This window comes from Strongylocentrotus purpuratus, unplaced genomic scaffold (genome assembly GCF_000002235.5).
Source record: "Strongylocentrotus purpuratus isolate Spur 01 unplaced genomic scaffold, Spur_5.0 spur5_scaffold_14, whole genome shotgun sequence".
Taxonomy (NCBI): Eukaryota; Metazoa; Echinodermata; class Echinoidea; order Camarodonta; family Strongylocentrotidae; genus Strongylocentrotus; species Strongylocentrotus purpuratus.
The window spans coordinates 6,441,458-6,585,636 of NW_022145599.1; the positions used below are offsets into that span (position 1 = coordinate 6,441,458).

At 37.3% G+C, this 144,179-nt stretch overlaps 12 protein-coding genes across 13 annotated transcripts in view; 5 read left to right on the forward strand and 7 right to left on the reverse strand.

Moving 5' to 3' along the window:
• Nucleotides 1–2,870: 2,870 nt before the first annotated feature.
• Nucleotides 2,871–17,130, reverse strand: LOC583066 (ras-related C3 botulinum toxin substrate 1). Its single transcript, XM_782993.5, has 5 exons — nt 15,869–17,130; nt 13,114–13,185; nt 9,968–10,085; nt 5,903–6,100; nt 2,871–5,596 (listed from the first exon to the last, which is right to left on the reverse strand). Exons 1-5 carry the CDS (start codon nt 15,910–15,912, stop codon nt 5,441–5,443), a joined length of 588 nt encoding a protein of 195 aa, XP_788086.3. The 5' UTR covers nt 15,913–17,130; the 3' UTR covers nt 2,871–5,440.
• Nucleotides 17,131–24,448: 7,318 nt separating this feature from the next.
• Nucleotides 24,449–39,015, forward strand: LOC581057 (probable ATP-dependent RNA helicase DDX47). The gene is made up of 13 exons (XM_030984070.1): nt 24,449–24,526; nt 26,862–26,955; nt 27,879–28,067; nt 28,542–28,613; nt 29,182–29,252; nt 29,712–29,831; nt 32,145–32,261; nt 33,125–33,271; nt 33,946–34,022; nt 34,423–34,483; nt 35,126–35,196; nt 35,892–36,021; nt 37,209–39,015. The coding sequence occupies exons 1-13, from the start codon at nt 24,449–24,451 to the stop codon at nt 37,332–37,334; spliced, it is 1,353 nt and encodes a 450-aa protein (XP_030839930.1). The 3' UTR covers nt 37,335–39,015.
• Nucleotides 39,016–43,436: 4,421 nt separating this feature from the next.
• On the forward strand, nt 43,437–45,429 carry LOC105446273 (RNA polymerase-associated protein LEO1-like). Its single transcript, XM_030985020.1, has 2 exons — nt 43,437–44,530; nt 45,157–45,429. Exons 1-2 carry the CDS (start codon nt 43,466–43,468, stop codon nt 45,181–45,183), a joined length of 1,092 nt encoding a protein of 363 aa, XP_030840880.1. The 5' UTR covers nt 43,437–43,465; the 3' UTR covers nt 45,184–45,429.
• A 3,655-nt stretch (nt 45,430–49,084) lies between these two features.
• LOC105446274 lies at nt 49,085–58,076 on the forward strand. Its single transcript, XM_011682873.2, has 2 exons — nt 49,085–49,476; nt 56,220–58,076. Exon 2 carries the CDS (start codon nt 56,320–56,322, stop codon nt 57,742–57,744), a length of 1,425 nt encoding a protein of 474 aa, XP_011681175.2. The 5' UTR covers nt 49,085–49,476; nt 56,220–56,319; the 3' UTR covers nt 57,745–58,076.
• Nucleotides 58,077–63,435: 5,359 nt separating this feature from the next.
• Nucleotides 63,436–70,165, reverse strand: LOC100893448. Its single transcript, XM_003727573.3, has 2 exons — nt 68,989–70,165; nt 63,436–64,511 (listed from the first exon to the last, which is right to left on the reverse strand). Exons 1-2 carry the CDS (start codon nt 69,423–69,425, stop codon nt 64,067–64,069), a joined length of 882 nt encoding a protein of 293 aa, XP_003727621.2. The 5' UTR covers nt 69,426–70,165; the 3' UTR covers nt 63,436–64,066.
• Nucleotides 70,166–78,641: 8,476 nt separating this feature from the next.
• LOC100893376 (CASP-like protein 4U1) lies at nt 78,642–86,084 on the forward strand. The gene is made up of 2 exons (XM_003727572.3): nt 78,642–79,949; nt 84,887–86,084. Exons 1-2 carry the CDS (start codon nt 79,573–79,575, stop codon nt 85,476–85,478), a joined length of 969 nt encoding a protein of 322 aa, XP_003727620.2. The 5' UTR covers nt 78,642–79,572; the 3' UTR covers nt 85,479–86,084.
• Nucleotides 86,085–87,941: 1,857 nt separating this feature from the next.
• On the reverse strand, nt 87,942–91,008 carry LOC100893295. Its single transcript, XM_003727571.3, has 2 exons — nt 90,536–91,008; nt 87,942–88,360 (listed from the first exon to the last, which is right to left on the reverse strand). Exons 1-2 carry the CDS (start codon nt 90,853–90,855, stop codon nt 88,102–88,104), a joined length of 579 nt encoding a protein of 192 aa, XP_003727619.2. The 5' UTR covers nt 90,856–91,008; the 3' UTR covers nt 87,942–88,101.
• Nucleotides 91,009–94,851: 3,843 nt separating this feature from the next.
• Nucleotides 94,852–99,066, reverse strand: LOC100893221 (flocculation protein FLO11). The gene is made up of 2 exons (XM_003727570.3): nt 97,162–99,066; nt 94,852–95,254 (listed from the first exon to the last, which is right to left on the reverse strand). Exons 1-2 carry the CDS (start codon nt 98,481–98,483, stop codon nt 94,930–94,932), a joined length of 1,647 nt encoding a protein of 548 aa, XP_003727618.2. The 5' UTR covers nt 98,484–99,066; the 3' UTR covers nt 94,852–94,929.
• Nucleotides 99,067–102,155: 3,089 nt separating this feature from the next.
• LOC100893864 lies at nt 102,156–108,747 on the reverse strand. Its single transcript, XM_011682874.2, has 7 exons — nt 108,505–108,747; nt 107,211–107,462; nt 106,633–106,896; nt 106,254–106,472; nt 104,833–105,120; nt 104,113–104,176; nt 102,156–103,608 (listed from the first exon to the last, which is right to left on the reverse strand). Exons 1-7 carry the CDS (start codon nt 108,593–108,595, stop codon nt 103,512–103,514), a joined length of 1,275 nt encoding a protein of 424 aa, XP_011681176.2. The 5' UTR covers nt 108,596–108,747; the 3' UTR covers nt 102,156–103,511.
• A 2,786-nt stretch (nt 108,748–111,533) lies between these two features.
• LOC105446278 lies at nt 111,534–117,328 on the forward strand. Of its 2 annotated transcripts, none has more exons than XM_030984072.1 (7): nt 111,534–111,875; nt 112,399–112,511; nt 114,092–114,239; nt 114,715–114,771; nt 115,410–115,508; nt 115,747–115,869; nt 116,786–117,328. In XM_030984072.1, the coding sequence occupies exons 2-7, from the start codon at nt 112,402–112,404 to the stop codon at nt 116,870–116,872; spliced, it is 624 nt and encodes a 207-aa protein (XP_030839932.1). In that variant the 5' UTR covers nt 111,534–111,875; nt 112,399–112,401; the 3' UTR covers nt 116,873–117,328. The 2 variants fall into 2 exon arrangements, with proteins under 2 accessions (XP_030839932.1, XP_030839931.1); XM_030984071.1 differs by having other exon boundaries at nt 111,535–111,840; nt 116,786–117,327.
• Nucleotides 117,329–128,371: 11,043 nt separating this feature from the next.
• Nucleotides 128,372–131,188, reverse strand: LOC105446276. The gene is made up of 2 exons (XM_030985021.1): nt 130,628–131,188; nt 128,372–128,811 (listed from the first exon to the last, which is right to left on the reverse strand). The coding sequence occupies exons 1-2, from the start codon at nt 131,163–131,165 to the stop codon at nt 128,759–128,761; spliced, it is 591 nt and encodes a 196-aa protein (XP_030840881.1). The 5' UTR covers nt 131,166–131,188; the 3' UTR covers nt 128,372–128,758.
• A 7,059-nt stretch (nt 131,189–138,247) lies between these two features.
• LOC752290 (ubiquitin carboxyl-terminal hydrolase 36-like) overlaps nt 138,248–144,179 on the reverse strand; it is a 15,623-nt gene continuing 9,691 nt past the window's right edge. Inside the window, exon 2 of the mRNA XM_001178085.3 lies at nt 138,248–140,905. Within this exon, the coding sequence (XP_001178085.3) occupies nt 140,092–140,905 (814 nt within the window). The 3' untranslated portion in view covers nt 138,248–140,091. The remainder of the gene's footprint in view (nt 140,906–144,179) is intronic.

Here is a 144,179-nt window from a genome sequence, read left to right on the forward strand (position 1 = left end):
TGAATAAATTAGCTGAAATTACCGTGTTTCGCGTAGAGTGATTGTGAGGGTATAAAGTCCGCATCATAACAGAAAGACATCAAAGTTTTGACCCAACGGGTACATCCCCCATTAGCAGACCAAGAAAACATAAAGAATCGATAGAGTTTTAAACTTATACACATTAATTTTATGAATCAGGCAGCAGGATAAGCATGATAAGGGCTTCCGTAACTCTCAGATTAATGTTTTTTTAGGGGGGCAATGCATGGAACGATTATCTCTAGGCATATAGTATAACGACTTTCCATTGGCTTGTCGGAGAGATTTGGAGTGGAGGGATACAATTACAAAAAAGCTGTTACCTTTTTGGTCGAGGTCGGAAGGGGAGGGGCACTTAAGTTAGCTCAAATCATCGCGTGCTACTCATGTGGTTCGTCGAAAATGCAAAAGCAAATAATATTAATTAGAATGTGTCTTCTATCCTCCTCAAGACGCTCAAAAGTGTATCTAAATAAAACCAGATGATTAAGAAAATCACACCCTTCTTCATACATGCCATCAACAGACAGGATTACCTTGAATAGGCCCTTCGTGGACTTGATAGTTAATGACGATTATTGATGGCTACCCTTTATGGCGACTTGTCGTTCTACCTTATAGGTTCATGAATAATAAATTATCTTGGATAGATGACATGAGGCCGTATATTATAATGTCATATTGCATTTTCAGCTTAATGTTTTGATGAAAATGCAAGGCATTAGGAATACAGACCCTTCTATCCGACTCGTGTATTAAAAGCATCGTTTAATGTTAAATCTGAGAGCATGGCTCTATGTGTTATCAATGTCTGTGATATGGTGTAATATTGAAGCCCTAAAACAAGTTGCGCGTCATGAAGAGCCTCAAAAAGTACAAATCTTTGAGTGACCGGTTTTACCATACTAATTTTCCCTAATAGACTATAGTGTTATAAAAACCGTTGGGAAAATATCTTGATAATCAGACAGGCGATCGGCTTGTAAAAGTCATAAGATTTCTGACTGGCCTATAAAGGTTTATAATCATGATTGCAGCATGAGCTAAATCCAGGATTTTGTTTCAGAATCTGAGGCGATGATACCGAGTCACTTTTATATTAGACTATCAAATCACATTCCATGCCCCTGAGAATACATTCTTTCCCCCCCCCCCCTCTCTCTCTCTCTCTCTCTCTCCCTCTCTCGATCCCTTCCTCCCTGCCCTACCTACCTCCCCATCTTTCTCTCTCTCCCACCCCTCTCACTCTCTCTCCCTCTCTCTCACACTCTGTCATCTCTCTCCCTCCCCTCTCTCTCTCTCTCTCTTCTCTCCTCTCTCTCTCTCTCTCTCTCTCTCTCTCTCCTCTCCTCTCTCTCTCTCTCTTTCTCGCTCTCTCTCTCTCTCTATCTCTATCTCAATTATCTCCATCTCCCTATCTCTCTCTCTCTCTCTCTCTCTCTCCTCTCTCTCTCTCTCTCTTTCTCGCTCGCTCTCTCTCTCTATCTCTATCTCAATTATCTCCATCTCCCTATCTCTCTCTCTCTCTCTCTCTCTATCTATCTATCTCTTTCTTAATATCTTGTATACGTTTTTTTCTTCCCCACAAAATAACCCACTTCTCCCCACCCCCTTTCTCTCTCTCCCTTTCTCTCTCTGGAATACCCCCTCGATTTTATACGTTTGTCATCATATTCTCCCTCTGTATTCCCTAGCGTATTACCTGTCCACTCAATCAATCTTCCATACCTTTCATCCCTTTTAGATTTGTCCTTCTCTGATCACGATTACGTCTAAGATCATCACGTTATACTCTAATGAACTGCATGCATGCAGTCAACCAAGAATGCATGCATCTCAACATTAAAGGCCAATCATGTTAATCACATAAGCATATTACAAGCAATATATTACGTTTTTGTTCAATTTTTTAGTTTTTAAAACGCCGCGCCGCTTCCTCTAAATGCACCTCGTCAATACTTTGGGGAAAATACTAAGCAGACATGACAGATGAAAGCAAGCTTCGCTCCAAAAAGATGGACGGTCATCTTATATCGGTTAATACCTCTCCCTCATTATATTATAACCTGACTTGAAATGAAAGGGACCGTGGATCTCTATGCCAAATTTCAGGCCGAAATTCATTCTTTAACTATAACAGAACAGTGTGCCTTGCGAGTACCCTCCACGTAGGGCTTTAAAGATACTATGTCCCTTTTGCAGCCAACATCAAATTCTGTAGAACTTTGCAGGAATTATGAAGATGTCATGTATGTCCTATCTGTGAAATTTAAACGTTAGCAGTGTCCTAATATTCAAATTATGCAAGGAAATCCGTTTACTGCTAGACTTCACTGTCAGACACTGTTGAGTGACTGACTGGATTTTTTCCTTCTTTGGTAATAACATACATAACATGAACTGTAAAGGGCACATGAGCATTTGTCTACATCAATAACCCACTTCTTGTAATGGCCAAAATTAAACTGATTGAATCTTTGGGCAGCATAAAACGTACGACCATTCGGTACAAAGCCTGAAAAATCAGACTTACTGGCTCTACAGCTCTTAAGTCGATTCGACAACTAATAGTCGTTATTTTCCCACTTAAAGACATTTTCAAGCCCCCCTTTTTTAAGGGAAGTTCTAAATTAGTATTATCTTTCAAATGCCATTGGAATTTAACCTTTTCATGTTTCTGGCCTGCAAATGGTACCTTTAAAACATCCCGTGATTAACTACACGGGGGGCTGGGGCGTAAACGGGCTGGATAGACTGAATTAATCATGCATTTGCTTCATTACCTATGTATCATGATCTAAATTAACAACGTGTAAAATGCACATAAATCCCAAGCGGAGGCGAGGACATGGTAGAAAGTGCATAAAGCAAGCTCTGTAATTTATTTATTCATATCAACCGGAGGCCTTGCTTGCCTTTGAATAAATGACAACGTGCAGTCATTTCAGATTTCTCTTGTTTTATTCGCATCACGTGATGCATCAAGTTGGATATTGATCATGTACGTAAAGACGTTATTAAGATAAACTTGAGTTCTGGTGAAAAAGAAAGAAAATGAATTCTCACATAATCTAACGAAACTTACACTGAATGTTCACGATTACAAATAATGTCATGTGCCAAACAATTTTGGAAGAAAATGTATACTGGCTGAGTAATGAGCATAGAAAGATAAGGAAATCATGGTAGTACTAGCCCAGCCATAATTTTTGTTGTCCCATATCTTTTTGTGTACAGTGATTGTTACTTTACAAGACTGGGTCAAATTTATGATGATTTTGATGACTCCTGAACCTTGCAATACACACCAATACTTTAATGCTATATGATCAACTTTTTCTGATCCATTCTATACACCTTTTCTTTTACAATGCAATCGCATTACCAGAACTCACCTTTATCTTTAATATCGTAGGATTCAAAGATAATGTCATGATCATTATTTTATAAGAATCTTAGAATAAACATCGAGTACAAACGAACAAAATACTTGAAATAAGTCATTAAAAACAAACACGTACAGCAATAGGTAGTCGATTAAACACTCATCTACACTTGCAGGATGAACATTACTAACTTATAACAAAGACGTATCCTAGAAATCACAGAGAATTCCTCACAATATGGAGAATGAAAGACGATGAAAATTCGAACAATAAGATATTGTAAAATGCTGTGAGAAACAAATTGTAAATTGATAAAATAACAGGATACCTAAATCACCGATTGCCATGGTGATGCTGAGGAACGGGTATTTTGTTTCAAATATAAGGAACATTCATTTTATAAGAATGACATCCAGCTCTTGTACATCGTGAAAATCCATTACTTTGCGACTAAAAGAAAACAAGGAAGCAATCAAATCATACAATATTTCTGCCAGGCACCAAAATAAAGAATCGGGATTCGAACCCACAACCTTCTTAATCATTGAATGGCACGAGTCATGACAATAAGAAGGTGCGTCAATTTTCACTGTTTTTGTGCTTGAAAACATGTAATATCTAATTTCTACATCATTAACTCTTTATATCAATATTTCTCAAATCAGCTCCATAAGAAGTCAGTAATGAGCTTATTTAGCAGAAAGAAATGCCGAATATCGAATTTGTTTTCACGACAAGGGTTTTCCGAGTATTATTATAACCATGATACTTATTTTCTACGAACCAAAATCATCAATATCACATATCGCATACAAGAGATAAAAAACAACCAATGGTTATAGACCTTCAAAGTAAATCAAGTCTCGTCTCCGTTTATAAATCTGCTCTATTAATCTGTCTCCAGTCACAACACGGAGCGTGGTACTCCAAAACATAGAGTGCTTGTCATTACACAAACAAAATACTTGCAAGTTTTGACAGGTTAAAATTAGATCTCGTTATGTTAAACATTGCCGACAGAGGTTGTCTAAAGTTGGCAAATTAATTGAATCACAAAGGTCTATTCTCATAAAAAAATCGTACCTGCATGCAATGTTTACTGGCAAAATATACGAAATACCCCTATAACCAGCTATAGTAACCAGGGAGTGGGATTCCAACTCCCTGCTATAACGCAGTGATTTTCAGAATATTAAAGAATGCAAAAATAATAATAACGCACCATTATATACGCCTGCGCTTCACTTTCACTGATGAGAAAGAACGAGGGGGGTCGAGAGAGAGAGAGAGAGAGAGAGATGGGGGGGGGGGGCGATCGAGGGGACAGGGAAGAGGGGTGAAAGATAAAGAAGATGAGGAAGATAGATAGATAATTATAATTATGATGTATGACTTGGACAAACAGATAATTGGACAAACAGACACCTCTTATAATTGAAAAGTGCATAATACAGCATTCAACACATTATGTTGAACCTTGCATTAACAATCAACTTCTTATAGTTTACCCATTGAGCATCCCTCAAAATATTTTACATTCAATATAAGAGTCCAGTTTGCATTTCATAGTACGTTTTACCGATATGTATCCTGTGTAATCATTTCCTTGCTTTAAATGTCTTATATCTGAGAAAAAAATTCAGATGAAATAGAAAATTAACATTTAATTCGCTGCTCCACTATATAGAATATCATCATTATGTACTTTCAGTGTGAGTTACTATTTGTTTCTTTTCAATTTAATAAAAACAACGTACATTTAGAGAAGGAGCTATTCAAGTAAGAAAGGTTGAGGAAGAAGAGACATAGATGGAGAAATAGAGAGGGAGAAATAGAGAGGGAGAGAGAGAGAGAGAGGTGGAAATTGGTGGAAAATAAATCTCCCTTCACGCTAATTAACAGTACAGAATAGTAATCAAAAGCTGACATTAGACTTACATTAATGAATAAATATATTTCATATCATCGTTGCATTTCAAGTCAAATATAATTATGTACAAAATTGATTTCATTTAACTAAAGTATTCTACCAATTAGAGTAAAGTGCATCTTTTTTTCTTTTTCTTGAATATGTTTGGATTGAGTGATGCTCTGACTGCTTGGTTGAATACCTCGATGACACCATCTTGGCTTTTTGCTGAGCACTCCGTGTATGCTAAAGCCATCACACTCTTGGATATCAGTACGCCCTGTAACCATAGTAAACGTGAAAGAAAACACTATTTTAAATCAAGATCATAAGTTTGTACGCCTACATGATATCAACATCCCAATCATAGTCCAAATTTAACCCTTTATTTACAGCCTTTTTAGAATCACGCAAATTGGGTCTTTAATTCTTGAATATTGTCGGTCCGCATGGTCAGAGCGCTATTTTGTGCTGGCGAAAACTTGGCTATCAGCATTTTGCAAGTTACAACATTTCAGGATAATTCGAAGACGGTAAGATTCATACAGTTGTACTATTATGGATACATGAATTTTAGGGGGCATACCTCTTCAGTGGTGACAGGTCTATGTTTTTGTTTCTGAAGAGCATCTATTGTTTCCTTGTCGTCTCTAAGATCAGTCTTCGTACCGACTATGATAATGGGTGTGTTTGGTTGGTGTACACGGACCTCAGGGACCCATTTCAGTGAGACATTATCACGTGAATCCATGTTAACCGTTGAAAAACAGACCAGAAATACGTCCTGCAAACAAAAGAAAGAATAATTCGTGATAAGAAGGAGTTATCATACTTTCCAAATTTACAAGATACCTACAAAATTGGTCAGGTAGGCTAAGACAGTATACAAGATCATTATTAATAAACATAAATAAGGGACAGTGGGTGGGGGGGGGGGGGGGGCTAAAGCCCCCGAAAAGGGGCAACCCAGATGACATAGAACCAGTTTAATGTTTAAGTTCTATTGATTTCTATTTCCAGAAGAAGTGTGCGACCTCGATTACATACTGTATATACCACTGAAGAGAACACAGTTCGACCCCCTTCCAATCATCCGCCTCGTATCTCAAATAAAGTGTACATCATTATTTTGTGATGTAAGTTTGAAGAAAGGTTCACACCTTGCTCCCCTCCTCCCCCCCCCCCCGAAAAAAAAGAAGAAAATAAAGAAGAAGTTGAATAGAGGAATAGGCTACGAGTTTGAAATATGACTCAATTTATAAAAAACAATGCTTTGTGTACAGTAAAGAAATATTCATATAAAGTTAAAATGCAGTTCTTTTAATCACATTGAATTGAACAAGCGGGGCTTCAATAATAATTCCCAAAACGAAAACGTTGTTAGGACCAGGAATCTGAGACTCTTCTTGGGTATAACATTGTATTAAGAAGCCAATCAATTTTCCCATGGCACATCTCGTAGGCCATGCAATTATTTTCACCCCAGCATTGCCAGATACATGTACTATGACACATGGATGAAGCATGGGGGGGGGGGTGATCAATGTGGCTACTACCGAGTTGGAATTGGAACCCTCAACCCTGGGATTGAGAGCCAAGTGGAATGAACCACCGTACCACGAACCACTATACCACGACAAGTGCGAAGGACATAAACGCTATACTTTGAAGACACTCACTTTTCCTTCATCACTTCAATAAGAATTCAAAGAAATTTGGAAAGAGAAAGATAAACGAGCCGAGGTGTATCCAGAAACCTTGATCGGGGCCATAATGGCGGTTACGGCCCATTATGTTTCTCATCTGATTGCCCACTGGTCAAGAATATAAACACTAATGACTGATAATCGCTCCGAGGTTGAGTATTTGTAATAAACTCGTTTATGACCGTAGAAGGTTGCATATCCATCATTTCTAGGTATAATGGGGGTCACAATACGGATCCGTACAGTATTATATAAATTATGACGGATTTGTCAGTTCGTAATAACGCCGACGAATTATTATGAGCAGGGGCGTACGCAGGATTTTTTCAAGGGGGGGGGGGGGGGGTTTTAAAATATTTTGCTCCCGAAAATTTGAAAATCGCGCCGGCCGAAAAGTCGCTCAGTTGGGGGGGGGGGGGGGGGGGGGGGGGGGGGGGGGGGGGGGGGGGGGGGGGGGGGTTTAGCGGACACATTTTTTTTTTTTTTTTTGGAGGTCAAAAAAAATTGCAACGACTCAAGCCAGCCTAAAAGTCGCTCAGTGGGTGGTTGGGGGGGGGGGGGGGGGGGGGGGGGGGGGGGGGGGGGGGGGGGTAAGCGGACAACTTTTTTTTTTTTTTTGGAGGTTAAAAAAAAATCGCAACGACTCAGCCGGGCGAAAAGTCGCTAAGTGGGGGGGGGGGGGGGGGGGGGGGGGGGGGGGGGGGGGGGGGGGGGGGTAAGCGGACATTTTTTTTTTTTTTGGTCTCAAAATTTCAAAATTTGACATTTTTCTTCGTTGGGGGGGGGGGGGTAAGGTCATCTTATTTAGGTTAGCCGTGGGGATAATTTTTTTTTTTTTTATTTTATTTTTTTTAATAATAAAAAAAAACAAAAAAAACAAAAACAAACAAACAAAGGGGGGGGGGGGGTTTTAGGTTTTTTTAGGGGGGGGTTTACATACATTAAAATACCAAAGGGGGGGGGGTTTGAACCCCCCAAACCCCCCCCCCCCCCCCCTGCGTACGCCCCTGATTATGAGGGGTAAATGTAAAATATTCTACTATGAAAAATGTGCATATACCATGTATTCAATTTATGCCGAAAACGTGACGGAGGGCTAGGCGACTATATTACCTACTTCAACAATTTTGAAGAGAAATGAACAGTATCTTGTATCAAGGACCTACAGATGCTATTTAAACAAATACTGGTCCGTTCTTACATTTATATTCTAGCCCAAAGATGCTCTCAAAATAGTGATGATAACGATGAAGTTGTAATGGTGATGACATCAATGTTTTCGATTAAAATGATTTGTAAGCAAAATAATAGAGTTGATTTAAACTATGGGGTCTTCTGTCCTACCAGGAAAAAAATATTGTTTTCACGTGATTGCAATTGGACACCAGTCTACAGGATATTAAAATACGATATTGGACACCAGTCTTTATATAGGATATTGGACAATACTTTACAGGCCGTTATCTGTTTGTGTGTGATTGATTATGGAGCAAGCTTAGATATTTAATTTTCAAGCTCATATTGATTCAAAGACATGTAGTAAAGGGGTAACATTCACTCTTTTCCGTGGTGTGTTTCCGGAAGTGGTACAATAACAGTTCACATAGCAGAAGTCTGTTTATGTATAGGTTTAGTTCAAATTAGTGTATCCGGGTTACATCCGATAAACATGTTAAAATAATAAATGAGAAAGAACGAGGAAATGGGTAAGCCGCATTCACATACCAACTGAAATGATGATAATGATACCACCACCACTACCACTACCACTACCACCACTACTACCACCACCACTACTACTACTACTATACTACCACTACCACTACCACTACCACTACTACTACTGATATTTCTACTATACTTCTCCTACTACTACTACTACTACTACTATACTACCACTACCACTACCACTACCACTACTACTACTGATATTTCTACTATTACTTCTCCTACTACTACTACAATAATAACAATAATTATCATCATCATAATTATAGACATTTTACAATGCGCAACAAAATTATCCACCGAGATGGTACTCAAGGCGCTTACAATAAACAGATTGAATGTCATAACAAAAATACTCTGATGATGCTTACAACAATAAAATAACACATATTTAAGGGGACACACTTGTCATTATAATTATGTGTTTTTAGAATCTTATAAAGTCATCTCATAAAATAAAAATTGACTATAATTTCATTATGGCATTAAATTTTAATGAACACGAATATGATCATTCATTGCTCTTAATATCCAAGTAGGTCAGGTTAATGAACGGTCGATTCCCATTTTATTATCTGATTATAGGGTTAAAATGAGATACACGCAATCTAATGAAAGTAAACTGAATCATCATGAAAAGGGACGTAATTCCGTCTATGGTATAGCGGTGACTGGTATATTATGTAAATTGACAGTGATTTAGATGAGGCTAAGCATAGTGTATTTCATTAATGGACTCTAAAGCAGCGCACTCTGGCAGGATCAAAGGAGATACGAAGTACGTATAACCAACCTAAATCCATGCAGCACTTTACTGCTTAAAACAATGATATTTTTAGAATCCTATCATTTCAATCTAGGTTTCTATGACAACACAGGCGTAACAAGTAGTATGTCCATTATCCATGAAATATGCTTTATCAATCTCTGATGCACGTTTTGTTGGGATGATAAACCGTTGATTGCATGTGCATAAAGGGATGAGAGAGAGAGAGAGAGAGAGAGAGAGAGAGAGAAAGACACAGAGACAACAAGAGAAAGAGACAGACAGACAGAGATAGAAAAAAAAAGAGAAAGAGAGAGAGAGAGGGGGGGGGGGGGAGAGAGAGATTGAGGAGGAGTAAGCAACATACAAGTGTAGAATCATGTATGGTAGTATATTCTGGGGTGTTCTGTAATTATGATGTAAGAAAAGGTTAAAATAATTTTACACTTACAGCATTTGCATATGACAGAGGCCTGACCTGTGCGTATGTATCCTGGCCAGCAGTATCCCATAGACTCAATGATACACGAGTCTCATCTACGACAGTCTTCATGGCATAATGATCGAATCTAGAAAAAGAAACATTCAATTCAAGAGTTAAGTTTCGTGTTTTAGTTGTTTCTTTTTGTTTGGTGAACAACGTCATGTATGGACATATTAACGTTCTGTGATTTAACAATATTATGGTCACACAAGTCATGTCTCGTTCACTATTCTCCAACGCACCTTTGCATCTCATCCCTGTTATTGATAATCATTATTTTAAAAATCTATAAATGTTCATGCCTACAATATTCCTACTTATTTATTTATTTTGTTTCAACCGCTGTATTCATATATAATGTAAAGTTAACAACTAAATTATTTATACCCTTACCAAGTTTTTCAACGTTTAAAGTCTATGAGAAAAAAAATTGCCTCTCTTCCCAGCACAAGAGAGGCAATGTCGCTTTGAGCAAGAAAATGAACCATGCTGCAGTCTTGTACATATAGTTAGCTACAGGAGAATAAGTGATAACAATGTATCCATCCATTCATTCTCTGTTCTGGTCCACAATGCATCGCATGACACAACCAATATTATTACATTAATATTATATGATATACATGTAACTATGCATGGATGGTTAAAAGCAGCTCAAAAGAATCCGTCTCGATGTACAGAGATGAAGAATAATTAATTGATGATCTAAGTAACGATGGAGAGCATACAAATATATTATTTCATGTCAGATATAAATATTATATTAGGTCTATTACAATCATGTACCAAAAAGAAAGACGAAATTTAAAAACATTTTTGTACTTCAAATTGACTTTGTAATCAGGATTTTTTTTTCTCTCTCCAAATACACACAATTGTCGCATAATGTTTAGCACAATAATTAAAGAGCAAAAAATCTAATGGGGATTTAATGCAATTCTACGAGGTACCGGTGGATACATGATATACAATGTATGGGGATATTGATTGTATGACGAGCGCTATATATTATAGCCTGTAAAGTGAAAAGAAAATCTCTTTTCCCTTCCTTTCAATTCTTATAACTAATGAAATGACAGAAGTCATCAGAAAGATTCAAATTCAAATTCAAAGTTTATTCAACAAGAAGATGGGGGATATATATATATATAGAGAGAGAGAGAGAGAGAGAGAGAGAGAGAGGATGGAGAGAGAAAAAAGAGACGGGGATGGAATTGAATGGAGAAAATGGAGAAAAATAAAGGGGAATAGAGAGAGAAAAAACAAGAGAGAGAACAAGGGACAGATAGATAGATATATATAGATTAAATAAATAGATAGGCAGATAGATAAATAGATAGCTATAAATAGGGGATTGGGGAAATGGAAATGATGTAGGTGAAGAGAAAGGCTGTCTTAATGTTATGAACTAGAAAGAAAAAAAAAGATATTCTGAGCAAGAAGATGGGAAAGTGGAATTGAAATGGAGTTGACATGTCGCCCCTTTAAGAGTTGACAATAATTAGAGGCAGCATCTTCCGTTCAATTTCCTGCATGAATTCGTTACGATATTGTTCTTAGCAGCATCCAGCCATGCAGGTGGTAAGATGGAGCAGGTCGGTCATCAAGTCACACCCTCACTCAAGCATCTGTCGCACAAAAAATCTACACATTATAAGCATAGAACAGCTCTGGTTGTGGCATCTATACCGGATAGGCATAGAGTCAAGAGTCAAAGTTAACATACAACTCGTAGCGTATTAAAACATTAATGTCCAATGTATGCCTCTATCATCTTTGTTATTTCCTTCGCAGCTATCGAGGTCACCCACAGTCAGCATTCAGTCATTACTATACACCTGGATTGAGGAAGGCAAACGGGGAATAATCACCGGGGCAGGACTTTACTTCCATATTGCAATCCCTCTGTCTTTTTTTTTTCGCGTGTGTCTTCTATCTTTCACTCCTATCTCCATTTCTTTTTCTTCTCTGATGTACGCAACATCAAGGACGCAGATCGCACCCCCAAAAGCATTTTTTGATAATCGTTTAATGCACCTCTTACCACTGATTTCATTGAAGACTTATCTTGTTATCCCCACATTACTATAATAGTGCACACATATTTTGAAGAGCGTTTTCAAGCAATCTATCTCCTTATATTATCTCACGTTCTTTTTTTGCTATTCCCTTCATCTCTCCTCTCGCTCTCGCCTCTTTTTTTGACCATTCGAAGCCCCCCCCCCCCCCTGTATCAACGCCACTGAACAAGCATAATTAATGGAAGACTGAAATTACAGAAGATTATGATATATACAGATCATGTGGTATCAGCTCACAAACCAAACATACCTTTCCGCAATTATGATACTGGGATTGTTACATTATGACATTGTGTACAGTGATGAGTGCAATTAGGATAATAGCAAATGGGTTGTAGATCTCATGCATCAAAATGCTCATTTTCATATGATCTAATGATAAACCCACACCCCGAGGGTAATTATATGTGATTGCTCTGTTTATTGGAACGAATCCACTTTATCTCATCACGGTAAACGTCTTTTGAGAGCCAGAGGGGCGTTAACTTCATTTTACATCACACCATTTAACATCCTTTCGACTCTCAGCAATAATTATGTTTGAGAAAGAACAAGCAAATACATGCAAAGAATTAAATGAATACATAGCAATTATGTTAAAAGACAAATGTAAACTCATTGAAAATAAGAGAAGTCAGTTGGGAATCAGAGAGTCGTTGACGAAGGTTTCGAGGCGTGATTATTATTTTTTTGTTTAAATATATATTTTACTACAAATAATGATTTATCTATTGACATTGTTTCTTTGCGACTGAGCCGGTTACTTTTCGAACGTTTTCAAATCATACCAGACATAATACAATATTGTAACCGAATTACCGGAGTATATATTTGTTGTAGCCGACGATGCAATACACAAATAGACCCAAATCAGACTATCACTCTGCACGATTTAAATTGCCCATATTCAAAGAAGCGTGCCATTTATTTGACAGTAATTATAATAATGTACGTAATGCTTATTAGAAAAGTCTCGCCGGCTATATCATGGTGCCCTTGAGACTAAACAAGATGGAATCAGTTTATACTCACACTGTGGGAGCATATTCCCCGGGAAAGTTACTGGTAGTGAATGAAATCAGCAGACAGGTTTTACCCACGAATCTGGAGTGAAATATAAACAAGAAGAAGAGAAATCAAGAATAATGTGGTTAAATCAGGGAGCTGTGACTTAAGCTCCCTGGTTAAAATCAACAACAATTATGAATGAACAAGAAAACAGTTTCATGACATTACTGCTGTGCTGGTTGTAATAAGAATTTCATGACGGAATAATGATGCAGACAAAAAAATTATTATTGTTTCTGTGTTTGTTTGTTTGTTTGATTGTTTATCTGTTTGTTATTTTTTACGGTTCGTCTTTATACTGAATTAAATAAAACATTTAGAGCCGGGACATGGAGGGCAAATAAAGGTACTTAAGGCCATAAATGGATTTCATTTTATGATAATGTTAACATATATGCTAGGTTGTATCATGACTTTAATAGGGACTTTTAGATTCGCACGAAGACAATATGTATATGCTACAATCGACGTTCTTGTAATGCACTGTCTTGAATGGACGTCACACGTATCAGTCCACGCAAATCTAAAAGTCCCTAATGTCGTACAGACCATGTCCCTTGGAAGATCTTTAATCGTTATTGAAGGGTTATCCTGCATTGTATATAGAAGACTGAATTGAATAAATAAATAGATAAATCTCTCATTGAGAGACAAAGAAGGTTAGTAATCTGTCTAGACCCATGCGACCTTCTCTGCCATGCAGTTAGACAGGTATTCGTTCTGTCTCATCAATCTAGTATAAGGGACTTTTAGATTGGCACGACGAGAACGTGGACTGCTCGTGTGACACCCTTTTAAGGCAATGTGACGTCACTGCCAGTGCCTTAAAAGGACGTCACATTGCCTTAAAAGGATGTCACACGTCGCAGTCCACGTTCTCTTCGTGCAAATCTAAAAGTCCCTATTCTAAAACATGTGCGACTGATGAATCTTGTCGATCGAATTTTGTCGATTAAAATGAAATAGAAAGGTTAATTGATGATGGAAGACCCATATGATAGCGAATATCTTTCTTTGACCTTTCAAATAATGTTTGGAGCGTGTGACTATCTACCACTGGAAGTGTTCCGAAGCACACTCTAGCTTATTCTCTCGCTTGTATGATGGTACTACAAGGTTATTGGAGAATCTTTAATGTGGTTGACTATTACCATGACCATACCAGATGTATATCAAATGGATCTAGTTAATAGTGTGAGAGTAGTGGGAGAAGGGTGCATGGAGGACCGCCCCCCCCCCCCCCCAAAAAAAAAAAAAAAAAAAAAAAAAATCCTACATGATGAAAGGACACTCGTTAAGAGAAAAAAAATTCGGTTTGCCCCACCATCTCTACATCCCAAATGTTTAATCCGCATCCTTCTCCCAATCAACATCTAGTGAATTTCATTCGGATTAAAGAAACCGTGAAATACAGATGGAAGCTAAACCTCCTCGTCTATATTTGCATTTTGTTCACTTTGGAGTCGTAAACGTTATTGAATAAGACAAACTTAGAGAAAAAGAGGATTGAAATAAAATGCCCGAATACTTAAACTTATTCTTGATTGCACTTTTAGTGCAACATGAAATAACGTATCGAGTAGATATAGATATGCTTCCGATCTATAAAGCTAGTTTCATCAGCCCCAAGAGTAAAAGGATTTAAATGGCTCACATTATATACATTCAAATCACATTAAAGTCTTAGCAATCTTATTTGGTTTATTGCCACACTCTATGTACTGTGACCCTTGGGTATATCGTAACTCCCATGAAATCTTGGGTGAACTTCAATAATGGGTCAGCATTATAGATCCATGGCTTACTGCCAACTATACCCTAAGTTTATCTAAACATAACTCTGAATACATTTTATACACAGGATGCTAAATTTGAAGCAGTATTTCTTATAATCATGATGATGATTAATGCACTTAAATTCTCTCTATTTTTTAAGTATTTAGCAAGCTTTGTGATTTTAGATACGTGTGGTGATTGCAATAACATAGCCCTTTAATCATGTTAATTTGCTTATTTTAGTAAACCATTGTCAAATGATATATTTTCCATCAATATAAGTGACCTAGATGTAATTTTAAAAAATACATAATACTGACTCCACATTATTTAAGGTCTTGGAATCTAATCAAAATGAAATGCAATCATTCCAGCTAATTAACATGATTCGAATGAAATGACTCTTTGCCTTTCATTCGCGGCCCAGTAGTTAATCGATGATCTATGATACTTCAATCAATAACGGGGTCGTCTGCAAATCATGACTGTATTCTACTAAAGACATTATAGATGAGGTGTAGGCGAGGTACATAATTATAAGCGGGCGTAATAATATTAAAGGGGAGTTTTGGGCCCATTGGATGTTATTTAATGTTTCCGGACCAACATAAGGAAATATACACGAGGTACATTATATTTATGGGCAAGGTTCCAATTTAGGCTTACGAAGCAAGAAGTTTTATATTAGAACAATATGGCAGTCTGGCTGAGATGTACATGTATTTGCCCTCGAAGCCAAGATATATTACATCTAGTAATGGTGATTTACAGTGTTTTAGTAGAATAATGATCAAAATCGTTCCCATCATAATTATTGAATAAGTGAACTATTATAGTACCATGGAGCAGGGTTTTGCCCCTCCCATCTTTTTTTTCTTTCTTTCATTTTCACTCGAAGATGAAAGGCAATCTTTGTAAAAAAAAAAAAAAAAAAAATGCTTACCCGTCTCCAACAATCACACATTTGATATCCTTGCCAGCATCCATGATGGTGATGGTTTACAAATCAACACTCGTCGATAAGATCAATGAATTATTAATCAGAAGACTCTTTTCGCTCTCACCAGCTGCAGTCTCCTATATACCACATGTATGGGTATTCAGGAATGAAGGTGCTCGACTGATTGTAACCTGTCAATGCTGATCAGTCAGTGGCTAAATCACAGTCCAGACTCTCATCTTCGAAAGAGTACTAAGGTGTAACAAAAGTATTCCATTTAGATACGATGATGACTGCAGAGATTATCTTCATACGAGAGGTTCACGATAACTGTCACTCCGCTAAAGAGTTAGACCCTCTTCTTGATGAAGTATAAGCAAGTGCTACACCCAATTAGGAGGATTCCGAAACTTAATTATCTAGACGAAATGTATCCTACAGAAGAACGACGTTCTGAAGATTATCATAAATTCAACTGAGCAGAATGAACAAAATTGTATCGACGTCAGTGATAAAGGTTTATAATCTCCCGATCAAAACGGCTTCGATATAATAACGATGATTCTCAATGTAAAATTAAACAAATTTCACTGGTATGCAGTTAACAGAATTATCACAGTGTTCCTCAACATAGGGATCGAGGGTAGGCCTAAAATGCGATCAGATAAAAATCTTCAATGAAGAACAGTCATTCCTATTGAAATTGTGTACTTTATTCGAGCCGAATAATTATCGTGATCGTATAGAAAACGGCTCCAAGTTGTTCCTGTTCCTGTTACCAGTTTGAGAATCCCTTCTCTCTATTTTGGTATCAGCTTGTCACCTTGTTACTGACTCATGTTTACAGACTGTGTCAATAACCCTGCACATAGGGCACAACATAATACGAATTAAAACACTAAGCACATTCGAATCCGTGTATTTACATCACGTATATACACAATCACCAGAAGTTAATGTTTGAGCAGCTCGTTCTAGTGTGCTAGAAATACCAACGCTCTTCTATTAATGCAGTCGACCATATAAGCATGAATTCCAATTCCTGTACACATGGAGCTACACGGAACAGGGTATTTCCAACCAATAACACATTATAGTTGTTGGCACGAGTTTGTTAGCTGAGTTTTATAAATGTCAGGTCTAATGATTTTTTTACCAGGAGCTTCCTCTCTTCACTGCCAGGGTACATTAATGCGGGTATACATCATCAACGGCCAATTTGTTATCAACAATTGGGACGGCATTGAAGTGTCAGAATCACTTTAAACCAAGTATATGCACGGCTGCATAGTCATTTCAAACTTATTGGTAAAATATTACACAAGTTTATTCTTCTTCTTCTTCCAATGAGTACAGTCCTCTTCGTAGAGTAAAGTCGTACTCTTCGGTGATATCACGTTCCTTCTCTCCGAGACTCCGGACAGTTTACTGAGCTATAATGACCAGCGGTTTAGCTGATAGTATTCACTTCTGCATGAGTGGTATACTCAAGGAGACAAAACTCATCGGTCTACTACTGCTCCCTTGCCGTCCGTTCCATCTAGGAAACCCATAAAGTGACACCGCGGTTGAGTTGACACAATTAGAGAATGATTGTCTTTTACGTATCTCGCGACCAAGGGCGCCAATTCTAGTGTATCCCCTGCGTGATTGGACAAAGGTGATTCGGTCAGGCGAACTCATGACATCAAGGAGTCGACGCTCAGTAACACTTAGTCTTTACTCAAGCGCGTATAAAGTTATCAGTCTTTTTTTAATTTCAGACGTGACATAGACCATAAGTCTAAAATCCCTGGAATCCTACCTTGAGCATATAAATAGCTTTAAAACAAATTATAGTTGATGGTTTAAAATCTAGGATTGATTATTACAGATGTCGTAAAATGAACTTTTTTAATTATAAAAGCCAAGCGCCTGAGAAGAAAGTAGACCACTGGCTGAGTTCAAGGCAATGATAAACTGTCTGACTGTGAGGATAAACGAAACACGTTGAGTCATATCTCATCCTGTTTGCCAGACCACAAGTGACAAGAATAGACCCTTTAAGTCCCAGTATGGGGTGAACGAACATCATGATTCAGATGATATTATCAAGGTTAAGACATTTTGTTCCACTTATCAAAATAAAGACATAAGAAATAAACATTTCTGAATATCTTGAAACAAATGACTTAGCTAGCCTATCGTAAGTTAGCTCGCGTTGATTAAACAATGATATACACACAAAAAAAGAAAATTGAAAAGAAAATGAAATGAATAATGGGCCCATGGTAATTTAGATAGATATACCTATATGGATATAGATGGATAAGGATAGAGCTAAAAAGATAGATAGATAGATTCTAGATAGAGGGTAAATTAAAAAAGGTCGAGCGGCATATTAAACATGTTTCTTCTGTATGTTACAACGGATCATTATTACAAGGAAGATTTCTTGAAACAAAATCTTTCAGTTGAATGATTCGTTTAAATGAAATCCTCAAAATGAGGTTTGTAGACAACATGAAGATTGTAATGTCCTGACGCACTCTCTATTCAATTTCATATTAAATCCAAACGTATTCAAAAGTTTCCATTGCCATAATAGATACCCTATAATTTTACTCACGCATCATTGGGTTGAATTCCATTCAGATGATTTATTATGACTACAAAGATGTATCAGACCACTTTAAAGGAAATCGAGCCTTGTGGCCCCTTGTGGTCATAACATAAGTATGTGGTATATAGGCTACAGCAATATAATGATGTAAAATTTGTTTTACAGAATTAGCGTTACCGATCCAACTCATGTTCATGCTATCAACATGTTGACATAATAACAATCTTCTTTATTTCTATTTTAACTTTGGAAAATAATACGGCTTCAATGGAAATTGGTGACTTACAGCACCCGAGGCGATGATCATGCTGGCATTATGTTACACCGGTGCAGCTAGTGCGAGTCCTCCTTAATTAGTGAAAAGTTTGACATCTAACAAATCTACTCACTGCATCGCTGCTTGTTCCATCCATCCGTCATTTTCAGGACAATTTTTAATTTCAAATAAATATTTTCATTGAACTAACAGTCCTCAGTTATAATGAGGTCTAGAATATCAAACGATCTATTTAACCACGTCACAACCAATAAGATATGGTCGGCTTGTGTCATGACTATTATTACCATTATTACTGCGGACAACGAATTCCTTCGTAATAGATCAAATTGCATCACATTAAACCCCATTAAACATTCTGAAGTGACCTTCTATTCATATATACACTGCTTTAAAGAAATTGTTGAGTACAAGTAATGTGGAAAATTTTTGATTTCTAGTCCTACTTGAGTTAATTATGAGCACATAGAACGACCCATTTCACACATAGACCACCAGCCTGCTATCACATAATTATAATAGGCATACAAAGAATATGACAGCACGCAATATTTAGTTTTTTCACCCCTGCCAGGACTATCTTTAACATATTATTTCTAAGAAAGGTGAAAATTGCACGACTTATGAGAATAGGTAGAAATTACGATATGATTATATTTTTGACGTGTGAATAGATGATTGTTCCTATTGACGATAATTATATAGTCCAAAGTTTAACAATCCAAAATGGTTTGTTCCGGATCTTGAAAATGAAATTACATGAAATATCTTTCTCTTTAAATCACTTCATGGAATTGAATTGCATTTGTAACATGAAAAGCATCATGTGAGTACTATCATCACTCCAAATTCCGATTGAGAATGGCATAAAAAATAGTTATTTTCCAAGGTCAGTGGGAGTAGTGTGAATCAGGCAGTCATATACCGGTTTCAGCCCTGAGATGAATATCAAACATTAAAGGCCCACTGCACTACTGGTAGCTACTTGCACCCTCTATATAACAAACAATGCCTAATCGGTGACCATTGGTCCCCCATGATCCTCTTTTTCTTATGTTAACTGAGAGCTGAGTTGATGAGATAACCACCTGTCCAGTGACCTTGTAGAGCGGTTTAATCCCTCCTGTAAACTACGGCAGATAAGTTTTAAGACCAAATTTTTTTTTGGCTTGTGACAATATTTTTTAGACTAAAAAGCTTCATGGAAATTTCTTTTATTTGATGACAAAATTGACTAATGTTATGAACCATTCATTTTGTCAGGATTTATTAACATTTTTTACGATTGTTTAGTTTCTAAACCACCCAAGTCCGCTTTCAAGAGTCTTATAAACCTACCGGCACTAAAGGAATGTAATAATTTGAAATACCTTGTCAAAGTGAACCACAATCAATTGTAATGGTTACATTATTTTTCTTGATTGATGTTTGCAGTTAAACAGATTATACTTTCTTTCCTTCATCAATCGAGCCGGGTTATCCAATCGCCTGATTTAGTCGCCTGCTACCTCTTTAAAGATAAGTTCAGGCAATAAAATAACGCAAGTGTGCTTGAGTTTTCAAAAGAGACCAGCAGCAAGTTGTGAAGATGGGATTCGAAAGTCTATTGTTAAAGTTATGGAATAATAGTACAAAACATGCAGGAATTATTGTTTGTCTTGCGTTTTAATTTTGAACAGACTTTGAGGGAGAAAAAGAGAGAGATAGAAGAAGAGACAGATGGTAAAAGAGACTAAGGGGAAAGAGAGAGAGAGGGGGGAGAGAGAGAGAGAGCGAGAGAGAGGGGGAAGGGAGAGAGAGAGAGAGAGAGAGAGAGAGAGAGAGAGAGAGAGAGAGAGAGAGAGAGAGGGAGGGGAGAAGGGTGGTGCGCATCGAATATTACGGATATCACTACGGGTGAAGAAGAAAAAATATAAAAAGTACACTGTGATCTAACTTCAGAAAAATAAGAGTTCACCATGTTTTAGATATAATGTAACGAATCAAGACTAATGAAATTGAACCCCAAAACGTTTTGATTTATGTTCACTTAATCACGCCATAATTAAACTATCTGTATATTTTTGTTTACCTATCTATAGCTAAAATATTGTTAACAGGAAGCCATGTCAGATCTCTATGGTCAGATTTTATAAACAGATTGGGTACATGTACATTGTTTCCGAACCTAAAAAAAGATCGTCGGATTTCCGCAATCATTGGTCGGTTTTATCATTGCACTGTTTCGAAGTAAATCCAACTTTGATAGTTCCACCTGCGACTAATGGATAATCTTTTCCTTATTACAATAGTCCTTCTAAGTATCGAGTTGTTTATGTTTGGTATTATGATTACGCATGCACGGTCAGTCGGTCACTAACCAGTCTTGTCTATCTTCCACTTTGTAAAGATTGAGCTGGTCGAGGGCATCGAGTTGGTAACTCCACGGTTGAGGGTTAATAAACTCAACGGATGGAAGGATTGAGTGGGTGAGTGAGAGAGAGAGAGAGAAGGGCATGGAGTTGGTAACTCTATGCTGAGGGTTAATAAACTCAACTGATGGAAGGATTGAGTGGGTGAGTGAGAGAGAGAGAGAGAGAGAGAGAGAGAGAGAGAGAGAGAGTGTGTGTGTGTGTGTGTGTGTGAGAGAGAGTGCGTGTATGTGTGTGTGTGCAATTTTGAACAAGAAACCTATATAGGCCTGACCAAATTGTCAGTGTAAACTATAAACATTAAAAAAAAATGAGATGTTGCATTATACTAGAGGAAGAAGCAAATTGGATGTTATAATATTATTATATACTCAAATAATATTAACTTATTAGTTTATAAACACAGTGACTGTGTATATAAACTAATAAGTTATTTTTATTTGAGTCTGTGGTAACTGTTCCATATCATGCAGTTGATAACGAGGTAGAACTGAATATTTTAGCCTTGTGTTATTTTTTTTCTTTATCCAAAGGTTAGCTATTTTGTTAAACTACCTAAACAGAAACGGTCAAAATGACACTGTGAATTCCTAGATCAGCGCAAGATGACGCAAACCTTAATCAAACTTGACCTTGATTTGTTTTTTCCTTTTTTTTTTTGTTGTTTTTTTTTGTTTTGTTTTTGTTTTGTTTTTGTTTTGTTTTGTTTTGTTTGTTTTTTTTTTTTTTTTTTGGGGGGGGGGGGGGGGGGTGGTATATTCAGTTTTGGATACTTATCTTTAGTAGTGTTTGTATTCATTACACCCTTAAACAGTCACTGCTTTCCCCCTTCTCCATGGGTGTCGATCCCGGGGGGGGGGGGGATTAGGGGGATGGCCTGTAAAATCATCCCCCCAATAATTCACCATAAAAAAAATCTAAAAAATGAAGAGAAAAAGTAATGATGAGAGCCCGATGAGAGTAGTTAATGGTTATTACTCGCAAAATGACCATCAATATACACATTTTGCTATCTCATTTTCATAATGCATACATTATACGAAGTAAATGAGACAACCGTATATGAGACAAGAATAAATTGAATTCTCGCTCATACGGCTCAGGAATTGATGAATTTATTCAATTATTTGTCCAACTAACAGCATCATATAAATGCAGTGCGCCAAATGCAAAGACGTAGCGTCAAAAAGCAACGAGCTAAATGTTAAGCGTGAAGCGCAAAAGTAGCAATCTACAATGCACATCAGACAATCCTGGACAGTGTTAACATAGATGAACTCTGTGTCGGATTCGTGATGAGATCGGAGACAAGGAGAAAGATAGTTCACTAGTTGTTGTGTTGTTTCCGTTCACCCTTTTTAAAATTCACGTCATTGTATCTTTCTTTTCATTTTTTTTCTCACTCATTTCATTTCCTGATATTCCCTAAAACATTTTTTTCTTTTGTGGTGAAAGATTAATATGTCACAACTGAATTCAGACAAGGATTAATATAAAGAACAGTACAACGAATCGTCTTCTTTTTCTAATAATTAAAGGTAAAGACCAGTATTGGAAACGCCCCAATTTCAAAAAATGAAATGGAAGCTCTCATTACCAATCATGTGAAAGAATATGTTTTGACTAATACATGATGATACAAAATTTGCCGGGAAACTAATTCATATATTTGGTAAATTTGTTTCTCTCATGGTCTGTGAGAGATATAGGGTAGTCCCATATACATCTTTCTGTGTATAGTGCTTGTAACTTTACGAAGAATGGGCCAAATTTCTTATCATTTTGATGATTCCAGAACCTTGCAGATGCTAGATGCTAGATGATCAACCTTTTCTGATCGATTCCACAACGTTTCTTTCACAATGCAATTGCATGACCATAACTGGTCTTTACCTTTAAGTGAAATGGAAAGGCTTCCACGCTTTGCGCGGGAGGGGGGCAACTAAATTCAGACTAGGATTAACAGTTATTTAAATGAAACGTCAAAGTACACGATACAACGAATCGTCTTCTTTTTCTAATAATTTAATGAAACGTGAAAGCTTCCGCGCTACGCGCGGGATGGGCGAAATTGATTTCAGACGTGGATTAAGAGTAATAATCAAATGAAACGTCAAAGCTTCCGCGCTTCGCGCAGGAGGGGGGAAACTGAATTCAGACAAGGAATCGATATAACGAATCATATACCTTCTCTAATAATTTAATGAAATGTGAAAGCTTCCGCGCTACGCGCGGAGGAAAGGGAACTTAATTCAAACAAGGATTAAGAGTCGAGAATGGTTCATCGAATCGTCTTCTTTCTTTAATAATCTAATGAAACGTCATAGCTTCCGCGCTACGCGTGGAGAAAGGGGAACTTGATTCAAACAGGGATTAAGAGTCGAGAATGGTACATCGAATCGTTTTCTTTCTTTAATAATCTAATGAAACGTCATAGCTTCCGCGCTACGCGCGGAGGAAGGGGAACTTGATTCAAACAAAACTTAAGAGTCGCCACGGTCCAACGAATCGTCGTCTTTCTCTAATAATTTAATGAAACCTCAAAGCTTCCGCGCTTCGTGGGGGAGGGGGGAAACTCCTCACTCCTGCACACAACCCTCTAGGGAGCGCGCTTGGCGAGCACTGTAAGTGATTCGCACGCTTTGCGTGCTCACTACCGCCCCCCCCCCCCCCCATAATTAAATCCTGGCCACGCACTAGGAGAGGTGGTGCAACCTGTCACACGTTTCTACCCCTTGGTTGCTTTGATCATTTGCCGAAAATATTTTGGCACCTATCATCCCCCCCCCCCCCCAACCACGGATACAAATCGACACCCTTGCCCTTCTCCCTTTCCATTTCTCTACGCTTCTCCTTTTTTCTTTTTTTTCTTCGTCATTCAATATTGTTTTACTCTTATAACTTATGTGCTAGCTGTCGACGCTATTAAAATTGACATAACGGTACCTGCAATATAGTGATTAGCGACTGAATGATTTGTATTTAACATGGAAGACATCCTGTAATTACGGTTATATAATCCCTCTTGAGAATGGTATAAAAAGAAGTAATTATTTCATCCAAATTAAGTTCAGTACGTGGGAGTAGGAGTTGAGTAATGTGAATCAGATAGCCGGTTATTTCAGTTTTAGCCCTGATATCAATATCAAAGAGTATTGACTGGCCAGACAAAATGTTTCGGTATGTTGCAGTTACTGCAGTCAAGCAAGTGTGATTTGCAAATTTTCTTTTTTCCTTTTTGATTGGACGTTTTTTGAGACATTACAATAACCTCACAATAACCTCTACCGAAAATGTCGGCTCCCACGAGTAAATCGTCTGACGAAGAAAAAATAGAAACGTTGAAGGAAAATGTTACATTCAAGTCACTTGTAAGTAGAAAGCATTTCATTTGTAATTGATAAAAACAATGACATGTTACTCATATTATTTAGTGACAAGAATGCAAGTGTGCTTTGTGAGCTTTCTGTTTGTTCCATGGTGCGAGTGTATTATTACATACAGTCCCACTCGTTGAAGAAACCTGTATTGTGTCTCTCATGAGTTTCGTGTTTCGTGTACACGTGTGTGCCACGGTTATACACAGTGACATAACAGCATTCGCTATCCTGGAGCTGGCTGTGTATTTGGCAAACCCGGACTTTAGTGCCCCAGCTGAAAATCTCAGTTTATTATGGATTTAATATCAATAATATTAATTATGCTAATATATGCAAATATAAACATACCAAAACTTGATGATTTTTAATCATTTGACGTCATAAAAAGCAATTTTAAGCCAAAAATAGCAGCGAAGTAGGGGATCTCCTCTTTGCTTGATGCGAGATACTAGCGAACTGAAATAACCGAATAAAAACTATGGTGAACTAAAAAAAGAAAAGAAAAAATCAAACCACCTCTGAAATTACCTTTGAAATGTTTATTAATTTTTTCTTCCGATATGCGCACATGATAGGGGCAGGTTGGGATGGGATGGGGGGGGGGGGTGCTCAATAGTCGCCAAATTTGGGGTAAAAGGGCAACTGGCCTTGGGGGGGGGGCTAAATTTATTATTTACTTATTTTTCTTTGTAATCATTTTTCTAATTTTTTTCCGGGGTGGCTTTTTTCTTTATTCTGCCCCCCCCCCCAAGGCCAGTTGCCCTTTTACCCCAAATTTGGCGACTATTGAGCACCCCCCCCCCCCCATCCCATCCCAACCTGCCCCTATCATGTGCGCATATCGGAAGAAAAAATTAATAAACATTTCAAAGGTAATTTCAGAGGTGGTTTGATTTTTTCTTTTCTTTTTTTAGTTCACCATAGTTTTTATTCGGTTATTTCAGTTCGCTAGTATCTCGCATCAAGCAAAGAGGAGATCCCCTACTTCGCTGCTATTTTTGGCTTAAAATTGCTTTTTATGACGTCAAATGATTAAAAATCATCAAGTTTTGGTATGTTTATATTTGCATATATTAGCATAATTAATATTATTGATATTAAATCCATAATAAACTGAGATTTTCAGCTGGGGCACTAAAGTCCGGGTTTGCCGTGTATTTTAATAATACGGGCAACACTGTACTGCAGAACATACACACAGTGTCTTGTAAAATCTGCTGTATGCACTGGCTGTAGGTTTACTCTCAAACGGTTCAACAAACAAATCGGTAGGGGCGCTGGCCAGAGAATGCGGATCGTCCTCATAAACGCGGATAAAATGCGTCCTCAAAAATAATTATCGTCTGTATTTTCGCGCACATGTTTTTCTGCTGGTTTTGGGTTACCAAACTGCTCGCTAGCAATGCAAAAAATGGATTCCATGTAAGAAAATAATCTGTGAGTTCACCGTCTACATAAATATGGGTTGTGGGTTTATCGCTTATATTAATGTGAAAGTCTCTGTACAAAATCTATGTAAAATGCATCAAGAACATCATGGCAGAATCCATTTTTGACATCGCCAAACGGCGCCTTTCTAAAATATGAAACGTTTGCGAAAATGCAGACGATCCTTACTTTTTAGGACACATCGGTCCGCGTTTATGAAGATGATCCTCGTTTATGCAGACGATCCTTATTCTCGGACCAGCGCCCCTACTGTTAATGAATCAATGTTGATGACAAGTAACAAAAAAATTAAACTAACTAGTTTTGTTGATGAAAATTTCCTTTGTTTTGCAGATATTTTTAGCATACTTTTGGCAATTTGGCCAACCGTATTTACCGTAGCTATGTTTCGTCATTTCCTAATTTTATGATGTTTTTTTCAAAACGATTGCTTCGTTTGTTGTTTATTGTTGCTGTTGAATGCGGTCAGATGTTAACACAGGTCATCTGCACATGCGAGATAGGACAGCCACCTGTCAGTTATTGCGCAACTGGTAAGAGTGTCCGCAACTTGTGCAGTTTGACGTTAGCAATATCAGGGGGAGGGAACTAAGCAGTCGTCTCTGGAAAAGGAGGAGAAAAAAGGGCTTTAAAATTAAGTTTACAAAATTTCTTTCCATTTTAGTATCAAAATCATGTACCAATATGATACATGATTCAACATATAACCAACGTTGAAGTTGAACTTTTCCGTTTTAAAAGTTCAAATAGTGGACCGTTTGATTCACACATGTACTGTATGCAAAGCTAGAGGTCAAAACGCATTAGCATTGACTACTATGCTTTGCTGGAATGAGACTTGGTATAAACCTTTTCTTTTTGTACCATGTCTTTACAGGGTGTTGTTGATGTGTTGTGTGAGGCTTGTGACAAGCTAAAATGGAAGACACCATCCAAGATTCAGACAGAGGCACTTCCTGTGGCATTACAAGGTCAGTTCAACCTTATCATCATCTCACTTATAGAATATCTTCAAGGTTATTTTACAATGTATGATTTAAATTGACTTGACTTAATACAATTTGATGAATTAGGCCAAACAAAAAAACAAAAAAATGAATATCAAGACCAACACAGAAAGTATTGTTGGCTTTGAAATACATCACCTTTTAAATCTCCATTGTACTACTTATAGCTACTTGCGCCCTCTATGTAGCAAACAATGCCTAATCGGTGACGGTCCCCATGATCCTCTTTATCTTATGTTAGCTGAGAGCTGATTTGATGAGATAACCACCTGTCCACTGACCTTGCAGGGTGGTCTAATCCCTCCTGTAAACTAGTACAGATGGGCTTTAAAATGAGTTTAAGAATGCTCAGAACCTGATTTGAATGAACGGCATTTTGACATAGAAAAATCAAAATGGCAAGTTTAAATAAATACCTAATTGCAAACTGAAAAGACCAAACTGGCAACGGGACGCATTGTGATCCTTGCAAATGCATGAAATGGTATGTTTGGCATTTAAGATTGCTCCCCTCCAAAAAAAAAATTATTAAAAAAAAAAGGAATAAAAAAATATAAAAATTGAATAAAAAAAATTAAAAAATAAATAAAAAATACGAGCGGCCAAATGATTTTTTTTTTTTGGCCTTAGGTAAAGATGTGATTGGTCTGTCAGAGACAGGGTCAGGGAAGACGGGTACCTTTGTTACCACCACTATAATTTCTGATTATAATCAATATGATTTAATTTGACTTGATTTGATTTGATGAACCAGGTAAAGAATAGATGTAATTGGTCTATCTAACAGAGAGAGAGAGAGAGAGAGAGAGAGACTTGGTAAAGACTGGTACCTTTTCTTTGCCTATGATTTCTGATTGTAATAAATATGATTTGATTTGATGAACCAGGTAAAGATGTGATTGGGCTAGCAGAGACAGGGTCGGGGAAGACCGGAGCCTTTGCTTTGCCCATCCTGCAAGCCCTATTGGAGACTCCTCAGAGGTTGTTTGCTCTCGTCCTTACTCCAACCAGAGAACTGGCCTATCAGATTGCAGAACAGTTTGAAGCCTTGGGTTCTACCATTGGAGTATCTTGTGGTATGTACACTGTAGCATAAGTGGTTGTAGTAGAAGTGTAATCAATAAAGGTTCGTTCAGATTAACCGCTGTCAAAAAAATTAAAACTCAAGAATGTGTTTCTGTGTAATTGAATAACAAAAGTCCAGCACATATTTACTGAGCTCAGTGTCGTAAGATAGGAAACGTGAAACATATTACACTTTGCATCATCGTAAAACAACCATAACCGTTTTTGTGCGTCATATCCGAATGAGGCATAATGCTACATCCAAAATAAAATTGTAGTGAATTGCCTGTGCAGTAATGTTACACATTATTCTGCTCACATTGTGTAGACTAGAAGTCTTCTTGTCTCGGAGTTGCAGAAAGTACTATACTAATATGATTTTAGAACCTAATCAGCAATTTCAATTAGAACTCTGAACATATCAGTATCTAATGCACAGCTAGAATAATCTGAAATCCATTCTGTTTCTGTTTTTGTTATTTTAGTTGTGATTGTAGGAGGTATTGACATGATGACCCAAGCCCTGCAGCTGGCCAAGAAACCTCATGTTATGATTGGTAAGTAACATACAAAACTTGCTCCTTTATAAACTTTCCTTGTTACACAGGGAAGACGAATTGTTGAAATGATACATTTTATTGAGAGAACTTTTGCAGATGACATAGTCTTCAATATTAAGATTTTTGACAACATTAAAGGTCATTAATGAAATACTTATTAACCCTTCACCAGTTATGGTTGCCCAATGAAACACACAGGGAAATACCACAGTCATTTTTGTTCATATCTTGTTCACATACAAACGGTACAAATTTATAACAAATTTATAACATACTCCAAACAATGTAGCAGTTCAGGGTGTGTACTATCATTGACAGATAAAGAGTTCATGAATAAATAGTTCAAGATGTTTTTTATTGCTCATTTTGATTTGTTAATGTTTTTTCACCTTCGATCCATGCAGTAGCCTCTAGGAGCATTTTAATCTGTATGATCGCTACAATCCCTACAGTATAGTAGCATTTTAACTCATTTGTTTGGTATTCAACCACCACATCTCTTCATGCAGCAACTAGTATCTATATCATTTCATTTCATGTTTGATGTTTTTCTCCTACCATACAGCCACTCCTGGTCGGTTAGTGGATCATCTGGAGAACACGAAAGGCTTCAATCTCAGAGGACTCAAATACTTGGTATGATTATGCTCAACCTTGATTCAATAATTACAGATATTATTATATTGAAATATATAGTTATTTGATATCCAGGCAAATAGTTGCCAGCTATTTGCATATTATTAAATAATTTTTAATTCTGACAGGACAAAAATATTCCTAATCTATTTGACCATAAACAAGGTAAGTAAGATACTGACCAAACAATAATACTCCCAACTCTTTTTTATCATTACCAACTTAGGATACTGAAATTGTGATAATACTACACTTCTAAATGATCATTAACACCTGTATGTTGTGGTGTGTAAACCCCTTCAGTTGTGTCCAACCAGTACAATATGACCCCACTCCACACTACGTGATTGATTTACTAATGTGTGGAAGGTAGGAATGAAATGATATGAATGGATGAATTAAAGATAATAGATGGAGAGATGCACAGATGGATGAATGATTGACATTTGTTCATTACAGGTGATGGATGAAGCTGATCGGATTCTTAACATGGATTTTGAGGCCGAGATTGACAAGATCCTCAAGGTCATTCCAAAGCAGAGAAGAACCTATCTTTACTCGGCTACTATGACAAAGAAGGTAGTGTAAACACCCTCCTATCTCTACTCGGCTACTATGACGAAGAAGGTAGTGTAAACACCTCGTCTAAGGTAGCTTAGCAAAATATAGAGACATGAAAGGACTCATTTTGAAAGCAAAAGATATAGTTAGAGATGCCAGTGAATGCAAATTTTTGTTTGACTATCAGAATGAAAGATCAGGTAATACTGAGCTCACACAAGGGGATACCTTTATTGTACTAGCCCCATATTGTAATGATGTGGTTCTACCGTTATGTGATGAAATTAACAATATTCAACAACTATCCATTTTGAGATCTGGATGCTTCTCTGCTAGGGTAGGCCTGAGTCGAAACGGGTCCCCGCCCGGGCCCCGACCGTCGAGCTGAAACCCGGTTTTTGGTTTTCGGGTTTCGGGTTTTTCAAAATTAAATTTCACACTGATATTTTGAAATATAGAACTAAAAATATGCAATTCACAAACTTATATTTCAATATAATCAAATAAATATGCTTTAGAAATAAATGGATATTGTTTTAGTTGACGGTAGATGTTTTTATCGCTCTAAAATTGAGGCTGCAAGAAAGGAATCACGCTTCGTGGTACCGATCGAGTGTGTTCAGAAACGAAAATGGAAATAGATCTATGACCCATGCCACTGAAGACAGAGCGAGAAAGTGCGACACAGAAGACTAAAATGTTGATCAGACTATTGCAATTAAATCGTAATACTAAAGGCATTAATTTAATTGTCAAATTATATCCACAATATAATGGTTTACCCTTGATAGTTTGATGAAGGAAAATAAATTAAAGCTCTTGAAATAACATCGAAGTGCCTTTCGTTCGTTTTAAAAATACGTGTATAACGGCAATCAGAAGTTACGAGTCAAGCTTGATATGCATGTTTACATCCCTGCACCGTCATCCGACCTGATCGGAACAATAAGCATTGAACAAATTAAAAAACATCACTTAAGACTTTGAGGGACTCCAATTCAACAAAATTACCGTAAAATAGTTATTTGCTTTGACAAATAATACTATAGATATTCATAATATCTTACAGAAATAATGATATTTCATGAGCTACGTACTCGATATCGAGTTCAGCTAGCCATCATTTTGTAATGAGACGTAGTTGTCATGCTTGCAGCGCAGCAGGCTAGCTGTAGACAGAATACGGCAGCTCGCAGAGAGGGAAAAAAATCACGTAATAGTCCCGTGAATATCACGTGATCTCAGGCCCGCGCTTTTTTCCTCTCTCTGCTGCATACTGCCCTCTACAGTCTACTGCATGACAACTACGTCTCATTTCAAAATGATGGCTAGCTGAACTCGATATCGAGTACGTAGCTCATGAAATATCATTATTTCTGTAAGATAATATGAATATCTATAGTATTATTTGTCAAAGCAAATAACTATTTTACGGTAATTTTGTTGAATTGGAGTCCCTCAAAGTCTTAAGTGATGTTTTTTAATCGGTTTAATGCTTATTGTTCCGATCAGGTCGGATGACGGTGCAGGGATGTAAACATGCATATCATTATCAAGCTTGACTCGTAACTTCTGCTTGCCGTTATACACGCATTTTTAGAACGAACGAAAGGCACTTCGATGTTATTTCAAGAGCTTTAATTTATTTTCCTTCCTCAAACTATCAAGGGTAAATTATTATATTGTGGATATAATTTGACAATTAAATTAATGCCTTGAGTATTACGATTTAATTGCAATAGTCTGATCAACATTTTAGTCTTCTGTGTGCACTTTCTTGCTCTGTCTTCAGTGGGTCATAGATCTATTTCCACTTCCGTTTCTGAACGCACTCGATCGGTACCACGAAGCGTGATTCCTTTCTAGCAGCCTCAATTTTAGAGCGATAAAAACACCTACCGTCAACTGAAACGATATCTATTTATTTTTTAAAGCATCTTAATTTAATTCAATTGATTATTTTATTGTTTTGAAAGCAGTAACTGTCCTTTTCGTCGCATTATTAGAACAGCAACTTAGTCTAACTCCCGCCGCTGCATGCACACGATTTTTAGTGTCAGTGCAGTGGTGAAAATTTCGGGTACCCGGTCCCCGCCCGAAATTTTCAAGTCAAACCCGGGTTCGGCAAAACCCGTGATGACTCAGGCCTATTCTCTGCAAACCACTACATTTTGCTAAGCTGCCAAAACAATAACCATGTGATTTTTTTTAAAGACCTGTTTACGAAGTCTAGTTATCCATGCCCTGTCATTGTTTCTTCATGACCCCTTACACTCTTTGTCCAGTATACACTGATGTTTCAATGAACATGCATTTCATTTGACATTATAGGTCGCGAAGCTCCAGAGGGCGTCCCTCCAAGACCCAGTCAAGGTCGAAGTTTCAACCAAATACCAGACAGTCAGCAAACTCCAGCAGAGCTACATATTCATCCCAGCCAAGTACAAGGTAAATGACCAACCTTCACTTAAACCCATTGCGTACTGGAACTGGGTGGCTCCTTTGTTAATCCTAGGGAATTTAAGGAAATCAATAGTCAATGGGTTAGTTACTTTGTTTTCTTTCTTGTTCTTCAATATCAGTTCCAAAATCAAAAGGGGGTCTCAGCTTGATTTGGGTTTTACAGTCAAACAGTTTGCTTGATTTGACTTGTTGATATATGTTGGGGAAAGAATGACAGTAAAAAAAAGAATCATGTTCCTTATGAATGAATTTTGTCTATGTCATATCCCTGACAACTTACTGTGACAGAAGCACAGCCTTCTTAACAGCTAGTCTGCTGATAGTTTCTTGTTTTGAAGCAGATCATGTGATTGTTGTAAGGTCATGTGACTTTTGGAAGGTCATGTGACTGTTCACTAATGGTGAATTGTTCTGACATTTAGGCCACCATATGGAATGATTTCATGATTCCATTACTCAAAACAAGAAGAATAGTGAGAGTGATTCATAATGTCAGTTTCTTAACCACTTGAATCCAAATTTGACTTAGGTATAATGCTGATTTTTCACTGTCTCCACCGCAAGTTATCTCACGCCTAGTAATCCAGATGTTGATTATTTTGTGTGAAGTAACAGCAATACTTTTCATGGGGGAGATACCGAATTGTAGGTAAAGTTTTCAGGATTACACCATATAACCTTTCTCCTGAAGACAATGAGAGCATACTGATCCAAAGGTCGAGTTTCACAAGCTCGTAGTGGGGATCACCAATCTTCTCTAGGGCTCTTAATTCCTTTGAAAGAATTACATGGTGTAACCCTGAAAAATAAACTCACCATTCATGTTGCTTATTTTTTCTCCCGTGCAGGATTGCTACCTTGTGTCCATCTTGAATGAATTTGCTGGGAATTCCTTCATGGTCTTCTGCAGTACATGTAACAACACACAGAGAGTAGCATTGCTTCTCAGGAATCTAGGTCTCACAGCTATACCTCTACATGGACAGCTGAGTCAGGTATGTTCATGAGGAGTACAATAAAACCTGCTTTAGTGACCACCTGTCTACAAAGACCACATTTGTTTGTTTCCTACAAAATAGTTTCTCTTTGAAAAATGTACTATAGGCACTTGTAAATAAAGACCGCCTGCCTATAAAGACCACTTTTCTTGTCTCACTTGGTGGTCTTTATAGACAGGTTTCACTGTATTAAGTTCTTAAAAAGCCAGTCTTTAATGTTTTAACTTTTTCCTCGAACTAAGCTTCTTACTTTGGAACCTTTATATCATGTTAAGAAACATGTTTAATTGTGATTGTTTAAAATTTAACTACCCAGTGTACGCTGTCCGGATAGCAAGTGACGAGACTAAGCATGCCCTATCAATCAAAAAATAAATATCCACAACAATAATACCAATGAATTAGTCTTAGCAAGTGCTTTCCTTAAACAACTTAAAGTGGGAACTTTTGATACCATAAACAGAGCTGCCAACCAATACAATTTTAGCATATTTCGTACGACTTTCCTCAATAAAATACGATTTTCAAAACAAGCAAAAATTGACATCGCATGTGGGTTTTACCGATTTGAAATCATTGTTTGCACTCAGCTTCATTATTAATCTTGAGTTTTATATCCGGAGATTGTATGCTGCAAATTTGTTATTTTATCTCTCTGTTTTTCATTGCAGTCTAAGAGGCTTGGCACACTAAACAAGTTCAAGTCAAAGAGCAGATCTATTCTGATAGCTACTGATGTAGCAAGCAGGTAATATGAGATGATAATAATAATAAACCATTCTTATATAGCGATGATACTCTGTTGGAGAGAAGAACCCCAACAAACTCATCTGGAAGAAAAAAAATCAACAATATCCCTTGCTTTCGTTTAATGTAGTATTGTATGTAAAGAAGATTTATGGACTCACTGTCAATGTAAAGATAGGACTACACCGAGTTGATTAGATCTCTAATATGTAGGAAATTATAATTTGAATTCTACTCGCCTTGTTTTGCAGAATATGTGGGCTTACTTAGCAGTTTATTTAAAATCATACCACCTTTGAATTAAGCAACTAATACTGAAAAGTCATACAGCTGCTACCTTAACTTAACTTAATCTGTAATTCTTTTGAGCAACGGCTGGATTATTTGTCTTTTCTTTTCAGAGGACTTGACATACCCCATGTAGACTGTGTCATCAACTTTGACATTCCAACTCATTCAAAGGTCAGTTTTGAAGCATACATAACTATTGATTTCACGGACTTGTCCACTTTTAGAATTGAGATTTCTTTTTGTCAAGCTGTGTAGGAATTGACATACATTTAGCAAGTCTTCTGTGTGTTAGTTACTTCTTCTTATTCCAAAGGTTTACATAAATATATGAAAATGGATTCTTATCATGAATGCAGAACAGTCAGTCATATTATCTGAATGTCTAGAAGGTGAAAAATTTATCTGACTGCATGTATGATGCACTTATAAAGCTGTTGCTCCAAGAACAGCAAATTATGAAATAAATTAGATGTTTCTATATTCACAACAACAAAAAAAGAAATTTAAGAAAGTTTTTTATTTTTATATTGTTACAATTTGAAGTTCATTATCTATTTATTGAGGTTCTTTACGTCAGTGTATAAGTCTGTGATATTAGAATTGTAAGGCCCTAGCAACAAAATTCAAGCTAGTTTGGTAATAATGGGCACTCATCTTCAAACAAATATTTCCTAGTGAAGAATTTTAAGTCCTATGTTCTCTTGTTTCTGGTGTACAATGTTCCAAAAACCTAAGAATGTACATTTACCAATCACCCCTCGTAAAATGACTTAAAAATGAACATACTCCATATATGTGTTGTGTCTTAATCAGGACTATATCCACAGAGTAGGAAGGACAGCTAGAGCCGGGAGAGCAGGCAAGGCAATCACTTTCGTCACTCAGTGAGTATAAAATGATATGATATAGCTATCATAGGTACAATGATGATTTAGAAATGAATCCTTTTACTTACTTTTCTTCAATGTACTTGGGTTATATTATGAATGAGGGTTGTATTGACTATTGAGGATGTGATTAAACCTATGGCTGAACTACTAAGTTTTACATTTTTGCGATGGAAGGACCCCGGCTAGCCTCCTTACTGCCATGTTGAATGTTATCTAAAAGATTGTTTTCACTTTTTTGAAAACTAATATGTTAAGGTTAATAAAAACTGTAATCATAGTTAAACCTGTGAAAAGGAGTGCAGATCGGATATAGTCATTGCTGCAATATTTTCTTTACAGTTCACCTAAGGTTTAACAAAAAGTAATACAAATTAATGTCACACATCTCAGCAGCATTCGGAGAGAGCTCTTCAGGTGCTTTGCTGGGGCTGTATTTAAGCGTTTTGTATTTGATAATCTTTGAATGTTTCCAAGCATTGAATGTCAATAAAATTGTCTAATCAAAGTTTCACCTTTGCAATAATGAAAATAAAGTTTTTTTTGTTTTAAATCTTTGCACAGCTACTTACAAGTTGATTGGGTGATATTTACTTCTATTTCATTTACTATGTATTCTGTCAAGCTTTTATCAAAGAGTACAGTCCCCTATAGCTAGGTTCCGAGTCTGAACTTGTTCTTTGTTGTCATAGATACGATGTTGAGCTGTACCAGAGGATAGAGCAACTGATTGATAAGAAGCTCCCTCTCTTCAAGACGGAAGAGGAGGAGGTGATGATGTTGATGGAGAGGGTCACGGAGGCGCAGAGATACGCTAAGATGGTAGGTGGTCTTCCAATCCGAAGGGAACATGTAATATCCTGAAACCAAAAAACAATATATGCTAAAATTATTTCTGAGTTGATCTATGTGCTCAGAGATATGCTAAGATGGTAGGTGGTCTTCCATCCTCGAGAGAACATGTAATATCCTGAAACCAAAAACAATAAATGCTAAAATAAGTTATTTCTGAGTTGATCTATTTCCTCAGTCTTTTATAGGTGCTAAATACATTTGTGAAAATTTTCAACTCCTATCAGTGAATGCAATATGCAGGGATTTTGCCTTTGAACGTTTTAGTTGTAAGTTTGTGATTATGCTTTTGTAGCAGATTTGATGTTGTTTCCTAAAACAATTTCATCCATTTTCGTGATGATTCTGTGCTTCATGATGATTAAAAAAAAAGTTGAGTTCTGGTCTTGCGATTGCATTGTGAAAGAAAAGGTGTGGAATGGATCAGAAAAAGTTGATCATGTAATATGTAAGTATTGGTAAGTACTGTAAGGTTCTGGAGTCATCAAAATCATCAAAGTCCTCACAACCAAAGGATGACTTTGTGGTCTAACCACCTTCAGACCACTCCACATAAACTCTCCCTCAGCCCGAAGGAATCCCTCGCAACCGGCTCCAGTGAGACTTGGCCTACCTGGCTTAGCCTCAACCGCCTAAGAACTGGCTACGGTCGATGCAGAGTCCTAATGCAGAGGTGGGGTCTAGGAGACGAACAAACGGCATGTGAATGCGGCCAGGAACAGACAATGGAACACCTGCTAGTCTGCCCACTCCTGCCAGAGCCATGCACCCAAGATGACCTGGAAGCCGTTAATTGCCGTGCTAAAGCCTGTGTGGACCACTGGACGGGACTTGTGTAGTGACTCGATAAGAAGAAGATCAAAATCATAATAAATTTGGGCCAGTCTTGGTAAAGTAACAAGCACTGTACACATAAAGATATATATGGGACTACACAAATGGTGTCGGGCCTACTTCCCTTGATTTCCTTTATTTTCTATGCTCATTACTCAGCCAGTATACAATTTCTACCAAAATTGTTTGGCAAATGACATTTATTTGTAATTTTGAACATTCAGTGTAAGTTTCGTTTGATTCTGTGAGAATTAATTTTCTTTTTTTACCAGAACTAAGTTTATCTTTAGTGATTCATCTTCTGGGTTTCTTTCCTTTCATAGGAGATGAGAGACTCTGATGAGAAGAAGAAAGGAGGTCGCAGCAGAGGTCGCGATTCAAAGGAAGACAGTGAAGAGTTCACAGGGGTCAGGAAACGTATGAAGGTCAAACAGCAAGGCAGGAGGTGAAGGTCAAATACAAAGTCTTGAAGACAGAATATCAAACTTAAAGCCAACATATATAGAGACACTTGGATGAGACAGACAGATGGACAGATGGACTCTTGAGAAAATACACTGGACGATTTTGAAAATGCCAAGATTATGTCATCATGTTTGAGAGTCAAGCTGTCAATCTCAATACAAACATTTTCAGCTGTTGAACTACAGCCTTCGTCAGCGATGTGACCCGACTTGACCTTTCTGACCTAAAGGGCACTAATTGGGTTTGAAGGCCCTGATGAAAATAGCTTCCTTCACTCCCCATTCGACATGTCCTATGCCCCGTTTCACAAAACTTGTCATCAGTAACAAATGACAGTCTTTGTTATAAGCTACTGAAATCCTTGCTTCTGATTGGTTATCAGCAGATTTGTCATCGAAAAAGGCTTTGTGAAACACCCCCCTGTCATCGTGTCTGAACGGTTCCTTTGAAGCTGGAGACCAGTCTGTGTCCCATCTGCTTGGTGATGATACGTGTCAGAGCAGAAGTTATCATGTTGGAGTCATACAATTTTAGCAAATGATTTACAGAATTATAACATATCATGAACTTGTATCATTTTTGAGTATGAGGAAGTATACAAACGTAAATCCTTGAAGATTAAAATGGAAATAATAAAGATGACTTTATTCTATTTTGTCCATGTAAATATAAGATATTGGTTATTTTATTTGGCAATGTTAGTTATCCAAATTGAGTTTATTCAATTAGAGTCCGTCTATCATTTAGTCCAAATTTAAACAAATGGCCCAGAAGTACAAGATTTTTTGTCTCCCTGCTTTCAAGACAGAAATTGGAAACAATATATTACCATGGTATACAAAATCATCCTTTAACACCATACAACATAATTTTGTTTTAAGTTGTCTTATAAGCTTTTCACAAATATAATAAATAAATGCTGTATTCGCAGTTGATTCACAGGTTTGGAGGGAATTTCGTTATTGTGAAATAGGTTTTCAATATATCAAAATTCCACACAAAACAGTAAATGATCTATGTTATATAAAGGGTTATATATGTATATGTAGCCATACATTCTCAGCCTTCAATAACACTTGTATCTGGTATTTTAATAGTTAAATACAGTGTACATACCTACTCTGTAGATGGAGATTCAAAATATGCATTGCAATGCTACCTTAGGTTTCTTTTATGGGGGTGGGGGGGGGTGGATTGAAGAACAAATCGTTGAATGAATTGTTTTCTTTGATTGCTTGTATTTATTTAAAAGAAAATGAAACGAAATATCAACGTATAGAGGAAGTAATTGAAAGTTGGTCTACTCTAGTGGTAGAGTCAGTTCTCAGTCTTTATCCACAAAGCAACCTTTGTTTGATACTACATCACGTCCTTGAGAGTGTGACATTCAAGCTTACTCCCAGATTAAACCATTATATATGTCTGTAAATCTTGGTGACACATGCATATCATATGACCATTTATAAATCCTTTTATCCCTTTCAACTATGGTTGTCATTACTCAAATGTTTTTATTTAATCTGAGAAATCTGTAACGACCATTAATCTTAGAAGACAATGAATATACTAGACCATGTTAACAAAGAAAGTGGTTTCATTTGGTTTTGATCTGAATGGAAGGATGATTACTAAGACAATTAAACTCAACTGTCACTTTCTAGAACATGATTCTTTTCTTCTATTTGATGTCCTGTACAGTAGTGTTTTACTTTTATAAAGCTAGTCTGAGCAATAGGATTGTGGTTCTAACGAGGTGATGTTGGTGATTCCCTTTGTATGTTAGACCTAACAAGATTTCAGTATAACAAAGTGTGTGTCCCCAACCGTTAGTCATATCAAGATTTTACTATAAAATGTTAATTTCTTCTGCTGCATTGATATAGAGGAGATATAAAATAGATGACATAGAGAGAGACAGAGAGAGAGAGAGAGAGAGAGAGAGAGAAAGCTGATCACATTTGAAAAATAATTGGGATTAAACAGAGGGATGAACAGGAAAAATAATAGAGGGAGGGAGAGAGGTGTATAGATAAAGTATAACAAAAATTGTAAGTGTAGTGCGAGAGAGAGAGAGAGAGACAGAGTGGGGGTGGGGTGGACCCAATATCTTGAAACTAAGCTCTTATGTGAGAAATAATACAAAATCTCTTGAAACTAAGCTGTCCTGTGAGATATAATAGAAGATAAAGTTTCTTTTGAAATCTTAATCATAGCAGGATTGTAATACTCTGAGATATTTCTAGTTATTAAAATGATTCATTTTTGAATACCTATTGTTGTAGAATTCCCCGAAACAAGAATATTTTCATCAAATCATGAATCAAGCAATTTCCGGTGTATATTCATGACACTGTGCACCCATGCACGCCAAAAAGGGGCGTGTCTCTTTCTTGATAGCAGGGGCGGATCCAGAATTCTATTTTTTGAAAGGGGGAGGGCACAATGCCGAAAAAAATCTACGACCAACCAGACAAAACAGTTTTCCCATTTTTCAATGGGACGTGACTCGAATGGTAAGCAAATTAGGGGAAAAGAGAATGAAAGAATTGGAAATCGGGAGGAGATGCTAACCACTTATCGTGTGGTACGGTATGTCACTGAAACAGTTCCCGTAGGTTTTTTGTGCCAAAGTTGATTTTTTTTTTGTTTTGTTGTTGTTGCATTTTTGGATTCATTGGAGTCCAAGCTATCAGAAATTGATGGGGGTTCAAATTTTCCCGAAAACACCAAATTTCCCTATTGCGCGTTATATAAGCCATTTTGGCGCCCAATATGGACCCCCCCCCCCCCCCAGGAAATTAAGGAGGGGTCTGAAAATTTGAACCCCATCATTTTTGGCCAATTGGGACCCTTTTGAAGCCAAAACAGCAACAACAACAAAATCAACTTTGGCAAAAAATTCTACGGGATTACAAACCATACCGCACTATTACCCCATCATCCCTCACTCGATGTCAAATTTCGAATCTCATCCCATGACATCTGTGTCCCTCAACGGCCGGGCCCACGCTTCGCTTTTGTAAATGGAACCGTAATTTATGGAACCTTGCACATGCCTCCCTTAACAACAAAAGTCAAAGCCAGTAAAGTTTTTCTTATCTATCAAGGTGTTTTATCCCTGTTTGGAGGTTGATTGCGACATTTGTCCACACAGTCATCTCTGTTTTCTACCATCCTAGTACACTATTGCAGTCTCATTCCACTCCAATAGAGGATCATTGATTCTAAATATTGATTTTATTTGTACCATTGCATAAGGGGAGGTTAAATCGAACAAGGTTAACAAATTGCCCGCTTGGACAGATTCAAAGTAAGGATTATTGTCATGTTTAAAACGGTAAAATATAGCTCCATTTTCGCATTCCCACCTTCCCCTCCCAGCTAGTCCTAGGTTTTCCTTTTAGTCTAATAGTACCTTTTACTTTTCCTTCTGAAAAATCTCTCATGAGGCTCTGATGTCTTTTAACGTGGCCAAAGTACTTTGCCTTTCTTTCTTTATCCATTCCCATTTTGTTTAAACCCTGCTATATGCAGTGTTTATCTGTTACTTTTCGTATTTTTCTATGATATTATCACCATAGTCCTGTAAACCCAATTTTCAAATGATGTGATTTTCTTTTCCATAGTCTTCATTAGACAGTATAGAGTCCACGTTTTTGCTCCATACAATAGAACAGACCAGACGTAGCAATTTAAAAGTCTCATTAAAAGTTCAATTGTCATCTTTCTTGCTGGAAACAAGTCTTCCGTGCAGTTCCAATCCTTCTTTTGATGTCTGCCTCGTAGGCCTATCTGGAATCATCCGTGACATCATCTCATTACTAGCCTAATCAAAACAAGCAATTACAATTATTCACGGGATATGGTACAGTTAACAAAACAGTTATTTGAGCTCTCAATGGACGTGCCTTTCAAAAAGAGTTATTGAATTTAATTATATGAATATGGTAGAGTCAGTAATACTGTACCCACGTTTACAAAAATGTACAGCCAATCTAACAATACCATGTTATAATGTACCCTTAATGTTCGATTCTGTTATAAAGAATTCAAATGCAAACTTGTATCTTTTGTGTTGATAAGATGCATGGGTAAGACTCTATTCATTAAATAACAATAGTATATTTACCTTTCGCTATACAACAACGAGTCATGCACGCTGAACAATAGTTAGGTGGGGTAGAAATACATCAGACACAGGTTGTCTCATTTGCAATGCTTCAAACTGTTGGAATTTATATCACATTCACCTGAAAGTGGCCATAATAATATACTGCGATCCAATTTACGTCTCATTCTACCGGTGAGTATTTTAGCTCTTTTTCTGTATATACTGTAGATGTGAATGTCGACATTCAGCTATACATAGTACCATGTTATTACTGTAAGTATACTGATGGCAGCTTAATTACTGACATAAGGAAGAGATGACAAACGTAATGAAGATATGCATGGTAGAATATAACAGTGCCATCAGCCACGAGTCTTGATATCATTGTAATAAATAGATCTGTTTAAATAATAGGCCTATCATTATAATTTGCCTTCGATTTCCATGTCATTATTGTATAATTATCAGCTACTGTTTGGGAACTGATTATTGAATAGTTTCAGTTATTGTTTATTCAGTCATTGCCTATATACAATTGCCACGCCCCTATATAGTTCCAAAATAGGCAGTCTATTATCTTCACTGCTGCTTAAATTATATTCATCATATTAAGCTCTTGTCTTTGAGTTCAAGTTCAAAGTAACATTGCTTTTCTTCCCTGTTTTCCATAGCAAAATCATACTCAAGTATTAAATTGCATAATGATATATGTAAAGCAAAGAGCATTCACAATCCTCCAACAAGGAATACCGAAACGGCGTGCATCCTTAAAACATAGGCTTGTACATTATTGTGTCGGATTCACCTTATTGAAGAATATACTACACTGTACACATTTAAGAACGAAAAAGATGGATATACGAAGAAAGTGGAAGTAACGGATGAAGAGTGAAAATGAATCTAGTTCGAAAATACGTGCTGCAACAAATCACTTGATAACTAGTGTATATTGACTGTATAAGAGTTGCTCTAATATGACAATAAAATTGCAAGATTTGAGCGGAAAGAACATTGTTTTTTTCATGATGCTGGAATCATAAACGAAAACGTAAACAGACAGTGTGATGAAACAAAAACGAAAGGATTTGTATTATATGACACCAGAGATACATTTGTCGAGAATTAATATATCAAAGTATTTATGCACTTACACATGTACATGTAGGCTACATGAGAGAAAAGCGATTGCATGTCAAAGATAGCGAATATAATTTAAAACCCCCGATCCTATCAAGGGGATACTACTAGCAACAGGTGTTGCTGTATTGTTCTTTCCAATTTTCATTCTCATAAGGGGCTTCGATATACTGGTTATTATTCTCCTAACAAGGGATGTGACATGAGTATTGATGATAAAAGAAATAAACAATGACAACCGTGAGAGTAATGGTGACAGTAACAATAATTACTATTTCAATAATTAAGACAATTATATTCCATATAGTGATTAACATCGATGAGGAACTTAGGTCATAAATCTTTCTTTTTCATTGTTTGTTTGTATGTCAAAGAATATTTGGGGGCTAATTATATCCCTCATCTCCAATGGGAGGTACGCCGATGATATATTGAAATGGTTTTACAATGAATTTCTATCAAGGCGCCAAAGTGAGGGAAAGATAGTGCTGAGGCTGTCATAATACAAGTCCATGCCTCTTCTGTCGGGTTATAAAGATTAGCATATAGTGTTGTTTTTTAAACCGACAACCATCATTGCCACAATCGAGACCATTAGAGTTTTCACTTTTCTGTTAGGATAATATACCGATCGATTTTGTGTAGCACATGACAATATTCGCTGACAGAGTGTAGTTATTTGGTTGTTTAAGCCATACTGTATAATGCTCATATCATTATTCTCAGAATGAACTGTCTTTCGAGGAATCGAAATCACATTTGAACTGTATATAACAGGTATGAAACGACAATTGTTAACCTCAAACACTTTTTTCTCATTCTATTTAGACCACCGGGAATTATTGATGCAATAACCATTATCCTGAAATGGACGAGGAAGCACAAGGCGAGGAAGGGCACGATTTAGAGCCTCATCACGATGACGAGGATTTGGGGTTGACAGAAATGGATTCGGAACATCATTTGGAGCCCGAACACGAGAATGATGATAACACACCCACAGACATTGTCACCGGAAATCACGTGGAAGAATACGAAGAAGAGAACGATTTGGAGTCCCATCACGATGACGAGGATTTGGAGCTGACAGAAACTGATTCGGAGCATCATCTCGAGCACGAACACGGGGATGATGATAACACACCCACAGAAACTGGCACCGAACATCACATGGAACCCGAGAACGATGATAAAGGTTCGTCGTTGAATGAAACTGACACGAATCCAGCCGAATCCCCGGGCGATGACGAAGAGTTGTCGTCGCCGAGAGACATTGACTCTGACTTGAACAAATCAGATTCCTTGCCAAGTCTACCGGACTCAGAACAACAATCATTTCCAACAGAAGAAACAAATGATAATTCATACCAGGCAGCTCAAAATGGTGACAGACACATGCAACCATCGCAATCGGTGAAACAAGAACGTGGCATCGCCAACGCCTTACCGGACGACTTCGATCTCCTTGCTGAATACGATGATGATTCTGTAGCGAGCTCTCAAGATGCTACTAAACTCACCTGGTCAGCAGCCCAAATCGCTTTTCTCATCTCTGCCCCTCTTTTCTTCGTTGGGCTTGCTCTGGTGATCATGGGGGCGATCAACTTTCCACCGACTTTCAACCTCTTAACCATCGGTATCCCAGTGTTCATCATTGCTTTGATTGTGTTTATTGGTAGTACTGCATATCTATGCTTCTATAAAGCAAACAAGATGAAGTTATTTGAATTCGGAGGTGACATGGAAGGGACCGGGGAGATTGCTGGAGTGGGTAATATGGTTTACACTCATGATGACGAAACAATGGTACCTAACTCGGCTTATGATGACCACGATCAGGAGATGATGCCGTCTCATCAGGGAGGAGACGATATGACCCTCAGTCAAGATGGGGTGACCATGCAGCCTTCTACGATGGTTTATACAACAGAGGTAGGGGATACAAATCAACTACATTAATACTACAGCCCCAAATATCTTTCCATTAAAAAAAAACTTAACACACTAAGGCCAATTGCAGGGAAACCAACCCAAACAATAATTTGATATCGAATATCAATAATCATATGGAAATGCTGATGTAAATAACTATACACCAGTGGCGAATAGCCGTGCAGGAATTTACAGCAAAGCATGGGCGGGGGGGGGGGGGGGAGGGGGCGGAATGGAGGGGGGTTCAGAAAAATGCTTGATAGATTATATTTCTATACTTGAAGGGTAAAGGACGGGCAATGTGCATTCTTAATTTAGCAACCACCTCCATTTCATTTGTATTCTTCAGTGATTTTAGGGAATTAATTTTCTTGCTAATCTGGGGCTATCATACACCTTTATACTACATCATGGCTAATTATGATGTCATTTACATTATGATTCTCCAAATATAGCCGTATGGAAGTATCTTCCTGTCATTATGTTGGGTTCATTTACCAAGGTCCCATGTCTTTGTCGAATAAGATTGCTAAACCATATATATACGCCCTTAATCGTTACCCATTACAAGTTGTTTCTACAATAATGATGTATTCTTTGTTCATTTGTTTTCTTTTTCTTCATAGGACCAGGGAGAGAGCCTGCCTTTATAAAAAAAAAAACAGAGAAAATGAAGAAAGCTCGTTATTCAAAGCACAACTGATTATACATGTACATGTTGTAGATGTATAGACAAACTGTAAACTGCATAGAACAATTCATGTGATTTTCACTACGGTCAGAATATTTTTTTTTTAAATAAATATGTCAATAAACACAATGTTTACATGTTTAGAGTGGTGTCTATACAGCACATTGTCAACATGTGTCATTAGTAATGGCTTTCCGACCTAAATGTAGACCAAAAGAACCAGTCAAGAATACTTTGACAGACGATGGCCAGGTTTATATAAGAATGGCAAAATAGTTAGTGTGTTGAAAGGGACATCGCTACTGCTGATCTTATACAAATGTTGTATTATTTCTTTAATTTGTAATTTACAGTGATCATTCGGTAGGCAAGTGAGTAGGGGGGGGGTATGGAGGCGGGGAATGTCACGCTGTCACAATGCTCGTTTTTTTTCGTAAGGCTGGATTTGGGAACAGGATCTTCCGTCCAATAGACAAACGCTTTAACTGACAAAATCATGTCTGCACATTCGTAATTGATAATTCTTCATGGTGCAAATATTTCGTTTTTTTATAATTATGCTTATAGATATATAAACATAATTTTTATGCAAATACAGTTAACATCTGAATTATTCATACCCCTTGTAAATTTGATGTTTGTTGTGTTTTTCGTAACTCAAGAACGAAAGGTGAACTGGTTTAATTAAGGCATTTGTTAATACTTTAAGCTATAAGCTTTAATGTGTCACAATCTCAAGAAACATAAATCGGGACAAATCCATGTTTTACATGCTTACAATATTACAAAACTTGGTAAGGGTATGAATAATTTAGTTTATAACTGTTTGTATGCAGTTACATTTACTATGTTATGAAACCAAATGATATTTGATTAGGTACATTATGTACATTACCACGATTTTTATATTTTGTTTAAACATTGTGGGAGGCCGTATCTATGAATATATTTTTGCTTTGATAAAAAAAAATAATATGGCCGCATTTTTCGCTTTTGTTTGTATGATCATCTTAATGTACATCAACTAAATCAAAGTGGGGTTATTAAGATGCCTGTCTTTCTTTACAGATCATCATTAAGTAGGAATTATTCAATATTTTAAAAGCAATGGTAGCCAAATATCTGGAAAACTTTTTTAAAAAGCTGGCTAAAAGTGAAATCGCCTGTGTATCACAATGTTTGCCCCATGATTTTTGACTTGGCGTATTTGTTGTGTCGTGTATGTGCAATTCGGCGATTACATGGTATCTTTTTATCAATCTGGTATATTTTTTTTTTAATCAACTACTGTATTTATACAAACTGAATTTACGTCATTTTTGCATTTATGGCGAATAATCCTGTTTATCCATTTGAATAGTTCCGACTTCTAAATAGACATGTGTTAGAAATAGAATAATATACAGCAAAATGTAAAATTACACTAATAAGGGAATACAGCCATGTAGATAGTAGACGAGGTTTTCATGTATCTTTTATCTCTTCTATATGAATAAAATTTGCACTAGACTCCTCAATTTCTTAGGATTTTGTTAGGATTAAAGTTATCTAGTTTTTATTCCCCCCTCCCCCTCTCTCTCTCTCTCTCTCTCTCTCTCTCTCTCTCCCTTTCTTTCTCTCTAAAGGGGCGTTGCAAGAAAGTTGAGTTGCGATCAGTCGCAAATTTGCAATTAATCGCAAGACTTACGCTTGATTTGGGGGATTTGCAATTGATTTTAACATTCTTATAACGCCCCATTAGTTACATGTATATTTTGTGATGTGCTCAGATTTATCATTCAATGAATGTATCGGTATTACCAACGCTAGGACAACCATCCCAAACGACTACCCCTGGATAACTGATTTGTTTTCAGTAAACGCGATTTTCCTCTTATAAATACTTCTTACGAGTAGTTAGTTTTCGTTGGAAGGAGGCGGAAGGGGGGGGGGATAATTGTTCCGACATAGTTGTCTGAGAGGTTAGTTTACCAGCTTGGGGGTAGTGGTCAAGAAGATTGCTGTTCAGGAATGTCAGGTGAACTATCGTTTATATTGGAATACGAATGACTGTCGAATATGTTCAATGGAGGGTCTTTAACAGTCTTTTGTCAACATTGAGAAATGTGTCGTCCTGTTTTAACTATGACAATCTTTCACAAGTTCTCATTTTATATCGCTTTCATACATTGTACAAACGATCAGTACTTGTCAATGTTGCCATCAATCCATTTTTGTAAAATTGTAATTTGTACACTGTTTGATTTCTGTCAGAAAGCCAATCCAATCATGCAATAAAAATGTATTTCACATAATCGGGAGCGCCAAGAGTGTCAAATCTGACAGACATTAGCGCTATACAAGAACCCACTGTTATTATTTTTATTATTATTATTGTCACTAGTGGTTGCTTTTTTTCTTCTTCAGTGGACGGTTTAAGTGAAATTCTAATGTACCGTCACGTTGACGGTCGATTAACATAAGAATGGAAAAAAAAAGAAAGAGGGAATGAGTGTAACATGTACATAATAACTGGGAAAAAGAATGATAGATCTTTCCAGGAATAGGAATAGACATAAAGAAGTCAAAGAGAGGGGGAAGAGAGAGGGGGAAAGGAAAAAAGGAGATAGGGTAAGAGAGAGAGAGAGAGAGAGAGAGAGAGAGGGGGGGGGGGGAGGGGGGAAGAATGATGTTGGTGGTGATGGTCGATGAGGTGGTGGTAGTGGTTGTGATGGTAGAGATGGTAGTGGAGGTGCCGGTGATAGTACTAATGTTGGCAGTGGTGGTTGTGATGGAGGAGGTGGAGGCAGAGGTGGTCGTAGAGGAGATGGTGGTGGTGGAGGAGAAAGCGGTGGTAGTGATGTTGGTGGTGGTTGTGAAAAAGATCTCTAGTTCAAGGAGGATTTTTCTCCGTTCCGTCGTTCTGTTTTAGACTGACATGAGTCCAGTTCTGTAATGTCTGTATTCCAATGGTCTGTATCATCTAATTACTTGGAGGCAGATCGGTCTCGCTCGTTGCTGTCTCTCTCTTCGTTTAACTTAACATAGTTAAAAGGAATAAGGTTGTACGTTACAACATGCAAACAATCAGCATCAACGACAACAAATATAGTAAAGTTTTCTTCCATCGGTATGGTGGTCAGACCCCCACCCTCCGTAAAGATCAGTGGCCGAGGTTGCTTTGGATATAACACGTTATTTTCAGTACTGCCAATATAGAAGACCACTTTAGTAGAGAGGAAACCGCCCTATTTCATTAATAGACATGCCAGGCTGCCACGCCCCTAAAACTCATAACAATACGCCCAACATTGCACTAAATAGCACAGAGGTGCACTTATTATCCTCATATATATTCATAACTACCATAATATTAAATTATTTGGCCGCATACCATGTAGGCCTGAGTAGTTATTAGCCATGTGATCAGTTTGTTGTTTCCCTTTATAACCGCTCAAATTCCAGCCCACATAATACATCTATTTTAGCCTAAAAGTACATGTTTTCACCCAATATCTCTCTTGTTGCCTGTGAACCTTTGTACCTTGTCGCCTCACTTCGTCAATTCTTACGGTTGTCCGTGTGTTCGATAAATAATGAAGAGTAGGCGGGGTGAATAGCGATGAAAAGCGATGGCATTCCGACATTCGTCATAACTCGTTATGAATACATATCTTCTATAGTCTACTTTTCAGTTCATTGGGTTTTGGGCTATTCAATCTTGGCCTCCTGCGCTATATCGTTGCACGTTGGATTTGCGTTGTCTCACGCCGTACTGCCTTTGAACAGAAAGTAAATATGTATTTGGGAGGAGGTTGTTGTATTGCTACCAGATCGTTCCCACAATACACCACAGGCATAGAGGCAAACACCGTGTAATAATAATATCAATACAATCTATGGGCCCGCAGCGGATAGCAAAAAAGTTTTTGTGAACTTCACCAAGTTAACCATTTCCGGTCGAGTCGCACCCTCTGGATTCTGAGCGCAGTATTAGCATTTTACTCTAAAGTTCCTCAACTTTACTAACATCCGAGAAGAAGCAGAACAAGGTTAACACATATTAAATGAAGTTTTGACAGTTAAAAGAGGATTTCTGCCAGTGTTTATGAACTACATGTAGCAGTGTTTGGCGCCATTTGTAGATTCGGGCGTAACCCATGTTTGCGTTTTATACGTACACGCCTAGCAATCATCCTGTGATGGACTTGTGCACCAGGGATGAATCATCGTTGTAACATCACATCATATTACGGGGATTAACACAGTCATTCTGGTGAGTATGTTGTTTATGAATCAATGTTTTAATATCTTGTTGTTGATGATTTAAACATAGTGTATCTGTATAGTCAATACTACCATTGGGTAACAGTACATTGCCCTTTATAGACAGATGACCTTATAACCTACAGCTTAGACGCACTGATCTTAATTAATTCTAAATTGTTTTTGCATGGTATGATACCTTTATCCAAGTATGTTGTATAGCTACCACGAGAACTTGACATAAATCTCTCGTGGTTTTGCGTAGTTTTCACCATTATCACCATTATTACTTACTAAAATTAACAGAAGTTCTACAAAGTATTTCCTTATTCTATAATGGTATCTTTATTCAGGTTTTTGTTTAGTTCTCTCATGAGTCCATTTATTGCTTTTTAATAGGTTCCTCACATTCTACTTTATCTATTATATGAATTGAGAATCATTGACATGTGCTCATTTATACTACAATTGCATTGTATAATTTTATATTTCATAATTTATGTACGTCTATATTTTCTGTAAAATGGAATAAATAAACTTGAACTTGAATATGAACTATATACAGATCAACTGTATATAACATAAAGAACTATTTCTCTTGGTGAAAACACAGAATTGATATTCATTGTACACCATTTAGATTAAGATTGCAAGCAATGTGATCTGAATTAGGACCTATGCTTCGTTTTAGATTCTGATTCTGTTAACAAATGACAACAATGATAACAGTTTAGTTGCCGGGTATGAAATAATTTTACAAAAAATTAAGAATTACAAACATAAACGCTATCGATAATGAAATACATTTATATATGGAATGGGGCTAACGACAGTAGACAGATTAAAAAAAGTACAGTACATTTCATTAGTGTTGCACACTGCTGATCAATCACGGAGGCTTAAAGGTAAAGACCAGTATTGGAAACGCCCCAATTTCAAAAAATAAAATGGAAGCTCTTATTACCATTCATGTGAAAGAATACGTTTGGATAATACATGATGATAACAAATTTGCCGGGAAACCGCCTACTAATTCATATATTTGGTAAATTTGTTTCTCTCATGGTCTGTGAGAGATATAGGGTAGTCCCATATACATCTTTCTGTGTATAGGGCTTGTAACTTTACGAAGAATGGGCCAAATTTCTTATCATTTTGATGATTCCAGAACCTTGCAGATGCTAGATGCTAGATGATCAACCTTTTCTGATCGATTCTACAACGTTTTTTTCACAATGCAATCGCATGACCATAACTGGTCTTTACCTTTAACAAACTCGGAAGGAGAGGAATTTTATTGTAAAAGACTGCGAATTCATGAAATGTGGTACATGTACACATATATAATTCTGAAGTATTTGATTTTATACACTTCTTAACTGTATGCGATATTTAAGAATAATCTTCGATGAAAAGATGAAAATATGCTTTCATGAAAGCTTGAATTATTGTGGAAACTTCCGAAATCCAGCACCTCTTCTAATCATAAAATACATGGCATATACGGAGTGCGTCATAAAATGTATAATGGAACTTACGTCAGCGTGTGATGAAAATCACTAACATCATTTAAGACTCTGAGATTCATCGCATGAGAAAAAGGGTATCTGATTTAGTTTTATTGTTCCAATATCTCTGCTAATTTACAGATGAGTCATATAAAACAAAATTATGTCGAAGCCTAATTCTGAAAGAAGAGGAGGAGGAAGTGTCGTAAAATGTTGTTGTTCTCTTGCAGTAATAGAAGCTTGGATAAATATATTGTAATAGTTTATCAAACTGTAACTGTGATTGTTTGCTTTTAAATATCAGTGGGCAGTTTTCATCGATCTGAAGAAAAAAATACCTTTGTTGAGAAATTGGACCATATATCAAACAATTTCCTCACATTATTCATATACATCTTCAACAAGCTAACTTACTTTCTTGATTTTGCAATTAGAGGATTAAAGTGCGACTTAAATAATATTTCTAAAACGAAATTTACTCTTGCTATCATCTTGAATCGGTCTTACTTTATTGTCTATCATGAATATACCTCACGACATGAAGGATGAATATCTATCATGTAGAATTGGCCGTTCCTCATCATCTATACCATTTAGTGGCAGCAGTAGACATTGGTTTATCATATTTTACTAAATTTAAACATATTTGAAACTTAACTCTAGTTATTTTTTTAAAGACTCATAGTAATGGACTCTCATGGAGAATTCGACACCATTTGGGTTTTTACCCAATAACAGGTGTTGTCAATCACCATGATTAGCCTTCTGGTTGATGACCAACAGGCCTTATGTTATACTTTGCAATTTCCACCAATCGCGCCATATGGAAAAGTCATAATCTTACATTTCCCTCACCCGAAGACCCTCCGAGAGACGATAGACGATGGGACCACGGGTTTACTGTGTGCAGACTTGTACAGCCATTAATAGTATTTCCACCAAGTCTGGTGTTAGCGAATTGTGACCTACTGCACGTGGAAACAGACTACCACATCCCCTTAAACCATTAATTTCTGTATGTCGAAGACCAGCTCAGTTCTCTTTTTAAAAAAATTATCACTCCCGGATTTTCCCAAACAAACATTATTTTGTAAAGATTAGGGCGTAGTCATGGGCGTTGTGTTATAACGGTGGACCGCATTTCAACCTCTCAAACCACAAATATGCCATCCACAATTCAAACATTCCGATGAATTTATGATAATAAATGTTATCCTTTATTACCACCCTTGAAATACGACATTCTCATTATATATCTTTCTTCTTTACAGAAGCATTACTCTCAGTAAAAGATACGATATAACAGCTGTATGTCTTAACTTTGATAAAAGTGTTGATTCCCAATAAACAGAACACCAAAAAGTAACCTCTTTTGGGAGTGTATTTTAAGTGATTTTAAAGTATAGTGCCTTTTGAACTAGATTTAAACGTTATCGACACGTGCCTTCATTTAAACAAAAAAGGTACTCCTGTTCACGTTTTCATCTAACCTAAAAACCACCAGTTTATCACGCGACTGGAGCAACGTGATTCCACTTACCTCTGTAAATCAAGTGTTTATGACCAAATAACCACTTGACCAAGCAACGAGTTTTTTGTCAGTTAACCGATGGTGGCGATAAATACGTAATTATTTGGTCTTGTAAACACCTTTATTGATTGGTTTCACAGGTTATCCAAGGTTGATGGTAATAATCACGTTACTTACACCGGCTAATCGTCTTATTGTTCTGTCCGTGAATCTCTGGTTATATTCAACTAGTAATTCTGAGGTGTCTTACACACCTCTTTAAAAGGTTTCAAAGTTACCATAAATTTCTTGGTTATGATCACGTGGCTCAAGCTGATTACTAATCTAAGCTGTGAAAACGTGATATGTAGGTGTGAAAATTAGTATTATTAAGTGTTTTAAAACACCTTTTTAAATGGTAGTCAAAGTTGCCATAAGTTCCGCGGTGATGATCTCGTGACTCAAACGGATTATTGATCTAAAGCTTGTCATACGTGACTTTTAGGTGTGAAAAATTAGTCATTATTAGGTGTCTTAAAACACCTATTTAAATGGTTTCAAAGTTACCATAACTTTCTTGGTGATGATCACGTAGTTAAAACTGATTACTAATCTAAGCTGTGAATCCGTGATATTTAGGTGTGAAAAATTAGTCATTATTAGGTGTATTAAAACACCTATTTAAATGGAAGTCAAAGTTGCCATAAGTTCCGCGGAGATGATCTCGTGACTCAAACGGATTATTAATATAAGCTGGGCATACGTGACTTTTAGGTGTGAAAAATAAGTCATGATTGGGTGTCTTAAAACACCTATTTAAATCGTAGTCAAAGTTGCCAGCAGTTCCGCGGTGATGATCGCGTGACTCAAACGGATTATTAATATAAGCTGGGTATTCCGTGTTTTCCATGTGTGAAAATGAGTTATTCTTGGGTGTCTTGATGGTTTCACAGTTACCATTTAAGTTCCGCGGTGATAATCCCGTGACTGTTGGCATATTTCTTTGTTCACAAGTTGATAACTGACTGTTGGCATATTTTCATTGCACCAGTTGATAACTGGAGTGTGCATATTTCCAGTTGCACCAGTTGATGACTGAGCGTTGGCATATTTTGAGTTGACCCAGCTGACACCAATTCATTTGCATATTGAATATAGGGTGCGTGCAGATCTATGTTTTTTAAACAATTTATCTGAATTTACAGCATATTTCTTAATTACTGATGATTTAGTTATATGCAATTCATTTCGAAAATACTACAAATATAAATTACCAGTTATTAGGACATTTCGCTACTTCGTATAAATAGTTAAACATGAATAAGGGAAACATTAACTGTGAACTAAAATAATTTCAATAAAGTACAAGTATACGAGTTTTTTTCTCCATTAATTCAATTATGTAAGTCTACTTATTACCAATGCCCTTACATTGGAAATACAGACGTACCAGTATTGAAGTATTGTTGCTGTTCAACTGGTTGGAAGTTTTACCAAATGGTTCTAATGGCTCAGCTAGACCAGTTGAATTATAACTGGCCTGGATCAACTGGATCATTTAGCCCATTTCAATTTCCAGGGTTACCAGTTGGCATTAAATGGTTCATCAACTGGACCAGTTGCAACTAGCTTTCTCTTCTGGGATGTTTGCAACCCCCCCCCCCCCCCCCCCTCCACCCAACCCCCTCTAATCCCAAACTGCTTCCGGCGCGCCTTGACGTAATTATGGAAGATCCAAGACACGATGTTCAGAAACGGGATGAGAACGTCATTATTTTGGTTCATTTATTGTGTAACATTTGCGTAATTATTGGGTTGAACGCGGGTTACAGTAACATACTTCCTCTTCGACGTAAATTTCACGTGAATGAAGAACATGATTCATCCCAAGTCAGCCTCGTAATATTCACGTGAATTTCACGCAGATATTTTGACTAAAACTATCACTAACGCTTCACGTGTTTCTGTGACACGATAAATTCGTGTATGAAGATGTAATTTCATAACCAAACAAACACGGGAGTATTAGGTTTACAAACCATGGTCTCCAAGGTAGGGATAATCACGTTATTATAATGGTGATATTGCAGTGACAATTGCGTGATTTAGTGTACGTGTGTTTTAAGTTACCTAATGCAAAAAACGTATTAACACATTTACGTAAATGTCCGGTGTTTGAAGAACGTAACTCTCCTCAAGTCGATACCTTGATATTGACGTGATTTTCACGTGATTTTGTTTATTGGGTTATACCTAGTTTTTAAAATTATGTTATATATCATTAATTTTGTCTTTGAATGTATTCTCGTAAGCTTTATGTAATAATTGTTTTGATATTGCTACGTATTTCATGTGATTTTATTTTAAACTGAACTTAATTCAGCTCTAGTTCTGCGTTATAAGTATTTATCATAAAACATTCAATAATAACATAACAATAATAATAATATATATATCTAAAAGAGAGTGTTGATGGAACAAACAAAATAAATGCGACTTAACGTGAAACAAAATCCTAAAAAATATATTTAGCACAAATTGAATCTTCCTACTGATCAGTCATGTCGTACTTAATATTATTTGTTTACTGCAAAGCATGCATCCCCTGCAATTTGAAGGACGAGATTTGAGCCAAGGTTTTATGTTTTTAACTGAAAAATCTATTTATTGTAAGGTTATTTACCGCTGGAAAACAAGATCAAATGATTTACCTTTGAACTCTTATTCAGTGATCCATCATAGTCGAATAGGCAATGCCATATCCATTGTTGCAATGCTGTTTTCATCCCTATAAGGGTCATACCGCACTAACGGGAGGCCTCTCCCCTATTTCCATCTGGAATATTTAAATTGTGCTAATTTCTATGTGGCCTTCCTAGCTATTCAAGTTTACTTCGTCTTGCTTTTGTAGCCCAATCTATTTTGGATAGAAATGTGTACATTCATGATTCATTCAATACGTGAGTTAGTATTTTTCCCTGGTAGTTTTTTGCCCCGTTTTGGTTGCGTTTCAGTTTTGACATAGCACGGCTTAGATTGTATCATTATAATGTGTTTAATTGCATATTATTTTGTAACACTGCTTGGATCATATCAACAACAAAAACAACAACATGGATAACCAATTATTGACTGGTCTATGCTGTGTTTATGATACCAACGAAGCCTAAGAGAATCCTGTATGGTTTCACTTTTAGTAGATTCATTGTGATACGTTGGTGGATTTTCTTTTATAAGGGGAAGAGGAGGGGGGGGGGGGGGCCTCTACCACCACATTCTTAAACATTGAACAGTGGCAAGCCATTGGTGATCAGGGTTCAATCACATAGCAATCAGATCCCCCAGGCCCATTCAATTCAATTACAGCTATGAGCCTGTATAGCATGGATTTCTTTAAAGTATTGGCTTTAATAAAGTGCCAATTCTTAGGGCAATATGATTGTTGGATAATTTCATGTTCATTTTTTGCCGAATTTCAGTATTTTGCTACCCCTTATGAGGAAAAATTTCAGAACTTGTTATTGGACACAATTTTACCCGAGTTGAGCAAATATATTTATCTTTTTTTAAACAATTGATTGCCTTTACGTTGGGCATTTATTAACCAGTGATTTTTAAATTGTATTCATTATTTTATTTATTCATTTTCTTACATCGTATGCATTATATACTTGTTTGTTTAAGATTGAGTAATGATATCTAATAGGCTTTCTCCTTTATTCTTTTTACATTCAGGTGGAGGTGATTATTTTGGATTTCCATCTCGTCTATAAACAAACCTGAAGTTTTGCACCAGGACTTTACAAACGTATCAGTCACACATCCCACCCTGACCATGGCACTTGAACAGCCTTTCACCCACTGGCCCTTCTCATCAGCAAGTAACGGTCGCCCAGGACAGCAGAACTCACAACGAAACCTTGACCGCTTTAAAAGATACGATACAAATAATTCTCCCTTCATGGAAATCAGTCCAATCCCAACCGGACGTGAATTCGGAACCTTTCCCCGAAATGATCGTCAACCCAAGAACGTGGCTCGGAAAGAAGTCACACAAAATCTAAACCATCGTGCCAGTCGAGGGTTCCTGTCTCCCGAGGAACTGACACCAGAAAACCAGTTTCTTCCTATTCTTCCTGAGAACGAAGAACGTACTCGTGATTACCCGCTCCACGAGCCAGCTTTCCAGCAGGATATCCATCAACACCAGGGTATCCATCAACACCAGGTTCATCCTGATCGAGACACGACGAGAGAACCCTCGAGAGGGTTGAGTCTAATGGACAGATACAGAGATACCAGTTCATTCAGACGTACTAACTCATTATTAGAGTTCGAACAATTTATTGGGCAAGTAGGGGAAGTACCGACTAACCAACGGGAACAGAATCCGCCTCATCAAGTCCCATCTCCACAACAGCGGCAAAGACAACAACCTGCCATGACTGAGCAGCAGGCATTCAAGAGGCTGGGTCTCATTCCACAGCAACAGCAACAGCAAGCATACCCTGTACAGAACGGTGGTAGTCGTAGACAGCCGAATGGTGGTCTTATCGGAGTTCAACAGTATAGCAGTGGTCGTAGACAAGCCAATGGAGGTCCGAACGTTAACCAAAGGAATGGTCTTACACATCCCAATGGTATTCAACAACCTAGAGTTGTGCCTACTTTGATTCCAAGTTACCCAACGACGGCTAAACCGATCCACCGCAACCCACCCAGGAAACCAAAACAGCGACGAGAGAAAGGAAAGGAGAGAAAAAATTTATGTTGTGGGATTGGTCTTGTGCTCGCTGGTTTCGTTGTTATGAGTGGCTTTGTGGCGGCGTTTATAGCTATTACCGTTCTCAACGATGCCTGGCCAAACAGCGGTCTCCTGCTGGCAGGTGTGGTCTTTGGGTTGTTGCTGATCATTGTTGGATTCATCTTCGCCTGTCATAGGTGCTATTCTATGGAAGAATATGATGATACCCCTGCACCTGTTGTCGGTGACGTGCATCCCGTTTGGCAACAATCTCTTCAGAGGAGCACGCTCGATCGTCCAGCTAATTTAGAGGCCATCCCCATGACAGACTTGCCTCTTGTTGGGGGTGATTACAACGAGCAACCACTTGAACCTGACGTACATGTCATTGACGGGAATCTTGGAGAAACGCTACCCATGAATGCTGACCCCAGTCCTGTAGCCAATGGGGTCCCAACACCGCTTGCCTTCGCAACCCCTTTTAGTACGTCGCTGAATGACTATGGTATGTATTGATCACCGAGTGATTGGCATTTGAAGCAAGGCATCAGCACATCATTATCAATGGTGATCTGTCAAACTTTAATGACGGCTTTGGTGAACCAGTCATTTGTACAACAAATAAATTTTGAGAGACATCATCTATCATACATACTAAAACTGTTTATCACATTACTGAATGACGATCACCAAAACTGTGCTGCAGTGACGACTGAATGATGATCATCAGCTGATCTAACTACCCTTTTCAGTTCATCATCAAATGATTATCATTTATACTCACCAGAAGATTAACATGTCTACTAGGATTGTCCCTGAATGGTTGGTGAGGATCCGCATCAGGCGCATACGCAGCGGGGGTGGGGGGGGGGGGGGTGGTTGAACCCCCCTTTAACATTTTTATGTGTGTATTTTGGAGGACCCCCCCCCCCTTTAGATTAAAAATAATAATAATAATAATTTTTTTTTTAAATTGATAGTGGGTGACCCAATAAAGCTGACCTTACCCCCCCCCCCCTCCCCAACGAAACGAAATAAAATAAATTCATGAATGCGAATTTCTCGCAGAGCATTTAAACGTTCCAGTATCTGTGTGATAGAGAGTGAAACAGAGAGAGAGAGAGAGAGAGAGAGGGGGGGAGAAACAGAGAGAGAGAGAGAGAGAGAGAGAGAGAGAGTGAATTAAGGCAGAGAACAAGACATTAAACTGTAGAAATAAACATCACAAATAGACGGCTGACCGTGGTATTATTTTTTATATACTCTCATATAAAGAGTTTAAGATATATTGTAACGAAAACCACGCCGTGTGATATGTTTTTATTCTATGACGTAGGGGAACTTCTGTATCGGAACATCATTCTTGCAGTTCTTAAGTATATTTCATTACAAAATTACTTTCATGGGATGTTGGTATATTTCTAATCTTTGTTCTTCTGTCTGTCCGAGAGATAATGTCACTCATATAAAAACTGGCAATTTTTATATTATTATTTTATTTCTACTTGAATATTTTAGATCATTAGGACATTAATATCAGGCAGGGGATCCAGGATTACCAGAGAGGGAGGGGGTGGGCAAACTTTTTGAAAATCCCGAAATTTTCTCTACCTGTTTATGTTGTTTTTTTTAAATTATAAACACTGCTTTCGGAACTGGACGCGAGAGGAGACGTAGGTGTTTTTTTCTTCAAAACCCAAAATGATCTTAGTTCTGCTGCTCTTTAATAAAAGGGTGAAAGGCATGAATCTACCAATGTATATAATTGTATAGATAATCAGCCTATCTCAGTATGCTCAGTTACTTTATAGAATAAGATAACAACAACGTATCTGTTGCCGATATTGATATTGATATTGATATTGATATTGATATTGATATTATAACAACTTAAATGGTGTTCGCTAGTATGTAACATGTTTGCAATTTTTTTTAATCATTGTAGAAAATCTAAGGTCAGAATGCAAGCATTTCTATTTGTCTTGTCTTGGTGAATTATTATTCAGTCCTTATCTATTCAACCATAATATTATGTATGCATTTTTTATTTACTGAAGGTTTTTGTAGACCAATAGGGTCTTTTTGGAAATACATCATGACTTGTGTGTGGAGGTGGAAATTAATTTTGTTCCCCCTTCAATTCATTAAGGAAAGTATTCCTCATTACAAATCTTATTGACCCACCTACTGCTTTTGCATACATCATAATAATCACTGATTTACTGATTTGTCAGTTTTTCCTGCACATTTCAAAAGACTCTTATATATTGAATTCACAATTCTTGTGTGATTATAAATGATATTTATACAAGTGGTGTTCAGTTACATAATATGATGTAACATTTTTCTTTAAAAAAGATCATGTAGATAAACATATAGTCGTACGTGGCGGGGGTGGGGGCTGGCTGGTGCCACAGGCCAGGGATTTTGAATTTATCAGTATTCCGACATCGCCACCTCATATTCTATCAATGATTTCATCTATCTGTAATTGTTCGATCCTATCAAGTGTATTGTTTAAACTAAATGACATTGTAAATGTTGATAAAGAGTCAAAATGTCTCACTCGCTTCGTTAGAATATTAATGTAGCATCAATGTCATTTGACATTGGAAAGTTGACGTTCGGGAACGTGACGTTCGCAGCCCCCCCCCCCCCTACAACCCCCTCCAACCCACGTTGGAATTGCTAGTAAACCTGACGGGTACGCCTATGTTAATAATGTATTTAACTATGTTAATGTTTAAAAAAAAGTATCAAAATATGCTGTGCGTATGTAAAAAATACTCCATTGTATATTTCTCATTTTTATTATCTGGGGTACGGTATTGTATAAAAACAAATTTTATTAGAAGCACAATGAAATATTAGTATATAAAATGTGCGAATAGTCGCTTGGGATGATATATACCGTATATAATTATGTAAATCACGCACACAAATGTTTTGCCAGTTCTAAATTATATTAGAACGTAGTTTCTGTTTGTGAAGAAGTTGGTCACATGAGTTACCTAAAATATTGTTTAAGTTCATTTGTCACCTAATAGACTTTCCCAACATTTAGGGTGTCCACAAACTCTGATTAACAAATAATTTAAAATGTATATTGATCTTATACTTTGATAGTTGTCAAAGTTGTCATATATTGTTTTACTTTGAAGAGGATGTTTATTCTGTTTACACTATGCAATTTATTTCATTGTTGTAACTGCTTCTTTATATATAATTATATTTTTGTATTCAACGTATTTGTTAAAAACAAAGCAGCATTTGATTGCATTGTTTATCACAGTTTTATCACACTTGTATCTTGTTATTTTTATATTTATTCTTTAAGTCTCTATGTATCACTCCCAGACACTGAGGGCGTTTCATTTATGTTCCCAAAATTTCTTATTATACTGTTTTGTTCAGTTTGTTTGTAGTCATTGTTGTATAGTAAGATAGATGTAATGTAAATGAACATACATAAGGAAACCAACAGGCCTAGTTAATGTTTGATATGCTGCTTGTGGTAATTGCTGTACTCTATACTATGTTAGATGATGTTGTCTTTCACATACGGTCTTTCAATATAGAATATTAATTTGTGAAAAAAGGTAAATATTTAATCTTTATAACATTTGATGAGTTAGGGGGCGTACGAGGTGGTTTATCATATGCATGTTATTACAGCTGAGACAAGGTATTCCTATCACATCGTTTTTGTGTGTGATGTGTGCAAAGGGGTGTATATGAAGGGGTACATATGTTTACCTACAGTTATGACAACAAGGTTCTAAGTTGATATAGGTGATCGGTCTCCACTCGACAATCAAACAAACGATCACTTAAATTTAAAAAGTTTACTACTGGCATTGTTACTGTCGTGTTCATTGACCGCTCCTTGAAAATGGCGACCAATACTGCGTGCGCACATAATTAGCATATTCATTTACTAGTATAAAATAATATATTTGAAATAAAATTATCATTATGCAACATCTCTCATCTCTGGCTCAAGAACATACCTACATGTATATATACCTTCAAATTAAACCCATTAACCCAAATGTACGTAACACATGTATTGTTTATAATGAAATGTTGAAGAATTACATCAATAGTAATTATATTTTATTGCTTCATTGTGGCATACATCACATAATTCGTCGCTGTTTTCACGAAGTGACGGTAGTGAAAAAAAATTGCATTCACTTTGCGTTACGATTTTCCTCACTACCGTCACTTCGTGAAAACAAGGACGAATTATGTACCGATGGTCCTTTAAGATTCAAACGTGCTTTACCCTATTAAACGTCAGTTACGCTACATGCCAAAATAAAATGCCCCCATCCCATGTACGACTTTGAATTACCCCCTCCCCGTCCCCTCCCACTCCCCCTCCACTCCCCTCCCCCTCCCCCTCCCCCTCCCCCTCCCCCTTCCCAAAAGCAACAGAAGCATGAGCTCAGTATTATCTAGATAATGACAGAGCTACATATCTATTCCTGGCCTTTGTCATTGACTTTAGCAATGCCCTCGGCCTGGCGATTTGAAGTAGGCTCTATTGTGCTGATTCACTGTACTATATGGCTCCTATAATCTCTATACTTGCACAATACCCGTGAAAATCCATTCTACCTTTCGAGGAGGTTAACAGATAAAGGCTGAAATATTTGACAGCAATCTTTGATGGTTATCAATAGTTAAAATATAGGACCTTATCAACATCATATTCAGTATTGTACCAATAGATATCTTTGTTTGTGTACAAGAGTTGTTATACATTGATGAATGTGTGTACAAATTACATTTTATTGCACAATCGTTATATATATATGGTATTTTATTTTATTTTAGAGTACATCAGGGTTCTTTTATATCATCATCGAGGTACCAATATACTTGAGTAACATGTCATATTTGTATCGATTTATCATTGAATAAAAATATCAAAATAAAGGTGCGCATTATCAATTGAATCCTGAATGTTTTAAATACTTTGTTGGAATTGTGTCATATAAGTACAGAAATAGACATTAAATAGGAGACCATGTCATCATAATTAATATTGATTTTGGTATCACACATGATTATTCTTAAAGGTAGTGTATCCCTTTTGCAGCCAACATCAAGTTCTGTAGAACTTTGCAGGAAGTGTAAAAATGTCACGTATGTCCTATCTGTGAAATTTTAACGTTAGAAGTGCCCTAGTATTCAAATTATGCAAGGAATCCCGTTTGCCTTCTAGACTCCACTGTCAGACACTACATTGAGTGACTGACTAACTACTTTTTTTCTTTGGTAATAACATACATAAAATGAGCTGTAGGTACATGGACATTTTTCTACATCAATAACCCACTTCTTGTGACTGCCAAATTAATTAAGCCGATTGATTCTTTGCGCAGCACAAAATGTACCACCATTTGGTACAATTATGGTCTGCGCTCGCTGAATTCGTTAAGACAACTAACGGTCATTATTTTCCGACACAAATGGGACATACTACCTTTAAGCGATCGATTTTAAGTACTTAGCTACCATACAACACATCTATATCTGAGGAATATAATAAATTAAAGTTGTATACGCATAGTTCAATATATTAATGATGAAACACGGTTGCCAATAATTTGGATTATTTTTTCTTCCATCTTTATTGTTCAGTTACTATGAATCTATCTATTGATCAATAAAGTTCTGAGAAGATATGAACATCACTTATCAAAAATAAATCATAGTGTCACACAGTGGCGGATCCAGGGGGGGGGGGCGCGGGGGGTCTGCCCCCCCCCTTGCGAATTTTTATTTTGCCCCCCCCCCTTTAGCGCCAGGAGGGGGGGGCAAATTCTTAAATTTTCGAGGGCCAAAAAAAAAAAAATGTGCTCACTACCATCTTTATTGTTCAGTTACTATGAATCTATCTATTGATCAATAAAGTTCTGAGAAGATATGAACATCACTTATCAAGAATAAATCATAGTGTCACACAGTGGCGGATCCAGGGGGGGGGGGCGGGGGGGGGACCTGCCCCCCCCCCCTGCGAAAAAAAACTCGTAAAATGACATGATTTTTACCTTTATGGGGCGATGGCCCCCCCCCCCTGGCGCTCAAGGGGGGGGGGGGGCAAATTTTTTAATTTTCGAGGGCCAAAAAAAAAAAATTGTGCTCACTACCCCCACCCCCCCCCCCCCACCCCTCAATTGCAAACTACCATGGCATGTATGGGTTGTACATGTATGTTTCAGTAGAACCAAAGGGCTGGTATTTCCTTCTTATTTTCCTTCTCCGTTTCCTCTATTTTTCTGTACAGAGTTCCTTTTCAACATCGTTTTTGTATAAACATGTGACCTATATATAATTCTACGATTTAACATGCAAATAAGCATATACGTAGCCATATTCCATCTCATACTTTTGGTACGAATGACATTATTGAGTTACAGTTCCTCATCTACTAATCTTTCCTCCTCCATATATTCATCCATATTGATTGACATTTTATAAGACAGTCTGCGCTTGCCAATGACGATTATCCCTATCACTCAGATGTATAGCAAGATGACATATTAATATGTATTTGTATAATAATTGTCTTGGGCGTTTTGATGGAGATACAATGCCTTTACAATAATTCTTTTAGCTCGGTCGCTTTACTCGCTCTCAAAATTCGAAGCTGGAAATTAAAAAAATGAAGGCGAAAGACGTCAGCTCCCCTTGCGAAATACGGCTCCACATGGTAGTCAAACACACATTACTAATTTAATGATTAGGCCCTATAACAAAAAGGTCACATTAGTTTCCTTTTATAATACATGAATATACATTGTGTAAATGTATGTATAATTTCAAGCTATATTAAGACCTGGGTTATAGTATCAACACTTTCACGGTAACCCTGTGCAGACCCGATATTAAGTAACTGTTGTATACTGTCAGAATTAGACACACTTGTTTCACATACTAAAAATGTAGGTTGTACTGTGTCTATCTCGTGGTCATCATCCAGTTCAACAACAACCGTATCTTGGTTAGAGAGGCGTGTACCATTATCATCATCGTTCTCATTCATAGCCCCATGAGTATGAGTTTCATCTAATGCTTGCTCGTACGTCGGTAGTGTGTAACTCAGCTCACGACTGATGCTATAGATGGGCAATGCTGATTGTGATTGGTCAGTTTCGGGATGATCATCTGTCGCCGTGTGAGAGTGATTTGAGTCGAGAGCTGTGATTGGTGGAAAGTATACTGGAGGTGGATCGGAGGGTAGAAAGGTCCAACCAGAGGGTTCCGGGCAACTGCAAACAGACAGGTGAAAGGAAAACATTATTGCCTAACCTGGTAATCACGCCAATATCATTCAGGCATGTTGCCGTACAATGCCCAAATCGAATGGAAACTGACAGCCTATGATCAACTTCGTTTATCATAACCATGCTATTAAAAGGACATCATCTTGAGTGTTTTCAGTTAATCACTTTTCTATGAGTATTAGAATCGATGTTATGATTATTCATATTGTTAAACAAATACAGTATTGCATCGATACTTTTAAATTTGAACCGGGGGTATACACAGTGGTACAATGGCACTGACAGACGAAGTAATGAAATGATGTTAATTCCGAAATGAAAATTTAACAAGAGTAAGGAGTAAAACATATCTGCAAATTTGTCGAAGCTATTGAGAGGTAATGATAACTGCATGAACAAAAATCGTATTATCATTCGACATACTGCAATCCAATTCGTCTATATATTTGTTTTCTTCTTCTTTTTTCTCTTCTTTTCTTTTTCTTTTACTTTTGTTTGTTTGTTTGTTCTATGTTGGTGTGTGTTTTGTATACTGTTGTACTTGTTATGTGTTTAAATGTTGTGTGGGGCGGGGGTAGTAGGTGTTTTCTAGCTCTATCTCTTTTTATATCTTTAATTTTGTTTGTCTCTAAAGGAAATTGAAGAGGAATATAGGTTAACAGAATATTGTGGAAAAGAAATAATTTGAGATTTATAATCAAACTGGTCGAGAAAATAGTTGTTATTTTTTTATTTATTTTTTTTTGGTGAAAATATAATTTTGTTTATGTGAATATTTTTCATCTGTAAATGTGTAACTTTTGTTTGTAAATGTAAAAGTTCATTGGCAAATTTATTAAGACCTATGTTAAAATTATTTTGTTTTTTTGTATACAATGTTATAAATAATGTACAATTTTTCTTTATGAGAGAGATGAATAAAAACCCATGAAAACAAAAAAATAATAATGTAAAAATGAATGAAATTCTCTTAGAAAAGAAACTATTACAACAAATATCTTGACACTTAAAAGAGACATGACTTGAATATTAATTCAAAAGAGGGGAAAATGGATATAGAACACATTATCGGTCCGAAATTTTTCTCGACATTTTTTTCTCAATGTGTTGCTCATAGGTGGCACGCCTCCACCGCCCTCGATTGTAACAAGCGATAGTTTTGTTAAACCTCTCCATGGAAACATGCAAAAACATTAATGTTTCTCGGAAAATGAAACACTTTGACTGTGTATGCTCTCCTGTAAAAGTCATCAAACTCGAACTACAATGAATAGAAATTGGAGGGAATTATAGGTGGGCAATTTGGCAGAACAAACCGAGAAGAAGAAAAAAAGATGCAAAAATGATAAGATTTGGGACGTGCGCGTCGCTGATTCATGAAAGACGAATCAAATATGAAGAAGAGGAAAGATGTAATGCGTTTTGTGGCCGGTGACATTATCAATTCAAATTGAATTATCGAAGCCGAGGTCTGCAAACCGAATCAAGTTTACAAGAAAACAGTTCTAAATCTAGGCTGGGTGATGTTCACAAATATTTGAGCTGTGGGGTGAGACGAGGTCTGTGTACTATTTGATGTTTTTTCTTCTTCATTTCTTTAATGGTTGTGGCTCTCAAAAGTTAAAGGGTAAATATGAATTCATCTGAAAGAGATTTTAGTATGAATATAATTGCACTCTTTTCCCTTTTATATCTTTAAAGATAATAGGTTATAACAAACAAAGATAAACAATTACACAAGAGGGTTTACGAGAGCAAAACTGGCATTCCTATTATACTTCTGCCTCGTAAGAGTTTTTTTTTTTGGGGGGGGGGGGGGGAGGTGAAGAAATCGGGAAACCACTCAGGCATCTTTATGTTTGCTTTACGGTCTGTTAAGAACTCTTACAGTGTATGAACTTTATAATATTATTTTTTACTTTAGGAGTAATAAATCAATCAAACGCATACAGCAATATATTTATGAAGAGAATTATTAAGGCATTAAGAAGGAAAAGAATGAAATTATAGGCTTACATTACTGTCGTAGGCCCTACAGATATTTGATGAATTACCAATAATAACCTTAATAATGAATGAATAAATGCATTAAACACTACTTAACTTTATGTTACATACTTGCACTGGTAATAAATGCATTATAATAGTTTTGACAAGTGGCAGATTAATGACTGCTACATTAGGCATTTCCTGTATTATTGTACATTAACATCCACAGCACAAAAGAAATCTCATCAAAGACGTATTGTTAATGTAATCATCTACTTTCATTTTATTATTTCTAACTCCTAATTTAAGTTTCATATAATAAGTTTGTGGTTAGTGAATATCATACTAACAAAAACTCTGAATCGAAAGTCATTAAGAAGTTAATTGCGACATATTTTAACAGTACCATTGTTAAAATATGAAAGGGGAAAATGTAAAGTTACAAGAAACATACATGTAAAACAGATAGCCCACTTTCAAAATCTTCGTTAGAATAGTTTTGAATATATATTTTTTTTATTTAGGTTTTATTTCCACATTAACTGCATATGAAAATAATTTACAAAGTAAGGCATATACAAGGTAACAAAACATGTACATAATATTCGATTGATACAACAGTGATAAAAACAATGTAATGGCAAGTCATTAAATACATATGATGCTAACAATTATCTGCAGTAATGAGGAGGAAACCTTGGAAGCATAATGCTTGTAATTAAGGTTCCCTTTACATAATACATTTGTTACATAATATATAAAAAAAAAAAAAACAACACAAAAACACAAAAACGGGAGTGTGGTGCAGCCAGCCAACAAGTGTTGATAATAGCGATGGTCTCTATCATGATGACCTTACTCATTTTCATACTGGAGTAGAAGTTTAAATTTCAAGTGATATTTAAAAGTAATTAAACTTGGCAGCTGTTTGAGCGAAATGTCTAAGGAGTTCCAGTACACAGGACCAGTATAAATCAAAGTTTTTTGTTTTAGTAAAGTTCTCAGTTTGTGTAAGTGAAAAAAGGAAGACTGTCGGGTTGGATCATTATGAAGTTGTTGATTCTTTTTGAATGTCGACGTGATGGCATGAGGAGGTTCGTTAGAATTTAATCGAAACATAAAACAGCCTAAAAAGAAATTATACAGGTCATGAACTTTCAATATTTTGTTTTCTAAAAATAAACTATTAGTGTGGCTTAACCTATTAGTGTGGCAGATTATTCGTATGACGCGTTTTTGAAGTATCAATAATTTGTCCAACTGGTAATTAAACGGATTTCCCCATGCAAGTATGCCATAGTAAAGATAAGGCAAGATAAGCGTCGAGTACAAACTTTTCAAAATATATTTAGGAAAAGACATTTTTAATTTATTGATTATTCCAATGTTCCTTGATAGAGTTTTACTTAAATATAAGTATTGTTTTTTCCAAGAAAGTTTATTGTCAATGATAAAACCAAGGCATTTTGACGAATCAACTAAATTTATGATTGTTTCTTTGATGTAAAAATTGCCAGGCAATCCCGAAATAGAGTTGCTGAAGAGCATACATTGAGTTTTATTTAAGTTCAAGGAAAGTTTGTTGGCACAAATCCACTCTTCAACAAGTTTCATTTCAAGATTTACGGTTTCAAGTAGTGTATTGGGGTTTTTGTGTGAGAAAAACACAGAAGAATCATCAGCAAATAATATAAACGACAAAAAATTGGATGAGTTTTGAAAGTCATTCATATACAATATAAATAGAAGAGGCCCCAGAAGGGATTCTTGTGGCACTCCACAAATTAACTGTTGAAAGGCTGAGTCTGCTCCATTTATGGATACGTATTGATTCCTACCCCTGAGGTAGCTTTCGAACCACTCCAAGGCCCTTCCACGTATACCATAGTGTGAAAGTTTGTATAATAGAATTTGATGGTCGATTGTGTCAAAGGCCATGGAGAGGTCCAGAAACATCCCAAGGGTATGACTATGAGAGTGATCATCACTGTTGTGAAAAGAAACAATTTGTTATTCCCCTAGGAAATGGCGGTCAAACAATCTCGAACAATTATTTCGTTATGTTTCTTTTATTTGCAATACAAGCAGCATCCGGCAATACATCGGTGAATTGTCGCCACTGTCGTCATGGATGGAGCAGGGACTTGTTAGTTAGTATCCCAAGTCCCTGGATGGAGTTAGAATTAAGAAGTGGAATGATATCCTTTGTAAGGGTGTCATGCCAATAAAGAAACTCAGTAAGTTGAAAGAAAAAAAAATAACTACAAAACTTCGTAATCTGTTTATAGTATTAGAACTAGTTTCGTGACGATTATAAGACAGGGATTGAACCAGGTAAAAATCTGTTTCACCTTTATACTGATATAGTCAATTTATCATGAAAATTATTGCAGCAGCTTGTAGTTTCTATTCGTATTTTTTGTTTAATTCCTAAATGACATGGAAATAGAAAGCGAAAACGTGAGAAACTTACCGCATAAGCTCTTCAACACTGATACTAGTCTCATATGCCGGCGGAGGAGCAGTATCCTCATGATCATGTTCTCCCGATGTCGGATTAGTATTAGCCGATCTCCTGGTTGCTGAGTTCCTACGACGACGTCGTTGAAGTCGTTGTCGACGGATACGGTTCCAGCTACGATTCACGCCCTGTCCAGCTGCCGTGTTTTCCTTTCCCAAATCCCTGGCGACGTAGTACATGAAAGCGAGAGCTGAGCCGAGGAGGATGAGAAATACGCCGACGATGAGCATGGCTGAGGAGTAGGTTGCGGGGAAAGATGCGACCAGGAGTACGCCAAGGACGGTGACCAGGAATGCTTTACAGCGGAGATGACGACATCCACTAAGTGTTTCTGCGGGGGACTGTCTGTAGGACATGCCTTGCATCGTACGTGAATCACGCAGAGGCATGATCCCGATTTGATTGGAATATTCTTTCCCTCGAATTAGATGTAGAATGGAGAGAGGATACTACTCTAACAGATCGTGCTGCGAATATGCATGGGATCCATTTTGGATAATGTGTAAATAAATTGAGCTTTATTCTGTCATTGTGCGATATGCATAGTTCCGGATATACATGTACAATATTTATTAGGATACCCACTTTATCAATCCATATTGTTTAACCAATTCTTCTCAATCGTGGCGACACAGCAGGCCAGTGAGTCTATTCAGTTATAAGTTGGTTTTCTCTCTTATGGTCCATCTTGTAAAATCCAAAGGATTTGATAGTGCTCAGTGATGAGATGATGATGTATCCCTTCCAATATGTCTGTTGTACTATTAGTGAAATAGAGAGCCTACAACAACCCAAGTATCCTTGACAAGTTGACATTCATTATCTGCCCCACATCGAGAACAATGACAACCAGCACGACCAGAGAGCACCTGACAATGTATCCATGATCTTTACACAACGACTAAGAAAATCACAGAGGTCTATCCAATCGTCAAATCAATGTGCAGCAGAGACTCCGTCCGTGACTGTTCTTGGTAAAACGCATCTTCTAGAAGTAATCAGTTGACTTATTAATCCTAGGTCAGTACATGAGATGTGATGAACCACATCACAATACACCAATCGGTCTATTAGATTTGAAGCTTATGAAATGGAGAAAATTCAGGAGACTTGCCCATTCCTTCTCATCTTACATATAGTGATAACATATTGTTGTCTCCATGTTGACTTTGCAACCGACCCCGTTTCCTCGTATTCGGTTACGGTTCGGTTTATATTTAGATCAGGAAGTCTTCTTCATTTCTTCCAGGTTTATCAAGGCCAGTTTATGATATCATATATGAAATGCATTTATCAGAAATCTATACCATGACAAGTTTCGTTAAGCCTGGTTCACACTTCATGTTCCTCCTGCGATCCGATTTTCATAGAAAGGGCGGTTGCATTAAGATATTGAAATTTAGGCAACCACTATCCTCCTGATTTCAGTAATGTTCTAAAGAATGATACAGAATTTTAGCGTACTTAAAGATGTACTTGAGTTCTGGTAAAAAAAGAAAATGAATTCTCACAGAATCTAACGAAACTTACATTGAATGTTCAAGGTTACAAATAAATGTCATGTGCCAAACAATTTTGGAAGAAAATGTATACTGGCTGAGTAATGAGCATAGAAAGATAAGGAAATCAGGGTAGTACTAGCCCCGACACCATGTGTGTTGTCCCATATACATCTTTCTGTGTAAGTGATTGTTACTGTACCAAGACTCTGCCAAATTTATGATGATTTTGAAGACTCCAGAACCTTGCATTACACACCATTACTTACATGCTATATGATCAACTTTTCTGATCCATTCCACACCTTTTCTTTCACAATGCAATCGCATTACCAGAACTCAAGTTTATCTTTAACTCTTTTTGTCAGAATGAGAGCCGAATCGGCTTCACATCGTAGACAATCGTGATTCTGGTCCGATTTAGCTTTTTCTCCTTCCAGGAAACTTGAAATCCCCTAAATTTGATATTTTATTAATCACATGACAAATCAGATAAAATTGTACGTGTCTGAATTTTTATATAAAATGCTGTAAATTCTCCCCACAATTGTATCGTGTAGTGCTCGATGGGCTTAACAAAACAATGTCCAGTATTGTGTAATTCAGCTTAACCCCTAATAAAACCTTCAGCAGGTTTTTTTTTTAAATCTCAAGTTCAGAAAAGACGAGAGTCTCACAATGCTGTAATTAAGCTACAATGAAGCTAGGAAATGATTATTAACCACGGTCTCTCCCTCTCTCTGTTACTCTATATTGAAGATATATATATATATATCCATACATTTACATTTTAAAAAGTAAAAGGAATTTTGAGGTTCCTTTTGACCCTCGTTATTAATGCATATACAAAGATAATGCTTATGTTTTACATACCTTTACAAAAAGGAATGGGTAAAGTGATACACTGGTCTTCTTTAAGCAAGAAGGATTATAATTTATGCAAAATGTGTTGCTTTGTGAGCTCCCTCCCCCCAAGAAAAAAATCAATAATAATAATAATAATAATAATAATAATAATAATGTATGTTTACTGTTAGGCAATGTATTCAAAAAGAACTTCTTCACAATAATTACTGTTTTGAAAAATTAATAATGAGGTGACACGCAAGCATATATGACTCTATGACTTGTTTCTTTATAGTACTACTCCAAGTAAAGCAGTCATCGAAAATTGGATCTATTATGGTTCTGAACCTACACGTGAAACCGACCCCATGTTTGCTAACTGTGTTTAGTTTAGTACGACCTCTCCTTATCATTGGACTTCGGTCCCTTCTCTCTCTCTCTCTCTCTACCATCATATAACATTATGATTAGATAACCAATATATTACTGAATGGTTAACCGAAAACTTTATTGGATAACAGTAAAAACTGCCCTTTTATTTGCTAGACCGCCATCTCCGGACAATAGAGGACTTGGTCTAGTAGATACGTCACCGGACTGTGGATCACATGGTTCGCGGTTCGAATCCCGTCGAGGCATTAATGTCCTTTGGCGATTCATAGATCTCTCCACCAAGGTTTAGTGGATTACATTTGGCCTGCGATTAGTCTACGGAGCCCGTATCCTGCCTGTATCCCCTTTTCCATGCGGCCTCTGTGCGGAGACAGGAGGCGACCGTGAGATTTTCGTACGGATTCACGGGCTCCGCAGCCCTTACGATTTTGTTTCGCGAGAAGTTAAACAAATTTGAAAAAAATCGTAAGCCCGTAGCCCGTAAAAATGTCGTAGGTGGCATTGCACAAAAATTAGGCAGTTTTTGTTTTATCAACCTTCAACAATATTACCGAGTCACTTTAAGCGCAGTAGAGTTTTATCATAGTATCTGCGCTATATGAATGGGTATATATTATTATTAATAATTTAACTCGGCCAATAACCCTAAACATCTAGCCCTTAGTAATAATAATAATAATAATAATTACAGTGCTTATGTAGCGCCTAACACTTACTTTGTCAGAAGTCTCTAAGCGCTCTACATTAATGCAGCATAATTACCCTGGCTTTAGCAGTGCAGCTGTTACGCGCGCTGCATTTCAAGGAATAAATTCCTACCAGGTACCCATTTACTTCACCTGGGTGGAGTGTGGCAAATGTAGAGGGTAGTATTAATTAGGCTATAATCACTTTTCGGTAGCTCTCTAAATGATTTAATAATTGTCCGGGATTTATAACTACGGGAGTATCAATCTAGGGTAATAGTATTGTTCTGATACGATTCGACTGTTCAATGAATTATCACTAGCCAAAGAAATGAGGCATAATATTGAATAATCTTGTTGAATCGTTACTAACCATGTTTTACAGCTATAAGCTCTTGTCAGATTAGTTGTATTTTTTTCTCCCAAAGTGTTAAAAATACAAAATTCTTACGATTCTTACAAAAAAATTACGCTAATAAATTTAATTCACTTGCTATTAAAATTCATGCTCGAGAAACCTAAGTGATACGGGACGAATTTAGAGGCAGGGTGTGGAATAGTCCAGCCTCTGTACCGTTTTCGTTTAGCGCACCCAATCAGCTGATAAAATAACACACCCTCAACGTTGAAAGTAGACCTAGCCATTCCTCTAAATCTGGGTCCTGGTTCGTGTGGACGAAAATTTGGGGATTGCGCGATCACTGGAGAGACCGCGCTGTGTATGGGGGATAAAAAGAACGAACGGACTGAATCTGGACAAGGTGTGGAAGCGAATTACGAAGGAAACGGAATTAATTATTCATGCATGATGGGTTTCAATCCAACTGGGGAATTCTTACCACTTTAATTGTCTCCCTCTTTGACGGATAATGGATCCAACCAAAGCGGCTTTGAACAGGCGCGGATCCAGGATTTCTTAGGGGGGGGGGGGGGGGGGGGGGGGGGGAGGGGGGCACACTTTTTTTTTGGGGGGGGGGGGGGTCCGAAAAAAAATCGTAACGACTCAGCCAGCCGCTAAATAATAAATAAGCGGGGGGGGGGGGGAAAGAGGACCCTTTTTTTGGGGGGGGGGGGGGGGGGTCTCGAAATTTGAAAATTTGACATTTTGTTCCGTTGGGGGGGGGGTGAGGTCACCTTTTTTAGGTCAGCCATTGGCATATTTTTTTTATTTAAAAAAAAAAAAAAAAAAAAAAAATCACAGAAAAGGGGGGGGGGGGGTTGCTCAAAAATACGCACTTAAAAAACCGAAGGGGGTAGGGTCAACCCCCTAACCCCCTCCCCCCCCCCCCTCTTCCGTACGTGCCTACTCGTCTGGAAATAGTTTTTCCCCTCCCGCGCGAAGCGCGGAAGCTTTTACGTTTCATTAAATCATTAGAAAAAGAAGACGATTCGTTGTACAGTTTTTTACTCTTAAAGATAAACTTTAGTACTGGTAATGCGATTGCATTGTGAAAGAAAAGGTGTGAAAGGGTCAGAAACAGTTGATCATGTAGCATGTAAGTATTGATGTGCACTGCAAGGTTCTGGAGTCATCAAAATCATAATAAATTTGACCGAGTCTTAGTAAAGTAACAAACACTCACATAGAAAGCTATATATGGGACAACACACATGGTGTCGGGGATGGTACTACCTTGGTTTCCTTGTCTTTCTATGCTCATTACTCAGCCAGTATACATTTTCTTGCCAAAATTGTTTGGCACATGTCATTTATTTGTAATCTTGAACATTCAGTGTAAGTTTCGTTTGATTCTGTGAGAATTAATTTTTTTTTTTTTACCAGTACTGGAGTTTATCTTTAATCCTCGTCTTAATTCATCCCCCTCTCCAGCGCAAAGCTCGGAAGCTTTTACGTTTCATTTAATCATTAGAGAAAGAAGACGATTCGTTGCACCGTTCTCGACTCTTAATCCTCATCTAAATTCAGTTTTCCCCTCCTCCCTCCCGCGCAAAGCGCGGAAGCTTGTACGTTTCATTAAATCATTAGAGAAAGAAGACGATTCGTTGTACCGTTCTCGAAAATAATCTTCGTCTGAATACAGCTTTTACGTTTAATTAAATCATTAGCGAAATAAGACGATTCGTTGTACCGTTATGACTTTTAATCCTTGTCTAAATTCAGTTTCCCCCCTCCCACGCGAAGCGCGGAAGCTTTTACGTTTCATTAAATCATTAAAGAAAGAAGACGATTCGTTGTACCGTTCTCGACTCTTAAGCCTTTCTATCCTGTCTAAATTCAGATTTCCCCCCGCTTCGACGTTTCATTAAATTTTTAGAGAATGAAGACGATTCGTTGTTCCGCTCTCGAAAATAATTTAGTTTCCCCACCCGCGCGAAGCGCGGAAGCTTTTACTTTTCATTAAATCATTAGAGAAAGAGGAAGATTAGTTGTACCGATCTCGACTCTTAATCCTTGTCTAAATCAATTCCCCCCTCCCCCCCCTCCGCGCGAAGCGCGGAAGCTTCGACGTTTCATTAAATTATTACAGAAAGAAGACGATTCGTTGTACCGTTCCCGAAAATTATTCTCGTCTGAATTAAGTTCCCCCTGCCCTCCCCCCCGCGCGCGTAGCGCGGAAGCTTTGTCGTTTCATTAATTCATTAGAGAAAAAAGACGATTCGTTGTACCGTTCTCGACTCTTAATCCTTGTCTGAATTTCAAATATGTTCTTTGTCTATTCCCTTTTCTTCCTACGTTCTCTTCCTTTGCACTCCTCTCTTTTTTGGCCGGGGTTTATTGGGGGGGGACCACCCCACCGCCCCCTGGCTACGCGCCTGCTGTCAGATGAACATATGTTGATACCTTGTCCGCCCCGGAAGCTCAGGGGTTTTAGGCGTTTAATTACGGTCAGATGAGCATTTTTGATACCTAATTGTTACAATGGCAGGTCACTAATTGGCTTGGGGTTTAGGGGGCGGAGCCCCGGAGTCTCAAGGGTTTTAGGCACTCAATTACGGTCAGATGAGTATCGAGGGGCCCGCCTAAGGGCTCTTGGTTGGGTCCAGGGGGCAGATCCCCCAGAAGCTCAGGGGTTTTAGGTGTTTAATTACGGTCAGATGAGCATTTTTGATACCTTATTATTTGTGACACTAGCAGGACACTATTTGGCGTGGGGTCCAGGGGGCAGAGCCCCCAGAAATCAGGGGTTTTAGGCATTAAATGACCGTCATATGAGCATCTAAGGGCCCGCCTTAGGGCCCTAGGTGGAATCCAGGGGGCAGAGCCCTTAGGATTTTAGGCATTAATTTTAATCATGGTCAGATAAGCATATTTTGATACCCCATTATAATGTGACACTGGCAGTTAACTATTTTTTCTTTCTCGCCCCCTTTTCCTTTCTATTTCTCTTTAATATACTTTTTCAAAGAAAGTGTGGGGGAGGGGCTCGAGGATCCCGATCCCCGCCGTTCCGCGCGCCCTGATATGTAGGCATCTCAAGAAGCATTTTCTCGCCTGGCTGTAAATTTAGGAATTTGTCATTTTCCAACAAACGCATCAAGTGAGGAAAATTATCTCATTTCAGCATTATCTGTTAACCACCGTTATGGAATTATAAATAAACCACGTTTAAATAATATTTCTCCAACCCCCCCCCCCCCTCCCCTATCAGTATGCCAGTGCCCCCCCCCCCCCCCTCCGATCTACACCTTGTTGGCGGGAAAATTGCAACTGATATCCCTTACCTTTCTTCCTTCTCTTTTTTTTCCCTTTCCCTTTCTCTCCTCTTTCACTTTCCCTTCCCTTCCTTATCTCTCTTTTAGGTTTGCTGGGGGGAGGGGCACGGTCATTTTGGTCCCCAACCCGCTCCACACATTGTTGGCGGGATTAACCGCAACTGATCTCCGCTTCTTTTCTCCCTTTTCTTTTTTTCTTCCTCTTTTTGTTCCCTTTTAGCTCTCCTCTTTTCCTTTTCCTTCCTTCTCTCTTCTTTAGCGGGGACGGGAGGGGGGAGGCTACGGTCTTTTGCCCCCCCCCCCCTCGATCCACAACTTGTTGGCGGGAAAATTGCAACTGATATCCCCCTTCTTTTCTTTTCTTCTTCCTATTTTGTCCTTCCCTTTATCTCCTCTTTATCTTTTTTCTTTCCCTTTCCTTCCTTCTCTTTTATTTTTGTATTGGGGGGGGGGGGGGGGGAAGGGGGAGGCAAGTCCTCCCCTTCCCGATCTCCTACTTCCCTCTTTTCTTTTCTTCTTCCTCTTCTTTTTTCCCCTTTCTCTCCTCTTTCCCTTCTTTTCCTTTTCTCTCTCTCCTTTTTTTTTTTTTTTTTTGCGGGGGGGGGGGGGGGGCCAAGGCACGCTCGGCCCCCCCCCCCTGGATCCGCGCCTGGCTTTGAACAACGTCCCTGGGTCGTTGTACAAATTTAATAACACTAAATGTGTAAATGTTTGATGCTACTTTCGTTTCACAGCATATTTTCACGAAGTGACGGTAGTGAGGAAAATCGTAACGCAAAGTGAATGCAATTTTTTTTCACTACCGTCACTTCGTGAAAACAGCGACGATTTGTGTAATACACAACAAGTTGTCAATTTCTAGGATTGATTTAGATGTGTTGAATGGTTAGTTGTAAAAGACTTTGACTTGTTTTTGTTTCTTTATTTATTTTAATTCGGTGATTAAAAAAAGAAATCTTGCTTGAGAGAGAGAGAGAGAAAGAGAAAGAGAGAGAGAGAGAAAGAGAGAGAGAGAGACAACGAGAGAGAAAGATAGAGAGAGAGAGAGAGAGAGAGAGAGAGAGAGATGTGGAGAGGTGCCTTTTCTCCACCATTCAAAAACCCCTTTTGTTTATCTCTCTTAATCCTCGATAGACTATTTGTCTAGCCAACCCACTCTGATTGTAATCTGGATAATATTGATGACAAATATAATTTATATCCTGAAGTACTGTAGTTCAAGTGAGATAATTTATTATTACTGTCAGTGGTATAACGTGGGTCTAGCCACTGATGGGTAGGCCTACATGATGTTATAAGAGGGGAGGGGGAGGGAGTCACTAACCTCTATAGATGGATGAAATTCTAAAGAGCAAACAATACCATCAAGAGGGAATTGGAGGGATGGTATCATATGAGTTTCATGTTCTCCCATTAACTACGTCATTGGTTGATGTCAGAACCAAATAATAGCAAAAAAGCATAATCTACTCTAAGATAAATGTCCATACACTATGATATACAATTAATTTGATTGGTATGCTAAATTTGGCATTTTAGTCGGCATTTCCTGACTTCATCTTTTATTTCAAACTCGACACTTGCGCACAAAAGGCCCCCAATAAAAATCGTTTAGAGCCTAGTCAAGATCTTGTATGAACACAGTTTTGCGATTTACAGAGAATGTAACCAGAAGATAATTCAATAATGATGATTGTGATTAAAGTCCCTCTAAAGTGTTGGGAGCCCTAAACATTTGATGTCAACATTTCACTTAAATTGTATCATAATGCGAAAGAGGGTGTCATTGAAGACACATTTCTGCAAGGGAAATTGTGTTTAAGTCGAATATTGATAAGAGAAAACAAAATTATGTTTTCTGCGTAAAACAAAAAACCCAAATTATGTAATTTTCCATCAATATTTGTCTTCAAACAATTTTTTTTGGGGGGTAATCTTTGCAGTAGTGTTTCTTTAATGACATCCTCTTTTGCTGAATTGAGGGCTCCCAACACTTTAGAAGGGCTTTAACAACTATAGGGACTTTTTCTTGGCAATTTGTTTGACCTTCATACCTGTATCTTCAAATTGAGCAAAATGTTTTATTCTAATAGTTGTCATGTCGTCTGATAAGACCTAAAACAGACCGACTGGTCATTAAATATCTCAAGTGCTTTATCAAGTTTGTGATATCTGTGCTAAGTACTTTCTTATCAGCACAAATAGCACATAACGACCATGGAGTCATACAATCAACAGTAACATCGAGGCATGTTCAGTATGGTATGATCTACACGTTTCCAGAAAGTAAAATAACTACTCCAGTCTCCAAATGCATATGTTTGCATTTATACCAATGAGTGACAATAGGCATAATGTTTGAATGGAAAGCCATACAAACGTAGCTGTAAAGGTATTATTATCCTCCCTCTTTTTATCTATGCATGAGTGCATCTCTATGAACAGGTCAACTCAAAAGGGAGTTATATTTGTACTAATCTCGTACCCTGCACTGGCACTACTACAACCCTCTGCGGGCCCCATGTTTTGTTACTGCTTTTTGTGTGCATGAAATGAATATAATATAATATCAGAATAAAGATCAAAGTGCGCTGTAACTCAAACGCCTCTTATCTCTCTCGGTCCTTCATTGAAAGCTGATTATGACGTGGATACATACATCGATAAAAGAATTTGCGCAATATGACGATTGTTGATTAAAACTATCAGGCCAACGTTGTACGTAACTGCATGAGATGGGGGGAAGAACAGGTTGATTGCATTAATATGCAAACGACCATCAACACGGTGTTTTGACCAATCATCGTCTCATTTGTATCCTGGATTTTAAGAACCAATCTGGCGGCTTTTTCTGGCCTTAAAACTGTTAGCTTTTCACGATCAAACTACGCCATGGCCCGTACGATTGGGCCTATAAACATGATGTAACCACCCGAATTTGGTTCAAAACAGAGATTGCTGGTGATATGGCTACCAGGTCGTGATCAGTAAAGAGTAATAAAATAAAAGTTATACAAAAACAGATTTGAACAGAACTCTAAACTAGGTTTCAGTATCCTTCTGATTGTATTTCTACTTCCCTTGTTTTGTGTGTAGCAAGTATATGCTTCATCGGTTGCTACCATTATATGAATTACACTATGGATTATGAGACGAGTTTGTTTACAGCGATTTGAACTTGACTCCCATGTGCATCCTGAGGAAACGTGAAAGGAGACTAATATCATCTCATCAAATCATCGATAACTGCTAGCATCGACGGCTTTATGAACAGGAAAAATACCACAGAGGTACTATATTGTGATTTAATCAAGGACTTTGTTCTTTCTGAAACGAAGACACAAGCTCGTCTTGCAAACATTCAAAGAAAGTGATATTCCGTTTGATTGATGAGTTAAAATGTGATTTCTGACTTGAGTATATTATCATATATAGTCATGGCTCAGGAGAGCATTATTACGGACCGTGTAAGGTATCCCGGTTTCACGGGCGGGAGGCGACGGAGCAGAGAATACAAGCTAGCTACCCAGAACTTATGGGCGAAAGCTCTATCAGTGATAGGGGTAGGAGTACTGCTGCTCTTATCGTATGCTATCTTCCCACAAATACCCCTCATCGTCGTCGGCGTTTGCACCATCTTCCTAGGACTCGTTACGCTCGTCGTCGATCGCGTTATCAATAATAAATGTAAGAAGGGTAATGGTCAGCAGGAGAGCGGTGGCGGAGGTCGTCTAGGAGATGGACCCCCTGGACGTAATCCTAGTCACTCTACGTCAAATCAAGCCATGGAGAATGGAACATCACATGATATTTGGTAAGAAAATATATATAATGATATTAATTTGTAACATGAAGAATGATATAATTGAGCAAACATCGACTGGTGAATTTGTGATATCCTTAATTTTTCGATGATTATGAAGATAATATTAGTCATTACAACATTTCTAACATCAAGCTTCAATAATATAGATATATCCATTTGATAATCATAGAATGCATGATAAATATAAGCGTGAACTAGCTAGCTCATCAGGACGATAGCTAAAGGGAGAGAGAAGGAGAAAATAAGATATCAAGCATCAGGCGCGGATCCAGGATTTCTTAGGGGGGGGGGGCCCAAATTTGAAATTATGCGAGCCAAATATTGGTACGTAATGGTGACCAGCAGTGACGTAATGCGGGGAGGGGGGGGGGGTGGGTGCAGGGAGGGGCGAGTTCCCCCTCCCTCTTGACGTTTCATTGAATTATTAGAAAAAGAAGACGTTTCGTTGTACCGTTTTCGAAAATAATCCTCGTCTAAATTCAGTTTTTCCCCGCCCGCGCAAAGCGCTGGAGCTTTTACGATTCATTAAACCATTAGAGAAAAAAGACGATTCGTCGTACAGTTCTCGACTCTAAATCCTCGTCTGAATTCAGGTTCCCCTCTCCCTCCCGCGCGGAAGCTTTTGCGATTCATTAAATCATTAGAGAAAAACGACGATTCGTCGTACAGTTCTCGACTCTAAATCCTCGTCTGAATTCAGGTCCCCCCCCCCTCCCGCGCGAAGCGCTGAAGCTTTTAAGTTTCATTAAAAGCATTAGAGAAAGAAGACGATTCGTTGTACCGTTCTCAAAAATAATCCTCGTCTAAATTTTATTCCCCCCCCCCCCCACTCCCGCGCGTCTTGTTTCTCATTAGAGAAACAAGACGATTCGTATTACCTTTCTCGATTCTGAATCCTAGTCTGAATTCAGTTTTTCCCCTACCGCGCGAAGCACGGAATTTTTAACGTTTCATAAGATTATGAGAAAAAGAATATGATTCGCTGTACCGTTCTCGACTCTTAATCCTTGTCTGAATTCAGTTTCCCCCCTCCCCTCCTGCGCGAAGTGCGGAAGCTTTAACGTTTCATTAAATCATTAGAGAAACAAGACGATTCGCTGTAGAGTTCTCGACTCTTAATCCTCGTCTGAATTTAGGCTCCCTCCTCCCGCGCGAAGCGCGGAAGCTTTTAAGTTTCATTAAATCATTAGAGAAAAACGACGATTCGTTGTACCGCTCTCGACTCTTAATCCTTGTCTAAATTCGTTCCCCCCCCCCTCCCGCGCGAAGCGCGGAAGCTTTAAGTTTCATTTAAATCATTAGAGAAAGAAGACGATTCGTTGTACCGTTCTCGAAAATAATTCTCGTCTGAATTTAGTTTCTCCCCCTCCCGCGCGAAGCGCGGAAGCTTTTAGGTTTTATTAAAATCATTAGAGAAAGAAGACGATCCGTTATACTGTTCTCGATAATAATCCTCGTCTGAATTCAGTTTTTCCCCTACCGCGCAAAGCGCGGAATTTTGGACGTTTCATAAGATTGTGAGAGAAAGAAGATGATTCGCTGTACCGTTCTCGACTCTTAATCCTTGTCTGAATTCAGTTCCCCCCTCCCCTCCTGCGCGAAGTGAGGAAGCTTTGACGTTTTATTAAATCATTAGAGAAAGAAAACGATGCGTTGTACCGTTCTCTACTCTTAATCCTTGTCTGAATTTCAAAGATGTTCTCTGTCTGCTCCTTTTTATTCCTACGCCCTTTTTCTTTTCTCTCCTCTCTTTTTTATTTTGACGGCAATTTTCGGGGACCGCCCCCACAGCCCCCCCCCCCCTGGCTACGCGCCTGCGGTCAGATAAACACATTTTGATAACTTGTCCGACCCAGAAGCTCAGGGGCTATAAATTACGGTCAGATAAGCATTCAGGGGCCCGCCTTAGGGCCCCTGGTGGGGTCGAGGCGGTGGAGCCACCGGAGGCTCAGGAGTTTTAGACATTAGATTACCGTCAGATGAGCATCTAAGGGCCCGCCTTAGGGCCCTAGGTGGAATCCAGGGGCCAGCAGAGCCCCCGGAAGCTTGGGGGCTTTAGGCATTTAATCACGGTCAGATGAGCATATTTTGATGCCTCATTATTTTTTGACACTGGCAGTTAACTCTTTTTTCTTTCTTGCTCTCTTTCTTTTTTTATTTTTCTTTAATATACCTTTTCAAAAAAAAGTGTGTGTGGGGGGGGGGGGGGCTCGAGGCTCTCGATCCCCGCCGTTCCTCGGGCCCTGACATGTAGGAATTTCAAGAATCACATTTCTTGCCTGGCTGTAAATTTAGGAATTTGTCACATAAAAACGTATAATTTACTAAAAAGTGAGGAAAAATCTCTGAAATTATGTCATTTCAGCATTATTTGTAATCTACCATTATGGAATTAGAAATAAACCACGTTTAAATTTGATTTCCCACAAGCCCCCTACCCCCTATCAGTTCGCCAGTATCTCCCCTTTTTCTCTTTTCTTTCCCTTTCCTTCCTTCTCTCTTATTTTTGTGATTGGGGGGGGGGGCAACAGCCTGGGAGGCAACGCCCTTTCGGCCCTCCGATCTTTTTCTTACCCCTTTTCTTTTCTTCTTCCTCTTCTCTCTTTCCCTTTCTCTCCTCTTTCCCTTTCCCTTCTTTTCCTTTCTTCTCTCTCTCTCTTTTTTTTTTTTTTGAGCGGGGGGGGGGGGGGCCAAGGCACACTCGGCCCCCCCCCTGGATCCGCGCCTGTCAAGCATTATATCAAGAGACAGGCATATTTAGCTAAATGAAATTCGTATTAACTTATAAATGCATCTTGGTCTATATAGCGAGGGGCCCGGGGGGGGGGGGGGGGGGTAACTCAGATTTTGTTTGGACGGGGATGTGCCGCTCAAGCCTCGAAACCCGTACCTATTTTTAGGGGTCATTTTTTTTCTCAAAAGAAGACCCATTTTCCACAATTTTCGGGTGTCGCGAAATTTTTTCAAATTTTGAAAGAACGGACCCATTTTTAATGGTATTTTGGTTAAAAGTGGGACCCATGTTTAGGAAGTTTAGAGCGGTACACCCGTATGTCCTGATATGTGAGTACCCCCCCCCCCGGTAGCGAGGGGAAAACACGTAAAAAGCCAAGTTCCTCTTCTTCTCCTTCTTCGGGTTATCCTCAAAGGGCTATGTAGTCTATCACAAAGATCAGGTTCTACAAAAGACTACATATTTTTTTTCTTCTTCAAAGATGGTAAATGAACAAGCCAAATATGTGTACAGGAAGATAATGCCTAAAGAATAAAGATCTTAAAAATAGGAACTAGCAGGATGTATTTGTTTGGCCTTGGAAGCGTGATAAGTTTCTAAGAACTTTAACTAGATGCTGTCCCTTTCTTATCGAATTTTAGTCAAACCCATCAATACTTCTTATTGTAATTGTTACGTAATGATCAATCAAACACTGAACGCGCAAGTCAATAAAGTGGGTTTAATATGGGAAACGAGCGTTTCTCAGTTGTTATGAATATTCCATTTCACTTGAAAGAAAATACAAAGGGAAATGAATGTTGATTACATGCTTGGGCTAGGTGACAAACAAAAACAAAACAACAACAACAACAACAACAACAACAACACTATTTTGACCCTATGAACATTAACATCTCACAAGGTTCATAGGTTCTGACATTAACATCTCATATCATCATGCATTATTTAGTGATGTATGATGCCAAATTGTATTTTTGGGATGTTCTATTTTTAGCAACGTTTGACATTTACTTTATTGAAGAAACGGGCTGGATTTATGTTTTGTGTATCAGTGATAAATTCCCAACACGACCATATTATTGGTTACCTTAACTGTAACCTCTTGCCATCAAGTTCCGTGACTCTTTTTTACAAAAGGATCTCTGGAATGACAGCCGCAAAGCTGCGATGCACAATGTTATCTGTATCGCATCGAGTAAAATCTTACTCAAAATCTAGAATGAAATATTTCAAGAATATAATTTAAATTTGATAAAAGTTACCCCAAATGGTTTGGGCTTCCTTCAACTCTACATTGTGCAAACTTGAATTTGATACGAGTTTTAACTTTCAAATTATTAAATGTCGGAAAGTTCGAATATTTTTCCTTACACCTTGTACACAACGGTGATTATTCAACCATGTGGGGTGGGCAGAAGTATATAATCTGAACAAAACATCTGAGCACATTCATTCAGGAGGCTTGGTAAATCTGAATTATTCTGCCAAGAAAAACACTATAATATGATTGTTACCATGCAGTTTAACATCGTAGGGTTTCAAATAGGTGAAATACTTCACAGCCGTTAGAGCAATAAGGGAGTTTACAGATAGCACATGGTACAAATGAGCCCACATATCCACAGATCTTTTACACATGGAGAAGTTCCACTTTGAGCATCTTAGAATAATAACTGCCAAAGTCCTAGATGTGCTTCATGAATACCTTTTGTTTGCCCTCTTGAAAAGAATACTTCCACTTACGTATCTCAGAGTGTACCGTTGGTGCATAAATGAATAAATGAATAAATGAATAAATGAATAATGTTACAAAACTTTCATGAGCGCATATCCAGTATTCATCTCTGTGGGTTTTACCTTTTTGGTATACATGACCTTTATCTGCTCATGCTCAGACTGCAACCCTAAACTGGCTTATAAAGTGTGGATTGCCACTTTCTCAAAGTACAAACAGGGAGGTGGTACATGCCTGCACACTATCGCGCACCGGTAATTTTAATTTTAATTTAAAAAAAAATAGTTTTTAAAAAAGTTTCAAAAAGAAAAAAGAATCAAATGATACATGAAATGACGATTGAAAATGGAAAACATGGTATTGAACATTTTCTTAATCAATTCTCACGAATTATTGTTTAAGACTAGAGACTCTATAGGTCTTCACAACTTGTCTTATTTTGCTCCCCCACAGGATATGCCCGATGTCTTCAGAGTGGCCCTTCCCGCCTCCATCACCACCGCCTGTCTATACGCCTACTAACCCCATACCTCTAGATGAAACAATTGAGCTTGGTCCACCGCCATTCGAACCCCCACTTCCCCTCGGCCTCCCTCCTCCTCCTCCTCCTCTCACTCCCCCTCCTCCACTCACACCTCTCCCTTCTCGTGTTAACGATTACGAAATCGATCTATCAGACTCTGAAGAAGACGACGAGGATACGGTGACCGAGCTACCGATCATGTTCCCGCTACGAACCCGTCGACGATGCATCTCGACACCACCGCTTCCAACTTACCAAGACGTCATTGAGGAAGATCGACGAACATTAGCCTCAGCGTCTTCCATGCCGTCACTTTACTCGCATACCTCATCGTCGTCGTCGTCGCAATCACCTGTTAGCGACACAGCAGTGAGATTACCAGACACTTCAACGGCTTTATCAAACAGTGATCTCACATCGACCTCATCTCCGATCACGTACTCATCACCTGAGCATGCTTTGCGGTTGAGAGCGACTAGCTTACCCGTCATGACATCGCTAGAAAACACCTCATCGAACTAGGAACTAATCATTTGAATTACTTGTTCAAACCCGGAAGTGGTTAAATGAAGTTAACAGTAAAAAACATTAATATATAATTATATGAACTGAGTGGATTCCAATTTAGAGTCGGGAATAACAAGTTATGTACATGTATATGTGAAACCAAGAGATCTACAAAAGACTCAGCTTCTTGCCGTAACCTACTTTAAATGCTTCCTTTCTATTTGAATTCAGAGTTAGAAACGTTTGATAACCTATATTGTACTTGTTAATAAACGAACTCGGAAAACACTTAATTATCTACGATTGTGTCTTCTCAATTCATCTCTTTAACTCATTATCTAACCATATGCCAACGATGGGAAGTTGTTGGTTAAAGATACTATGTCCCTTTTGCAGCCAACATCAAATTCTGTAGAACTTTGCAGGAATTATGAAAATGTTATGTGTACGTCCTATAAAAAGTATAATGGTCAACATAAAAACTGATTGAATCTATGTGCAATCACAAAACTTACGATCATTCGGTAAAAGGGTCTGACAATCAGACTATTACATAGGTGATTGCAATCCCTCAAGTCGATTCAACAACTAATGGTCATTTTTTTCCCCACTAAAAGCCATTTTAAGCCCTTTCGTTTTGAGGGAAGTTCTAGATTAGTATTGTCTATCAAATGCCGTTGGAATTTAACCTTTTCATTTTTTGGCCTGCAGATTGGACATAATACCTTTAACATAGTCAATGTCTTTGCAACTCACAGGAGTGGATGTACGTTAGTAGCGCATTTTCAGCTGAATAGTCTCTACTATAGATGCTTCAAGCATCACTTAGGTAATGGGTATGTGCGTAATGTACCATTACTGTTATCATTAATAATAATTGGATTTATCAAAAATTATTAGGATATGTTTTTTTAGTTTGAAATGTGTTATGTTATACAGTAAGATGTTTATTGAGCTGAGAATTATCAATGAAAATAATATCACGAAAAATCCACATGTTTTAGTCCACAGATTGGATAACATAAAGAAAGGATTCTCATTAGATTTTCATTAGTATGCAATTAATTTTAAATCTCTGTTTTGGTCTGTTCGCACAATGTATGCCTAAGATTATATGAAAGGCAGGAGGGGCAATTCATTTTAGACAAAATAAAGGACAACCTAGACTAACATACGCTGTTCATTTCCGTAGTAGTAGTAGTAGTAGTAGTAGTAGTAGTAGTAGTAGTAGTAGTAGTAGTAGTAGATTCAGGTTTGTATAGCGCCCCCGGAAAACAACAGCAAATTCATTTTATAGTTATGTTGTATGAACAGATTATTTTTTTATACATTATTCTTTATATTATTTGCATATTCATCCTAATCATCGTGACCACTTAGTTGATAAGCACAAGTATTTATCAGAAACATAGAAGAATTTCACTCTCTATTTAGACTGATAATATAAATACCAAATACGGATAGCTTATGCCACATATATAAACCATAATCTATCCGATTATATATATATTTATATAGGTATTTGGAATTTGAATATAATTTGACGATTTTGTTTAATTTAAATGAAAGCTTAAACACGTATATGAGGGTGAAATGCCCGTGGTTTCATCAATGTTAATTTGACATGCTGACCTCAGCTTTTTTTAATTGACTGTGTTTAATTTATCTGGACCTGTATCACATGAATATGATAATTTGATTATCATTTACATAGCTTGTACTCTTTAAATACTATCAAATTGTAAAATATGTAAATATATATTTTTTATATCCATATCGTTTAATAAATCAATATCGATCTCTCTACATGTGCGATTATTAGTGGTAATATTTTACATTTCAATTCCACACAGTGTGTAATCAAATGACGGAAGTTAAAAGAAACAAAATAACGACACAGAGCAGAAGAGGAAGAAAAAAAGCGAACAAACGATGGCAATACAAAGAAAAGAGAGAGAAGGAAAAAAAGAAAGAGAGAGAGAGAGAGAGAGAGAGAGAGAGAGAGGAGGGGGGGGGGGGAGATTAGACATGTTAGCAGAGACACTGATGGGTGCATTTAGATTCGGGGAGAAAGGGCAGTACAGATAACATGAATATCGGCAAGAAAAGAAACACTTGAAGAGAAGGCGAAGCATTAACTAACACGGAAGTTGATTTGTGGTCTGGTATGAATTTATAATCTCTCTCCCTCTCTCTCTCTCTCTCTTTCTCTCTCTTTCCCTCTCTCTCTCTCTCTCTTTCTCTCTCTCTTTCTCTCTCTCTCTCTATAATATGCCCCTCTCTCAATCTTTCTTTCTCTTCCCATCTCTCCCTTCTTCCCTACATGCTTTTTTCATCTTTCACATTTTCTAGTATTCATATTTACCCTCTTCCTTTCTCTCTCCTTCTCTATTTCTCCCTTTTCTCTCCGTAAATGTATTCAATATTCGGTGAATAAACATTTAAAGACAACAAATTCCACATGAATACGATATTGTTAAATGTCATATATTTTATATTTTAATAGAAAGCATAGTAATAATTTACAGATTAATAAGACAAAGTGAAATTCAAAGGCATTTCAAAGTTTGTAAGAATTATTAAAAAACAATAGGTCTTTAATTATGCCCCATGTAATATCCGGAATGTGTCGTCATAATCAATTCATCGACGGGGACTGGCTTTCTCCCATGATCTCTGCATACGATGGTAGTTTATCATCTTCCTCCTCGATCTCGACTTCATTCTCACATCCCCCATCATCATCATCCATCTCCACGGTAACAGGTAATGACGTCACAGGGACTCCATCTTGTAGGTATAATGGGAAGCTATCTGGTTGGCTGATGGTTGTGTGGTAGTCAGGCGGAGCAGAGGCGAAGGATAGGGTGCGACCTCTTTCATGTACCGATGTTGTCCTGTGAGGAAGCAAAAAAAAAAGAAAAAGAAAAACTACCATTATATATTATGACCCTACTACATGATTGAAAGTAATAATTTATCCATTTTTTTTGTAATTGATCAGTCTATGTGGGGGCTTTCTTGTTTATTTCTGGCAAGTAGAACATGATAATATAGGTATTTACATCAAATAGCAACAACAACAAAAAGCAAATACTGAATCAATGAATATAATAAGACTATAGACGAATCCAAGGTTATAATGTTCGTGATGATGAACGTTGAATAAAACAAACATATTTATTCACTCACAATTAAATCCTCTTTTTTTAAGTGATTATGCAATATGATTCATTTTTTCTTATTTTACGCAACATAAATTATGGGAGAGTGAAATGAATAATTGCTCATGAACTATATTACTATTGTTGCATCTAGAAATACAACAGGGCAAATTAAGAAGAAAAAGAACATTTCCAAAATTAGCAAAAATTTGAATATTTCTACTATTCAATTCACAGCAAAAGAATGAAAGGCGCATCAAAGTGACATAATTATTCGGTCTTTTATTTATTTATATTTTTTTTAATTTATATGTCTTATTTTAGTATAATTTCGTCACTCTGAAGTCCACTTCTAAATACCAGCGTTTGAAATACATATACCTATTTACATGCCATCAAGACATTCTGGTAATACCCAATCATGACGAAAGAGGTTTGGAGTTAGCGGAACTAAAAATCCAAATATTTGGAGGGCGTTTTTCCAAGTAAAACCCTCGTGATTTGATAAACCTTATCAAGCATTGTCACGTGACTATTGTTAGTATTGGTATTATCGTTTGAAGGGTAAATCTTGTAGAATTTGGACATCATATAATCTTGTACACAGCGCTTTAGTATATTAAAGTGGATAGATAAATTAAAATGACTGTGTTATCATTCTTCTTTCTTCTTCTTCTTCTTCTTCTTCTTCTTCTTCTTCTTCTTCTCTTCTTCTTCTTCTTCTTCTTCTTCTTCTTCTTCTTCTTTCTTCTTCTTCTTCTTCTTCTTCTTCTTCTTCTTCTTCTTCTTCTTCTTCTCTTCTTCTTCTTCTTCTTCTTCTTCTTCTTCTTCTTCTTCTTCTTCTTCTTTCTTCTTCTTCTTCTTCTTCTTCTTCTTCTTCTTCTTCTTCTTCTTCTTCTTCTTCGATCTTCTTCCCATTTTAACTTCTTCTTCTACTTCTCATTCTTCTTCTACTAATACTACTACTACTACTACTTCTTCTTCTTCTCCTCCTCCTACGTCTTCTTCTTCTCCTTCTTCTTCTTCTTCTACTTATACTTCTTCTTCTTCTCCTCCTCCTTCTTCTTTTTTCCTCTTCTTCCGCAGTCTTCAAATTTTCTTGTTTGTCTGTACCTCTGTATTTGCTTACCTCCATGATTAAAGTACCAAGCTGGTCTCCCTACAAACAACACCCAGCATTAGGACTATTGAACTGTGTTATCTAATTTAATGTACGTAGATGGCGTGCTTGAGCAAAGATTACCAGGTAGATTGGATTGTTTCTGAGCGCACCCAGAAGATGACTCTGACAATAATTTTTCTCTTCTTTTCTTTTCAAAACGGAAAATGTAACTTTAAATTTTCTAGTATTTTTTATTATCTATTCTTAAAAACTTGCAAATATAACTTTATTGTGTTATAGTATCTATTGGATAATGCCATGTTTCAGTTATTTAATTTGTTTAATTGAGTTTTAATCTGTTACTTGTTAGTTGTTTAGTAGTAGTTCAATAGTAGCTTAGCGTAGTACTATTAGTAGAAGCTTAGCTTAACTCTTCTACCACTTTATAAATATATCGTAAGATGCAATACCTCAAGCATTATTAAAGCTTATACTGTCATACCTCTGTATGCTTCTGTATTATTTACAATTGCAAATGTATAATGATCGTAATCCAGTTTTTACTACCGTGATGGTCATGATCATACTATGTAAACTGTTGAATCATGCAGAAATAAATAAATAAATGAATTAAAAAAAAGATAATTATGCCAATCATACGGACCACCTTCCTACCCGAATGATAAGTTTACCGTTGCCCGCGAATACCTTCAGTTAGAAGGAACGGGGGGGGGGGGGGGGGTAAAGCCTTTAACCCCCTCCGATTGTCATATGGATATATATATCTACTAGATTGGATGACTCACCATATCGAGCTATCTCTCCTACCCTCCTCGTCCCCTCGTCCAAACCGTCGACCACGTCGATCTGATTTGGTCTGGAGGAAGAGTGTGAAGTCGAGTAAGATGAGGAAGGCTCCAGTGAAGATTCCGATGGAACCTAAGAAAACCAGATAGCCAGCAATATGCCAATACTCAGACACGAAGATAAGTCCCGTACTACAGAAGATGATGCACGAAGCTTTGAATTGAAGGGTTGTACAGCAGCATTTACGTACTGATGAGTCTCTCTCAGCAGCTAGATAGCTCCTTGCATAAAACGATACAGCGTTATCTCGTCCAGCCATTCTCAATTCAGTTTAATCAAGATATTCTGAAAGAAGATACATTGATATCCGAACATGTCAAACTGCAGGAACATTTAAATGATCAATGTCCGTCTAAAAACGTTTCTTTCACCTGTTCGTTATCCTCAACTAGATCTCAACTGTAGAATATAAGGTTCGGTTTAAATCGGAAAGCTTTCGACATCGCTACATCATAAAGACGTTCCAGACACAACAGTAGGGCCTACTTCCCCAAGTAAAGTCAATCATTACATCATATTCACCTCCCATGCAAAAAATCAGCTCTCACAGTTTTCTGCATGAAAACGTGTAAATGTCTTATTCAACAAATATAAGATAGAATTGTATAAACGTCAAACGACAGACAGATTTATTGAAATAGTCCATAGACCTCGTTTAATCTTATTCGAGCAAATAGGACTAGAATGATCTTTGGACCTATTTGTTTGAGTAGTGTTTTTTGAAAATCATCATCCCACCCCGTGTCAGCCTTGGAGTTTAGTTCAAATGCAAACTTTTTTAAAGAGGTGTAGTATGGTTGTAACTTCAAACTCTTGGATTGTCACTAACATTGTCATTATCGAATATGTTTAAAGAGATTCGAATTTTTTCCTTCTTGCATTTTTTTTGTTCTCTCTCTCTGATAAATATTAATTCAGAAAGCATTAAAACCATCGGGCAACGTACCTTCCTTTTTCGAAAACCTTTTGTTTATTATCCAGTGATTTCAACGGGTTAAATTATGTGCTATGAAACTTCAGTTGCGGAGCGCAATGGTATCTGAATTAACAAATTACTCTACCTACAGTGAAAATCCAATTAAGATATCAAAAATTGTTTTAAAAATAGTGTCTGAAGAAAGAGTCTCTCTCTCTCTCTCTCTCTCTCTCTCTCTCTCTCTCTCTCTCTTCTCTCTCTTTCTCTATCTCTCTCTCTCTCTCTCTCTCATGACAAACTAGTTCAGCTCAGAGTAAGTTTAAGTCAATATATCTCTTTCTGCATTTCTGTGTGTCTGTCTCTGTCTGTCTCTGTCTTTCTCTGTCCCTGTCTGTCTCTCATCTCTCTCTCTTCCCCATCCTCCCCCACTTTTTCACTCTCTCTGTCTCTCTTTTTAATTCTCTTTCTCTTTCTCTTCTCTCTCTCTATCTCTTTCTCTCCCCCTCTCTCTCTCACTCTCATTCTCACTTTCCCTGCCCCCCTCTCTCTCTCTCTCTCTCTCTATCTCTCATCCTGTCTCTCCCTGCCTCGCTCTTCGCTCCTCTCTCTTTTTCCCTCTAACCTTTATTCGATGAACAGAGTGAGAACAACAAATTAAAAGTGAAGGAATATATTATTCATGTTTATTATCCATCGTATATACAAGGCATCATCATTTAAACCTTTCAAAATGTCTCTTATAAAAAAAGCATGTTTGTAGTTGTCTTTATTTTTCAGTGAATTTATGACCATATTTGAGGTTAGCCAGTATGACTATTGAAATCTTAAAGTGGATCTTCCTTTCGTTTAGAAAGACTAATTAAAAATAAGTCTTATCTTGATTATTTAACCATGGAGTGAAAATGGACTGTCGGCAGCAAAATGTAATCCAACCTACGAAAACTTTGCTTTTAAATAACATTCACTGTATAATTTTTTGACACAACGCACGCCTGCAAACATGAGACCACGTATACTGATAATACCAAAGAGGTAGCTGGTATCTCTTTGATAATACTGGACTACATTAATTTACAACATTTCTCGCTCATGACTCATGTATAATACACTTCCTCATCGTTTAACAAATACAATTTAATACTAAGCTTTAATGTGATTCCTTGAAATATTTTTTTCCATCACTACCACCTTTAAAAAAAAAATGACAACTACATTTTAGTTTTAATTTGTCCAGCGTTTTTATATGGATATTTGTATTTTTTTTTTTTTTTTTTTTTTTTTTACTCCATTTTGTGTGTGCTGCCTTTTCGTTTATGAATTTATTTGTCGCCCATAGTCAGATAGCAAATGGTTTAAACTATGCATATTTGTTGATTTGGCCAATGATATGAAAAATCTGTAGAATATATTTACATAATGGGCATTTGGTTTCGTAATATCTTCGTAAAACCGAACGGTCGCTCCTGTATCTTTCGACAGCATGAACATTTTATTCCTTTCTGATGTAGATATCTGCTAGACCCTGCTGTAAAGTCATAAACCCATTCCAGCAGGAAACCCTGCTCATTTTGTACTTCATGAATATCATGAAGTTAGATAAATATAATAAACACCACCAGTCAGGCGCGTACGCAGGATTTTTTCAAGGGGGGGGGGGTTAACATTTTTAAATCGGGCCGAAAATTTCGCATCGACTCAGCCTGTCGCTGTAAAAGGGGGGGGGGGTTAGAGGACACTTTTTTTCTTTTTTTTGGTCTCGAAATTTGAAAATTTGACATTTTGCTCCGTTGGGAGGGGGGGGGGTTAAGGTCACCTTTTTTAGGTCAGCCATGGGAATAATTTTTTTTAAATTTTTATTATTACAACAAAAAAAAAAAAAAAAAAGGGGGGGGGTTGGTTTTTTTTAGGGGGGTTTATACACATAAAAATACCAAAGGGGGGGGGGTTAACCCCCCTCCCCCCCCCCCCCCCTGCGTACGCGCCTGCCACCAGTCAGACAGTCAGACACAACTTTGGAAAACCGAGTACATGCAAATACTGGGAAAACAGCGAATACCGCTCAGTGAATATAAAGCCCCCACCGTTCACTGCGAGGATGGGTGTACAAACGGCAAGGTGAAATCTGTCAATAGTCAACCTTGTTCGATATGGATTTTTGTTTGTAAAATAACGTTATAATTCAATTATTTTCAAAATCCATAAAGGTTTAGTCATCTTAATATCCTTTCAAATGGCAAACATATCAAATAAATATATCCACAGCAATTAAAAAAAAAATCTTTATCATGCAGATAGACTTTGGATGATTTTTCCGTTATTCTCTATTTTGCGGGTATTTGCCTGAACTCGTTTTTTTCTGAAGTCGTGTCTGACCGACAACTGTGATTTATTCGGTCAATATTACAACACATTATTTAACCCTGTTTTTACCCTTATTATGTACCTGTTATTGAACAATGCTTAAGAAATGATTATGATCTACAACATGACACTACTTCAATATGGTCATGGACCCTGTCTTATAACAAGTTAAACTTAACACCAATCGCCATTAGAGTACATCAAATATAGAAAATATTAGTTTTGTGATTGAATAAAATACCTGCGACCATTATGGAATAATACATACACTTTATAAAACTTTGTACATTGTACATACATTGTATATGTTTTTGCATCTGTATAATTATGACGATGACATCAAATATTATAGATTCTTTATTTTATGGTCAGGTAGCCAACCGTCAGGTGCAGACCGGGACAGAGGTAGGAGGTTATAATACGGACCGCCAACTCCATCTAATCATCAATTCTTGTTCTCACCTCTCTGCATTGTAACAAAGACCTGTCCAAGATTTATCATTTTCTCGTTCCCCTTGTATCACCTCTTCAAAGAATATATTCTGCATTGATAATGATAATACAAAATTATGTATTTATATAGCATATTTGTATTCAAATTATGCATATCATATATGCTTTATGTTATCAACAGAAAAGGCTCTTAAAAATTCAAATGATTCGTCTGAAAATTGATGAAAATTCCTACAGACTGTCGCTACTCATCTCCGGCTTTCGAGTCCTCTAGATGACAACCTGTTTAATCGTTTTTCCACCGTATTGATCTTATCTGTCAGGGCTCTGGTTGTGAGACGTGGAGAGAAGTCCTGTCGATCTTCTGCCATCCCAGCTCGTCGAATAATTGTTTTAAAGCTTATCTGCACTAGTTTGGCCAGGAAGGATTAGACCTTCCTGCTTGGTCACTGACAGGTGGTTATCTCATCAAATCAGCTCTCAATTAAGATAAGAAAAAGAGGATCATGGATAACCAATGGTGACCGATTAGGCATTGTTTGCCATATAGAGGGCGCAAGTAGCTATAAGTAGTGCAGTGGGGCTTTAAGTTGAAGATTACTCTCAAGAAGAACTCGGTCCTGGACTAGCATCATCCTGGTGCCCTTCTTGCTGTCTATCGCTGTCTTCCTTTATGACGTCATCATATGATGGAGGTAATGACCGTGGAGAATAAGGTTCATTGAAAGAGAACAGTGAGCTGGGGCTGACGGCCGGATCGAAGGCGACATTGCCTGCAGTTCCCTGGTCGGATGACTCGATGTTGATGGTAATATTTGGATGTCGTCGATGTCCGGTGTCTACAGGGGCCGGTGATGAAGCGATGGCGGATGCGTAGTCGGGAGGGTAGTCGCCCGCGGTAAAGGCGGGGTTGTCGTAGTCTTCAAAGCTAGGCCAAAAGAAAAAACGAAAAAATTGTCACCGACTTGTCTACAATACCTTAAATAAAACTTAACACAAAGTGTGAAATAATAAAACGTCATAAATCTTGAACGGATAACCACCAATGGGGGAGGTGCACATAACCATTGCCCAGAGCCATCTATATACAGAGTTTGGCCAATTTGGTTTCACTGGGTCACAACATGGCATAGATTCTGTTTTGTGCTTGCCCAACAAAGCAGTAGTCGCCATATTGTATCCAACTCGAACCGGGTTGGCCAAACGCTGTGTATAAATGGCTCTCCCATCGCCATTATATTTTGGTTTCTTCGCGATTTCTTTTGCATGTACTGCATATGCTGGATGAATAACTGAAGGGCATGTTTTTCCAGTCATTTTATCGTTATCTTCCCGCGCTTGCATTGACTCTGAATTGGTAAATAACCCTATCATGGTCATCGTTTAGTAAACATTTACAAAGTTTTACAAAAGATTACTGATACTATAGTTATCAAATACTTTAATTACCAAACCTTTGCTCATCAACGCATTGTACCTAAAATATTTCAAGAGATACCAACAGTTGTCCGACACCATATCAAATTAAAAATATCCTTAATTCACTTACCTGACATTCTAAAACGACCTAAACTTTCAAAAAAATGATAACTTAAAGATGAAGTTGAGTTCTGGTCATGCGATTGCATTGTGAAAGAAACGGTGTGGAACCGACCAGAAAAGGTTGATCATCTAGCATATACATGTAAGAATTTGTGTGTATTGCAAGGTTCTGGAATCATCAAAATGATAAGAAATTTGGCCAAGTCTTGGTAAAGTTACAAACACTTGCACAGAAAGATGTATATGGGACTACACGAACGCGTGGCGTAAAAAGCCGGCCCCCGATTTTTACGATGTTACATGCATATTTAGAATATGAAGGCATTTAAAGAGCCATGCTTTTCAGGGAACATGTCTTAACTAATGTTCTTCCACACTTGCATAATAAGAATGAGTAATGCTCACAAATTATTTTTCACCTCTTCCCAGAACTCAACCTTCTCTTTAATATGTTAAAGTCAGTGTCCCTCAACGCCCCCCCCCCCCACCAAAAAATTTATATATATATATATATATATATATATATATATATATATATATATATATATATATATATATATATATATATTTCCAGGATTGCCACCCTTGCACCTTACTTAACACAAAGGATTGTTCAAACAACGAGCCGATGATCATGATGATAAGGCTGCTTTACAATATATCATTATACAGGACCAAACTTATCTGAAGAGACGCCTTCAAAGATTCTTGCAACATGCGTTGTGGCAAATCTATATATTACATCTTTTGTATATTGATTTATGCTTGTCAACCCCTCTTCAAGTCATTCGATCTCAAGTAAATGCACAATGGACCTCTTCTTTAAAAAAAACAGTCATGGATAATCGATATCCCTCATTTCTAAGAACACCTTTTATTTATTAACGCATTTCAAAATAATTTCGGGTTGTAATCGCTGTCTTACCCGAAGGTTGAATGATTGTTTTTGATGATTTTTTTTTCAATTATAGTAGAGCGATTATTCATAGAGATAGGATTACATGCATGTATCATCCGTGATGGAGATATAAGTGCTTTACTCTGGCTTGATCCTTCCTTGCCCAAACGATACACAAATAAAATATTATTAGAAAGATATCTGGGAGCCGTTTCACAAAGCCTTTTTTCAATGACAAATTACAAGAATCAGTAACAAATCTGCTGATAACCAATCAGAAACAAGGGTTTTAGTAGCTTATAACAAAAACTATCATTTGTCACTGTTGAGAAGTTTTGTGAAATGGGGCCAGGTTTGGTTTACAAGATAAATCGCAAACAATCAGCTGCTCTTACCCAGTATGATTAGCAGTGACTTCGATAGTGCGAACTCTGTCCGGTTGAGTGCGTGGTCTTTCCACATCATCACACCAACAGTTGGCCAGGGCTCCTCTCCCGATGTCCATGAACACGAATAAAGCTGATAAGGTCAGGAGAGTGACGGCTATTTGAAAGAGAATCATTCCAGGAAGAGGAAAGATGATGACGAGGAAGAGTCCGACGAGAAGGAGCACGATGGCGAGAAGCCGAATTTTCAGCCATACCTTGGCAGGAATGAAACAACAGTACCGGTCTGGAGATGTTCGACATAGAGATCGACCTAGAGATCGACATCGGCCGCATCGTGGTGTTGCGTCATCAGATGTGGTTCTCGTGGTTTGTTCGTAAGTACCAGTTGGTAATGGAATGGCTGACGGCCTCGAGGTGACCGTTAAAGTTGGACTAATCGATGACGTCGAAGTTACAGGTAGTGTTGCTGAAATCTGTAAATTAGAATTGACCGCTGCCGAAGTCATCGGTAAAGTTAGACTGACCGTTGATGTCGAGTTGGCTGATCTAAAAGTGATTGGAAAAGTTGGAATGACTGGCAGTACCGCCGAGGCCGATGAAATCGGGTTGTCCGGAGATGTCGAGTTGTCCGGAGATGCTGAGTCGTCCGGAGATGCTGAATTGTCAGGTGATTCTGAGTTGTCCGGAGATGCTGAGTTGTCCGGAGATTCTGAGTTGTCCGGAGATTCTGAGTTGTCCAGAGATGCTGAGTTTTCCAGAGATGCTGAATTATCCGGAGATGCTGAGTTGTCCGGAGATGCTGAGTTGTCCGGAGATGCTGAGTTGTCCGGAGATTCTGAATTATCCGGAGATGCTGATTTGTCCGGAGATGCTGAGTTGTCCGGAGATGTTGGGTTATCCGGAGACCTGGAGTTGTCTGGAGTTGTCAAGTTGCCCGGTGATGTTAAGCTTTCCGGAGACCTGGAGTTGTCTGGAATTGTCAAGTTGCCCGGAGATATTAAGCTATCCGGAGACCTGGAGATGTCCGGAGATGCCAAGTTGTCCGGAGATGTTAAACTGTCCGGAGACCTGGAGTTGTCTGGAGTTGTCAAGTTGTCCGGTGATGTCGAGCAGTCCGAAGGTGTAGAGCTGTCCAAAGATATGGAAGCTGGTAAATTTTGAAATATTGATTGTGTCATCATGACTGGCGCTGTCGTCGTTACTTGCGATGTTGTATTGACCGGTAATGTTCCATTGACAGCTGATGGCAATGTTTCGTCCGTTATTTCGAATGTAGTTTGCTGGTTGTCGACATTCTGCTCGACGTTTTGTGGATTTAATTCATCCATTCTAATGGTATTCGCATGTCTGTACTTGATCAGGAGTATTCTGTCATGACTTCATGAAATCAAAGAAACCTTGATCAACGGTCCCGGCATCAGCAGCACGTACACATCTGAAACAGGTCCAATCCGAGGTGAAAGAATAGGCCTCTACCCTGATGACTTAAAATAGCTGATGCGATAAGCTACATTGCTATACAAAATACATCCATCGTTTTAATATTTTCCGTCTGTATAGAATAGCACATCACGTATGATTATCGGTTGCTAGATGTACCACACGTTAGTCTAATCCTTGGTCTAATTTAAAATGAGTTGCCTGTACCATGGACCCTATACATGGCTGCATGTACATTGAGAAGGGTACTGTGAGAGGTGTTATCGCATAATAACTTGAGGTTATAGCAGAACCTCGACTTGATTGTTTAAACTGATAAACACGGTAAACACGCGGACTCTGGTCTAAAGGTTAAACATTACACTTCAAATTATAAGTAGTATCATTAGGAGTACATTTTAGGTCGAAGGTAAATGCATTCGTACGAGGTTGTAACGATTACGAAAAGTTTGGGCGGGCAATCGCTGCATGGCAGTTCACCACAATCTTAATATTGGGTAACTCCAGGATCTTGATATAAACGTGATAAGTAAAGAGAGGGGAGAGGGGGATGAGGAGAAGAGAGAAGAGGGGATGAATGGAGACAGATAAAGAGAGGGGGATAAATAGAAATAGGTAGAAAAATACAGGTACAAACAAAGAGATGTGGTGAGGGAGGGATAGGGAGACGATAAGATGGGGTATAGTTATAAGGCTGACGAAGAGGAGGAGATGGGTGAAAGAAGAGTTGGGGCGAGGGGGGGGGGGGGCGGATCGCGATCCTCTACTGGATACAAAAAGGGCTTGAATGGACGGTAGGCTTATCATTTCTATCATTGTGATAGCTGTTGATAAGGAGGAGGAGGAGGTTGAGAAGGCGAAAGAGGAATATATGGAGGGATAGGGGAGCGAATTGAGTCTGATGTCGAGCCCGATGTAGTTCTCTCAGATTGATCAGTTTGCATAGGAAAATCAACTCCTGTCGTTTGTAATGCTTCAGGTTCATTTGTTTCACGGACACTCCTTCTTATGATAGCCAAGGAACGCTCCTCACTCTCCTGTGCTGTGCTGCCGCTAGCATCTACCGTGTAACCAGCAGCTGATGGTGTAGTAGAATGTTGGGATGATGGAGAATGAGGTGAATGTTGAGTACTGGAGGTAGAGAGAAGGACTGGGCAAGACATTGCTTGGTCGTAAGATGGCAGACTGATGGCACTGTGGTAAAAGAGAACAAAATAGAAAGTTAAGTCATGTAGTCAAGAGTTTACTGCCATTTTTGCTATTGAACCAAAGAAAACAATGAGGGATTAAGATCATGAAATCAGGCTTATTTATTGAAAACTTATCTTGCATGTACATGTACTTGAAAGCGCGAGTTTACTTATATTAATATATCTGTTTTTAATTTGGAGAGAAGGTGAAAAATACCCTCATTATTCGAGATAAAGGAACACAAGTACGGCTATCCCTTTCAAGGTCTAGCTATCATTTGGTGAAAAACATGCAAAACATAAACTCAATTAATGTTGACCATGATGGTGAGATTTTGAGGCAAGGCCATTCCCACAACACTAGTCCTTCATTGGTTAACACACAAACAAGAGGAGTCAACAATAATGTTGAACAAGTTTTGAAGAGAAAGATTTTCAGTGATGGACCACCTTGGAAACCTTATCAATGAAAAAAGGGAAAGAAAAAATACGAAATGAACGAAGAGAGAGAAGGACTTTTTTTTTAAATGACGTGGGGGAGAGAAATAGATTTGTAAACAAGCGAGAAGGCCGGGAGTCGTCAATACGGACATCACCACAGTTCCACCTTTACGTAATAATTAATTTCAGCTTTATTGTAAGAAACAGTAGTCTTGGTATCTTACTTATATCTCGCGTTGTAGTGCACACCTTCTCTCAGCCCTGTCATCTCGTTACCATAGTGATATGAGAAACTTCTTCCCCCTCCACCTGCAGCTGCATCGCGAGGGAGTAGAATGACAGCGCCATCATGCGATAATACTCTTATAGGAGCAGTTTGGGCGCCAAACCGTGTTGATACCGTGTAGTTTTCGTCTGATGACGATGACGGTGGTGTGAACATGTGAGAGGTAAGGTTTATACCACTCGTCTCCTCTACGTTCACTCGATTAGGATGTTTGCGGAAACAGTACCCCCAGATACAGCATACTGCAAGTAAAAAAAATAAAAAAATAATAAATTATGACTTCATGAAAGAGATTATTAGGCCTAAACCAACACGGCCCGAAAAGTAATAAATACAAGTGTAAATCATCAATTTTGTCAAACTGACGGAAGGAGGTTGTAGTAGACTTGAAAACATGACCATTTAGACTGAACTAATTTGTTACAGATAAAATATGACTCTAACATATCTCACCACCACGGTACAAACAAGTATGGAACTGAGGTGTACACTAGATTGAAAGAGGGCGGCAGATTGTGGTATAACAAGCAGACGGTGACTCTTCGGAACTTGCGCCCTTTTTGTTTCTTTACCACGTGATAACATGAACATTAAAAGCAAATAATTCTGAGAAATGTCAATCATTTCAAACCGGACTCCTAGCTTCATTGTCATTGACTAAGTGAACAATAATAAAGCCATGAACCCGTGACAGCAAATACTATAATCACCGCACAAGTAAAATGCATATCCGCTAAATGGATTGAAGTCATTACATCTTACAGTATATTTAATTGTGTTTGCTGCATATACAGCTTATGGTTAAGAAATTCCATATACTCTATGACACCTAAAAATCTTCTTTTTTTTTTTAAATGTCCAAATCATGTTCGGGTGAGTGTGTATGTGTGTGTGAGGGGTTACATAAACGTGCACAATACACTGAATTCAGGAATGTTTAGGTCCATCGTTTTATTTAGAGAAATGGTGGCGAAGAACTAGCAAAGAAAAGATACAGGAGGAGAAGTAAATACAAAAACAAACAAATCACTGGAAAACTATGTACAACGTACAAAATAAGTTTTAATGAACCATACACCGGATACAGTAATCGTATTTAAACTTCTATAATTTCGCATGCTATTACCAATTGCATTATATCTCATATTTAAGGTAACAGATTACTCTTTAAAAAATATTCAATTGTTATTAAAGTCTATAATGTTTTACCATACCAATATTATAAATATATTGAAGAGTAGCTATTAAAGTTTGAGGTATATTAGCATGCTACAATAACTTTTCATAATAAATACATATTGTGCTTCAAATGATTTAATGTAATGAAATCAATCCTTTGACGTTTCTTGCTATTCAGGAGACATTTTCAAAATGATATTCATCAAAACTCACATAAACAGAATGACACAGCTTATAAATTATCTCCGACCTTTACCAGAGTTCAAAATCCTCTTTAAATAATATACAGGGCAGGGTTTTCACTTTTCTTTTAAAGACCGTCAATACTACTGGGCCAGAAGGGATTAGACCATCCAGCCAGGTTACTGACATGTGGCTATCTCATCAACTCAGCTCTCAACTAACATAAGAAAAAGAGGATCATGGGGACCAACAGGCACCGATTGGGGAAGTTTTCTATATAGAGGGAGCAAGCAGCTACAAGTAGGACAGTGGGGCTTTAAAGGAGGTCAATGGGCTGGTTTTTCTCTCCCACTCATTCGGTGAACACCCCCGCCTCGGATGTTAACCAAACGGTGCTAATCTAGTGTAACACTGAAGGTCACATCATCTTTACATTAAATGTACTTCCCCTCAGGAAATATATTATTTGTTAAGACTAGACTAGTCTGGACTTCCCGGATGTACCGTTTCCCCCTGTAGATATTAAATCAACACATACCAATAATCACAACGCCTCGGCCATGGTTATGACAATATATTTTAAAACGAGAAAGATCTGGTATTGCCATTTAATGCATTTTCGATCCACTATTTCACATCCATCGGAGTATAAGGGGGGAATGGGGTAGGGGAAGTAAAGTTCCGATATTCGCGTAATCACCACCTCAATATCATAATTATTCAGGATGCCCGAATATATGTCATTTCTGTTATTTTCACTTAAAAAAGTAGCAAACATTTAGAAACTGAAGAATTGATGCTCATGCAAAAGGTGTCAGCCCCGCCCCCCCCCCCCCCCCCTCCCCCTCGGGGAAAATATGCCCTTACGCCTGTACCTAATGATCATCACACCTGTTTCTACCGGCTCCCTGTGTCAATAGTTTACATACGCAGACATAAAATGCCCAATCATTGTCAGTATTAAGGTTCGATAGATCATATACTGCCATTTTACACCTAAAATATATTAAACTTACAAAGACGAATGACAATCCACACGGTAAGCATCAGTATACCTGTTGATACATTCTTTCTTTAATAACATACTCTCTATAGTTAACAAGAATCTCTGTGACCGTAGATTGCTACACTTTAAAATATACAAAGAAAATACAGGGTATAGCATAACTACACATAAATTTTACCTATTTGCAAGAGACTTGACCGATGGCTTTGAAATGTTGCGCATTCAATACCCTTATGCGATAATTAATAAATTCATTTTAAACATAAATTTGATTGACTGTAATGCAATTTAATCACTTTGCGGATTCTAGAATAAAGAGATGCATTTCTTGAGGAGGAGCATACGAGCATATTGTGCACAAAGAATACTGTGAAAATTATCTGCCAAGCAAAAGAAGGCCCTATTATTATTATGGTGGTTTTTTAGGGGGAGGGGTACATGGGTGCCACACAGGATCCGCCAGAGGGAATATTCATCATGATCATTTGATTCCGTTTCCTATAGATCTTTCCTCAGCATATTATTATTACTTCGTGAAACCGTTTGTCGAAGACAAATTGGTTATTTCGGGGAAGAGCACGCTGTTTTCGTGGTTTTAATCGAGATGCAAGAAATACGAAGGAAATGGTTTCTAAACAGCAGAAGTCTTCTCGCTGGAACTCTGTTTTCCACCTGATCGAGTGACTTCTATCTTCCCTCTTGTGTGTCTTTTCTTGACGTAGCAAACACTGTAGAAAAGAAATAATATGATATTACAACCGGCGCCCCAGTAACGTCTAATTGAACAATCATTTATCAATGTGCGGATATCAACAGCTGAATGAATTCATGAGATAATATACTTGTCGGATTTAATATTTTATTTAATGTTTATTTAATGTTTGGGATAACAAATAAAGTATTTATATAATTTCGTGTTGTACATTTTCGATTGATTGAATTTTGTTTGCTGCTAGCGTGATTTGAACCTAGAAAGGCTCGTTCAGATAACATGACGCAGTAAATTACAGCCGTGGAGAAAAAAAAAACGCCGCGGTTTTTTAACGTGTAAATGAAGGGCATCTGCGCGCAACCAAGTTTCTTTGGGTATAATATTCACTGAGCTTCGATACAGAAATGCGTTCAAAGCGTATTACGCTTCAGTTACGTCATCATTAAAAACAAACCGTCGCGGTGTACCGCTGGATATCTGAACAAGGCTTTAGTTCTTGTTTTCTTTTTGTTTTACTTACCAACAAACGATCACAAAGACGACTAACAGCACAACGGCGCATGTGACTATCACGGCTACGATGACTAAAGGGAAGAGTTATATGGATAAAGTATTTTTAGAGACAGAATATAAACCATTGTACATGTCTTAGTACATAGATGAGACAAACTTGCGATAATCTACTCTTAAAAAATCAAATGTAAAATTTTCACTTAAAAAGGCTGGGGAGTTTTTTAAAAACGGTAGATTTTTAAACAAAAATTGTAATATGCAGCTCTCACTCCTCGGCTCTTTTAAATGCCTAGTTAATATTAGAGCTTTTAGAGTATGAGTTAAAAGACGTTGAGAAGGGGCAACACGTAGATTGTTTACAAGTTCATTTCAGTTCATTTAAACGTTTAATTTATTCCAGGAGTAATGCACAATTTAATCAATATTTTGATACAAGGAATTATTGAAAATGCTATTCTAGGTATCCAGCAACACGTGTTTAAATCATATTTTATAAAAACTTATAATTTCATCATTGTTTGTGATATCAGGGCCCCGGCTGTTGCATACAACTTACCATTGAGGGTGCTTTCCCCTCAATATTAAATATAATTGCAACATCACTATTAAACCGCCAAATAAATCAAGGTTTCTATGGAAGTTCCCATTTACGGCAAAGTTACCATGAATAGTGATTTTTATGCAACGGTGCCCTGATCACCTGATAGTGTCAATTATTTTTACTTACCCGAAATCCTGTTTAAAGACTTCCCCTTCTCTACTCTGATCACAGACGAGCACGTCTTGTTAAAGACGGTATCATCAATAAGGATCGTGAGGATGTACGTTCCTATAGACAGTGAATAATTCTTCGTGCCATTGACCAGAACCACAACAGTGACGTCACCATAAAACTGATATGTCGGATCCATCAGGGTTAGTTTATCTTCTGTGATAGCTGGGTATTGGTAGGTCGATTCTGCAGAGTCGAGCTGGACGGTTTCTTCAGAAGGAAATAACACTGGTAACTCGCTAACTGGAAATTTACGAGAAAAAAGGATGAGAATGTTTGTAATTAAAATTAATTCCAACTTCATCAGAAATGTTTACGAAGAAAATAATCGTGTCGTTTCACGTTGAAACAATATCGTTAAAAAATTACCGTTTTGTATTAAGGCAGGCTAAATACGATTTGCTAAATTATGGTGTTCGTATCATTGCAAATAGGAAGTTAAAGTTAAGGGATGAAATAATCAAATTATAAATGAAATCATATAATACAAAAATATTGATCAATGTGAAAGATTCGAATTCGCTGTCAATCGACGAAGACGTCCCCGTCCATTAAGACTATGGGTGAATTATTCTTATTATTAAATAAGGATGCGTGATGGCTCAGAAATATATATATATATAGCAGTGGTCTAGTAATCGGGAGGTCCCGGGTTCAAAACCAATTCGATGCGCTAGTGCCCTTTGGTAAGGCAATAATCCTCATTACCAAGTCCCTCGGAGAGGACTTAAGACCGTCGGTCCCCGAGTTGCTTACTCACAAGCACACATGCTTTCTTAGCAGTCAGGTAAACAGTAACCAACCAATACACGCGTATCATGTTCCCGTTTGAAATACAACTTTGTCTTATCGATATACAATAATAAGCTGTCCCCCCCCCATATGTCAACATGTATATTTCGCGCAATTTTATGAGCAATCGTAAATCATGTAAAAAAAAATCTTAATCAACTTACTAGTAGAGTCTAATGTAGTAGTCTCTGTGAAAGTACACTGTCTTTTTGTCTTTTTTCCCCTCTTTGTCTTTATCTTTGACTTTGATTTTGTCCTTGTCCTTTTCTCTTCATAATTTTTTTTGGGGAAAGTTTTCACGAGGGGCAAATTACCCTATTCTTTCCGATATACTCGTTCAGATATGACGCCACAAAACCGCGGCGTTTAAAAAGAAATATGATTACATAAAGTGTTATATGCTTACTATTTCTGTATTTTAGAACATAGATCTCAGTGACTTTCTTGCGCGCAGTTATTACACGTTTTAACAAAATATCGTAAAAATAACCTCGGCGGTTTTTAGTGAGCGGTGGTTAACCGCGCCATATCTGAGCAAGACTTTATCCCAATATGCCAGTGGTATTGCATAATTATATACTTACTGGTAACCTGGACCACGAAGCTACAGGTATCATTGAGCCCCGTCTGGTCACGTGCTATCACAGACACCATGGTAACACCAGGATTGAATCTGCTACCAGGCTCAGGGGAATAGGTTACAGAAGCACCGACATTGTCAGTTACATTGGCAGAATATTGGATGACATTCGTGGAGCTGTCCGTGATATCTGCTGGGCACGTCACGTTGGGTTTTTCTATATCTAGGTTTGTTGAATAATAATGATAATAATTGCATTGATAGTAAGTATAATTTATTATTATTACTATCATCATCATTATCATAACAATTGAATTATTATTATAATCATTATGATTGTTTCATTACAATAGGTCAAACATTTCTTTGTTCAAACAACCTACCTTGTACGACAATATACCCCATACAGGTCTTGCTCAACACCTCATCGTAGATAATGACTGTGTCTGGATGAGTACCAACGTCTAGTTTGCTACCAAAAGCCATCGAGGGATCCACAGAGACTCCTACTCCGTGATATCTGTATCCGGAAGTGGTCTTTGTGACGTCACTAGCCTCTATGGAAGGGGTGTAAGAATAAGTGGGCAGTCCCATGTCAGTGGCGACCGTTCTATTCAGGTCTGGGCAATTGACTGGTAGCTCGGTCACTATACAGAGGAAGGAAAACAAATCAAATCATTCGTTTATTTGGGGGTAAGGTAGAGGGTTTGTATTGATAAAAGATAAAATATATACATAGGCCTACTATATGATATCATTATGTATATATACATAAATATATCTTTGGGGTGGGGCTTAGGGGCTTAGAGGTTAGGCCTCTTGTATTCATTTTCTATATTCTATGTGTTCCCTTGGGCTGTTGTTCTCGTGGGAATTTCGTGGGCAGTTGGTCGTATGGGTAATCGGTCTTGTGGATTGTCATTCTCCGAGGGCTGTTGATCTTACGCGTAAACTTACTTACATGTATTTTCCACGTAGAATAGACATGTCGCTCTGTTATTGAATATGTCGACCGCGTACATTGTCACCGGAGTGCGACCGGGCGGGAACAGATCACCAAATGGTCCTTTGGTCACGTTATAAGTTATCCCACTGGGATCAGGGTTCAAATCATCGTACGTGTAAGTAGTATCTACACTCAGTCCGAGAAAACTGTTCGGTAAAAAAGGCCTCGTTGTGACGTCATCACACGTCACATTCGGGGGAGTGGTATCTGAATGTGAATTGAGAAGAATTTCATTTCATTTCATTTCATTTCTTTATTGTGTCCATATAGGATAATTGTTTATATGCACATGAACAATCTTGCTTCAACATATGAACATAGGAACAACATATAATTGACATTCATAGGGCCCTGTTTTAGTATACATTTGATATAATATACATGGTCATGATTAATATACAATCATATACATTTAAGAAGAAAAACAAATAAAAAAAGGGGCATGATTAAGGCCGTTATGTGTGGCCCTAGGCGCGTACACGGGGGGGGGGGGGTTGAACCCCCCCTTTGGACTTTTTATGTGTGTAACCCCCCCTAAAACCCCCCTTTGATATTTTTTTTTTTTTTTTTTAATTATAAAAAATAAAAATTATACCCATGGCTGACCTAAAAAAGGTGACCTTACCCCCTCCCAACGAAAAAAAAATGTCAAATTTCCTCTTTTGTGAAACACACAAGGCAATGGTAATGAAGTGTATGTAAGTATTTCGATAATTCATAAATTGTCACATGTTAGGTTTGTGCCGATAGACGATGAAAGGAGATATCCAAAATATACAGTCCTTGACTACAATAATTCTTTCTTTAAAATCTTAAACAAACAAACAAATGAACAACAACAGAACATATTCCAAGGCAATTCATAGTTCCTCATCTAACTGTGTATGAGGGGAAACCCAAAAGGAAATACAAAGGAAAGCCAACGAGACACAGCTGGATTTAAATTGTTCCTTGCGTTCATGCAGTTGATGTCTCCTTCCTTGTAATACTTGATCATATTGATTTATCTCGTTCTTACCTCTTTCCATGAAATGATTATGACAATAATTTGTATATATTTTAAAACCTTAGGGATCAATCTCTATGAATCTTAAGATTGATCAGTAACGTTCTGAGAAGATAAAACCTTTATCTATCGATAATATATCACGTTGTCAGAATCATTTCATGAACTGTGAGGATAAGCAAATTTATTCCAACTTCATGGAAAGCATTGTATTTATATAGTTGACTAATCCCTTTAACTTACCTTGTGCTTGTGCAGCATGAACCATGAATGCCATGAGCGCCACCGTACACAACCAAGCTGGCATACTACTCGAGTTCCCGCTTCCATCCATTCCCTGTAACTCTGGAAGTTATGAACTTTGCAGACCTTATAAACTTAGACCTTTATGTCGAGATAGTCATTAATTATGTCGATGTATTTAGAGCGATTGAGAGTGATCTTGCTGTCTACTGTGCATGTGCATGCGGGCTATGCCTATACATGGATGAACTGAATGTGGAATTCACGACGCCTGCGTCCGGTGTCGGTACATGGGGCCAGCTAGGGGCGGATCAAGATGAGCGGGTTGAGGGGGTGATGCCCCCCCCCCCACACACACACCAACAACCACCATCTGACATATTTTAAGAAAGAAAATCTACCCACCCCCTTTGTGTTCCTGGCTTCTAACTTAGACCTTTTTTTTTATTTTGTCCTGCTTGTCAAAACATCATATTATTCACCCCCTCCCCCACAACGAGAATCATGGACCGCCACTTGATGGGATATACACGTCATCATGATCAGCTAGGCCCCTCATTTTCTCGTTTTAATGTGCTGTTCTGCACCGCTATACTATTTCGATGCGAGGAGATATGAATATTTCACATGAGGGAATCACAGTCGGTTTAATAGTAGGGAGGATTTATTCGTTTTCCTCAAACCGTATTCGCGCCACCTTTCCATTCCGTTATAAGTAAACTTGTTCTCCTGACCAGATCATTAGCTATTGTCATGATTTTTCTCGGTAGGGTACGGTTTAAATAAATAATACACCCGCTTCACGATCGAGTCTTAAATTTCACATGTCATTAATATCTTTTCAACTGGATGCTGCATGTATCAGAAAAACAGGAAATTGAAAAGTGGAACATAATACACTTACCGATATCGATGTTACCGAGATTTAAAGGACTGCCTTACTCTTGAGCAGGCGCGTACACAGGGGAGGGGGGGTTTAGGGGGTTAAACCCCCCCTTTGGTAATTTTTTGTGTGTAAACCGCCCCCCCCCCCTTTGGATTTTTTTAATTTTTATTTAAAAAAAAAAAAAAAAAAAATCATCCCATGGCTGACCTAAAAAAGCTGACCTTACCCCCCCCCCCCCCCAACGGAGCAAAATGTCAATTTTTCAAATTTCGAGACCAAAAAAAAATAAAATAGTGTCCTCTTACCCCCCCCCCCCCCCGCTTTATTCAGCGGCTGGCTGAGTCGTTGCGAAATTCCCGGCCCGATTTATAAATGTTAACCCCCCCCCCCCTTGAAAAAATCCTGCGTACGCGCCTGCTCTTGAGTCTGGGGGCGGTATTCGGAAAACGAAATTATAACATCTGGGTCCCGTCTTATAAAAAGTATAACTCTTTATATTAAAGACGGGTCCCAGATATATAATTTCAAACATTCTTTTGTTTCGCTAATTTTCCGACCTTATATAATCTAGGCCTATGTATCCTATGTTTATGGTACTATCCCAAGAAGAAAATATTTACTGCAAGAATAAACAAAACACATCAAATTCATATTGTTTCTTATAAATGTCATTATCATTTCGATAACTAGGTACAAACAAAGTGTATACTTACAACATGGACATATAAGATAGATCTCCATGCTTACAGGAATGTCTTGACTGTATAGCTGCACTTACACTGCAAGCAAAAATCGTCGATTTTTGTTTTCATCTTCACATTCCGGTTTTTCGTCGGTAACGGCAAACACGACGAAAAACCAAAATCGAAAAATTTACCTCTAGGTCAGACTTTTTTATTAAACGCTTGACAAAAATACACCAAAACTTCGGTATGATTCCGGTTTTTCGTCACGTGACTCTCCACGCTTCTGTGCGACCGCACGCAGAGCAGCGACAAGTCGCGCATTGGCACTACTCACCAAAACTTACCCCTAGGACAATTACCCCCCCCCCCCCAGTTCATCAAAGGGGAAGTATACCCTGATAATAACTTGGTTTTAATAAAAGCAGAATGTTTTCGGGGAGTAATTGTCATAGGTGGGTAATAGTCCTAGGGGGTAATTTTCGTGGGGTAATTGTCCCGCTAGTAATTGGCAGGGGGCTGATTGCCCAGGGGGTAGTTGTCCTAGAACCATTGATTGCACGTTTTAAAATGCGCAAAACAGATATCACCTTTAAGAAACGAACGTGAGCAGGTAACATTGCGGTGTCTTTGGTGTTTGTGTGTGTATGTGGAGAGCGAGGGCGGCTGTGTGGGGGTGTTCTTGCGTGTGAGTGTATGTTATTGTGATGTGTTGCTGTTTTTTTTTTGGGGGGGGGCGGGGGAGAGGGGGAGAGATGGTAGTGGATTTGTTTTGGGTTGGCTAGTAAGGGAAGATATTTTTATTTGTTTGGATAAAATGTGTATGATGTGCCATTCAATGCTTATTTTTCGTAAAAACCTACGGCAAACAAGACGGCCTTACTTTTGTTAAGTGTCCGGACACACACCCCCGTCATATATGATATTTACTTACCGCATTTGTAAATAAAACAATCTGTGGTACGATGTGGCGAGTGAGACGAGAAATTATGCACATACACTAAGAATGAAAGCAGTGAATATATCTGTAAAGTGTTTTTTTTAGCATGAACGAGTTGAGTAGGTAACTTAAAAGACGTTATTTTGCGAAACGAAAGATCTGCAGAAATTCTTAGAATTGAAAACTCCACTATGCATAGATAATCAATGAACTGGAGATATACAAGGGGAAGATTTATGATAACAAATTATTCCATGTACATCGTAGTCTATAGGAAACCGAAAACAATAGATTTATAATAGAATTATTCCAATACGGATCTTATTCATTTCCATGGTTACATGTATATCATGTGAATAACCTCTGTCATTCCTTGTATTAACTATTTTATTTGCTTGGTCATGCATATTTCGAAATGATGTCATTGATAATAGGGGCTTTCCCTTTTGTGAGCGATTGTCCCTTTGTGTACCTCTATACGATGAATACCAATAACGAAGGCGCCTGGTAAACACAATGATCATTGAACTGTGTATAGTCCCATCCCCTGCTTGTACAGTGTACGTACATATTAACTTCAGTTTATACTACTACAAAGTAAGCACTTTTATACAGGCTGCTTTCATTTCAAAGCGCTAATAAGTCAACGAAGTCATGTATTATCAATGAATTGGTTAAGGAATCGTTAAACACAGCAGTCAGTTATAGTCGCCATTTTCGAGCTCCAGATATTATTTGTTGTATACGGGTCGACGAGGATTAACTGACTAACACAAAGTGATTTACATAACTGTAGCAGGTTTTTTGTGCAGCAGCATTCAGTAAAGGTAGGCTTACACCTAGCCTGTAGCTCACTTTTGAGGTATTGTATGTTTATTGTATCTGAATCCTCATTATCATAGATTTGTATATTTTGTAAATCATTGCTAGATGAATATTTTTTTTAATCCAATGATATATTCCAATTAACACTGTTGTTTTCAATATAAAACTCAACAGATTTGCTTCACTTTTATGGATCGATGTCTTGCCCAGGGCATCTTCATTTCTCAGAACGTATTACGAACGATAAGCAGGCACTAGCCAGCTTCTTGTAATTCCAATTTAAATGGATGATATGCTAATCTACATTGCCACACCCTAAGGGGGAACATAACAGGAAATAGGTTAATGTTATACGCTTTGTGTCTGTATCAGCCCGCGACGTATAGCATTTTCATTTCTGGTTCATGCATGATTATGCATAAGGCGTATTTTGTTTAACCATATTGAATGCGTTTGTATTGAAATGCCCCATTTATGAATAGGAATACAGTTAATAAAAACGCAAAGATAACTTAATATAAATGTATTTTTTATTTATGATTTTATTTAATCACTGACAGGAGATGGCTGAGGCAGACAATCGCAGTTACACAAGACAGGTAGATCGCACAAGTTCATGTCTCAGTATGAAGAAATACAGAGAAAGAAAGAAAGATTCACCTCCGGATGAAGGGTAAGATGATTGGCCCCACCCACCATGATACAACTGGTTTGTTGCACCCCCCCCCCATCCTTAGTATACACTCCTCTCCGAATACTATGTATACCGTATACTACATACTATATTATTTATTTAATTATTTCTGCATGGTTCATCAAATTAAATGATATGATCAATATGAGTAGACGGCCTTCCATACGCTTACAACACCGGGAAGGTGGAAGGAGAGGAAGGGAAGGGGCTATGAGGCCCGCCCCTCCTCAGATGATGTTGCATTACCAATATTCTAGAAGCCGCCATATTGGCATCGTAATGTCTCTTCCCTTTGTCAGTGTATTAAGCTTGTCTGATAATGTTAAATGACGAAGATCACCTGAGACTGTCACCTTATTATTTTGTTGCTCTCTTCAATTAATTTGCTCGCAAACTTAAAAAAAATGGAATGTTGAAATTTGGGCAAAAATTGACCCCTCCCCCACCCAGCGATATTGTTCCCCCCTGTATGGTTGAGGCAAATGAGAAAATGGTATCGTACTGCATGAAGTGTATATTAAAAAGTGGCTATATTTTTACATTAAATTAGCGCAAATGGTGGTTTATTTTTAAGCTAATTACAGACGGGTCCTCTAAGGAATTCCGTATCATCAATTTGGTAATTTCATTTTTCTGATGTCTGCAATATTCATGTATATTCTTTTAGTACTATCTACAGTATATTTGTATATCTTTATCTCATTCCAGTGTTTTTAAGTTAAATTAAGTCATCCATCTGTACTAGATGTTTAAATACTGTGTAGGCTGCATATCTTTGATAAATATCTTAAAACTCACAGTGTAAACTCACCAGCGATATGTGTATATACCAACATGATCACTTCAGGGTGATTGTTTTTAATATCATAATATCAAATGTCTAAAACAAGGATCGAGACGTTATCTGAAGAAAAACCTTCCGTAACTATGGTAACCAAAATATATCCATAGCGACCCAGCTTTCAAAGAAAAATTATCCTGGCAATACATAATAATCCACTTACAAGGACTGAAGTTATATTTTAAGAAAATTCTTTGCATATAAATGATCCATAGTAATCAGATTCTCAGAGCGACTTAATGCCTCTGTGTTGTTGATCTCTGCAATATTATTCATCTCATTTTCTAACGCGCTTAAACAATCATTTGGGTGGAATACCAATGTAGTTTCTTTCTTTATGCTGTATCTATATATTTATGGAAGGTATTCTGTATTCAGTTTTTTCTCGACAAAGGTGTAATGAATTCGGATATGTATTTAGGAATCTACCTTGAATCGATTTCCATCTTGATTCTTGAAAAAAATAATTATTGCATATTTTGAGACGTGTATATAAGTAATAAAAGGAACGAAACAAAAATTATAAGTATTCAAATAAGTATACTTGTTTGGAAAGGCAAAATAAAAATATGAATTTATTATGAGAAATGTGATTAATATTGCTTACAAAGCGTAAAAGCCTAATCAAGGATATTTCATGGATATATTATTGTTTGGTTGGAAAGATCCATGCTGTGTCCTGACGACAGAACCTGCCATGTTTCCTCATTTCTCACAGGAAAGTAAGACATTACAATGGAGCGTGGTCTATGATACTCGGTGTGACACTCATCGTCTGCGCTTTTTTCTCAACCATCATCGGAGTAATTGCTGTCTTCGTCGAAAGCGAATTCCATGAATTCGGGCCAGGAATTTGGGCTGGGATGGTAAGAATACCTGATTATTTTTCTTTCTTTCTCTTTTTATTCTATAGCATCAGTGAATTTCAAAACAGTATCTTCTTACTGTTTATTATGTTGAATTCTCATAATCTTTTACCATGGTTGTTTATATCAGCACGTTCTCATAAGCAGTTATGGTTCTCATACCTGAATTATCTTGTGATCATGTTTATATCGATGATATCATTGCACCTAATATTAATAGATCCCGAAGGAAACTTTGGTATGATTGATAATTCGTAATTCTACCATGATTGTTTATATCAGCACGTTCTCATAAGCAGTTATGGGTCTCATACCTGAATTATCTTGTGATCATGTTTATATCGATGATATCATTGCACCTAATATTTATAGATCCCGAAGGAAACTTTGGTATGATTGATAATTCGTAATTCTAAAGAGAAACCCATCTCCTCGTTCTAAATATATCATCTTTACTATGATTATTACCCCGCAGTTTTTCCTCGCCCCTGGGGTATTCGGTATTGTGGCACGGAACAAGATCCGATGTTTCGTAAGTGTAATGAATATATCTGTCATGAATCATGATTACAGTTTCCTGTTGGAAAGCGAAAAGTGTACTGTTGATGCTTTCTCATTTACAACACCTAAATCTCCTTTGCACATGAGCATTGCTAGAGGCCATGGGATTGATTAAAATACGGTTAAAACAAAAAACCCAAACCAAAAACAACAACATAAAGCTCCTAGGCTGGTCTACAAAAGGGCCATGTAACAAATTAGATATCAAAAATATAAATATTAGTTTTTGATGATACAGAGCATAGCACTAAGGCAAGGCATTTGATGATTAAGGTTAGAAAAGTAGAATGTTGCAGTAATCAGAAAGTTCTTAGATATTTCTCTCAGTAGACTTGTTGACAAAATATATTCTTTTTTTCATCGTGTCTTAATCGTAATTTTAATTGAAGGATTTTGTAAATAACTATGAAAATGTATCATTTAGCCGCCGGTTATCGGGTTTTTTGTTTTTAAATCTCAGTTACAACATAGTAAGATACTTTATAGAATAGATGTAATATCATACTTCCTAATATTGAGGAGAATGTTTTCACTTATATAGTATATCTAGTCTAAGAAAGACCAAGATCAGTAAATACTTTTTATGAAAACACTTTATTTTTTACACAGGTATTTGGTTTTCTTGGTGCATCCGTCTCTTCTCTGGTAATCTCCAGTAATATCATAGTCATCCTGTCCATTGGTCTGTCAAGAGATCACGTCGAAAACGTAAGCCTATGTTTGCTAACAATCGTATTTCTAATATGTATTTCAAATCTTATTCACTATTTTTTTTTTTTTTTTTTTTTTTTTTGGGGGGGGGGGGGGAGGTTAAACAAATTAATAAAAATCTTGGTCTGAAAAAGTTGCTCTGAACAATGCCTAATCTCTTCTACATCCTCTTAATCTCTTACGGAATAATAGCACCCTCTATTGACATGTTGTTGTTATTTTTCTCCTTCTCTAGGATGTGACAGCCGTGATTGTGAATATCATAGGGATTATATTAGCTTTGATAGCAATGATGACGTCATTGTTTGCAATTCTTCTGTGCTCCATACCTTTCTGCCAACCTCCTGATAATAAATGCGTAAGTATGAAAACAGACTGTATGTTTGTATAGGATCCCATATCGTGACATTGATACATACTGTCGATCCAAGGATTTAACGATGAAACTAAAGATATGCCTGAGTTCTGGTAATGATAGCATTTTTTTTCACAAAATCCAAAAAAAATTACACTGAATGTTCAAGATTGCAAATAAATGACATGTGGAAAACGATTTAGATAGAAAATTGTTAGGGGCTGAGTAATGAGCATAGAAAGATAAGGAAATCAATGTATTAAAGTTGGCCCGACATAATGTGTTTTAAAAAGGTCACTATGTGCAAATGACAGTTGTGATTTTGAATGAAGATGATTTCCAGCAAGTTTTTGTTTTACTGGTTCAAAAAATCAATCTACTGCAGGATAAACATTCCAAAATGAATTATAACCATGTTCTCTCGACAGTACGATTCTCATCCCATACCAGAGCTCAAGATTAGCTTTAATCAAAATCTATATAAATGATTTTGTCCAAGATATTAAATTGACCAAGTTTTGTTGGAACATGAATAAAATAGGTATGATAATAATGGCGCAATCAATCATCATGCCCTTTCGACATGCCAGAGCAAAATGTTCAAGGAGCGGACGCTTCATGTCGAAGAGACTCCTCAGAGAGGCATGCACATGTATCTGTCTAATATTCGTTACTAAATTGAAGATATTAGGCTACCAGGAAAAAGACTCAAGGTAATTCACAAGATAAAAAGTATGAAATTAATGAACTAACTTCATGTCTTTTGCTAATAGATAGCAAAACATGAATAGGCCATTGAGTAAACATGGTAAAACTTTTGTCTGGTGGTGATGTAAAGCTTTTATGGCTAATGATATTCGATTGTATTCATGGAAAGTATCTTGTAACTGATCATTTATGTTTTTGTTTTAAATCACAGCCTCGATGCTCTTCAAAACAAGGGAGGGATAACCCAATATACCTTGTTCTAGATGAGCAAGGAACGACACCAGAACCACCATTATGAGCCAGGACAAAGCAAGCGGCGTATCCAGTCCTTTTCACAAAAGGGGAATAATAATAATGATAATAATACAATCCTGGATTTATATGGCGTTTGATATATCTACGATGTCTCTAAGCACTTTGAGGATTACCCCGGTCGTCGGATTCAGGACTGCTCACATACAATCGATCCATTGGGTTTATTCCAGCCAGGCGCCTTTTTACAAACACTCACAATGCCAAACAAATGACAATAATTTTCGAATCCAACAGGATATCCATTTAACACCTGGGGAGGGGAGGAGTAATGTAGATACAATACCTTGCTCAAGGACATAAAAGCCATGTCGGGACTCGAACCTACGACTTTCATATCTCGAGGTAACTGTTTAGACCAATCGACTACGACACCTCGTGAAAATATCTTATTCTATACGGCGATTCGTATAATTCACATGGAGACTATTTGTATTTCGTAGGACGGGGGGGGGGGGGGGCCAAGAGTCGGTAGTGAGACAGGACAATTTTTAGAGAAAAAAATGGAGTGTGTTGATATATAGTTCAAAGCTTTATACCAGATGGGCAGATGGAGCATTCCTTACCCTGTTTATTAAAATAATTATTATCAATCATATTTACTGATTAACCTCTGAGAGCACGCAAAGCGAGCGAGCAAAGAGATTTGAAGAGAATTATTTCATTGTTGAAAAATTAATGATGGATTTTTCATCACTTACATTCTCTGACGGCAATGAAATGCGAAGATCAGATGTCCCATTTTTTTTGGACTTCCCCATTCAAAAAAATGCCCCTGTTTATCGATTAGCAGAAAGAATATATTCCTGTTGATTTCCATTATATAATAGAGGTTATTGTCATCATCTTATTTAATATAATAGGAAATGAACTCATTTAAAACTTGTTGAAGATTCTACATCCATTTACTTTTTAGATTATTTCACTGTAGGAATATATGTAAAATATTTTAAAAATCAAAGTTTTATTCATTACCATGTGTATTCTTATTACATTTTTGTATATATCGTAGTCAATGTACTTATTCATGGAATATCACTGTCAATAATTTTGAATAAATGAAAATGATACTTATTCTGAAACTACAAACATTAAATAAGACGCGGGCCTTTTTTCTCTCTTTTTTTGTTATTGAAAAATTGAACTTATAACATTCAACATATATGCTTAGAATTTTAGAGGTCATGTTAAATAAAGAGCTGTAACGTGATTAGAAAAACGGAATTGAAATTAATATCGGCTATAAAGCTAATAGCGGACAACAAGAATCAAAACTTAAGATACAATATGATTATGAGGAAGATATCCCTTTACTGAAGAAAATGCCATGGCAGAGGTACGGTGCATGTCTTTAAATTTTATACTGGTGACGAAGTTGAGGAGAACTTTGCTTGTCAAAAAGTGACATCTATCTGCTAATTTGAAGACTAAATATATATGGGTCAATTTTGTATCATATTATACATTAATATAAGAAAAGACTGTATAACTGCTTTTTTTTTTAACCGCCTTCTAACTCATAAAAAGCCTCTGGTTACACTACTCTGTATCCCTTTTTTCAATTAAATTTATTTCTATTTCTATTATTTCAAGTCCTGATGAACAGTGTCAATATCAATAATGCAAGGGAATTTCTGTGGTCTCACGTAGTTCATTATATCAATGTACCACTGCTCTCTAGTACACGACACTTACCCATGAGAAACGAGAATCCAGTTGATATGATGAAAAGCCCGATGAGCCCAGCTGGACCCCGTGGTCGACGACCACCACCGACCACGACGACGAGACACCCGACGATCAGGAGCAAGAACCCCGTGGATGCAACCATCTGAAGCAGACATTGGGGTTTGGATCGCATCCTGGTACCGTCACCATGGGAACGAGATGTCTGGAGAATGCTGCCGTATGGTTGATGAGAGGGGTGGTTGGATGGTGAGGCGATGAATGAATCAGTATTACACATCGTGAATGGAGGAAAGCGTGATGAATGTGTCCTCTCTGTGTTAAGATCCATCCTTCCTCTAGAAATAATAAAATCAGATTATTATGTTTAGAAATATATAAAACGTGGTTACGCCTCAGACTGAAATATAAAGTAATTTCACGTAATTAGAGTTAATTGTATTAATGCATAGCCATAATAGTAACATCAAAGAACATTTTATAAACTCACGCCTACGAGCTGATTAATAACACTACGATTCATAACACCATCACCTTTAGGATAATTATGCAGGGGTTAGGGGTCGCCCCTTAATGCTGTTTTATTTACCAATTCCGTCTGTCGGTACAGATTATTGGTACTTCTGACCCATTTTCTTCCCTCTGTTCATGGTTTGTAGTTATCACTTTTAGTCAAGACATAAAGCATGATGATCATACATGCACAATTTGACTTAAACAGTACAAAACTGGAAACGCGTGTAAAATAATAGATGCGAATGCAGATTGCGCTTTTGAAAATATAATATCATAATCATTATTTCCCGACACACTTGACAAAAACAAATCTCTCACCCCCATTCAAGAAATAACAAACCATCTATGAATAGACGCTATTAAGAAAATTATTTAGTCCCATTTCAAATAAGCTATTGTTTTTACCACTTTGATTAGGAGTCGAATGATTAGCTATAATACTCTCGACATTTACGATGTCATGACATGGGCGATATTACGCAACAGACGTAATTATACCGTCATAAATTCAATGAAAAAGAAGGTTTTATAAAAAATAGACTTACCCTTAATAAAGTGAAGTATTCTTGGTTGAAAATCGGCAGGGTCATCACCAGGTTCTTGGATAGTAGAGTTGTATAGTACAATCAAATCATGTGAAGGTTTATAATAGATGTCATAGCATATTCATAGATCGATGGTTATGCCGTCAGTTGTGTTACGTAATACTATGAAATCAATATAATTTCATGATTGCGCACGACGTTACGCTGACAAACGATGCGATTAGGTAAAAACTTGTATAAGGTGCTTTAATTTGGACCAACGAGAAGGCTCATTCACCTCTCTCTCTCTCTCTCTCTCTCTCTCTCTCTCCCCTCTCTCTCTCTCTCTCTCTTTCTCCACCTCTCTCTCTCTCTCTCTCTCTCTCCCCTCTCTCTCTCTCTCTCTTTCTCCATCTCTCTCTCTTCCTCTCCCTTAAAAATAGTTGTTATTAAGTTAGCATTCTCTTCACCTATCTCTCTCTATAGTATATTGAAAAGTGTAACATATTTTGAATTATATCCCCTCTCTCATCTCTCTCTATCTCATGCTCTCTCTCATGCTCTCTCTCTCTCTCTTCTTCTTCTTCTTCTTCTTCTTCTTCTTCTTCTTCTTCTTCTTCTTCTTCTTCTTCTTCTTCTTATTCTTCTCTTTTTTTCTTTTTTTCCTCTCTCACTCTCTCTCTCTTTCTGTCTGGCACGTCTCTCTCATCTGTCTCTGTCTGTATGTCTGTCTCTCTCTCTCTCTCCTCTCTCTCTCTCTCTCTCTCTCTTCTCTCTCTCTCTCTCTCTCTCTTTCTCTTCTCTCTCTCTCTCTCTCTCTCTCTCTCCATCTCTCTCTCTCTCTTAGAATGAATCGCTACATTATTTCACCCCTTGTCATCTTAACTCATTTCAGATTCAATAAACATTTGATTCGTTTTGAGTTTGAGAAAAACATGTATGAATAAAGAACATAATTTATTTTATATTTTTAGTGAGCACACCGACCATGCTATAATGCCTTTTATCACAATATCTTTTCAAACCCATCATTTCAACTATCAACTTTCTGTCTGCAAAATTAGCTAAATTACATTGCCTACACTGAAAAATTGTGGTTCAAGCATTGAGCCTGATGGGAATTGGAGTATCCAGTAGCCAGTGGGTCAAAGATTTGCAGAATACAAAGATTTGCGAAAAAATGAATTATATCAAATATAATAAGAACCTGAAATCTAAAACATCTACAGCTTAGTTTATTCAATGTGACCTTCGCCTCTACTGAATGATTTCGATTTCCATGATTTCCATGGGAGAACTATTTCGTTGTATATGAAACCTTATTATTATGGGGAGGTTAAACATCTATATTTATATACATTGCACACTAGGAATACACATATTGCAAAAAGCTTCTAAGTACACATCCAGTTCTTTTCCGCAAGGACAGAAATTCAATCTTTATTCATTTTGTTTTTGTATAAGTGGAAAATGCGTACGAATTTTATTCCATTAGTTTTCTTACATTGTCCGCATGACTGACACATTAGAAATCTGCATTATCAGCATTATTGCAGTGTTAAGTTTCTTGGGTCGTGTTGTTAATTAATTACATGTGACTGACGTTACACAAATCATGCGGTGACGCAACAGCAAGTAGGATTTATGTGCGGTATTTTTTAAAAAGTCTTTAAAAATATTACTAAAGAGTATATTATGGAAGTCACTCATATTAGTGAAATCAATTATTTTGTACTTTCAATTATTCCCTTTTTTCCAATAATCTTTCCTTTTATTTCTTCTTCTTTCTCCACTGGTCTTTTTCCGTTCACAATCGTGTAAAGGAGAAATACCTTCATGTGCATGCGTATAGTCTTCACTTCAAAGTAAATTATAGAATGAAGGTGTAACAAATAATAAATTATTCAATTTAAAGAGAAGGTTGAGATCTGGGGAGAGGTGAAAATGTTGTGAACGTTATCATTGTTATTATGCAAGTGTGGAAGAACATCAGAGTAAAATTGATCCCTGAAAACCATGACTCTTCAAATGCCTTCATATTCTAAATATGAAAAGTAACAGCTTAAAAATGTTTGTGTAGTCCTATATGCATTTTCTGTGTATAGTACTTGTTACTTTACCAATACTGGGCCAATTTTCTTATCATTTGGATGACTCCAGAACCTTGCAGTACACACCAATACCTATATGCTACATCATCAACCTTTTCTGATCGATTCCACACCGTTTCTTTTACAAGGCAATCGCATGACCATAACTCAACTTTATCTTTAAGCTGCATTTCCAAAACCCACAAGACCTTTCTTCACCACTCCCTTTTAATCCCTTCATAATTTCTTTTGCTGCCGGTAAACCTCATAATACGCATAGAATGCTGTTATCCTAATCATAAGCTACGGCTAGGAATGAGAACATTTCACTATTGAAATATTGACGCATAAGAAATCCAACTACCACATAAGTCTGTGAATATTGATGTGCATCCCCTCTTCTTTTTTTTTCTTCTTTTTTCTGTCTTTTTCCCCTTTTACCAATATTTTGTTCCTCCATATTTGTATTATTATGTATTCTTTGAGGGTAGTCATACTATCAAGCTTGGCTTATTTTGTCAACCCTCCTGTTTGATGTTTTCGATTAGTTACAGCCAGCTTTACTTTATTCTACATATATTATTTTGTCATGTGTAAATTTGCAATATTTGTTGGTTATATATTTGTAAAAATGCAAAAGAAAAAGAAAATCAAACAGAAATAAATAAATCAAATAAATCAAATCAAATAAGATATTATACATTTGTTACATATCAATTTTCATGATGCAATTCACATTTTCTCATGATATATAGCAAATTTAAATGAAATATAGCCATGGTGTTTCATCATGTTCACATCGCAATTCTAAATGATGATAATCGTATGGTTGCCATGGTAAGTACGCCACTGTGGGTGATTTAAATCCATGAATATCATCTTGCTGTTGATTCTTGAATGACCTGAAATATAGATGGATAAGTGAAAGTGTTATGAGTAGAATAAACTACATTTCTTTCCTCTATCTCATTCCATCTATTATTCATCTCTGAATGTTCCATATCATCTTCACTGAAACACTTTTTATGTTGCTGTGTGTGCGTACTACCTAAAGGTTTTAGCATTTTTTAAATGTTTTATTTATATATATATATATATATATATATATATATATATATATATATATATATATATATATTTGTTTATTTTTTTTGTTGTTGGGGGGGGGGGTGGGGAATGGGGGATGGGGGTGGTAGATGAATTCGTTTGGGATGAGGTAGTCAGGGAGGCTTTTTTTTGGGGGGGGGGGGTGGGTAGTGGGTATGTTTAGGGTTGGGTAATTAGAGAGGAGTTATAATTTTTATTATAACCGATTTCATTCAAAATGTTATCATAAGTTTATATGAATTGTATAAGTATTAAGTTAATGCAATTATGTTATTATGATGAAAAAGAATGGTATTTTGAAGAAATCTTTTCATTATTTATAATTTGAATGAAATCAGAATAAAAAATACGGCAAAAATATATTTCATTCAGAATTTGTGTCTGATTTACATTTATATTGTGATATCGTCCTCCGCAGTGTATAGGCCTAGTTTTAATAAATTCGGTTATTTTCGATCATACCACTCCGGCTAATTCAATGTTCATTAGATGTTTAAGAGCACTCGCAACAACAATGGGAATAACGTTTATCAAAAGCAGATTATTATATGCTCACCACCGATGGTTCATCATGGAGAGCGTTACTGAATTCTGTCACCATTTCATGCTCTCTTTTCTTCGTCCAGAATCCGACACGTTTTCTCACGTAATGGAAGATAAGAAATGTCGCACCGACGCCGATTAGGAAGAAGAAAACACTCAACACGACGTTGGCAGGTTTTCTAAGCAAGTGTGCTCTAGGACGATCAGAATAGGCGATGATCCCGAGGACGATACCGGCAGCGAACATGGGGAAAGCAGTCAGGAAAGCTCCGATCACGACATACCATGCTATCTGTACACATCTCTTCTTCCGCGGCGATAGGCTGTATTCATCGACCGAATGAATGTCGTCATCATCCACGCCATTGTGAGAGACCTCACCTTCACCCGATGTCGACCTTCCCATTGTATCTCTGATCTCGACGACGCATTCATGAGCTTGCAGAGTTGTGTGATCATACCTTCCGACCTCGAAATTTGTGTTTATTTTCTCTTTCTGATTGATATCATCATCATGATTGTTATTCTCACTGATCACTCGATCATGATGTGATGAGGATGACGATGGTAACGACGATGATGTCGGCGATGGTGATTTCGTCTGAATGGCTTCATCTTTGTCGCACGATAGGTGAGTAGCGGTGGGTAGTTCGGTGATGTTCTGGTGCTGATGGCTGTTGTATTCCATGTTTGGGTTGTTTTCCTTCAGAGTGTTTGGTATTAAACAGAACTGTTAATATAAGAAAAAAGAAAACGTTTTTTCACAATAAATTAATATTTTATCTTCCGATATTCTCTTTGAATTTGACGACTCCCCTTTCTCTTACACGCAGGGCAATGAGTGATGTAATTTGTATTTTTAAATTCATTCATTTATTTTCTTTTAACCCAAAAGCAGGGAGGCTTGACCGACTTTATTTACCATATGAAGAATGTTAAGGGATATTAATGTTTCAGTTTATATATTCTCAGAACGGTATTGCGTAATCTAAAGATTCATATGGATTGATCAATAAAGTTCTGAGAACTTTATCTATCAAGAATAAACCTCATTGTCACAATAATTTAATGAAAAGAGGTAAAAAAAGAAACTAAATTCATGGGCAACAGTATAAATAAATATATATATATATATATATATATATATATATATATATATATATATATATATATATATAATTATATCTTGTTTATGTCATTAAAATTTATTTATGTTTGGAATTCAACAGGGTTATTTAATTGATTTATTTTACAAACGTTTTCATACAAAGATGGAATTGGATAAAAGTATTTAATAGAATTGAATTGAACCTGAAAACTTAAATACTTAATGCTGAAAAAATAATCTTATCCACCACATTCAATAGCTCAGCAAAGCATTTTAACCAATAATGAATGCAAAACTTCACAGAACACACGCAATTGAAATCTAATGTCATCAAGTTGTATTATGGGTGTGGTAATTTATTCCATTGTAGTACTGAAGGGGAAATTCCCGAGATCAGCATACACGCATTCATGATACGGGAATATAGTAATGACATATTAGAATAGTTGTCCTGGTAACTTGGATTTTGCATTTTGGAAATTCGTTCATGTAAATATAATTTCTGTCTATTCAATAATATTCAAACTTGAAATACTTTTTTTTGCGACGTATTAAGAAATAAGAAGAATTCATGTATTTTCAAAGCAAATGACAGCTCCAGTAAATTCATGAGCGCGCAGTGCTACTTGCAAAGGGATGTGTTGAAATTATTGATAGCAAACGGTTTCAAAATCAAGAATTTCGTCCATGATGCATATCAAATTATATTTGAGTATCTATAAAACCCTCTTGTAAGACGGAATCATTATTCGTGAGTTCAAGGAAATTAGTAATGATGACAGATACTCGAGTATCCGCTACGTTCTTAGTACGATGAAACTCAGGCGATGAGGCAGATAATTCTGCATATAAACTAACCATTCTCTAATTCATAACAAATCAAAACCCTATACTTACATGTTTTGATGCAGAGGTCGTTTGCCCCCAAAGGAATAAAAGAAATCCTGTAAAGATTGTCAATCAGTCTTCTAGCGAAATTGTAAAACTAAGAGTCCAAATATATCTTGAATGCTTTTATAGGATCTTAAGCATGTTACGGACGGACGGGCATTTTACAGGCGCACGGTGTGAGGAAAACGCGCACAAATTTGTTGCTATGGTAACTATGCCACGAAGATGTAAATTGTTGATACGAGATTAGGCGTAGTCCGAATTGCGGATTTTCAAGAAAGCAGGTAATATTAATTTTTCTTGTATTTCTTCTACTTTGTCTTTTTCTTTTTCTTCTTCTTCGTCTTCTTTTTCTCTTTCTTTATCTCTCTCTCTCTCTCTCTCTTAATCTCTAATTTCTCTCTGTTTCTTTCTCCTCTGTCCCTCTATCTGTAACTTTTTCTTTTTTTGTCCCATCTTTTCAATAAATGTGTCAAAAGTTGAAAAAAAACACATCGCTCCTATCAAATGTTTGGCTTACCCATCCCTGTCCATTGAATCTGATTTGATTAATTGTTTTCTCTTACACTTTTTTAACTTACATTTACATGCACATGTTGAGTATGGATACTCCTGATTTGGGTAGGTCAAAATAATTATATATTAAGGAAAGATAGAGAGAAGGGTAATACAAACAAAATTTAAAAAATCAACACAAACACTGCAAGGGAAAGGGGAATACAAGGAATTATATAGACAAGGGTAGAAAGAGAACAAAAATTAGGAATATATATATATGTATATATATTTTAAATGAGAGAAGGAAGGACATGAATAGGAGGGATTGGATACATAAATAAAAGATGAAATAAAATGCGATAGAGAGACGAAAAAACAAATAAATACACGAGGAATGAAAGAAGGGGAAGAAGATAAAAGGGATAGAACGGAGAAATATATGAGACAAGAAGAAGAGAAGATAAAAGAAAGAAAACTACGTAAAGAAATAATCAGAGAAATTGACTCATTAAAAACATATTTTAACTCGTTCACCTCCTATACGAACTTGGTAATTGACTCTTAACATTTAATTTTATTTCAAATGTTTTCCAAGAACGCTACATGTATAAATAACGCTTAAGATCGTGTGAAGAGTTAAAGGTCTCCATGGGAACTGCCATACGCGGAGAAACGTGAAATGTTTTAATATATGCTTACGTAAAAGACGACGGGATATTAATTGGATAATCCAAAAGAAGGGTTTGTTTCTGTCATTACTATAATTAAATTCGAACTTCGAGTTGCCATTCCAACCCCATTGATGTAACTCATTCTGGAGTTATAGGCCGTTTGGATTGTGGAGTTCTATCCTTGTATTGAATCACCCATGACTTTTTTTGTCTGTTTTCACCGCTTCATCTTTTCCAATGTCACCCCATTGCCCTGCTTCTCTGACAAAAGTCCCCCTCCCCTCCCTCTCCTCACCCTCTTTCTCTCCCCTCACTCTCCTCATCATTATTATTCTCCGTCGTCGTCGTCGTCGTTGTCATGATCATCCTCATTATTATCATCATCACGATCGTCATCACCACTTATAACGTTTAACTTTGCTATCGTCGCCCTCATCGTCATCGCTCTCACAAGTCACGACCACATCATCATCTTTTTCATCGTGTACGTTGGGACTGAATAGTGATAAACAAATTACGGTTTATCATAATGATAATCATCATCATCATAGGTTTAATGGTCACCATCATCATCGAATCGTCGTCGTCATCATTATCATTATCATTCATCGTGAATTGCTCTTAGCCAGTGTTGTAGCTACCGCATTGACGAATTAAATACGGTGAGCTTGGCAGGGGGCACATGCCCTCTATCGAGAGCCGAGAAACTTAGAGAGACAGAACTATATACAGAGAGGGGGATGGCGACACCAACACTGTCTTCTCACTCGAACGATTTGTTTTCTCGCATTTCATCTATCCAAATGCACCCACCATGACACGACACAACTCTCCTTACGACTCCCCTCATAACAATTTTCATCCTGGAGATATTCATCAATAAGCCATTACCCGTAATAAGAAATATTTATCCAGTCCAACAATTCCAAAATATCATCTCTAAAGATGTTGGTATATTCCTTCCCCGTCTGTTTCTACCCCCACTGAGAATCATCAATCTCAACTTTATTTTTAAATAAACTCGAATGTGTAGAAAGAAATCAGGATTTATCATTTAATACTCGACGTTCATGTACATTCGGCACATAGCTTCAACAACAAAACTAAACAATAACTTACTCATTGAATAATTCTTTTCTGATAATTTACATAAATTAAAATATACATATTATTAATTAATTCATTGACATCGTTGATAAAAGTAAAGTGGACCGGATTAAGAGATGAGTTTGTATTAAAATCTATTTCATAATTACAAGATAGTGAAAGTACCTCAAAATGGATTTATTTAATTTTCATATTTCACACAATCTTAGACATTTCTCGCGATTTAAAAAGTTAAGTTATTAGCAAATATATTCAAGTGAAAAAGTGACAAATGCTGTTCTGAAACAATTAGATTGCCTTTGAAATTTGGCAATGTAGGCAATCTCACTTTCTGGAGTACAAAAATTACAAAATATGGTAAGCTATTCGGGCTTAATCAGTACCGAGTTGAAGCTACTTTCGAAATTTCTCTGCCTTTTCTTTTCTTTGTATTTTTTTTAGGCGAAGCAATTTTTTCTTTTTGTGTAGGAGATATCTTGTTTTCATTTACACTTTTAATCAAAATCATTAGAAAATTTGATTCACATGGTACATTAATATTTTGTTTTACAAAACATAAGCATATATACAAATATGAAGAAAAAAAATCATTTGAAAGATACATGAAACAATATAATTGATTAAATGTGTATAGACATGTATAAATACAATACATCAAATTCAATTAAAAATTAGAATATGACCAACGGTTTATCATTTAAAGTATTTTGTTTCGACGCTTTATTTAGCTACGTGTACATGTAGGAGGGGCCCAAAATATGACAAATCATAAATGGGTAAATCTGAAAGCAATTACCGTTATTGTATTTGGCGTCATAGAAACGAATCAACGGTAGCCCCGCGTTATCACGTGACACGTTGAACGAACCAATCAATGATCAGCATGATAAGAATGTCACGTGATTACGATAATACAAAGCGTGTGAACCAGTTTTGTTATGATTGTCTTCCTTTTAACACGTTTCCTTTCTTTTATAGCCTACAGCTGGCCACATACACAATATACTGTGTATATTATAGTGCGTAACGGTATGGCATTCCTCATAGCCCATACATCACGTAGCATACACGTTCTATCACTGCAATTCAGTCCATTATGGCACCATGTATCGAGCTTGGATACATGACAGACTATATTCTTCTAGATTCATTGTATTCCCGATCAGAGACATGGTCCTCTGAATCTGTAAATGAATAAAACACATTGAAATATTAATAGAGATTGATTGATACCAGCGAAGGACAGAAGATTATGAAAGAAATTGAATATTGAATATATACTATGAAGCGAAATATGACAATTTCATGAGTATCTGAATACCAGTCATCCTAATAAACAATCCACAGGTGAGATGGGAGTCAGTGGCAAGTTTTCATTCATATTATATCACATTAGCATTTTAAATAATTACTGGATTGCTGACAACATTATTATGATGTAACAATTGAATCAATCATCAAATATAAGATGACATAATCAATGTAAAAGGTCAGGCTATAATACAAATGTAAGATATGTTTAATTTACTTTTATTTTATTTATTTATTTAGTTGTTTGTTGTTACCTGGTTCATAAGATTACATGGTGTAAACATAATTTCGGTATAGATATTATTCGGTATGTTTTAAATTACGTCAACAAAGAGATATCAATAAGTAAAGAAAAGGAAAATTATACAAGGTCAGGTCACCTCGTGAATATTAGGGAAATTAATTCATATTCACAATAGTGGACGAAGTGTGGCATTCATACGAAGCAAGAGAGGATATATATCTATGGGATTGGCGGGGATGCCAGAATATTCATAACTGTCCTATTTGTAGAGATAGATAGAGAGAGAGAGAGAGAGAGAGAGAGAGAGAGAGAGAGAGAGAGAGATGATGATGAGAAGGAATGGGAGGGGGAAGAATGTGGAGGAAAATGTCTACTGTGTTGCTATTACATTATTTTTTTTTTTTGGTATAAAAAAGGGAAACATTTAAGTATTACATCTATTTAAATCTTTAGACTGGCGTATCTGATTGAAACCATTAATTTGAATTGTCATTGAAATGCGAGAGAGCGTGCGGGTTTGCGTCATTATACTTCACCCTGCTAGTACGTAGCTAAATATATGATTATGAACGCAGAAGAAAGATATAAATTGTTCCGTGAAACACAATTTGCTAAAAATATTGCCGAAGGGACAATTATATTTAACTGAGTATACTTGACGATCTTCATCAGGTACTTTGACTCTATTTATAGATTTAATAAAATGCTTTCCTGGTAATTTCATGCTTGTAATAATATCTTTCATTTTGCAGGGTTTGGTATCAATCAAAGCACAATACAGAATGTCAAATGTTATATGAAGCACCACATAACGACTTAAATTTATTAATATTATGTGCAGTAAAATACATTCAATTATTTCGAGCGTATACGTATTACGTATTACGTATACGTACATAATTATGTCTGCCCAATATAAACGTTTTCGAGAATATCTGAAAATAAGGCTTGGATACTATTAAACAGGCTGTGATATGTTGCATACCAAAAGTGTAATGTTTATGCATAGCCTTCACTGACGTCATTGCTTGTTTATTAATCCACGGGGGATGCTGTAGAAATGTATTTCTTTCTCAATAACTGGGGAGGGAAACATTTCAGAAGGCGTTGGATACATTTGTCTCGACACATTTCTTTATGAGCTCCACCATCAAAAACACACAAAAACATTCCAGGTGCCAACCCCGAAGAAAAAACAAAGTTAGAGGACAGAAAAGAGGGCGCAACAACGTTGGATTGCAGACAAGAATGTCTTTGATCACGTTTATTTATAATCTAAGTTGACCTACATTTAAACATTAAAGTAACCTTCGTTCTATAATTGACATTATAAATGAATGAGGGAACCCAATCTTACATAGCCCTTTATATACATTTTACGCCGTATTAGCACTGATGTGGCACCTGGTTCAGACCTCAGAGGGTACAAGGGTTGACGATCTTACCTTTATTGCTTCCATTGCGATTGTCTGCATGGGTCGATCTCTGAGTTGATGAATTCACCCCGTTGTTGGTAACCCCAGTCATCTCTTTCTGTCCGAAGCTGTACGCATTTATACCTCTCATCTTATAAACGACGAGGAGTATGATGGTGATGATGAGGAAGATCATAGCGATGATGAGTATGGGTGCTCCTGGTTTGGTGAGGTCATAGCTAGCTGGGATTTTGACCATACCAAGGACTACGAGGAGGAGGCCGATGATGAACAGGGGGCACGCACATATGAAAGTGCCTTTGAGAATTATCCATATTTTTTTCGTTACGCTAGCCCTTCTCTTATTCTCATCGTTCATTTCCGATGCGCTAGCCTCAGGTTTGTTTCTTTGCGCAGATCTCTCGACGTCGCCCTCGTCATATTGACGATATCGGTCGGTGTTGTTAGAAGGGCTATCGAATCCGGGAGGTGGTGGGTATATGTCGTCTTCTTGGGTGGGGTCTGTGAAGCTTTGGTTGATACCTTCTCCTTCATATTCAGCCATCATGGTCGTGGCATCGGAGTTCAGTTCTGTAACAAATTAACACAAATAATAGGAGGATTCGTTTTTTAAAGTCAGGGTATGACGGTAAAATTACTGTTGGAAAAACAAATTAATCACACTAGCAGTGCACAAAATGCAAACATACTGTAGCACATTCATAGTGAGCTTTGTGTTCCAAAATCCAAAACAGATATTAGTCATACAGACAACAATCACCTATTGTAATACACTCACTCAATGTTTTCAAGGATTAAATAATTCCTCTCGTATATACAACAATACAATCTATACTTATACACAGCTGTTATGAATGTAAGACAATACAATAATCATGAGTCATTAGTCCATATAGGAAGAACATAATGCTAGAGTTCAGGATGATGTTCATGACAATGACAGTTTGTTAATCCTTAACACATTGGGTAAACGCTTTACTGAAAACGTGTGTGCAAATGTGAAAATGATCATCACTGATATCTGGGTCCCTGCAGCGCTATGATCCTTGTCATAAGATTCATTCGAAGAAACACTGTTTGCATAATCTTCACTCGAGGGGGGGGGGGGGTCCTACAATTAGAGCCATCGTATTGAAAACACAGTTATGGCAAATGAAATCATTAGTATCATTATCATGTATCTGCCGTCACATGACATGTGCATGGAAGACGAAAAGTGAACTGAACAAATACTGTTATCCTCATCATGAGATTTATCCAATCACTTTGTGATTCAATACATTGACTAAACATGGCGTATTGAAAGAAAAAAAATTAACAAACTCATATCAATTATGTTATTTTCATGTTTCTGAAATAATATTCGGTAGGATTACTCTGGTTAAGCGTAGTACTTTTTAGTATTTGTACTAGTGTATTTGTATTAGTACATAGTATTTTCTCTGCGTGTGTAGAAAATCACTGGTGATTGGAATGATGATAAACCTAATAAATGATCAATGGTAGGACAGCATGATGGCGACAATTATTTACAATCATATGCAATACTGTTTATCACTCAAAAGAACAAGATCGTACTTTTTAGTGGAAATCATGACATGTAGCCTATGACAATTAACCTGATTATAATTAATGCCAACAATCTTTAATAGAAACAATATTAAAATCGCGTAACATTTTGTGATTGTCGACAGGGACCGCAAGAAAGTTTTAACATCCTCTAGCAATGATGAAACGAAACAAATGAAAAGAGAAGAATCGAATGAACCGTTTACCCCCAAATAGTAAGGAAATATCTTGTTTTTTCCCTACATAAATGAATAAAAGCACATTAACGTCTACATACCTGGAAAACGTGATCCAAGAACACAGCACACTGTTGTATTACCTAAATCTACCAAACCATTCCTTATTGTACTTTTAGTATGCCCCTTGTATTACACATATTGGCGATATTGTTAAATATTTCTGTGAAAGAGAAGTAAATTGATAAATTTCTCACCCCGTCAGGGTCATGCTTGTACGTTTTTCATAAAGGTGTGAATATTGAGTTTCGATCAATACGTTTTAGGAGGAATTCCACGAGTTGATACGTATTGTCGGTATTATTCTAAGAGGGCGGATACGGGCAGCAGGTGGACAAACTTTATATATGATGAGAGATATTACTTGGAAATGCTATGCATTTTATCCCATAAACTGAATTATTATTTCTATTGCCATGTTGAGGGAGCCATTCATATTCTTATATTCTAGAGATCGACTCTCTTTCTTCCATCGTATCTCAGTTGATCAAGCCATATTTGGAGAAATCGATGGGAAGCTATAATGGGACCCTTTCCCCCTCATCCGACACTCTTTTGGTTCCACCGCTGAATATATATACCAAGTGATAGTAAAATCAGTCAAATGAAAATGTTCATGTCATGAAAGTTTTCATCGGAAAACTTTGATACCTTTATGATTGCAATGGAGAGTAGTGAAAGGACGCCCTCTTTAAACTTCTCAAATACACACGTGATTGGATGTGAGTGAGAACTAGATTGCTGTGATAAATTACTATTCGGTAAACTATACTGTTGACATAACGATAATTAACAAACACGTTTTACGTTCGCACAAATATTTAATGTAAATATCAGTTTAGCATCAGACTTTAAAGAATATAAAGGAAACTATTAGATTGTTGGGAAAGAATCTGTTATTCTTATCAAATCGCGGAAGAGCCATGTGCTCTTGCCATATGAGATGCTATTTTCGTACGAATATTCTATTCCTAGGTGAAATCAAAACTTTCAGTGGAATATTGGCTTTTGAAAGGGAATAACCAGATTAAAAAATCAGCCTTTTCCTCAAGAACAGAATTATTAAAACGTTTCTACAAATAAAACCTAAAGGGCAATACAACATCACTTTTTTAGGCTTAACGACGATGCAAGCCATAACAATCACGCTATCATTATGCAGAACAAGGCATTCAACGAAAAACCGAAAAAGGGGCACATTCACGCTAGAAGGAGGAATGATGTGAAATGCGACCCCCCCCCCCCCCCCCACCACCACCCCCTCCATCGATGCCCCCATATCGCGAGACGTTATATCCCTTCAGAGTCATATCAAGCAAAGCAAAGGTCTCCGAGCGGTTTACCGATTGCCAAAATTACAGTCGTACTGAAGATGGACAATGGATGCTATCACACTAAAAGGACTGTAAGAAAAAAAGGGGCAATACAAAATGAATCTGCTAGAAATAAACAAATTCTCTGGGGATACGCCTCCTGGCAGCTCCTGCTAACAGTTGTCTTAATTTCACGGCCCTCTGATTTAATCTGTATTATTCATCGAAGCACGTTGAGTAATTACAGAAAATGCTCTTCTTAATCACCACACTCGATCTTTCATCCATGCCGCCATTTCTGTTACACGTTTACTTTCTTGTATTCTACATGTTCTGTTTAAAGGTACTAATCCCATTTGCAGGCCAAAAAATGAAAAGGTTAAATTCCAACGGCATTTGAAAGATGGTACTAATTTAGAGCTTCCCTAAAAAAAAATGGGGGGGGGGCTTGAAAATGTCTTTAAGTGGGAAAATAACGACTATTAGTTGTCGAATCGACTTAAGAGCTATAGAGCCAGTAAGTAATATTCTGATTTTCAGACCATTGTACCGAATGGTCGTACGTTTTATGCTGCACAAAGATTCAATCAGTTTAATTTTGGACATTACAAGAAGTGGGTTATTGATGTAGACAAATGCTCATGTACCCTTTACAGCTCATTTTATTTATGTTATTACCAAAGAAGAAAAAAAGCTAGTCAGTCACTCAATAGTGTCTGACAGTGAAGTCTAGGAAGTAAACGGGTTTCCTTGCATAATTTGAATATAAGGACACCGCTAACGTTTAAATTTCACACATATAGGACACACATGACATATTCCTAATTCCTGCAAAGTTCTACAGAATTTGATGATGGCTGCAAAAGGGACATAGTACCTTTAAAGGGAGATGGTCGTCAGTTTCCATGTGCAGTTGGTCATAATTCGCTGACACCCGACTTGGTGGATATACCATTAATGTATTGATGTACAAAGTCTTGCACACAGCGAACCCATGGTCCCATCAAGAAATACCCCGCATAGTCTTCGGGCGACCCGGGGTGAGGGAAATGTAAGATAATGACTTTTCCACATGGGGATTATTATTATTATTATTATTATTATTATTATTATTAACATTTATTTCCTTCTCAACAGCACAATATAAAACACAATGTATATATACATGATATATGTAACAATTATTTCAACATAGAGTATACAGTAATTAATTCAGATACGGAAGGAGGCGAAAACCCGGAAAGCGTAGCTTGAGTTGGGAACGCCCATAATAAATTAACACAGTTACCGAAAGAACATTATAGATATTATTATGGATGGATGGTAAATGCAAAGCATTACCTAAGGCCTGTTGGTCATAAAACTTATGGTTAATCTTTGTGATTGAAAACACCTGTTATTGAGTAAAAACCCGAATGGTGTCGAATTCCACATGAGAGCCCACTACTACACTGTCGCTCATATAATTGGAATATTTTTGTTTTACCCCAATTTATGGAATTATTTTAAAAATAATTTTAAAATAATAGATCTAGATAATAGTATACATTCTTAGATTTTATTGAATAATAATTTGACAATGTGTGTTTTGCGTGACTGGTAAAGCATGTGTATGCTACTATGCTTATCAGCTAGGGGACCTATGCCCTTTAGTCATAAATGACAGTAATGAGGATTAATGCCCCACCAAAAGGGCACTAATATAGCACATCGACACGGTTTTGATCCTGGGGCCTCAAAGTTACGAGGTCATTGATTTGTCATTGAACCATGACTGTACGCAGCGGGGGCTAGGGTAGGGGGCAGTTTCCATAAATTTAAAAAAAAATGCAATAAATTGTCAATAATTTATTGCATTTTACCCCGGTCCCCAACATAAAAGAATCCTCTGGACGGCCATGCATTATGGCTCAAGGCATGGGCACACAATGACTTCCTATTTGTAAAGTGAAATTGAAACAAAAATTTGGTAATAAAATTATACTAATAAATATATAAAAACTAAAACAGATCTTCCCTAACGGACTATTATGAAAGCGGTTGCCCCAGACTACATGTTGGATGTGCGGACATTGAAACAATGACAGTCAGGAAAGTCTGCAAGGATGCCATCACCAAAGTGAGTGGAGACAAATTATATACTTGCTCCATTTACACGAAAGACAAGGATCCTATATCGGTACTTTATCGTATCCCTGTTATTATAGACCTACCACTACATACACAATGTGACTGTCACGAATATATTACATTTTGGGGCGGTCTGTTTCTACGCATTACGTAATTACCTTGCTATCTTATTAAAGTAAATATACTTTCCATCGGCTTCTTTAAAAAGAATGGAATTGAATCAAATTTTGTACCCCAAACATGCTTGCTGCTTGTTAATTTATACCCAAATGCTTTTAAAAAATTACCTCGGACGTTTCTTGAATCTATTATGAATCAATAAGAAGAGACTGGTTAGCTTCAGAACAGCGTGCGCTCAATTTGCATTTACGTCAAAACTCGACTCGGTAAGCAGGTTTGTTTGTTGTTCGGTGTATTCCCAATCATTCAATGGCGGATTCTGTCCAATTCGGAAAAGCATTTGGGCAATCCAGGTGATTTATTTGAGGGTATTTTAGGAAGAACCCGCGTGAATAATGCAATTCAGTTAACAGAAGAAAAGTGCAAAAGGGGTTTCAATTTGGAGGGGAGCGGAGCAGGATTCAGAGAGACGAAAAGGGTAGAGGGGATCTCAAGAATGGCGTTTTTCTTTCTTATGTAAAATGTACACGATTCCTTTGTCATGATGTAATGTGTTCCCTAATATTTTGAAGCGACTTGATTATTTAATTAGAATGGAAATGGCGCTATATAGACCTGATGTATTATCATTATTATTATTTTAGACATTGCTTATGTCATATCACTGATGTACGTTAAGTTGACAAAAATCTAGCTCATCATAACAAGCGGATGTGAAAATGATGAATGTGCAATTATTGGCTACTTTTGAAAACATTCGAGACTGTTTGTATGACAAATTGGGTACTTTACGGATTGTACGTTATCTGATTAAATGAAAGACAAAGATTCGACATTCAAAATAAAGGTTCCAAGAAAAATACAGGAGACAAGAGGTACATGTATCATCTTGTCAAACGTACATTCTCAGTCATTAATCTATAGTATAAATATATTTATTACAAGCTGTTCGAAAAATGTATCACGTCCCTCTTTTGCCACGGGTATAACAAGAGGTTTTTGATTGTTTTTCGTTTAAAGGGCATATATTGCAAAGTCCCCCTTGTGCCCCCTTCTCGGGCCCTGTGTGTCTTAAAATGTTTCCAGAATGACAGATAGCGGAGTTCAAATGGATTTCTTGTATTTTGAGAGCTTCGTCTGATTTACTTTGCTGATTGAGAAGTCGATGTGATATCGACTGCTAGGGCGGATATGAGATTGCTTGTAGCTGGCTTATTTTCATTTCTGATTGGAAGAATTGGCTTTTAAGATTGATGGAAAATATGCTAGCGGTGTAGCCATACTAGAAAAGCAAAAGAAAGTAAAATGAGTCACACGCCATGGCATTTAGGAACGGTTGGATATCTATACTGAATCTAAATCAAATTATTTCTTCAATATTTGATGCCTTAAACAAAGAATATGAAGTTGAAGCGAGGAACATTTTGTTCAAGTTTCATAGTGTCTTCGTGGAAACGAATTTTATATGGTAGGTTCGAACTTTTTGAAGATAATTTCAGCCTTTTCGTTAAAGTAGGTTAGAAAGTAAATGCATCGTAACTATAAACAAGGCATGAATATAATCCACAAATGATATGATGCATCGTTCTTTTGGGGACAGTTTTATCAATTTCTTATCGTTTGCCAAAAGCATGTTTATGTTGATGGACATTAAAACTGCATGAATACTTCTTTTATTTAACAATCCTGTATTGTATAGCATTCATTATGCACGGAGATTGTTAATATGATGATAATCACCTGTTGCCATTCGAACCTGGTCGGATAGTGCATCATCCTTCCCTTGATCAATCCAAAGAGCTATTAAAAACGCAAGAAACACCTGCGTATTAATTGGTTTCTTCCATCGTTCAAGGACATTGTTTCTTTAGCCTGACTGCTTGGTGCGGGAGAAGCAGAGGAGAGGCCACTGATTGAAACTAATCAGTAGGAAGGAGATAGAATAGGAAAGAACGTTCCACAGAACGAAAGAAGAGCAAGCGAGAGAGAGAGAGTGTGTGTGAGTGAGAGAGAGAGAGGAGAGGAGAGAGAGAGAGAGAGAGGGGGGAGAGAGAAAGAGAGAGAGAGAGAGTGAAGGAAGAGAGCGTCAACAGAGAGAGATGTGGTTATGATGATATATTAGTGATGACGCCTTGAATACAATTCTGAAGATGTTTAAAAAGATACGAAAGCAACATTCAGGACACTGAGAATTGAAAAGAAATAAAGATACTTCTCAAATAAGCGAAACAGAACAGTTTGAACAGGACAGGTCATACCACTGTTTGGTTAATACTGTTTTTATTCTCACTTCACAAGCATTTCTTATTATTCATAAATTAAAAGAAGAACAAAAAATTATAATTAACAGATAATCTGCAGGTATCAAAAATGGAATGAAATATGGGCATCGTCTAGTATACACTAATTAGGAAGGGGCATGTATGCCAAGCAATATAACTTATACTAATCTACGGACAATTTAAAAGTACTTCATATGACATGTCTTTCAGTAATTGTACACACGTTATCAACCCACGTTCATTGATGAATTGTATACTGAACAACTTCAATGTTTTCCTATTGCCCTTTAGTCATTAAAATAACTGTAAATTCGTAATGCAAACAACTTTATTTTGCCGTTTTGCATGGCCGGAAATAAATAATGAAATATATTTCGTTTTTAGAAAGCATTATCAAAATTGATTTATGTAATACATTTTCCATATTATTATAAATGTATTCACACACACACAAACAAAAAAAGAAATGTTTACAAAATCTAGGAATAGTGAAACGACTGCTCCTTTCAGTAATTATTTTACCACGCACAAACCCAGAATGATAAACGAAATGAATGCAGTCCAAATGACCAGTACACCAAACACTTGCACATCTGATTTTTAGCAATATTTCAATGTCCATAATTTTGAAGCATAATTCCTTTTGCACTTCACGCTCTCTTTTGAATGAATGTCGCAAAATGTATTTGTTACTTGGTTTAGATCTGTACACAAATGAGCGATGCAAGAAACTGAAAAATACTAACACGGACGGATTTACTACAACTATACTTATGTAAATATTTTCCTACAGAATTCAAATCATGACAAACATTTGACTGACGGGTTACATGTCGTTTTTTCCGAAGGTTCGTATTTCTGAAAATAAAATAGGGTTTATAATGCAAAAGATTGAAATAGGGTTGGTGATTCCGACATTTATTTCTCGGATTAATCGACCCTATTTCATTTTCGTTTATGTTTCGAAATTACGAACCTTCGGGGGGGGGACGAGTGCCTCCCGCGTTATGTTTCCATCGAAGCTTCACCAATATGGTTTGAGTGATCAATTTAAGAAGGCCTTTATTACCTCCTCAAAAATCTCTTTAAAGTATACATGAACGAGTACATGAAAGAGTCTGATGTATTGCACCTCCCTTTCTGCATCATTTAAGGTTTTGCCACTTTAATTTTCCTAAAATCACCCGGATGAAATGTTTGTGGACGGTTCTAACAATCACAGGCATTTTTTATCAAACGAAATAAATCAAACTGAAGTGAATTTTTGTTAAGTTCCTGCAGATCACTTTCCCTGCAGGAGACAGGAAAGTCTCGTCTTTTTAACTTCAGAATACCCCTTCGTCGCTGTTTGGATGAATTACTGTTGACAGGGTCATAATTATTGATAAACCTGTCATGAACATTTGGAAAATAATGAAAATCAAAATATGATCTGAAATCCAAACAAGTAAATGAATGAATTTAAAGTTCATGTACCCTTCAAACACTTATCTTTCAACGAAACAAAGACAAAAAAAAAGAAAACTATCAACAAAACCAATACATAATTATAAGCATTCTCGTTATCCAGCCAAGGAATGATATGTTTTAAAGAAAGTCAATTTAAGAAACGCAATCTCCCATTTTTGTTTGTTACTTTGATTACAAGACAGACGTGGATGTTGCCTATAGTTTTCAATAACTATAACTGATTTCTAACATGTATAATTTTTTTTCAAATGATTATTAATATTTGCATCCTTCTTTTTTAACAAATGGACACTAGTTTCTTTTTTTGCCACTCACTCACTTCCATCTTGTCCATGTTTCACGTTCACTGAGTGTCACACACAATCGCTTGTATTTCTGGTCTCATCCACGCTTTCAAGTAAAGGAGTAGACGGTAGAGATGAATGGAAGGATCTCCTTGATGTCGAAGGAAGTTGGCTCGCTCCAGTCAGTGGGCTCTGCTTTAGAGGAAGATTTAGTGGATGTTGGGGATGAAATAGATGCATCTGTTGCGATGAAGGTGATGATAACTGATGCTGTCGACAAGCGTGGTTATCTTGTGGCGATGCCTTACGAGGTTGTGGATTTTGTGGAGTAGTCGGAGAGCCGCGTACGGCTTGTTGGGCAAACGATTGGCCAAACGACTGTTGTCCTGGTGATGTCGAAGTCGATCGATGCTCTCCAGGGGTTGGTGTCCTACACGACTGACTTGAAGGTGAAGGTGATGGACAGCGCGTACCCTGTCGGAAATGCGTGTGATGATGGTGATGGACGTGCCGATCAGAAGACGGAGAACAACGTAACAGGAGAGGTGGAGTTAGTCGCTGAGGGCGCTGCAGGGTACGTTGTTCTGAAGGAGACGTTGCCGCAGCAGTGCTTGTTGGCGTAGTTGCAGCCTGACCTTCTCGCGCTGATCCCCCTGCTGTGCTTGCTACGTTGTTGGCGTTTAGATTGCAGTTTGGGTTTGTGGTTAGTCCAATGCAGTTTCCATTTGGATCGGGGTATAACGAGGAGTACTGTGGCGGAGGCTGAATGGTTGTATTGTGAGCTCGCCACGCCCATTGACCGCCATTATGTACTCCGTTAGAACCACCAACTGATGAACTTATCCCATGGTTAAATCCAGGTATTGGGTACAGAATGGAATGCCTGCAATAAAACAAAATAACAGTATGCGTGAAATCTTAGGAGAAATAAAGGATTATCAAATATAATAGCAAAGACTTTGAAGAAAAAAAACCTCTACAGCAATTTTAAATTGTCCACGACCAGATTATGCCATACGCCATTATCATTCACGGTGATCTTCTTACGAGCTTTTGTGATCGTGATATAAGAAAGATAAGATCAGAGATATTTTCACAATAAAACTTGCATTAAATGGTCACTCATATCGCGGTTCTATGATCAATCATGTGCTGTATTAAAAAAAAAATTAAAATGAAGATCATCAAGGTTTGGGTAACTGATCTTTTGAACATGGAAACAAAAATCGGTTTGTATCAACAAAATGTAGCGTAAGAAATATATCTACAAGATTTTACTGTGATAAAGTAAAATAAAGAATAACCACACACGGGACTGCCAATGTGGCATTTTCCCCATCTCACATGAGCGGTTTTTGCGGACAAAACTTGTATAGAGCACCTGACGATCTAACGTTGATCTCATGGAAAACCGCCCTCTAAATCCTTATGTGTCGAAGAGACTCTTTTTGGGGTATAGTTAAGCAAATGTATACATGTAGGTTAGGTTCATAAAAGAAACATGCAACCTTAAATTTACCCCCATCGAAAGCAAATACAATTGGCAGGCTGTGATTGATGGTTGCAAGGAGATTCGCCCAGTTAAGGTTTACATTCCCATGTAGAAGGTTTCTAAACACACTTTGCGTTTCCTACATTCACTTAAAGGTAAAGACCAGTACTAGAAACGCCCCAATTTCAAAAAATGAAATGGAAGCTCTTATTACCAATCATGTGAAAGAATATGTTTTGACTAATACATGATGATACAAATTTTGCCGGGAAACCGCCTACTAATTGATATATTTGGTAAATTAGTTTATCTACATGGTCTGTGAGAGATAAACGCACGTGTCGCGCACGTGTGCGTATAGTCCCATATACATCTTTCTGTGTACAGTGCTTGTAACTTTACGAAGACTGGGCCAAATTTCTTATCATTTTGATGATTCCAGAACCTTGCAGTACACACCAATACGTATATGCTAGATGATCAACCCTTTCTGATCGATTCCACAACGTTTCCTTCACGATGCAATCGCATGACCATAACTGGTCTTTACCTTTAAATGATTCGTAAAGTGTGCAAGTAGAATGATGGTTAAGGGGACGAAGATGGTGGAAATCGGTTTGCCATCACTCAAACAAGAATATTCACAACAACTTTTCTTTCTTTTAAAACCGATTCATTGAAAAAGCATTTTTTGTAAATAGTATTTAATTTACGTTGATCAGTAAAAAAAAAATTACTAACGATTCTAAGATGCTGTTTTTCTTGTGGTTCTTGCTTTCTTTCCCAAAATCAAGCTCGATCCCTATAAAGTAAAGCTAAATTCAACCAGATTTTAACGTAGTTATGAATCCGATGCATGAATACATATTTATTTACGAGAGCTTGGGCGTCGACGAAAAGGAGCCATGTTTCCCAATTGAAGTTTCGGTCAGTTTACTGTACTTGGATTTACGAACGCGAACGGAAAATAAAACATATATTACGGCACATATATTTTTAATACAAAGTCATGGAAAAAATGAATATGGTACGTATATTCAACAAGGTTTTATTTCTCTTTCTTTTCGCTCTTATACAGAATTCAACTTTTCTTTACTCTACCTGATGCCATTATGAAAAAATTGTTCGAATATTTGGCAACGATGACTCTAACTGGCAAACTATAAACACTTTCGCGTCACAACTCGTAGCAACTGTGTTTAAAGAGCGTAAATAGGGGTAGAAACCAAGACGAAAGCAAACACATACGACAGATTCATTGCTTTCATCTTGACTTGAAGATATTGGCGGTAGGTAAACACACGGTGGTCAAATCTATACAATGATGCAAAAGATTGAGTGTTGTTTTTGATGGGCTACAAAATAACGGTGATAATGGACACTTTACAACATGGAGCTGTAGAATACATGGTTGAAGCACTCGCTTCCCTTCTCCTCTGTTTTATGTATCCAGAGATGGATCCAGAAAGAAGGTGGAGGGACAAACCCCAAGATGAATTTTTTTCACAGGAACAGGATTTGAGGAATTCAACTAGCCCACTACACGCCCCATCGGGGCAGGGTGGGGGGTATATAAGCAAGAGATGTTTGGATAGGTAAAGCCCCACTTGGTTTTCATGGCTTAATATTTTGTTTAATGCACTGTTAACTTTGTGGCCGATTCGCCCACGTATCTAATATGTAGCTTACAATTGCGGAGTGTTCATTCCACTTTTAAGACGTAACACAATTCCGACCTATTTGCAGAAAACGAGTTGGGTATTCACAGCTATATATCCACCTGCCCCCACACCCCCTTCCCCTTTGACATGAACATCAAATAAGAATGGAGATAAAATAGCAATGGTTAGCGAACACCCCGCTCAAATACAAACAAACATGGCAAATTGTTTTAAAGCTTGAAATTGATGCATCTCATGCATTAACATGAATTACAAACAAACTCATTTATCGTGAGCTTGAATCTGCGAAGAGGAGGAAGGGGTGGATTTATGATGAGTATGAAAGCCTTCTTGATTCTTGTCAACGGAAATTGGTGTCGGGTCGTTCTCATTTTCAAAACTCGACTCCTCGTGCTCTGTCGAGTTATTATGATCTGTTTATTTCTTGCCCTTTAACAACTTGACCTTAGATAGCGCTCAAGTGTTTATGCAGTGATTCTTGAACCAAAGTGAATATAAATAAGAAGTGGCGCGGCGCGCAGTGACCTCACACGCACACACACATAACATTGCACCCTCTTCGACACAATATAAGCCAAGCTTCTGCGTATAATGTTCTTACATTACATTATTTATAAAGCGCCTTTTCAGGAGAACAAAGCACCTAAAATGAGAATGTAAGACAAAATACTTCAATACAGATTTCCTCACAAAATGAACCTGGTTTTGTCTTACTTTGGTGTCTCTGTTGGAATGACACCTGGATTTTCATTTTAAACAGCACTTTACCATATTAATAAATGCGTTTGGGAAACATTTCTTTATTTTCAAAGACCCATGTGAAAGTTTCCTTTATCAAAGTCTCCCATCCTTTTTCTGATTTCATAAATCTATCTCTTCCTGTTCTACCACAGTCGCATTTGTCTCTAATAGAGATGATTTGATACCGGTATAGGTCTGCGGTATATTTTTGTTGAGAATTTAACATTTGGTGGGTGTATGGA

What these genes read in the sequence shown, in the direction of transcription:
- LOC583066 (XM_782993.5), bottom strand. Translation starts at nt 15,912, where the DNA reads ATGGATGCTGGCAAGGATATCAAATGTGTGATTGTTGGAGACGG. An exon ending in TGTGTGATTGTTGGAGACGG is followed by an intron (nt 13,186 to 15,868) that starts GTAAGCATTTTT and finishes ATTTCACTCCAG; the next exon opens with ATTCGTGGGTAAAACCTGTC. An exon ending in GACCTGTCACCACTGAAGAG is followed by an intron (nt 5,597 to 5,902) that starts GTATGCCCCCTA and finishes CTATGGTTACAG; the next exon opens with GGCGTACTGATATCCAAGAG.
- LOC581057 (XM_030984070.1), top strand. Translation starts at nt 24,449, where the DNA reads ATGTCGGCTCCCACGAGTAAATCGTCTGACGAAGAAAAAATAGAAACG. An exon ending in TCAGAGGACTCAAATACTTG is followed by an intron (nt 29,253 to 29,711) that starts GTATGATTATGC and finishes TGTTCATTACAG; the next exon opens with GTGATGGATGAAGCTGATCG. An exon ending in TACATGGACAGCTGAGTCAG is followed by an intron (nt 33,272 to 33,945) that starts GTATGTTCATGA and finishes TTTTCATTGCAG; the next exon opens with TCTAAGAGGCTTGGCACACT.
- LOC105446273 (XM_030985020.1), top strand. Translation starts at nt 43,466, where the DNA reads ATGGACGAGGAAGCACAAGGCGAGGAAGGGCACGATTTAGAGCCTCAT. An exon ending in CGATGGTTTATACAACAGAG is followed by an intron (nt 44,531 to 45,156) that starts GTAGGGGATACA and finishes TTTTCTTCATAG; the next exon opens with GACCAGGGAGAGAGCCTGCC.
- LOC105446274 (XM_011682873.2), top strand. Translation starts at nt 56,320, where the DNA reads ATGGCACTTGAACAGCCTTTCACCCACTGGCCCTTCTCATCAGCAAGT.
- LOC100893448 (XM_003727573.3), bottom strand. Translation starts at nt 69,425, where the DNA reads ATGCCTCTGCGTGATTCACGTACGATGCAAGGCATGTCCTACAGACAG. An exon ending in AGTGTTGAAGAGCTTATGCG is followed by an intron (nt 64,512 to 68,988) that starts GTAAGTTTCTCA and finishes GTCTGTTTGCAG; the next exon opens with TTGCCCGGAACCCTCTGGTT.
- LOC100893376 (XM_003727572.3), top strand. Translation starts at nt 79,573, where the DNA reads ATGGCTCAGGAGAGCATTATTACGGACCGTGTAAGGTATCCCGGTTTC. An exon ending in GGAACATCACATGATATTTG is followed by an intron (nt 79,950 to 84,886) that starts GTAAGAAAATAT and finishes GCTCCCCCACAG; the next exon opens with GATATGCCCGATGTCTTCAG.
- LOC100893295 (XM_003727571.3), bottom strand. Translation starts at nt 90,855, where the DNA reads ATGGCTGGACGAGATAACGCTGTATCGTTTTATGCAAGGAGCTATCTA. An exon ending in AGGAGAGATAGCTCGATATG is followed by an intron (nt 88,361 to 90,535) that starts GTGAGTCATCCA and finishes GCTTCCTCACAG; the next exon opens with GACAACATCGGTACATGAAA.
- LOC100893221 (XM_003727570.3), bottom strand. Translation starts at nt 98,483, where the DNA reads ATGGATGAATTAAATCCACAAAACGTCGAGCAGAATGTCGACAACCAG. An exon ending in GTCACTGCTAATCATACTGG is followed by an intron (nt 95,255 to 97,161) that starts GTAAGAGCAGCT and finishes CTTTTGGCCTAG; the next exon opens with CTTTGAAGACTACGACAACC.
- LOC100893864 (XM_011682874.2), bottom strand. Translation starts at nt 108,595, where the DNA reads ATGGATGGAAGCGGGAACTCGAGTAGTATGCCAGCTTGGTTGTGTACG. An exon ending in GTCTTTAAACAGGATTTCGG is followed by an intron (nt 104,177 to 104,832) that starts GTAAGTAAAAAT and finishes TCTTCCCTTTAG; the next exon opens with TCATCGTAGCCGTGATAGTC. An exon ending in GTCTTTGTGATCGTTTGTTG is followed by an intron (nt 103,609 to 104,112) that starts GTAAGTAAAACA and finishes TCTTTTCTACAG; the next exon opens with TGTTTGCTACGTCAAGAAAA.
- LOC105446278 (XM_030984072.1), top strand. Translation starts at nt 112,402, where the DNA reads ATGGCTGAGGCAGACAATCGCAGTTACACAAGACAGGTAGATCGCACA. An exon ending in GGAACAAGATCCGATGTTTC is followed by an intron (nt 114,772 to 115,409) that starts GTAAGTGTAATG and finishes TTTTTTACACAG; the next exon opens with GTATTTGGTTTTCTTGGTGC. An exon ending in AACCTCCTGATAATAAATGC is followed by an intron (nt 115,870 to 116,785) that starts GTAAGTATGAAA and finishes TTTAAATCACAG; the next exon opens with CCTCGATGCTCTTCAAAACA.
- LOC105446276 (XM_030985021.1), bottom strand. Translation starts at nt 131,165, where the DNA reads ATGATGGCTGAATATGAAGGAGAAGGTATCAACCAAAGCTTCACAGAC. An exon ending in TCGCAATGGAAGCAATAAAG is followed by an intron (nt 128,812 to 130,627) that starts GTAAGATCGTCA and finishes ATTCATTTACAG; the next exon opens with ATTCAGAGGACCATGTCTCT.